Below are 140,428 nucleotides of genomic sequence, written 5' to 3' on the forward strand. Positions count from 1 at the left end.
TCTGATCCCAGTCCCTCCAGGATTAATCTAGCCCATAATCTTCAAAGCCCCTGCACCACCATCCTGCATTCAGGCAACTCCCCTCCCCAGCCCGGCCCTTCTCAGACACACAGCAGACATAGTCAGAATGAAAGGGTATTTTGCTCCAGACTCATTGGCACCGAAAACAAGATAGCGTCTGTGCAAGCAGGGTAATTACAGCGCTTGGGTCTTCCTGCGGCCCCTGTTTGCAGAGGGCCAGCTCAGCGCTGAGGAATCCCGCTTGTCACCTGGAGATGGGAGAGCAGAGGAAGGGAGGAGAGAGACGCTGTTTAGGGAGAAGGGTGTGAGTGGGTCTGAGGAAGCCAAATTACTCCTAAGGGAAGGGATGGCAGAGTTCAGTCTGAGACTCCATTGCCCTTTTGAAACAATAGGGGAAATCCCTACATGTCATGATCTCGGAGAATCGTAGAAGGCGAAGGCTGGAAGGGACGGGAGAGGTCAGCTCGTCCAGCCCCCTGTACGCAGCCAAAACCAGCGATGCACCCCGAGGCCATCCCTGACAGGGGTTTTTTCCAACCTGTTCTTAGAAACCTCTGATGATGGGCATTCCTTCCACCAGCTCTGGGAATCCTATTAACTGTCCGATAGTTAGAAAGCTTTTTCTAATCCCTAGCCGAAATGTCCCTTGCTGCCGGTTAGGCCGCTGACCTGCTGTCCTACTTTCAGTGGCCATGGAGAGCAGTGTGTTCCTGTCTTCTTTGTAACCCGCTAACATCTCTGAAGCCTGTTCGCAGGAATGTACAACTCAGATTCCCCCATCAACCTTAACTCTGCCCCCTCCCTCGTCCTCCTTCCCTCCAGGGTGGGAACCCTCAGTGGGTGCATCCGCCCCACCCCCTCTTCCCCCCAAATATTCCAGCACCATGGTGCTTGGCTGAGTGAGGATAGATCCAGCCTCCGCCCTCACAGCTTCAGAGCGGGCGGGTGTTTGTGCTGCTCTGGGGAGGGCCCCCTGGATTAGTCAGGAGTCTGTGCATGCTGGAGGCTGGGTCTTGCTGCAGGTCAACGAGACGGCTGCAGAATGAAGAAGCCGAGGACCAACAGAATCCTTGGCTACATCATACTTCACCCCCCAGGACCTGCTGGGACTGGCGCAGCCGTGAGCTCCACACAGCCCATCAGCACTCAGCCCCGGCTCCCTACAGCGCCTCCTTCTGGGAGAGGCTGAGGGTAGAGGTGTGAGGAGCAGCCCCACTCATTGCAGCAGCAGCCGGGGCCTAGAGCATGAAATCCCACAGGAAGAAAGCCAGGGGTCCAGGCAAATTCATCTCTTTGCTCCCCATCCTGTGGAGCAGGGAAAGTCTGGCTCAGGCGAGCAGGTGGGCACCGTGCCTGGCTGGGGCGCTGTGTATTTCTCAGACCACCTGGGTGAACAACAGTAGCGATTAGCTAAGGTTGACCCAGCTTGGTTTAAATATGAATCCGCCCCCTCGACCACTGTGAACCTTGCCCCACCCCTCCGCTGGAGCCAGAGCTCAGCCCTCCCCTTTCCTTGAATGCACAAAGGCCGCTTCCCTTGTAAAGGGCTGGGTCACTGGGCCACCAGGTCACCCCCGACTAGAAGGGAGCCGAGTGGCTCTGGGGTGGGGATCAGCCAGAGCAGCTGGCTGAAGCTGAGCTGGCAAGTAGCAGGCTGCTGCAGGAGCAGGGCCTGGCCATGGGGCCTGGGGACAGAGCAGGCCTCAAGGTGGTTTTGGACACGGGTGTGAACTCTCAGATGCTTCCAAAGCAAAGAGCAACGGGCAAACATTCTGGGGTTCTTCTAGCATCACTGGGGTCAGTCATCCCATTGGGGAGGGGGGGGGTGCTGCCACACTGCCTCCATCCCCACCAGCTCCTCCTCACGTCTTCTGCCCCATCCCCGTGGCCTTCCCTTCTTCCCCATCTGGGCCTGAGCCCCTCTGGCTTCAGTGTAGATGCTACCTACGCCAACAGGAGGGATTCGGGATTTTAAGTCACTCTCATGATGTTGAGGGGCTGACTTGTGGTTTTTGAATGCGTGGGTTGGCCATACGGGAGTATAAGGGGAACTAGGATCTGAGCTACTTATGTTTCAGGATTGGCCCAACTAGTCTTAGCCCTTAAAGCACACACTCCTCTCTTACCCATCCCAAGTTATCATCTGTGTTGTAGACAGCTAGGTATTGTTATGACCTTGTTTTCTGTGCCCTGCACCTTGACATTTCAAGGTCTCTGATGGAGGCTGCCATTTTGTGGGCATAGCTAATGCAGCATTGTCACAGGAGGGGCACACTGCACTCTCTCACAGGAATTTACTTATGTTCTTCCTTGCTTTGTTGTTTCCCTGCATGTAAACTCCAAGCCCCTCAGATTGTTTTCCATCCAGATACTTTCAATCTGGTTAAACACCAGGTTTCAGGGGACTAGGAATAATCCGCCTCAATCTTTAAAAAACAACACGAGCATTCTCTTTCTTTTTAAAGCCACAGAGGGTGAGAATTAGGGTGGAGAGGATGCTGAGAAGTTATTTATCCAGAGGGCGCCCGAGTTGAAGGGGAAGTTTTGAACTATATATGGAACATTTATCACAAAATTCTGAAAAAAAAGCTCATTTTGGGGGCGAAAATTTTGCAACTGTTGAAAAGCAGGAGTTGTGCTGAGCCATGTATATCATAGGCCAGAGACTCTCACCGTTACCGAGGCACTGAGCCCGATGTTTTGTGTCTGGCTGACCCATATCTTCCAGAAAGGCAGCCCGCCTGGATTTGAGCACATCTCGAGAGAGAGAGTGTACCTGTTCCCTTGGTTAATCACCCTCACTGTGGGGTGCTAGTGAAAATGCCAGGCCTGGCTGAAACCCGACTTCACCTGGCATCAGAGTCGCTGTCCTGTCTGTGTCGCAGGGCGCATATTTAGAGAGAGCACGACAGAGCAGAAAAGTTTAGAAGGACTCAGAGACGCAATGTTATTAAAAATTGATATTTCAATGAGCTAATCCCTTTCTCTCTGGCTTTTAATTGATTGTCTAAGAAGCATTACCTCTCCCTTTTTTTTTTATTTGCGGGGAACATTAATTTTTTCATGGCCAAACAAATCCGACTGTAGTGGCAGAGGTCTTCACCCAGCAATTTCGGCAGCCCTAAGCAACTGGGTTAGCTGCAGACGTCTGGGGCAAGGTCATTGGATGGCAGAGGCAGGAGGTCTGAAATGATTCTCCCTGGAAGGCTGGCATGGCAGGACACCTGAGTTAGGTTGCCTAGTGATTCACCCTGACTTCTGAAGGGACACGCCTGGGTTTGACAGTGCAAGAAGAGCTGACATAATTTTAAGAGCCCAATCCTGCCAGGTGCTGAGCACTGGCCTTGATCCAAAACCCGAAAGCCTGAACTGTACAGGCAAAAAGCAACCTGAAAAAAACTTTCCAGGCCAAAACAAGGTCATCATCCAGCTATGCTGCGGTAACAGCAGTGTCGTTCAGTGCATAGAGCACTGGACGGGGACATGGGAGACCGGGGTTCTATTCCCAACTCATCCATTGGGGGACTTTGGGCAAGTCAAGTCACTGCCATGTGCCTCAGTTTCCCCATCTGTGAAATGGGGATAATGCTGCTGACCTCCTTTGTAAAGCACTTTGAGCTCTACAGATGAGAAGTGCTGTATAAGAGCTGGTGATTAGTATTTGTCCAGTGCTATGACACAAAGACACTGAGGTGTGTTGGGTGCTGGTTACGTCATGATGACTGACATGGGGTGTACCAGGCCTTTGTGGCCTCCCTGTTGGAGGCCTCTGCCCCAGGGAACAGTTATCTGTGAAGAAAGAGCAGCCGATTTGGAAACCAGCAAGATCGGCCCTGCAGCAGCCGGAAGGGCTGGGGACCAATAAATAGCCTGTTAAGGCCCTGTAGGGTCACGGCTCACCACAACCTGCCCCTGCAGCTGGTCTCCAGCCTTTCTCCATGATCGTCCTTGAACGTGGGCACGGCCTGTTTTCAGGGGCAGGCTCGGAGCTCTGCCTTGAATGCCAGCCTTTGGAGTTGGTGGCCATGTGTTGGCAAAAGGGCTTGCGTCCCTCAGCTCCGGACGCAGAGCTGTCCTCCCTCCGCTGGTGTGGGTCGCTTGGCATGGCATGGGCATGGCTGAGTGCACAGGGGAGTATCAGCTGAGCCCACCGGAACCAGGCAGACGTGAAGCAGGAGATCCTCAGAGTAGGTTAATGCACAGGGGTCCTCTGCAGTCAGGGGCTGGGACAGGGAGAGCTCCATACCTGTAGAGTCCCTCTCTTCCCGAGGCACTAGGAGGAGGCCCAGCTCTGAGGGAATGAAGGGGCTGGCTCCCTTCTCCCAGCAGGAGGAGATGGGTTTTCCCAGTGGCACGGCATGGGGAACTCCAGGATTTGATCTGATCACTGGCCGCGGGTAAGCAGAGCCCCCATGTCTGCCCCCTGCCTCGCTGCAGGGCTACAGCACGCACAGGGTTAAGGAGAGGAATGCGAGGCAGGGCTCTTTGCATTGCTGCTGCAGGCCTGCTCAGAGAAAGAGCCGATGTCTGTTTCTTGTCTCTCTGCCGCCTCATCCATCTCTATTCCAGTGACAGGCAGGCGAAACACAGGCTCCCGTGGAGGCTGACACAGCACCTCCCAGATGGGCCCGGGCTGGGGGGGAGCCCAGGCAGGCCTGCTCTCTGTGTAACCTCTGACTCAGCCCCCGTCCATCTCTGCAGCCTGTCCCCTGGGCTTTCCCCTCCTCTGTCTCCCGTTCTCTGGGAGATGGGGAGCTGGCAGCAGCGGGAGGACCGACCGGACCGGTGGCATCCTCCCAGCAGGACGGGCTCAGCCCCACACACCTGGCAGGAAGCAGAGCCCTGATCTGGGCCCGCCTGGGCTTCAGGTGTTGGACACTCAAACGCTCTACAGCTAGGGGGTTCCCAACTCTTTGCCCCTTGCGCCCCATGAAACCTGCCCCAGTATGTGCCCGGCTGGGGAAAGATCCTGGGCCCCAATTACTGCCCCAGTATGTGCCCGGCTGGGGACAGATCTTTACTGGAGAGTAAAGGAAACTGAGTCGGGTTTATGCGGAGCCAGGCTCGTCTAGCAGGGGGTGCTACAGGGCAGGCGTACCCTTTGACAGGTTGGCATGGGGGATCAGGCTGGATGGCCATCAGGGAAGCAGGATTCCAGTCAGGGCCTGGCGTATCCTTAGCACATTGATGAGGCCTTTCTGAGTGGTGCCCAGAGATGAGGGGAGAGAAAAGGCCTGGCGAGTCCCATCTACTGATAGGGAAGTGCCCAGCTAATGGAGGCGTGGCCAGTTAATAGGATGTTGGGGGTGATGGCATTGCTGCTGTCACAGAACGGGGTTTGTGGGGCAACAGAATTGCTCAGTAGTCCGGAGGCTACTGGAATTGGCCTAGAGCTTGCCCAGCCCAGCTTGCTGGCAGGGAAGGGAGCTGCCTCGGCAGGGAGTTGGCACTGCCTGGTTCTGGGCACTGAAGGAGAAGAGCGAGAGGATGGCAGCTTGGAGACTGGAGGGGGGAGGGAGCGGGGCGCCTCGTTCGGCAGTGTGTGGCCCATTGATGCCAATTCTGTGGAGGCGAGACTGGCGGAGTTTGGCCGAGCTGTGCCAGCCGCACGCAAGCTACGTTCCGTGGTCTGCAGGCACCGTGCCCTGTGCTCTCCAAGTGAGGGTGGTGGGGTGGGATCCAGGCGCCTCCAGGCCTCCCTCCCTTTTCCTTGCCCACCAGACGGAGCCCAGCCCAGCCCAGCCCACGCCTGGGATGGTGGGGAATCGATCTCCCTGGGGGAGTTACAGTGCCAGGACTTTCCCCAGTCTTTGCCCCAGGGGAGTGAGGTGTCAGGGGGGAGCCACCACACGGCTTGGGTCATTTCAGACTTTAGGGTCAAGTTCAATCCTGGTGTAAGAAGGCAGCGCATCGTCCACTGCCAGAAACGTTCTTGTGTCAAAAAAAGAACAGGAGGACTTGTGGCACCTTAGAGACTAACCAATTTATTTGAGCATGAGCTTTCGTGAGCTTTCGTGAGCTTATGCTCAAATAAATTGGTTAGTCTCTAAGGTGCCACAAGTCCTCCTGTTCTTTTTGCGAATACAGACTAACACGGCTGCTACTCTGGAACCTGTTCTTGTGTCAGTGGTTCTCCACCTATTTACCATTGTGGGCCGTATCCAATACTACCGGTGTGGCCCTGAGGCTGTCACATGGGCCGCAGGCTGAGAACCACTGCTGTAGATGGAGGTTGACTCTCCTGGAATTTGGACCAGCTGCTGCAGGTTGTTATTTGTATCACAGCTGAGACGTGAAATCCCAAGCAAGTCGCACTGCGCCAGGCCCTGTACCAACCTAAAGTGAGTGAGAACCCCTGCCCCAAAGGGCTTCCACTCCTAATGGACAAGTCAGCTAAAGGGGAAATGGGCCCAGGCAGGTCAAGTGATTTGCCCGAGGTCAGTCAACATGGCAGTGGCATAGCCAGAAATAAAACCCAGCTGTCCTGAGTCCCAACCCCAGTGCATGCCGCACAAGCTCTCACTGAAGCGGCAGCCTGCGGAGGTGCTAATTAAGGCAAAGCTAAAGGGCATTTGACTTCATGGATTAGCTTAACAGGCATTTTAAGCAACCCTAAATCAATCGCACACAAAACTAAAGAAAGATCTTCGGCCAATTATACATTTGTTTTACGGAAACTCCCCGCTATGGTGCGTTATGTATCACTGGCCAGATCCTCAGCTGCTGGAAACCAGCGTAACGCTGCTGAAGTCAAAGGCGTGATGTCGAGTGGTTCGCACTGGCTGAGGATCTGGCCCAGGGTTTAAATAAAACCCATCGAGAGGGTGAAACACAAATGCATCCCTCCTCCCCCCTTCTTGTCTCCTTCCCCCTCTCCCCCACAACAAAATCATTTCAAACGTCTCATCTCTGAAGTATTTGTACATCCAGTAATTCCCGTGATGCTGTTGGTGTTAAACGTGTATGCAGAAGAAACTGTGTGTTGTTAAACAGAGCCCCCTACAAACTGAGTTTCAGCCTGGAGTTGATTGTTGTATGTGCATTATAGCATTGTAATAAAACAGGGGCCGCATGCTCAGCGTGTTTACATCAGCAGAGTGCCACGTGTCAATGGAGCAATTGAGGACCTGGCCCACGGTTCGTAAAGTCAATTTGGACAAAGCCCCAGTGAGAGGAAGGATGTTCCAGTGGTTGCAGCACTAGCCTAGGACTCCAGAAACCCGCAGGCAATTTCCTGCTCTGCCACTGATTTCCTGTGTGGTCTTGGGCAAGTCACTTAGTCTGTGCCTCAGTTTCCCCTCAACTGTAAAATGGAGATAATAGCACTGTCCTACATCAGAGGCGGGTGAGGGTAAATGTATTACATATTAGGAGGGGGCACAGGTAATGGGTGACCTAGAAGTACCTGAAATGGATAGACACAACAGTTGCCCTACTGGACCAGACCAAAGCTTCATCTCATGAGCTCTCCTGTGTGACAGGGGCCAATACCTGATGCTGAAGGTATAAACCTACCTGACCACGCAGCTAGGGAGCACTTTCCACCCTAAAGCATGCATGGCAGTTGTTTGAGCTGGTGAATCTCCTTATAGTTGGTGTATCTGCAGCTGCTCTTCTAATTCATGTAAATCTCCCCTCTGGTTTTAAAATGCACTAAATTGAGGTTAATCAGCTCGCCGCTACCCTGTTCTTCCACAGCTCAGTTTAACCAGTGGCTGGTGGAATTATTTGAAATCTGCCTTTTGGTTGACTATTATGGGATGGGAGAAAGCAGAGGAATTGATACTGCGTCTCACTTACTATGCAGTATAATCATTATAAATAAATAATGACAGGTTTCAGAGTAGCAGCCCTGTTAGTCTGTATTCGCAAAAAGAAAAGGAGGACTTGTGGCACAATGTTACCTTTCCCCTTTGACCTGAGGATCTCAAAATGCTTAACACTAGCTGCCTAAACCTCACAGCACTGCTTTGACAGATGGGGAAACTGAGGCACAGAGCGGGGAAGGGGGCTTGTGTAAGGTCACCCAGTGAAACAGTTCTTAGGTGCCCACAAATCCTGGGGGTCCAGTGGGAGCTACTCCTGCTCCGTGGGGAAGTCACCCCACAAGGTAAGGAGTGAGGTGAAGAGAACAGACACTTTCCAGGCTATGGCACTAGACTGGGACTCAGGAGATTAACTGTAAGCTCCTCGGGTGGGGACTGTAGTACAGCACCTAACCCAATGGGGCCCAGATCTCACTTGGGCTCTCTGGGAGCTGCCTGGAATAGAGAGAATAGTTAATGATCTGGGTTCGGTTCCTGGCTCTGATGCAGACTCATTTAATCGCTCCAGGCCTCAGTTTCCCCTCTGTAAAATGGGGCGGGATAACACCCCTTCCTTTCTGTCTAGACGGAGAGCTCGTGGGGGCACGGGTTGGCTCAGTCTGTATCGTCCTGTACAGGGCCTGGCCCCACAGGGCCCCCACCCTAGAATCCTCCCGAGGAGAGGCAGCTCCCCCAGCAAGGGGGCGGAAAGGGGCGGGGTCAGGCTGGAGCCCACCCTTTGCATGGAGCTGGGGGCGCCCCCGAGCCCGCTGGAGCCGGGGAAGTGTGGGCTGCCCCTCTCCTCGGAGGAATACGGCGGCGGAGGGGCCGGGCTGGGCTGTGCCCGGGACCGAGCGGAGCCCGCGGGGAAGCCGGGGCCAGGGCGCTGCGCTCGGCCCATAGCGCCGCCGCCCCAGCTCCCCGCCCCAGCCCCGGGCGGCGCGGCCCGGCCACGGGCGTCCATGGAGCCGGGGCGCAGCGGGCTCGGGAGACGGGCCGCCGGGAGCGCCGGGGCCGGGCAGGTAGGAGCCGCCGCCGCCGCGCTGGGGGGCACCGAGCCCGCAGGAGCCGGGCGCTCGGGAGTCCCCGGGGGAGCGCCAAGGATGGGACCCGCATCAGGGCACCCCCTGGGGGACCCACCGCCCCTGCCCCTGGGGACCCGCATCAGGGCACCCCCTGGGGGACCCACCGCCCCTGCCCCTGGGGACCCGCATCAGGGCACCCCCTGGGGTACCCACCGCCCCTGCCCCTGGGGACCCGCATCAGGGCACCCCCTGGGGTACCCACCGCCCCTGCCCCTGGGGACCCGCATCAGGGCACCCCCTGGGGTACCCACCGCCCCTGCCCCTGGGGACCCGCATCAGGGCACCCCCTGGGGTACCCACCGCCCCTGCCCCTGGGGACCCGCATCAGGGCACCCCTTGGGGTACCCACCGCCCCTGCCCCTGGGGACCCGCATCAGGGCACCCCTTGGGGTACCCACCGCCCCTGCCCCTGGGGACCCGCATCAGGGCACCCCTTGGGGTACCCACCGCCCCTGCCCCTGGGGACCCGCATCAGGGCACCCCTTGGGGTACCCACCGCCCCTGCCCCTGGGGACCCGCATCAGGGCACCCCCTGGGGTACCCTCCGCCCCTGCTATAGGGATCCCCAACAGGGCACCCCCTGGGGTATCTACCGCCCCTTCCCCTGCTATTGGGGACCTGCATCAGGGCACCCCCCTGGGGGTACCCACCGCCCCATCCCCTGCTATAGGGGATCTGCATCAGGATGCTCTTTTCCATCCCAGCAGCCGGGTGTAGAGGCCATGGGGCTGTTTCTTTTTAAAGGAGCCCAGAGCTGGAGGAACAGTCCTGAACACCCCTTCTAGTGGCCCCCCGGACCTTTCCCCTCTGTCTAACACCCTGGGCCTGACGAAGTTCTCTCCTCCTTAGGGGTCTGTCGGCTCACACCCGGGGGTTGGCCTGTCTCCTCTTTCTAAAGTAGCCCCAGGAAAGAAACCCCTCTCCCTGGGGAGCTCTGTATTTCACGCCTCGCTAAAGCTTTCCTGGGTTGGAGCAGTCCTTCCACCCCAACTCCAGAGTGGTGGGAAAAGTTCCTCCAGATGGGGGGATTCCTCTGTGACCCCTTGGCGATCCCATCACGGATTGGTTCCTAATTCACTTAGCCCACCGTCCGATTCCCTCCTGTTTTGCTGTGTGTCAAAGAGGATCTTTTCGGGTGCTGAGTTTATTGGGCGCCTGCTCTTGTGCGGTGCTCAGTGGAGTCCGGCCAGGAGCCTGAATCTCTTCAACTCCCCCGGTCTCAGCAAAGACCAGCCAGCCCAGAGAGGGACCAGGTGAGGAGACTGGCAGTGATGCTCTGTCTCTCCATAGCATCGTCCATCCTAGGCTCTCAAAGCACTTCGGACTCGGGAACGAATTCAGACGCGCAACACCTCTGGGTGGTATTATCCCCATTGTGCAAACAGAGAAACTGAGGCACAGAGAAGTTAGTGATTTGCCCAAGGTCACAAAGTGAGGCAGAGCCCGTGAGTGGGCAGGAAGGAATCGGGCAGAAGTTGATCTGTGCTTTTCCTGGAGGCAGTGACGCAGCCGGGGGATGAAGGCGCATTTCCCAGGACCTCTGGGAGCCTGCATTGCAACTTTCCCCATGGCTGCGGACGTGTGAGCTGCGTCCCACCTGGGGTTGTTCCATCTGGCTTGCTTGAGAGATGGGGTCCCACATCACAGAGAGCTGCATGGTCACAGACTGAGCCCCCCCCTTCCCCCTCCCCAGGGCATGCACTTAAGAAACCTGTAACTCCTCTTGTACTGCCCCCCATCACACCCTGATAAGGTCACGTTGCTTTAGGATGTGACTCTGCAGTGGAGACAATAAGGGTGTGGTCAGCACATAGTTTTCACAAACCCTGCTGAAGGTCCCTGACTGGTGATAGGACAGAACCCGGGGAGCAGACAGCTGGATGTGTGGCTCTTACTTTCCTAGGGCAGGAGAAACCCTGATAAGATCAATGTGCTGGGGGTAGGGGGCCCACAGCAGAGACAGCGGGAGCCCTGCCTAGCCATTTCCAAAGGCCTCTGATAAGATAAGATCACCCTGCTGCGAGCTCTTTTCTCTCCCAAGGTTATTTGTTAACCTGCTGGATTCCTTGGCAATAGTGTTTGTTTAGAAAACAATCCACCCAGGAAGAGCCCGGGTACAGGATTCTCTGGGGGCTGGTGAGGAACCTAGCCCTACTGCAGGGGGCCAGTGTTCGGTCTAGGCTGGGAGCCTGTCTCTGAAGGTGTCAGAACCCTGCAGTGGCCATGACCCGTAGGCTCCTTCCTAAGCTCCATCAGTTAGTGGCTGGAAGGCAGGTGATGGGGAAAGGTCCCACCATCTGCCGTCTGATACCTCTCCAGGGTTAGGATGGTGAAGGGGAGTGCTTGCTGCTTCCAACAACAGCCCCTTGTGTCTCTTCCAAGGACACCCCTGTCAGCAGAGGGGGTGTCTCCGGGGGTGACCCACCAGACGGCTGCAGCTGCTAGAATGGAGGCTTTAGAGAGTGCTTGAGATTCTGCCACAGTGTAGGCTGACCCGGACTGGAGGCCTGTAAGAGACTAACCCTGTGAAACATAGAGACAGGAGAGACCCATTATTGTCCAGTTCTCCAGTACAGGATTGTTCTCTGTGGGAGAGTCCTTAGTGCTTTGTGGTGTCTAGCTTTAAAAATCCTCTGTACCAGGGCCACCATCCCTCCCATGGCAGACTGCCGCCCGTGCTCGTTGCAGCCCGTGACCCAGGATTCGTCCTGATGGCCCGGCTGCATTTGCCCTTCCCGCATGGAAGAAGAGAAGTTTTCGATCCCCTGGTCTGACCACGCCCTCTCTCCAGACCACTTCTGGAATTCCAGAGCAGGCAGAATGTTCTGGAAATTCGAGAGCTCCTCGCTGAGCGATTTCCATAGAACCTAGTTAGCTTGATCCCCATTGAATCCAACCGTGTTCAGTGAGGGTTCATAATTCCATCCTCTGAGCCCCAGTCATGCCCCGGCATCATATTAGATAATTCCCCCTCCTCTTCTGAAACCCTAGGCTTGAGTGGAAGTGTAAGAAGGCTAAGACCCAGAGGCCTGCTGAATGGAGACTTTGTAGGCAAGCAGGAACCGCGTCGTCCTCCTCACAGTCCTGACGCTTTGGTCTCCAAAGGGGTTCTGGCTCTTGGAGGTGTTCCACATAGTGCCCGTCTTTGGTACAGAGAGGCCCAGGGGACTGTTAGCTCACTGTATTGAGCTGCCCATGCAAGGCGTCCAACCAAGCTGAGGTATATGGGCACCGTCGAAATTCTGTGCTCATTGCCTGTAACAAAACCTGCTGCACATCGGTGAAGTGTGAGCTACACAACCGGAGAAGTTGACTTTGGAGTCATAGAGTTTCAGGCCAGACTGGACAACCAGATCTTCCAGGCTGACCTCCTGTACGTCACAGGCCACCAGCACCCGCACGCCAAACCCAACGACCAGCAAATGAGCCGGCTTCGGGTGGGAGGCCCCTGTTTCCCATGTCCCAGCTGGACAGGCTCTTCTCCTGGTTTGGCGACACCCTGCCTAATCGTTTCGTCAAATTACACCCAGTTCCCTCTTACTCCATGAACAAGCTGTAGGGGGAAAATACCCCCTTCCCTATACCCCCGCATCAGCAGCACTGTGATGGTGTCCTGTGCAACAAGGGGAAATCACTTGTGTGTCGGGCCGGGGGACAGTGCCTGGGGACTGCTGTACCCTCCCGTTCTGGGTGTTCTTGACATCAGTAGCCGGTTACAAGTCACCCAGGTGTAGAAGACAGGACCAGGGCCCTGCCAGAAGATGTTTACAATCTAAAGCCCGCTCTGGCAGGTGTTGCTCTCACGAGCTCGGACTGGCTGCGTGTGTGCCATGGGCGTTAAGGTCTTGCTTTTTGGAAGCTACTGGTCTCCACTTGGAGAGGTGCCGCTGCGCGGGTTTTCGCTCTGAGTTGTCGCTCGCGTGCTCCTTCTGCTGTTGTGACTCCAGTTATGCGCTTGTGTAAGTCTGGGGCCGAACCCTCCCGGCTGCCCGCGAGCAGGAGCAGGCCCTAACCGGGAGCTGTGAAATCAAGGGGCTGATGGATTTGCCTGCACGCCGGTATAGGGGGCCCGACAAGTGCTGTGCAAAATTCCCTTACACAGCTCCGCCGGTGCCCCTCAATCCTGCCCTGCAGCCCCCCTGCTATCCCAGCCCTGGGGCCTCCCCCAGGTCTGCCGGTGCCCCTCAATCCTGCCCTGCAGCCCCCCTGCTATCCCAGCCCCAGGCTTCCCTCCCTTACCCTTGCAGATGCCCCTCAGTTCAGACGGGGCCCCACACAGTGCCATCTGCTCTCGCACAGGTGGATCTCACACGCTGAGCACCTGTCGGGTGGTTTAATGCTTTGCACAAATAGGGAGTGGATGAGATTCAGAAGCTCGGTTTCTCTGAGGCCCCCCAGACCACAGGTTGTGATGAGAGGTGCTCGCCAGCCACACTAGCCCGACCTCTAGAGCTTAGGGGTGCTGTACTCTCTATTTCCCAGCCGATCGTCCCCCCTTTCCCTCAGATACAGCGTCCTCGTGTTCTCTGCCTCCTTCCGCCCCATGCCGCTGTCTGCACAGCCCCTCCACACCTGCCTCTCTTCTGGCTGCCCCGAGCTCAGACCGGTCCCCGGCTGCTCCAGTTGCTGCGGCAGTGGGTTAGATAACTCCTTATCTCAGCGCAGCCCTGGCCCAGTGGAGTCGGCCCCCTTGCTCAGCCCCTGCTCTGGCTCCTTGCATCTGGAGCCGAGATTGCGGGTCGGCTTTTCCGGCTCCCCTCCCTTCAGAGCAGCGGCTGCCGGGGATGCTGGGGCTTGCGGGAGAATGAATCCGGACAGGTGGCCTCACTCTGCCTTCCCAGCTCCCCTGCTGTTCTCATGATGACCTGGTTTTGCGGTGGGAAGCTATTCCATGTCTTCCTGTCCAGCGCTGGGAGGGGCAGCTTTTCGGTGTCTCAGCTGTGCTCATTGCTGGGGGGAGGGGGGGGGGCTTCCTGAGGAGAGGCTGCTGGCCACGTTGTTTATCCCTCTCCTTCGCCTGCTGCTGGATGATGACATGTGCCCCTAGGGAAAGAGAGGGTAGGTCGCATGCAGTGTCAGGGCCAAAATGCAGGGGCCTTGCTGGGCAGAGAAGTCAAGGCCAACTTCTAGCAGGGGAATAGACATGACTAAGGCTGTTTGAATCCTGATCCAGAGCCCGGGAAGGAAATCCAGCTAGCAGGCTCACCTCCGGGCTTTGTCTCCTGCTCCTCTCTGGGTGGAGTGAGAGAGGTTTGTACTGAGCCGCCCCCCCCGCCCCCTCTAGTCTCCCCTCACCTCCCAATGCAGATGAGCACCTGCCTGGGGTGGGTGGCAGGATTCTGAGGACCTGAGAGCCTGGACCAGCCTCTTCAGTACCCTGCCGTGGGTCAGTGAGAGTGAACACGGATGCACAGTGCTTGGTACGGTAGCACCGTGTCCAGGGAGCTTTCGGTCCGCCCTGTCCATGTGCAGCTGGGCCCAGTGCACGTTTAGGAAGCAACAGACCTGGCCAAGCCGTATCTGTTCTGGGGCTCCTAATTTGTCCCATCGACTCCTTCCCCTGCTATAGATCATTCTGTATTGCACGGCTACCAGCGCTGTGGCCAGATCCAGTTCAAAGGTGCTGAGCAATGGGGTTCCCACCCCTTCCCTTTCAGAGTCTGGAGTCCTGTTAGAAAGCCAGGCATGCTGGGAGAGCTGGTTGCAACCCGGAAATGCCCAACGTAGCTAAACCAGATGGGTGTAGAAATACAGCCCAGGGCTGCCGCACGATTTGGTGGTATGGGGCTGCACAGTCCGGATGCTGCTGTTGGTTCACAAGTTGCCAGGCGCTGCTGTGTTATAAAGGAGGCCCTGTGGGCCGTTATTGGGCTCCCCGACATGGTAATTGTTATAGGGTGAAGGCCGAGTAGATCGCTTTCCTCGACATAAAGCCTTTTCTCCCTGTTAATTTCACCCTATTTACGCTGCTGCTCAAATCCCCTAATGCTCCTTCCAGCCCCCTTGCTGCAAGAGCAACCCACAGTTTTAAAGTCCTCACTCCAATACAGTCAAAACCAGTTTAGGATTCTCGCCTCTGACCTGGTTCCAACCAACTTGGGTGAGTTGGGTCCACATAGCCAGGGGTGGATTAGGGTTTTGTGGGCCCTTGGCCAGAGCAAGTGTGGGCCCCTCCCCACCTCTTCTGCCTGCATTCCCCGCCCCCCCCCCCCCCGCCCAGGTTCCCACCTTCTGTGCTCCAGCGGGCTTCCCCCGTTCCACCTACCCCCCCAGGGCAAGCCTCCGCTCCCCGTCAGGAATACATTTTTCTGGAGCCCCTGGGCACGGGCCTCGTTAGCCCAATGGCTAATCTGCCACGGCACATGGCAGCTGTGTTTTACAACACAACTGTGTATCTGTTTAGAGCGTGTATCCTCCGCTACCACGCTTCCTCTTTGTAGCCGTGCATCCTGGGAAAATCGGGGCAGCTACCCCACCGCGTCCTAGCAATGGGGAGAACGCCTGGAAGATGTACACACATGGCACCAGCAACATGGGGCAATGGACTGTGGGACGTTCTGCCACAGGGAGGTCTGAGAAGAGGGAGGAATGGCCTGCTCAGATATTCAGGCACCATTACTGTCACGTCATTAGTGTTGGGCTTCCAGAGTTCTCCATGTGAGAGGCAGGCTGCCCTAGCGGATGGAGCGCGGGATCTGGCTTTGGGGGATCTGGGTTCTAGTCTTGTCTCTGCAACTGGCCTGCTGGGTGACCGTGGGCAGGTCACACTATAGCTCTGTGCCTCAGTTTCCCCTTCTGTAAAATGGGGATAATGATACTGACCTATAGAAAAGCTTGATATTGTTATCCCTAGTGTCATTTTGCAGCATAGATATTGTCCTGAACCAATGAACAGGAATCATGTGCCAGCCACCAGCAGTGAAGACAGGTTGTTACCAGCTGTGGTACTGAACTGAGCATGAGCCACGTGGTTTGCAGATCCCCACTGCATCGCTGGCGGGTCACATGCTCTGGTCCCAGATAGGGCCCCGGCTTCTCCCCCTTTGGTCGAGATCAGCTTTGGAATTCTCTTGCCGTGGACCCTGGGATGGAGACACAAAGCTGGGCCGGCAGTGTTTGGCTTCTGAGTAATTCTGTTGGTTTTTATGATGGCTTTGAATTGCGTGAATTATTTAACGTGCAGACTCCGTGACTTGCTGGGAGAGGCTCCGGCTGGGCTGGTGCAGGCAGGGTGGTGTGTGCGGTAGATGGCGGTTGCCTTTAGGAAGAAAGCGAGACACTCCCTGCCTTCTTAGGAGCGTCCGAAGGCCACAGCCTTAGGTAGACTGGCCGCAGGGCTTGATAGCTCAGATACCACGGTGATGGGCACAGTATACAATCCTTGAGAGATAAGGTGGGGGAGGTGATATCTTTTATTGGACCAACTTCTGTGGGTGAGCGAGACAAGCTTTTGAGCTTACACAGAGCTCTTCTTCAGGACTGGGATATCGTTGCTGTCTCCTGGCTACTTGGGGGCCCACAGGAAATGAGTTGGGTGTCATTGTTCCCTTTGGGCTTTGTGGAGTGTGCGGGGAGCCCGGCACCTCTCGGGGCCGGCCTCTCGGGAATGAACATCGGCACCCCGGCGCTCCGCCATCACGGCTTGTGTCTTTGCTCTCAGCAGCAGCACTGGGCAGAGTGAATGCCCCCGGGGAAGCTGGCACTGCCCGGCGCCTTTCTCGGGCGCGGAGGCCTCTCGTCTCTAGGGCTGTTGGATCTGGTGCCTGTTCACCAGCGCTGGGTGCCCTCAGCAAACCCACCCGGCGCTGCGAGTACTTTATGCAGAGCACGCGGTGAAAACCACACGTGGCCTTACGCTGTCAGAGCGTTGTGGCCACAGATTCGCAGACGCTGACTTGGAAGATAATTGCTTACAACTCTCTAAAACATGTAGGGGACGGCATGTTTCATAACAGCAGAACGCCCCTCAGAGGCAGGAAAATGAGCCCTGTTTCCTTGTCTCTGTAGTTTTTTTCCCCCCACTTCATCCCAGGTGAGCCCCACGGATTTATTATGGTAGGGTTAGTCGTGAACCGGGAGATGCATGCATTAGTTTGTTGTTGTAGGGGTGCTCTTCCACCGGGAGCTGCATCAGAGGTTTCTGACGGTCAGGTTGGTCGTAGGCTCTGTGTGCTGGTTTGTTATTGTAGGGTTGCACATAAGGACAGAGTGCCACACACTGGTTTGTAGGGATGCTGAGAGGTATGGGCTGCTGCACACCCTCGTTTGTTGCTGTAGGGTTGGTCTTAAATGCTGAGCTGCGTTCAGTGGTTTGCTGCTGTTTGCCTGTTCCAGGAAATTGTCGTGGAAGCCTTTGTCTTGGGGATATAGGGCAGCTAGGGAATTACAAAAGGTGTAAGGAAAAAAGGGGCAATTGATGGTATGTTTCCCCCCCTCCCCTCCTTTGTCAGTGCCCCTTTAAAAAACAAACAAAAACCACCCAAGGCTTTTATGTCTTAAATGCAAGAGAAATGTGTTTTGCAGTCAGGATTGTGCTGGGGTAAAACGGAGTCTGTTTCACAAGATAACAAGGCCTCTTGCAACAACAATCCGGGATTGGGCTAAAGAAGGATTCACCCCTTCCTCATCCCAGCCCGCTCCTCTTGCCAAAAGCTGTATAAATTCTGGTCAGATAAGTGTCCAGGTGGTCAGGGGCTTCCCAGAGTTCTCAGAGGCTCTTAACACTGCAGATTTCCTGTTGAGATGCTTCTGAACCACAGAGTTTAGGTCTGGATCTAAATGTTCCTGAAGCCTGAGAGCTTTAGATCCAGCGCGCCGGTGTGGGAATGGGCAGCTGCACACTTCTTGTCTTAAATGGCTTCCTTTATTCGATTAAGGAAAAACAATGCAAAGAAAGAACAAAAGTAAAGTCTCAATCAGAAAGAACGTGGTGTGTGCCTCCCCACTGGAACAGGCCACAGCAGCAGCTCTGAGAGCAATATGGCTGCTGCCTCTGCATGTAGGTGAATTTCTTAGAAATGTAAAAGTGCAGGAGGCAGAAAACAGACATCGCCATTTCCAGTGTACGCAGCCCACCGAGCATGCTGCTGAGTATCTGATGTTGCCTGCTTGCGGCTGGGTTGGAAAACAGAGAGAGAAAAACCATTCTTATGGGATAACAGCCGTTTCACTTCCGGCCCTAGCCAAAATCAGGTAGCGCAACAGTGGAAAAATGGTTTAAAATGCAAGTTAAGAAGGTTTGGGATGAGTAATTTTGGGCTGGTCCTTATTCTACCCTGGCCAGTTTGCCCATCCCTATGATTGCTGCACAAAATAATGATGTAACACTGAAGGTTTATCTGTGAAACATTTCTACTGTGTTTTCTTAGAGGGCGTCTCAAATGCCAGGTGTTCCTGATCAAGCGAGCTGGGTGGCAGTGGCTTGATGAGCTGGGATTTGTTCTCCCGGATCTAAGTTTCCCTTTTTAAAAAGTCTCAGATCCCTCGTGATTGCAAAGAGCTTTCAAAGTGGGACCAGAGTGAGAGTGCTGTAGCGATATCTGCCTTAGGCAGCCTGAACTTTCCCATTCATCTGAATGAGATGATGAGCAGGGGGTTGGACTAGATGACCTCCTGAGGTCCCTTCCAACCCTGATATTCTATGATATGATGAGATGTTGACTCTGAAACCTAACAATGGTTAACTCTCAGCATTGTTAACTGTTTCACTGCTGATCGAGGCATGCAGTAAAGGAAACAGTCTCACAAATTATGGAGCGTGCTGTGAGTGGAGTCTAGTTTGAGTGTCCAGGGTGTGGAACTTGGTCTGTAGCTTGGGGGAGTACCACAACATTTGTTTCCAATTCAGTCCCTGACTTTCCCTCTCCCCCAGAGGTAGCATATCAGTGTCAGGCTTCAGAAGAGAGAGAAAAGGCAAAAAACGGGGGAGGCGATGAAAGAAAAGGGAGAGGGCAATGTCGGAGCAGGGAGGGTTGCAATTCAGGGGTGTTAAGGGGCCAGTGAGACAGGCTAGAGGTCTTGAGGGACAACAGAGAGGTGGATGGTTGGACAGGAAGAAGATGTGCAGAGATGGATGGGTGGACAGGTGCTCCAGGTGGAAATCTGCAGAACCGCACTTGAGCTCTTTGCCTTTCCACTCTCATTGCTTGAATGTGCCAAGCAGGCCGTCCCATCTGTTCCTCATTAGGAACGCGAGGCCTCGGAGAGATTAATTTATGCTGTGCTGCTGTCAGCTCTGGCAGAGAGAAACTCGTGGCACAGACGTTGGTGTCCCTGTCCCACCCTCGCCTTGCCAGTCTACCTGGCGCCCAGAACCCTGCCGTGGTGTTAAAAGCTCTGATGATTCATGCCTGATGCCAAGAACTCCTCCCTGGTGCTGTTCTCCCACTCCTGGAAACCAGGATCTGCACCCTTGCGCTGGGAGCCCGATTCTGATTCACTAAAGCAGCTCTGGCGCCAGGAAATCCGCCCAGCTGCTGGTAACTCCACCTTGGCACCAATAACCCAGCCAGCCTGGAGCTAGCAATATGATGTTGGCACCGGTTACGCGCCCCGAGGCCGGTAACGTGATCCTGCTCCGTGCCGTTACGCCACCCCGGCACTAGATATGCGTGGCACAGGGCTCCCCAGCGGAAAGAAGCAGGGCGTGTCTGTGACGCATGGGGAGCTCTGAGCAGCAAACCTCAACGACCGGCGTCCCTCCCTGAAAACAGACCCCCCCATGCCCCCCGCCCGCAGGGCCACGTTATGATCACTTTACAAACGCAAGCAGCCCCTTTGGCTCTGCTGGGGTGTCCGCTGATTGCAGCTTGGCCCCGTGTGTGCACGAGATCCCTGAGGGCTGGTAACACAGCAGTGGCCCGTAGCCACCCTGGCACTGGCCTGGCAGCATTGGATAGAAGCGAGCGCCTCTCGGGGGGAGATCCAGGAACTGTGCTGTGCCATCTGTCCGTGTGCTGGCATCTTCCTCCCGTCTCTGGCCATGGGATTCTGGCACTGTCTGCTTTCTCCTGGGGTTGGTAATCCGGTCATGGTGCCAATCCCTCCATGCTGGCGCCCATAACTCCGGTTCAGGGCAGCGAACCGTATGTCGGACGCTCCACTGCACTGTCGGCAATTCTTTTGCATGGGAGTTCCTAGCGCTGACCCTTTGTGGCCATGAAAGACCCCGCAACGCGTTCCCCAAAAGCTGGGGCATTAGCTCCAGCATCCTGGTCCTATTCCAAACAGTGTAATTCTCTTGGGCTTGCGTAAGTCCCCTCCCGCCCCCAGCACCTTCAATGCGGTGTCATTCTGCACTTCCTGTCCTAAACTGTCGTGTGCAGCCTACGGGCCAGGCTACAATACAAAATCATCCGGGTCACTGGACCTGGCTACATCCTGCTTGTGTCCTGACACAATTCCAGTATTGTTGTGCCTTGTCGTGTCGATGGGACCTAAACCCCATTTCTGCTGCAGCCCTCCTGCAGGACAGGGCACTGACGTGGGAGCAGATCTGCTTGGGTTGGTATCTAAGAAATGTCTCTCATTTTAATCCTAAAATGGCCTACATTCCCCACTCTCGGAGAATTATTTGACAGAAATAAAGATTGAGGCTAAAGGAGGGAAGCCCACATAGTTTAAGTTTTCTACATACACAGTGTTTAGGTGCTTGTCATTTTGGGTGTTCATCAGGTATGGCTTTCCATACTGGGGCCGTGGCAGGCTGAGAGGCATGCTTAGGTCCCGTCCGTGCTATGTAGTGGAACAGTGTTTCAGACACGACATCGTTGACTTGGTTGCTCTCGCCATGTAGACGGGCCTTTTCTGTATGCTGTCAGACAGGTTCCACCCCAGCCGTGGCTGCATTTTGATGCATGAAAAGGTATACAAGTGGTGTGCAGGTATATTTTAAAAAAAAAAGATCTGTCAGAGAGGAGCAAGCGACTCACTGTTTTGGGGGCTTGATCCCCTGTTTGTCAGAAACGTCCAGGCTTGATCGGCTGCTAGGTCACTACGTAACGTGTGCCATCTCTGCCATCGCTTTCCTGGCTCCCGGGGTCGGTGGTAGATGGATTGATCTGCGGTACAGTTGGCTTCTTCAGTTGGTTGGAGTGTTTTGGGATTGTTGGAGACGAAAAGGGCTGTAGATCTGTGAGATGATGTCATTTTTTAGTAGCTCAAGCCTCCTGCTTTGATTTGCCTCTGTAGTGCATTAAAGCTCTGGAGAGCCTTCATCGGCGATGATTTCTCCAGGGCCTGCTGCAGCCCCGGTTACATCCCTGATGTGAAGTCTCATCCCCGCACACCTGACTTGGTTCCCCTCTTGGAGCTGCAGCAGATTCACAGGCATGGAGAAAGTTGTTCCTTGTGCATCTCGAGAAAGAATTGAGGGGTTAACCACTGGACTGTTCCATTTCTCCTCTTCTGTATGATGCACCTTGGTTTTTCCCGAATGGTTCAGCCAGAAAGAGAAAAGTGGGCAGGCCGGGGGGGGGGGGGAACCAAGGGGAAGATGTCACTATCTCTAATCTGTCATTTTTATTTTACAGCCAGTGCCGGGAAGGAGGAGAGCATGAGGGCTGCTAGAACAATGCTGAGGAGGACCCCGACCCAGACCCCGGGGAGGATCTGAAAACAGGTGAACGCAGAAGGAGGAGCGAGGGGGGGTGGGAAAGACAGACGGAAGGAAAGCGGACGAGGGAAAAGCCTGGAGCTCCTTGGGAGTGGATCCCGGCTGCAGAGGGCTACGCCATGGCTACGAATTTTAACGACATCGTCAAACAGGGCTACGTGAAAATGAAGAGCAGGAAATTAGGGGTAAGTGGGGAGGTGGTCGCGGGGATTGTGATGCATGATTCATTACCGTTAGCTTTGAAGGTCCTCCCCCCAACCCCGCTTTTGAAACACCAGGGCAGCTGCAAAATGCAGAACGCCCTCCCCCACCCCCCTATCCCTCTTTTGTGTTGAGAGCATCCTCGCTCGAGATCCTGTCTCTGGGTTATGCCCAAGCATCCTTCCCGACCGCGGCTGGCTCTGAGCACCCAGGACTCCTGTGCCGTGCGTAGGGGGCTGTACGCAGCTGCGCTGGCCGCTGTCACTGGTCATTCTGGGGACGGGTAAAGTTGCAGCTGTGGCATTTCCATGGAAAAGTCGGGGAGGGAGGGAGGGAGGGGGATTGTCCTTTGAATTCAGCTGCAGCAATCTCCCTCCAAGAGACAAACTCTGCTGAATTGGGATCAGCCCAGGGGACAAGCTGTGCGTAGATAATTTTTTTGAGAAAAGCATCTGACTGCATGGGTAATTGATAGGCTAAGGGGAGAGAGGAGAGAAGATGGGTTTGCACTTGTTGCTTTCTGTGTAATTCAGTGGGAATCTGGCACTGTGGTTTGTGCTCGTGCTGTCCGGACAGGGCAGGCTGCGGCCCGGTGCGGGCAGGGACGGATTTAAAGCCACGAGGCAGGCCTAGCGGCCAAATCCAGCTAGATCCTTACACCCTGTCGCCCCGGGCCCCTTCCATGCCGCTGGCTGCATTTGCGCATGACGTGAGCACTGGCTAGGGAATAGTTAAATCTCCCATTGGGTCCCTCGCCTGGGAGGTGGGTTGTGCAGCCGGAGGAGTGGGTGGGTGGAAGTCGGGGGGAGGCGTACATGGTGCTGTACCCCTCTGTAGGGGGATGGGAGCGGGGGTTGGGATGTGTTAGCAGCTCACTGATTTGGGGCCCAAAGCTGCCCGTGCTCCGCTCCCATGGATTGCAATGGGGCCTGGAGGCGATTTCCAAGGATTCGGTCCTTAGTGAGAGAACTGGGGCCGCTGGTCAGGGACTTTGGGCCCCTCTGCTTACGGGAGTCACAGCGGCAGGCAGAGGCTGCCCGAGGGAGGAGCGGGGGTGGCAGGGGCAGCTGCTGGTAGAGGAGGTTCAAATTCTTGCTCCACCCTGCCCCTCCCCCAAAGAGCAGTTAATTTTTTCACCTGCCAGCCTGTCACGCGAGATGCAGGTGATCCCACGTGACCGGGGCTCCCAAGCTGGTTGGCTTGACCCATATTTTAAGCAGAGTTGGTGGAGAGCCGGTGTGCTTCGCATTTCAATGGAGAGGGCTCTGTACTAGGATCCGTTCTTAAAGGGGCCAAACTGCAATTGCTGAGACAAAGAAACCCCCAGATGCATGGAGCTGTGGGGTGGCGCATGGGCCTTTCCCACCCCCGGCAAGAGGAGGTCAAACCCTGGTTCGTGGCAGGGGCCAATGGGAGATCTCAGTCTGGATGTGAAATAACCCATCACACGGGTTATTTGGCCATGAGTGGCACCTCTGCTTGGGATGGAGTCGCGTCTGGGGCAGCATGGGGGGGCGGGGCAGGATGGACAGACTCTGGTATGGGGGACCAGGGTTGCAATAGCATGGGGCGGGGGGCTGTGGGTCAGGATTGAGGGGCATCAGCAGAGCTGGGTGTTTGGGGCCAAGCACTGGAATGGAAAGGGGAGTGGTGGGTTGGGATTTTGGGGCACTGGCAGGGCTGGAATAGCAGGGCACCCACATCTCCACTCTGGTGGGTGGCAGCTGGGCCTGGCTGAGCTGTTTGAGGGCAGGGGGTGCCCAGCGCCTGGGCTCGGGCCAGCTCCATCAGCACTAAATCACCCCCAGATAATGTCACCCAGCCAACCCGCCTGCAGCTGCCATCTGTGCACATTCTTCATCCCGGCCCCAGCTGCCCTGGGTCCCGCACATGGGGCACGGGGGCTGTGGGGAGCCTGTCAAGCCTTCTGATGTTCCCCAAGCCTCCACACTGCAGCAAACCCTGGGCCCAGCCATCGGGTGCAGGTTGTTACCCCATCTGTGCTCGTGGCCCCATGCACGATCCGGAGCTCCAGCCCTCCAGCGGGACTGCCTGTGGGTCTTGGCTGGCAGGCAGCAGCCTGTGTCCACAGGAAAGGAGCAGCTTCTGCACCCTACCGTACGGGGTGAGAGAGGAGTTTAACCTCCCCACGCGCCCTGGCATTTACTGCTGACAAGGCGGCTAGTTGCAACATGGCCTGTGGCAAACCCTCTAAGTCTCCTAGGCCAGTCGCTCACTAAGGACTTGGGGCCAATTTGAACTGGCGACTTAATGGTGAAAGGCCTTGTTTGTCGTCCCCAGGGCCCTGCGCCAGCCGGGTCTCCGCCGTGCCCTGCTGACCGTTTCTGGGGCCTTGCACCGAGTGGGTGCAGCCCTCTGCCGAGCTACCAGGCCCGAGCCGCCCGGGTGCATGTGGCAGATCTGTGCCTGTACTGGGCGTGGTAAAGTGAGAGAAAAGAGCACACAGCCCAGGTCGGGCTGGGAGGCAGCTCCAGGGGTCGAACCCAGGAATCTGCAGGTTATGGCCCAGTTCACTGTCCGCTTTGAGTATCCGGGGAAGCTGCTCTGGCAGGAATGGATGCTGGACTGCTCACGTGGCCGGCCAAGAATCTACCCCGAACTGCCGGGCCTCCCTCGGGCGTGGCTTAGTGCTTTTGGAGCGCCATTCCCCTGCCCTTCGCCGACATCAGGGATTCGGCCTCGCCTCTGAGATGGGTGTCTCTCGCCCCCTTGTGCAGCTGGGGAGGTGGAGCCCCAGAACTGGGGGAGGGGGACAGGCCAACATTTTCCCAAAGCGGCTGCTTGAGGCATCCGGGTGGGTCTGAAACCCGTGGCCGCTCCTGGAGCTTTCCCTGCACGCTCGGGCTCTGACAGGGGCCTTGTGTACGCCGGGGGCTGTCGGCAATTCTCTCCCCACTGCTCCAGCGTTTGGTGCAGCTTCAGGGGAGGGAGCCGGGGGGCAGCCGAGGTGGCGAGAGCCAGCTGCGAGGATGCCGTGCGTCTGAGCAGGGAGGCCAAGCGCGGCTAACGCTGCCCCCGCCTCTGGAGCTGCGCTGCTGGATGGAGGGAGAACGTCTGACTGTCTTCCAGGACGGTGCAGCCTCAGCCTCCTTCCCGTCGTTCCTGCTCCTGGCGCCCCGTCCCCGTGTGCCAAGCTCCGCTCGCCTCATTCCAAGCCCTCCTTTAAGGGGCACGGCGAGCGTCGGCCAAGTCCTGCCACCGGCATCGGACGCTGGAGAGAGCGCGGTTCTGAGGGGTAGGCCCGGGGCCAGCCTGGGAGAGGGGGGAGTGTCCCCCAGGCCTGTGCGGCTGGCCGTGCGTGTGGCAGGGATACGTCCCCTGCCCTTGCACTGCCCCTCGTGCTAGGGCTGTTTGGCACAAGTGCTGCCCTCTGCGGGCCTGGGCCCAGCCCGGGTGGGGGTGCTGATGGGCAGAGCCGAGCGTCTGCGGCGCTCTCTTAACGCCTGGTGCCTCCTCCTCCTAAGGACACAATGCGGCCCTGGGCCTGCATTACCCGCTGGCTCTCCTGGTGGGCATTATCTGTCCCGTTACATTGTGAGCTCCTCAGGGCAGGGGCTGTCTCTCTTGTGGGGTCGTGCACAGTGCGTAGCCCATTAACGACACTGTGATGTTTTGGGGTTCAACCCAGACCAGCGGGGGGTTCTGTCCTCACCTGCCCTGCAGTTCTGGGGGCCTCTAGAGCTCTGCTGCTCTGGCTCACAGCCCGGATCCCGGCTGCCAGCATGTGGGTCACAGCCTGGCTTCCACTGCCCGGTTACTGTTTGCAGAGTGACTCCAACACCCTGCCCCTGGCCCTAGACTTACCCCAGTCCGCCTGCTTGGGTCATGTCCAGCCCTCTCCTGGGACACTCTCAGACGTTGGTAAGTTCGTTGCGTCTTTGCAGAGTCAATACACTGCAGTTCATTAATGTAACTGGGCTTTGACATACACCCTCAGTCCAATCCCAGCGCTGGGTTGGTTTGGATCAAAAGTAAAACAAGTTTATTTAATCCAACAGAGAGAGGATTAAGTGATGCCAAGTATAAGGAATAAAGGTAGATGGGGGTTACAAGCAAACAGAAGTCTAGCCTAATTTTGTCAATAAATTGATCTTTGACTATTAGCGGTAAATATGCCCAATGGCCTATAATGGGATGTTAGATGGGGTGGGATCTGAGTTACTACAGAGAATTCTTTCCTGAGTGTCTGGCTGGTGAGTCTTGCTCACCTGCTCAGGGTTCAGCTGATGGCCATATTTGGGTTCGGGAAGGAATTTTCCTCCAGGGCAGATTGGAAGAGGCCCTAGGGGTTTTTTGCCTTCCTCTGCAGCGTGGGGCACGGGTCACTTGCTGGAGGATTCTCTGCAGCTTGAAGTCTTTAAACCATGAGTTGAGGACTTCAATAGCTCAGACGTAGGTCAGGGGTTTGTTACAGGAGTGGGTGGGTGAGATTCTGTGGCCTGCGTTGTGCAGGAGGTCAGACTAGATGATTATAATGGTCCCTTCTGACCTTAAAGTCTATGATTCTAAGTGAAAATACACTTCTAAGACACAACGTAGTTTCAGAAAGAGACCATCTTTGGTGAGCAGGTTTCTCACCTACACTCAGCTCCCCGAGACATCAGCCTCTTTGGGCAAAAGAGCCAACGCTCTGTGATTTCAAGAGCTCTGGCCCGTGGAATCCCCCAAGTGATGGATGCCCCCTTTGTCTTTTTGTGCCCCTTATATCACCCCAAAGTTCATTCTTCAGCCTTCCTGCTGCTCTTCTTTTCTTGTGGACATCCCATCCTCCTGCTGATTCGTATGCAAAGGTACTTCCATCGTTTTGATTCCACACTGCTTAATTGACATTGGAGACAGGTAGACAGCAGCCTCCCCTCCTGTCTGGGAGAGAACCTGTTTCTCCTTTTGTTTGGTCGCAGACTTTAAAGCGCAGTGTGTCAGTGAGCATCCAGAAATCCTCCTACAGTGTCAGTGCATTTTACAATGATGTTAATCAGCTGTGTGGCACAGGCTTGTATAAAAGACCTCACTCCATACACTGCTGTAACACAGTAACGTATGCACAATGGATTGCTTCTCATTTGAGGTTCAGAGCCCCTGTCTTTATAGCTGAGGCTGTCTCCCCTCCTCGCTAGGCTGATGGCTTTCTTCACCTTTTATGTAAATGCACCTTCCTCGTCTCTGGTCACATGTTGCCTACTTTACATCGGAGACGCTTTCAGGCAGGTGGAATATGTCCCCTTGTCTGCAACAGGCGCGGTGGGGGCCAAATACATTTTACGGACATCTTTGCAGCATGTATCTCTGAAGGCCTTTGTGGGTTTACCCTACGGACGTCGTGCGAGAATATTCATGATCAGTGAGTTATTAGTTTTCCAACGATCTATGACAGGCTGCCCTTGGGGTATATATCACGACCGCAGCGTGTTCGGTGTTGCCCGGCCTGACCAGAGTTGCTGACGCAAAGTAGCCAACCGCCAATGGGCCTCTGTCACAGGCACCTGCAGGGCCTTTGTTTTCCGAGTTCTGCCCCTTTAAATTCCTACGTGCGCTGACTGGGAGGCAGCCGTGGCGTGACGCACACACTGTGCTCTCTCCTGTGGAGCCTTCATTTTAGTTTGCTCCTGATGGTTTATTTTTCTGCCTGTTGGATGTGGCAGGACAATGCGGTTGACTCCAGCCAGGGCCAGGGAAAATGACCGGCACGGGACATGTGGGATCCAGTTCCTTGCTCTGTCACCAAATCGGGGCCTTGGTTCCCCGTCTGTAAAATGGGCACATTGATTGGTGTCTGTGAAGCGCTCAGCTACGGCCGGGCTGGGGCCAGCGGTGTCCAGACCTAGACTAGCAGCCCACTCACAGAAGCCTCTGGTATCGCTGTCTTCTCTGGAGCCTCAACGTGAGTGGGCTGTAGCCCATTGCTGACACTGAGCCAGGCCCATCTGCTGCTTAGGGGGGACCACCTGAAAGGAGCTTCTGTTCCTGTCAGGGGTTGGTACTTCTCCAGTTCCCCGGGTGCTGCAGACATCCCCCAGACAGAGGCGTGTGAGGGACACACCCACCTTGGAGGCAAGAAACAATCAGGCCTGGATCCTGTAAGCCGGAGCTTTGTGTGCAGAGGGCTGCGGGACTGGGAGGGCTGGGGGAGCGGGAAGTGCTCGTTCCCTGGACCAGCCCCCTCTGCAAATTGGCCATCGGCGCCTCACTGGCCGTGCGCGTCACGGGCTCTGAAATCTGCATCAGGGGCTAATTCTCCCAGACAGCTCAGTAAAGATGTTTTCTTAGAAGCAGCCGGAGATTCGCCGGAGGCGGACCGGGCTGGGAGGAAGTGCTATGTGCCAAATAGCCGCTGTGCTCTCAGGGGGCTTGTTATATGTCTGCAAAGCTACAGCACTCTGGCTCCCTGCATCTGAGCTGTCCAGAAACCTGGTCATTTCGCACAGGGGTTTCACCCTTCAAATGCAGGGGTTGCTCACCACGCTCCCTCCCACACAGGGTGCAGAGCAAGTCTAGTTATATGAAATCAAACTCGTGAGGAGATGTGGTCACCACAGTCTGGCCTGGGGCACTGCTGGGAGGAAGCTCACTGCAGTCTGGCCTGGCTCTCACTGGGCACTGCTGGGGGGAAGCTTGCCGCAGTCTGGCCTGGCTCCGGCTGGGCACTGCGGTGGGGGGGAAGCTCACCGCAGTCTGGCCTGGGGCACTGCGGTGGTGGGGAAGCTCGCCGCAGTCTGGCCTGGCTCTGGCTGGGCACTGTGGGGGGGGGGGGGAAGCTTGCCGCAGTCTGGCCTGGCTCCGGCTGGGCACTGTGGTGGGGGGGAAGCTCGCTGCAGTCTGGTCTGGCTCCGGCTGGGCTCTGCTGGGGGGGGGAAGCTCGCTGCAGTCTGGCCTGGTTCCGGCTGGGCACTGCTGGGGGGGGAAGCTCGCCGCAGTCTGGACTGGCTCCGGCTGGGCACTGCGGTGGGGGAAGCTCGCCGCGGTCTGGTCTGGCTTTGGCCCAGCAGCGGTGCTGAGAGCAGGCAATGGGGCCAGTGTGCAATCCCTGGGATTAGAGGCAATAGCTCAGTGAGCGGACAGACAGACCTCCTGGCTCAGCAGCAGATATCAATGGCAGTAGAGCAGAGAAGGGCCAGTTCTGAGCAAGAGCGAACTGGTTAATTTCATGCTAATTACAGAGAACAAAGAAGGGGGGTGGGCAGGAAAGGGAAGGTGAATAGCTGGGAGGGATGTGATGCGGAGGGCTGTCAGGGAGAGGAGAAGGCGGGGTGGGGGTGGGTGGGAAGGGGGCAGCTCCCCCCAGAATAAAACTGCCTGGAAGGAGGCAGCGGGGGTCGAACTGCTGCAGGGAAAGGACCGGGGTCGGGGGGCTTCTGGGGCCTGAGGGGTAAAGCAGCGAAGGGCCTGTGCGTGGCAGAGGGGGCAGGTGTGTGCGAGTGCCCGGGGGAATACGCCAGTCAGGCAGACATGGCCGCTGCTCCGGCTGCCACTAATTAAGTGAGATTGCGCTGCAATTAACGCTGGCAGAGTGACCGGAGGGGCCTTGAGCATCCCAGGGAAGCGGGGGTGGGGGTGGGGGGAGCAGGAGAAGCTGTAAAACCCAGCCGGCCTCTGCTGTCCCCAGATCCAGGTTTCGCCTCAAGGCGAATCCTGGGACTCTGCAGGGATCGGGTAGACGCTGGTGCAGGCGGGGAGGTACCTGCTGCCCGTTTATTCTTCCGCCCTCCCCCCGAGAGAGGAGCCAGACCACGATAGCCCGTCAGTCACCCCCAGTCCCTGGCATCTGGACTAACTGGATTCCTGTTGTAGCCAGGCCCTTCTCTAGCACCTCCTGCCCAGAGTGCTCGACAGACACTAATGAGTTAAATCCCCCCTCCCCGCCAAGTGCTGTTATCTCCCAGGGAAACTGAGGCACGGGCGGGTCAGAGCAGGGCCCACGGCTTGGGCGTTGCTGATTCCTTGGTCCCAGGCTGAGATCGCTGATCACCCCACAACAGTGCAGGCCAGGAAGTGAAGACTTGGGACTGGAATCGCCTCGAGGTGCGCCGTGTCCGGCTGCAGCAGAAAGGTGGAGCAGGCGGCTCTGAGCTGCCGTGGCCGGTTAGAGCCCGGCTTGGCTGCTGTGTGCGGTTCTGCCCGGCGGGAAGCGGGCGAGGGTGCAGCGCGATGGGATTACGACAATAGCGGGGCGGAGGAATGTCCGTTCCAAGCTGAGACAACAGGCGTTCGTGGGCATGTCGAGGATCTCCCTCCTCCTTGTGCGTCGTAGAGAATGTGTCATAAACCCCGCCAACCTTTGTGGCCCAGGACTTCTGGGTTCTGTTCTCGGCTCCTGGCGTGCGTCTCTGCCCCTTGCTGTGGCTCAGTTTCCCCTCTGTGAGCTGAGGCTAATGATGTCTCCTCGCTGGCGTCCCTCCTGGTCGTTCCGCGCGTTGAGATCTGCTGTGGCGGGGTGGGGGTGCTGGCTGACGGCGGGGAGAGAAACCCTCACGGGTGGCAGCTGGGAACAAGGGAGCCTTACCCATTCCTCTCAATGGGCTGGGAAAGCCCCTTCGAAGTGCCCCTGGCGTTAACCCTTTCGCTGCTGAGCTGGTGCCGAGCCTGGCGCTCCCTGCCCCATCCTCCCGTGCCAGCCTGCTCCCGTGCCAGCCTTTCCGTTGGCCGGCTTCTCCGGACGTTGGCTGCGGCGCTTTGGGAGGGACCCGTGGGGCACAGCAAGGGACGAGCTTTGCCCTGTCGCCCTGTTGGAGACGGCTGGGGCACGCTACTGTGGGCTGGTTCAGTGCTGTGGTGCCGGGATTTTAAGCGGGTTTATGGTCTGGGCTAAAACACGAGCTGCGTGGGGCTTGGATGAGCTGGGTTCTATTTGAGGGCCTCAGGCAAGTTGCTTTGCCTCCCCTTGCCTCAGTTTCCCCATCTGTAAAATGGGGGGCGCTGATCCTGCCTCCTTTGGGAAGTGCCGAGGGATTCCTTACTGTTGTCTTTTGGAACAGAGTGAGGAGGGACGTGTGGGAGAGCCTTCCTGGGAATTTTAAATACTTCCTCTCCTGCCTTCCCCTCCCACTTCAGCAAAAGTGTAATTTAATCCACTGCAAGGATGAAAACCATCAGCAGCTTCTGGGGGGGGGAGGGGGTCCCAGGGCTGAGCCCTTCCTGCCGGGAGGACGTGGTACTGCCCAGGGGAACCACTCCGCCGAAGGCACGGAAACCTGCCCCACCTGCAGCCCGGTTTGGGGGCTGAATTTTAACAGGGGTGTTCCCAGGCAGCTTATGGTTGAGTTGGCAGCTCTGCCAGCCGCCATCAGCCTCCACTGCCAGCTCCAGGAGTCCCGGGGCCCGTGTAAACTCTGGGCTGGCCGCGGTGCAGGCCCTCTGGTTTAACGAGCCGATAAATATTTTGGAATGTCCCCCGCGTTTATACGTGAGCGGTGGTGGCTGCTTTGGTTTCTGTGCCATCCCTCTGCTTAAGCAGCCTCCCGGGGCTGCAGGCGTCAGGCTTTCCAGTCCCCCCGGCCCTGCAGCCTGACTGGGGGTGGTTTGCACCCGCGCGACCTGCCATGACAGCGTCAGGGGAGGGGGGGTGGAGAAGTGGGCTCCTGGTCCTGTTTCCCTTCCCGTCCTGAACTGCAGTGCAGCATTGCTCCGAGCCATTGAACAGCTGCCGGGCCAGATCCTCAGCCGGTGTAAATCGAGAGTTCAGGATGTTTAAAGTGGCTCTTGAAGTGACCCTTGTGGATTTTGGGCCTGGTTCCGATTTTAAATCGGGAGTAACTGCATAGGGGCCAGGGCAGTTACACACCACGGTGCAAATCAGGAGTAACTCCATAGGGGCCAGGGCAGTTACACACCGAGGTGTAAGTCTGGAGTAACTCCGTAGGGGCCAGGGTGGTTACGTGCCAGGGTGTAAGTCTGAAGTAACTCCATAGGGGCTGGGGCGGTTACGTGCCGGGGTGTGAGTCAGGAGTAAGTCCGTAAGGGCCGGGGCGGTTACGTGCCAGGGTGTAAGTCGGGAGTAACTACGTAAGGCCAGGGCGGTTACGCACAGGGGTGTATGTCGGGAGTAAGTCTGTAGGGGCCAGGCCAGTTACACACCATGATGCAAATCAGGAGTAACTCTGTAGGGGCCAGGGCGGTTACACGCCGGGGTGTAAGTCGGGAGTAACTCCGTAGGGGTCGGGGTGGTTATGCACAGGGGTGTAAGCTGGGTCCGGGAGAGCAGCCTCCGGCTCCTAGCCGGTGAAGGGCGCTGGGCCTGGCCCGACAGACGGTGCTGTGGAGCTATAAAGTGGTGGTTCCCGGCGCACTGACGCCAGGTCCTTCCTCTGGGCGCTGTGCAGGGCGACTCCTCGCTGGCGCAGTGGTTACTTTGCAAACACTGAGTGCCATGTGCCAGCTGCTGGCTCTGCCCTTTGCAGTCCGGGGCTGGCACTTGGCCCTCATACTTGGGTGTACCCTGCCGCAGCCCTGGCCCGGGACCTGCGCTCAAGAAGCCTGACCCTGCGTCTCGCTGCGTTCATCCAGAGCGCCTGGAACCAGGAGCGGGCTGCTCTGCACCCACTTCCCCCAGGGCTGGCCAGGCAGCAGCCCCAGGATCGGAGCGAGGCATCGGGGGGGTTCCGGTTTGTGGGTGACAGGTGGGGCCGGGAACAACAGTGTCTGCAACGCAGTGGGGGCCTGTCGCCTGCCGAGCTGTCCCCACCTTGCTCGGCCTTTCAGCTCTGGTGGGTTTGGGGTGAGATGGACCCTGGGTGTGACCCTGGGGTGCGGCTCCTGGGCTGGGCCGCGGTGCTTGGGGCACACGATGCTTTATCAGGTCAGGGCCATGCACTGGGACTGGTAAAGGGCTGCCCTGGCTGCAGGTGCAAATGGATCAATTGCCCTGAGGATTGGCAGCCCAGCACGCTCACAAGGGGCAGCAGGGAGACGAAGCGGGTGATCCAGTGGGGCTGCAGAGATGAGAGGAGGTTGCAGGAGGGGGACGCTGCGGGAGAGTGTAGGCAGGAGACTCTGCATGTGGTGTGAGCAGATGGGAAAAAAAGGGGCGTGGGCTCACTTGGCATCTGGGATGCCAGGAGGGGGTGCGGCCAAGCACTGCCCATCCTGTCCTTACCTTGCCATTGCTTGGTGCCTCGGCATGCTGGCCTGGGAATCCCCTGGCTGGAGCTGCCTAGGCTTTGTGCTGGGGAGCGTGTGCACCACTGCCCCCTGCTGGATGGACCAGAACTGCTCCTCTGTCTCATAGGCCACGTACTGCTAACAGCTAGTGGAGATCCTCCTGGAGTTCGTTCTGCCCTCTCTTCACCCACAGCCGCTCAGCAGAACCTCGTGGGGGGCAGGAGAGTGACACGGGGCAGGTTCGAGGTTGCTGTGGCTTTGTTACACCTTGCACCACCGCCATGCCATCCTCCATCCGGGCATCAGCTGGCTGGCGCTGCCTCTGCTTTCTGTTCTGTTCCCAGCCACAACCTCCTGCCAGACCAGCCTGACAATCACCTCCTTGATCTCTCCCTAACCAAGCCGGGAGTACCATGCCATCTTGACCCTACCCAGCTGCTGCCCCAGCGCTGCCCACTCTCCCTTCCCTGGGCTGTGCCGAGCATTACCCCACCTCGTGGCCAGGCTGGGGTTTTGGGGCCTGGATCCAAACCTCTTTGAGTCCAGCTTTGGGTCAGGCCCTTGGTACAGTGTCCTGTTGCTGATGACTCTGGAAGGCTGAGCTACGAATCCTGGAGCAAGACAGATACCCCTGTTCTGTGTAGACTCAAGCGAGTAACCAAGTCCTCCCGGCTGCTGGCTTCTACAATGAGTGCCTATAGACCTGACCTATGCAGTAATTCAGCTCCAAGGGCCTTGCCGTCCAACTGCTGTGATTTCTCTTGTTTGAAAGCCTGGAGTGAGAAGAAAAAGGTTCCAGGATTCCTTGGAATGAGAAGAGAGCCAAGAAGGCAAATTGCATTACAGTGCCCAGGTGCTGCACGAACAAAACCAATAGCGGTGGTGGTGTAATGGGCCGTGCAATGAAATCCGAGGGAATCGTCTCGGAGCCGGGGTTCAGTCCGTACGTGAAATGCTAGGGGTGGGTGTGGCTTAACAATGAGCCTGCTGCCTTCCATCTTCAAGGGCTTTGCAAAAGTGGGTGGTGCTATCCCCATTTGAAAGATGGGGCAACTGAGGCCCAAAGAGCCTGAATTTTCTAAAAAGTGCAGGAGGACTTGGGGCACCTTAGAGACTAACCAATTTATTTGAGCATAAGCTTCCGTGGGCTACAGCTCACTTCATCGGATGCATCCGATGTATGGAGCTCACGAAAGCTTATGCTCAAACAAATTGGTTAGTCTCTAAGGTGCCCCAAGTCCTCCTGTTCTTTTTGCGGATACAGACTAACACGGCTGCTACTCTGGAACCTGAATTTTCTAAGCTATTGAGCACCTGCTGAGATCGATGGAAGTGTCAAAGTCAGGCTCTAATAACTAGTGGAAGTTGACATAGTAAGTTAGTGACCTGAGTCAGAACTGGGACCTGGAATGGCCTGGCTCCCAGACTCCTGCTGTAACCACTCAGTCCTGCTGCCTTGAGCTGGGGAGAGATTCTCGGTGTACCAGAGTGTCAGTTGCATGCCAAGAAGGGATAGGAAAGGAGGGGGCTGGTGTTAGAGCTTAAGAGATCGCCTCTGGGTTGGGGTTGAGGGGCTTCCTGTCTTTCTGCATGAACGCTGTATGACAGTGGGCCGGCGGCTCTGATCTCTCCTGAGAAGGTGTTTCACGGCGGCTCCCAAATGGGGTGAAAGGGGGCCATGTGCTTCTGTTAGGGCTTATCAAATTCACGGCTGTGAAAACCACGCCACAGACCCTGAAATCTGTTCTCCCCGGTGAAATCTGGCTCGTGTAGGGGAGGGGCAGGGCTGGGGGCTCTTTACTGCGCGCAGTGTTCCAGATACTAGTCCCAGCTGGGCTGGGGCGGGACAGGACTTCCTCTTCCCCTGCAGGGGCCACTCCTGGGGCTGGGTCAGTCCCATCTCTGGCAACCTCCCCCGGCTGCAAGGAGCTCCACCGCTGCTGGCTGAACAGAAGTGGGGGTGGTACTACCATGCCCCCTACAATAGCCTTGGGACCCCCCCTTGGCCCTCCTTTGGGTTGGGACCCCCACAGTTACAACACTGTGACATTTCAGATTTAAGTATCTGAAACTGTGAACTATATAATTTTTAAAATCCTCTGACCGTGAAATTGACCAAAATGGACTATGAATTTGGTAAGGCCCTAGCTACTGTCTACAGCAGCATTTCTCAAACTGGGGTCCGCAAACCCCTGGGGTTTGCAGGCCCCCTGATCAACTCCTCCCCCTCCTTCCCTCAACCCCTCCCCCCCAGCGCCTCCTGAATGCGAAAAGTCGGGCGGCGCAGTGGGGCTAAGGCAGGTTTCCTACCTGCCTTGGCTCCGCGCTGCTCCCGGAAGTAGCCAGCACATCCCTGTGGCCTCTAGGGGGCAATCAGGGGTCTCCACGCACTGCCCCCACCCCAAGCGCCGACTCCGCAGCTCCCATTGGCTGGGAACTGCAGCCAATGGGAGCTGCAGGGGCAGTGCCTGCGAGCTGGAGCAGCATATGGAGACCCCCTGCCCTCCCCCCCCCCGCCTAGGAGCTGCTGCCAGAGGGATGTGCCAGTTACTTTTGGAAGCCGCCTGAAGTAAGCGCCACCCGGCCGGAGCTTGAACCCCTCACCCCCTCCCGCACCCCTGCCCCAGCCCCAGCCCCGAGCCCGCACCCAAACTCCCTTCCAGAGCTCGCATGTCTCACCCCCTTCTGCACCCAAAGACCCTGCCCTAGCCTAGTGAAAGTGAGGGTGGGGGAGAGCGAGGGACGGAGGGAGGGGGGATGGAGTGAGTGGGGGGCAGGGCCTCAGGGAAGGGGTGGGGCCTCAGGAAAGCAGGTGGGGCAAGGGCTGAGCGGAGGAACTTGTGGGGGGTCCCTGAAAAATTGTAAATCAAAATCGGGGTCCTGGGGTTGCTAAAGTTTGAGACCTGCCCGTCTACAGTCGGTGATTTCCATAGCCAGCATGCGGGGCAGACTCTCCTTTCAAGGGAGCTCGCCCCCCTGTCGAGCGAACCTATCCGCAGGGGACTCTCTGAGCGGGGGAACCTGTTGCTAAAGTCCAGCCTAGATCGTCCTCCAGTCGAGGCCCAGCCTGCTGGTTTGTCTGTCTGTCTTTGTCTGTAACGCGGTCACTTTTGAACGTGGGGGGCACGTTCTGGGCGTTAGCGGCGATGTTGGTGACAGTGAGCAACCGGGAGAAGGCGGATTTCCACGGGCGTGAGCGGGAGGAGCGTCAGGCCCACAGAGCGCCGGTTTGACGCGGCAGGGAGGGAAATCTCTCTGGCGGCCCCTGCTGCTGCCTGCACCTATCACAGGCCGCGGCTGTCATACTGGGCGTACAGCTCGGCCTGCGAAAGCAACCGAGTGCCTGACCCTCTCCTGGCCTTCCCACTTTTTACCGACCATAAGGGTGAGTGATGGGAGGTAGGGGCGGAGAGGAGTGAGCAGGGGGCGGGGTCTTGGGGAGAAGGTGTGGTGCGAGGGCGGGGCCTCAGGGAGAAGGGGCGGGGCCATGGTTCGGGCACTGTTGGCTCCCCCACTTGGAGGGACCTTCTGCTGCTCCTGCCTTGGTCCATCCCCAAATCTCTGCAGGGCTGTTCCCTACAGTCTAGGGTCCAGTCTGCATCACACAGGCTGCTGTAAAGTGGTGTCTGGTCCTTTCTCGTTGGAGCGATTGATCCATCCGACTGTCTTGTCTAGGGGCCCAGTCCCTGCCGTTTCTGAGCCCAGTGTACTTGTTCAGATTCACACAGATGTGGCCATAACGCGCACAGCTCTTCGGCTCTCCTTGGCCTCGAAGAAGCTGGACTGATCTGTGGTAGGGAGCAAACGGGGATTCACTGCAAGAGGTTTTCCCTGGATTTTGCTATAAATGAGGCTGGTGGTGACAGAAACCCCAGTCAGGGGGCGTTTGATCGCTGGGTAAAATGCTCCCCCGCGAGATGTCCCTGTGCAATTGCAGGGGTGCTCGGTTCATGCTGCAGCCTCTGTGTTGGTGTCTCTCCGGCAGATCTATCGGAGATGCTGGCTGGTGTTCAGGAAATCCTCCAGTAAAGGGCCCCAGCGGCTAGAGAAGTATCCGGACGAGAAATCAGTGTGCCTGCGTGGATGCCCAAAGGTTGGAGAGAGTCTGCTTATCTGCTGCCCCTTTGCTCTGACGCAGCTGAATAAATCACTGAGGCAGAGCTCCCACCCCCAGCCAGCGCTCTTACCCCATTCCCCACAGCGACTCCTGCTGGGTGGGACTGGAACAGCTGGGCGCTCCCCCATAGCTGGCGCTCCCTCCCCATTTGTCGTGGTGATTCTTCCGGGGCCTGGCCAAAAGTACGTTGCAGTGAAGAATTCCTTGCCCAGGGTGATTGTTGAACACTGGTATGCAGGATCCAAGTGTCATGGCCCTTTACCTGCCTGTGTCCCGATGAGCTGACAAACCTTTGCTGCTGCGCTCCTCCTTCCCCAGCTTGCGTTTTTCAAGAGAACAGTTTTCTGGCCAGATGTTTTCTTGCTGCAATTGATCTCCGTTAGCTTTGGGACTCTCCCCTTGAAATACAGGTACTCAGGTGGCTTTCTATGCCCCCCATGCTAAGAGCCCCTGCGGCTCTCCCTGGGGAAGGTAGAGGCTCCCCCTGAATACCTAGTGCCGAGCAGTGGAGAAACCAAGAGGAGCCAGGCGGAGGAGGGGAGACTTTGAGGGACCCCCATTACTCGGTGCAGAAAAGGGGGGGTGCAGAATGCAGATGGCGGCCGCTCAGGAACAAAGGTCTCCCTCTGCAGGTCACGGAGATCAGCAACGTGAAGTGCATCACGCGGTTGCCGAAAGAGACCAAGAGGCAGGCCGTGGCCATCATCTTCGCCGACGAATCGGCCAGGACTTTCACCTGCGACTCAGGTAGGAGGACGTCTGTCGGTTTCAGCTTGGAGCTGGCAAGGTCGCGAGCTGCCGGGCTGGGGAAAGGCCAGGGGAAGCATGCTTAGAGATTGGGATTGGCAGCCAGAATGCCTAGGTGCTACTCCCAGCTCTGCCTCTGATCCCCTCTGAAACCATGGACAGGTCACTCCATCTCACTCCACCCTTTCAGAAGGGTGTGGAGCCCTTTGGAGAATGTGGCCCACGGTCCCTGTCGCCCTGTCTGTGCAGCGTGGCCCCTTTGACTGCCAGGGCAATGTGGTCTAGAATTGCCGCTTTCACTGATGAACACAATGTTCCCAGTCCTTGTGGTTGCTTAGTCAGCTTTAAAATGTGCCTGACTGGCTGGTTTCAGAGGGGCAGCCGTGTTAGCCTGTATCAGCAAAAAGAACGAGGAGGACTTGTGGCACCTTAGAGACTAACAAATTTATTTGGGCATAAGCTTTCGTGGGCTAAACCCACTTCATCAGATGCGTGCAGTGGAAAATACAGTAGGAAGATATATATTTTTTCAGGTTCTCTGATATATATCTCATCTTCCTACTGTATTTTCCACTGCATGCATCCGATGAAGTGGGCTTTAGCCCATGAAAGCTTATGCCCAAATAAATTTGTTAGTCTCTAAGGTGCCACAAGTCCTCCTTGTTCTTTCTCCTGACTGGCTGGCTTCTGCCTGAGTCTGCAGAGAGCCTGAACTCGCCGCTGGCTGGGTACAATCTCCTCACCTCCTCTTTGGGGCTCAAAGTCACCTCCACAGGCTAAAGATGACCATTTAAATAGCTACGTTGTTAACTGGTCATTTTTTGCAACAATACCCATCTAATACGTTTACCCCACAGACCTAATCCGCACCCACACCTTTCTGGGGGCCCAACCGTCCCTAGCCAGCTGCCGAAACCGCCTGCTTCCCCTGGGCGATTTCTCTAACGCCGCTAATCCAAAATCTGGTGCACAGTGAAAACATGGGGGCAACATAAGGACAGAATCGGAGCTCAGCAGAAATAACCCAGGGGCGACCGTGCTGATTGCAGGATTAATTCTCCTTCGTTAATTAACGCCCTTCCTTCTGAATGCCAGGGAAGCTGGCTCAGGAGTTCCAGGCTGCCACACAATCTAGGAAGCTGTCTGCAGGACTGAGAGCCAGCCCGCTGGGGTGCATGAGGGGGCTTGAGGGAGATCAGCCCGCCCCTCGTCTGGGGACTGTGGAGGTTCATTAGTCAATGTGGGTGAAGCGCTTTGAGATCCTGGCCTGGCCTGGCCGGGGGAAGGAGGGAGAGCTCCTTCGGGGGCATTGTGCCTTCTCTGGCTTACAGCTGCACCGCGGCTGCTGGGACCCTGTTCGCTCCCCCAGGCAAGGCAGGGTTGGGCCTGGGCCGGAGCCGGTTGGGACACTCCCAGGTGTTGGCGGCAGGGTAGGTGGTGCCCTTCCCTCTGAGTCAGTGCTGAGCCGACGCCCTGGCACGGGAGGTCACGCTGTTCCCGGTAAGAGTGACTGTGACTGAAGTCCGTGAGCTCTGCGAGGGCAGCTCCTCTCCCCTCTGGGCGTTGCGACCTGGCCCCTGTGGTGGTGGCCCCTGCCAAACCCCAGTGGCGTGGCGAGGCGACCCCAGGTGCTAGGTGGCAACGCCAATCAAATGTGGCCCTCCAGCTCCATCTCTGGAGGGGGCCGAGAGGTGCTGTGTGCCCAGGTCACAACGTTCACAGCAGGGAGCTGGCGCCCCCCACAGGACAGGAGCTGCTGCTGCGGAGTTAGCGTGGGGTGGGATCGCTCTCCAGCCCTCCCCTTCCTCTCCCCCCAGCCCCTTGCTCCCCCCCTTTCTGTGACATGGGCTTGTTTCCTGGACCTCTGCCATGACTTTGATTGAAATTGTCCGTGAAAAAATTGTTCGCCATGGGGCACTGTGTTGGGAATAAGGTGTAAAGCCCCCGGTGCTGAGCACTTGTCGTTATTGGAGATTGCACGAGGAGGGGTCACCGTCAAATTTAACTCTGGGGTCGCCGTCAAATTCAAACCGGAGTAGTTTCTGCCAACCCAAAATCTCCCCTGGATTTTCACTGGAGAAGGCGTTTTCCACTACCCTGGCTAAAAACTGCTCTGTAGTATGGCTGGTGCGGAATGTCTGCTGTGTTCCACCCCAGAGGTGGCTGCATTTCACTGGCGGGTGAGTGATCTCTTTACCATATGGACTGGGCCACAATCCGGACTCTCTCACTTAACTATTAGCCCTTCCTGTGGCAAAATGCCCACTGGGCACCAAGTGCCCTTGAGGACAAAGGAAGAGTCTCCTAAGCATGGACTCCGGGAATTGGCCCATCCTACGGCACTTGGGATCTTTTGTGATGAACGGGGCTAGAGCATGGGGCTCAACGGTGCTGGTTTGAGCCCTGGGCTGGGTTGGGGGTGCTCCAGGGTGAACAGATTTGATAATAGGTGGCCCACTGATCTAGCAGACAAAGGTATAACAAGACCCGATGGGGTGGAAGTTAACTAGACAAATTCAGACATAAAGTGCCGCATTTTAACAGGGAGGATAATTAATAGCTCACCAGGGGTCGTCAGGATTGGCTGGTTTTCTAACAGATGCTCTAGATCAACCAGGAATTAATTCAGGGAAGTCCAGGGGTCCTGGTTATACAGGCCAGACTGGATGATCACATGGGCCTTACAAGCTGGGAAGTCCCAGCGGCGCATTTCTGCAGCCGCCATGTGGCTCCAGCCAGCAGGACACAGGCTGCAAGGTGTGACCATAGCCCAGGGAACCGGGAGCACAGCGCACGTCTCCTGTTCGGGGAGGGGGATCCTGTGGCGTTCCCCAGCTGGCTTGTGCTGGGGGAGCCGAGGGACGCGGTGGGGGCAGGGGCTGACGGGCGGCTCTTGGCTCCCCACAGAGCTGGAGGCCGAGGAGTGGTACAAGACCCTGTCCATCGAGTGCCTAGGAGCACGTCTCAACGACATCAGCCTGGGGGAGCCCGACCTCCTGGCTCCCGGGGTGCAGTGTGAGCAGACAGGTGAGAGTACTGGCAGTGCCCGGCACGCTGCCCCGGGGGAACAGGAGGCAGCCGGGATGGGGAACACCCGGAGAGGGCTGGGCTCCCCTTTCCTTTGGGAGTACCAGGGGGCGTTGGGAGGGCACTTGGGTTTGTCCCACTTCGGGGGTGGGGGTTGCATGTGGCGGGTCCACACCGGGATGGGGGGCCTGGGCTCGTCCCCCTTGAGCGGGTGGGGGTGTAGGGATGGTGCTTTCCTTGGTTTCAGCTGCCCATCTCCCACCGCAGATCGGTTCAACGTGTTCCTGCTGCCGTGCCCGAACCTGGACGTGTACGGGGAGTGTAAACTGCAGATCACCCACGAAAATATCTACCTCTGGGACATGCACAACCCCCGGGTCAAGCTCATCTCCTGGCCCCTGTGCTCGCTGCGCCGCTATGGGCGTGATGCCACCAGGTTCACCTTCGAGGCCGGCCGGTAGGACACTCCTCTCTCCTTCAGCACGCTGCGCCGGGGCCGTGCGGTCTGACTGCGGATGGCGGGGAGGGGGAAGCGAGCTCTGACAGGCCAGGATCCTAAGCCCCTGGAGACCTCCCTAGAGACACGCTGGGTGAATATGAGCAATAATTGTGCTTGTGGAAGTGAGGGAGGGTGAGAGTCGGGCACTGGGCTAGGATTCCCGCACACTGCTCTGCCGATGCACCTCGGTTCCAGCCGTGGGCCTCTCCGGAACGGGAAGGAGAATGAATCCCGCAGTGGTGGTTTTTGCATTAGGGACCAGTGACAAGAATGCTGGTCAATTCCAGCTTGTGGCAGGATTTGAACCAGGGTCTCCGGACGTCTAAGCGCAGTTGCCTGACCACCCACGTTCCTCCCCCTTGAAGATTTGTGCCAACTTTGTTTGCAAAATGACTTGCCTCAGCCAGGCCTGACTATATTAGGGACTCCAGATAATTACCTGCTAGAGAGGAAAGAAACATGAGCTTTCCTTTCATACTCGACCTTCCCATCCGCTGACTCACCACATGGCTTTTACAGAGAGAGAAAAACCCTCATCCTCTCCAGTCTGCCCTGCCCTGGAGCTTTTGAACTGGCACCTGCAAGAAAAAAGCTGCTTATTTCTTTGGCAGCAGAATCTGGCAGTGATTCTTCGGGGAACATCCCATCCGCTTTGTGAATAAGACCGCGCTATTCCAGGGCACCTCGCTTAGTCCCCTAGCATGGGTGGATCCCAATTCCTTGGAACTGAGAGGGAACGGATTATTAATTTGGAGACTTACACCAGTACCCATCAGCTGTGGTATTGCGTCAGCCCAGAGCACACAGGGGGCCGACGGCTGAACGGAGTTTTGTGGGCCAGTTGGTAAAATTGGCTTCAATGTTATAGGACTAGTTTAAAAAGGGGGTCACCAGATCAGGATTTCTCTGGGCTTTAGGGATCAGAGGTACCTGGGGAACGAGAATCTCGCTAAGGGGCTGTGACTATGGGGAGGGCCAACCTGAGAAGCCATAGAGCAGAGGTCCCCAAACTGTGGGGTGTGTTCTCCTAGGGGGGTGCAGAGGAATGTTAAGGGGGGCGCAGCTGGGGTCTGGGCCAGCCCCCACGGGAGGCGGGGAGGGAGCGCCACCCAGCTCTGCTCCTGACCCCAGCCCCGCACCTAGGGTCCCACTCCCCGCCGTGGCTGCAGACTCCAGCCTTGGCCCCTTTACCCCTGTTCACGTCCTGCCCTGTAGGAGCCACATCCCCGCTCCAGGGGAAGGGGGGAGGGACAGACGGATGCGGACAGGAGTAAGAGGCGGTGTGAGGTAAAAAGTTTGGGGACCACTGCCATAGAGGGACCTGATTTTCAGAAAATGCTGATCCTCCCATCTCTGAAAAACAGGCCCCTTTAAGGTGTCGCAAACTGGGAACCCCAAATCACTAGCTACCGTTGGAAATGTAGGCCTGGCTTCCACTAGTGCTAGGCATCTACTTCCCCAGCTGAACAAGAGCTGGAAGGCTGTGCCCCTCTGGAAATCAGACCCACCGTGTTTCTAGCCGGACATGCCAAATCAGTATCTGCTCTGGCCCAAGAGCCTGGCTTAGGATGGGGAAGCTGGTCTTGTGCATTCAAAGCCTGCTTCTGCTAGACTCAAGCTGCCCATCTTGAGGAGCAATGGGGGGAACTGACCGATGGAAACTTGGCTTTGATGTTCCCACACTGTGGTGCCTCTCGCATCACTCCCGGTTCTATGTTCTGGGTGAGAGAGGAGTAAATACCAGGATCTGACTCTCAGCACCCCACCTGGTAACTTTTGTCCAATGTGAAACGCCAAAAGCAACCTCGCCAGTCCAAGCAGATGGCTTAGTATGGAGTAGTCAGTAATTATGGGCACGGCTATTCCCAGGTGACGGGTGCCATAAAAATACTCTTGACAACTGAGCATTTTAGTAGCTTTTTATTAGAGCCAGAAAAAAAGACAGCAAAAAGGGGGAGAAAAAATCCTGCAAAAATTTTAAAATAATTTCGACCACTTCCCGTTTTCGTGTATTTTTACCAAAGTTGAACTGAAATCTGTTTGGCGATTTATTTATTTATTTGTAAAGGTGGGGAAGGACTTCATTCCCTGTTGAATTACTGGCGTCTAGTTTTCTCACTGGAAGCAGGGAGCCTATTGGTTCTTGCATGTCCTGTTGGTGTAGGAGGCGGAGGGATATCTGTTGCTGGCTGAGTGTGCCGTAAAAGGCTGCCCCACGGAAACTCGTTTCAGATGCTGTAGAAAACCGGCTCCTTTGGGTCCACAGAGCGAAACCAGTGTTGCTCCCATAGGCTAAGGCCTACACTGTAACCCCGTGCCAGGACGTAGCCACGTCATTTTGTTAAACCAACCCGAGTCGGCGTTGCTTTTGGCGGAGTGCCCTTCAGTGAAACTGCTGCAGCAGCCTAAATAACGTTTGCAGGGGGGCGGGGCGGGATGAGGGGCCGGAGGCGTGTGAGTGTGAATGCACAGGATGTGCAAGCTGGGGGCATGTGTGCATAGCATGCACGTGTGTGAGGTGTAGGAGTAGTGTGTGGGGGGGGGAGCGTGTGAGAGGCGGCCAGCGTGCATGGGGTGTGCCTTCTCTTAGTCAGTGTGTGTAGGGGGGTAGCATGCACAGCCTGTCTGCGTGCCGTGGGAGAACCCCATCCTCCGGGTGACGCTGTACATTGTTATCCTCTCGCTCAGCAGGATGTGTGACGCAGGGGAAGGGCTCTACACCTTCCAGACCCAGGAGGGAGAGCAGATTTACCAGCGGGTGCACAGCGCCACCCTGGCTATCGCAGAACAGCACAAGAGGGTCCTGCTGGAGATGGAGAAGAACGTCAGGGTGAGTACCTGGGCCTGGGGCCCCTTAGTGAACCAGCTCCCCGAGCACAGCAGCGTATGGGGGAGGAAATCCGGGCGTGGGATGGGGAGTCATGTTAGCAGAGCCCGTTGTTCAGTAGAAATATACAGCTTTGCAGCCTTTATAACACGGATGGCTTGGTATCACAGTGGTATCTCAGCCCACAGTGACCTTTGCCACGGGTTCGAGCTCCTGAATGACAATCGTGTCAGAATTAGCCGGGTGAGACTCACTCTTGGGAAGATCACTAGAATTGGAGACGCTTGGCACACACGAGGAAGGGTGACCCCCAAGTAATATGCTGACAAGTTAGCAAGGATTTTATTAAGCAGATGTACAAAGCCACAAACACTGAAACGCACCCAGGGAGGAGAGAGAAACCCTAAGCTAGCCAGCATTCATGATTTCATACTCTCCTCCCCACGGAAACACCGATATGGGTGAGATGAACAGGCAGGTGGCCATCTCGTTCGGTGTTTCTGGACGGGCTTCTCTGCCCACTTAGATTAGGCAACACCTGTTATCCTGAGTTTCTTGTATGCCTACTACACTCCTGCATACGCAGGAGTTTCACCCCCTTTTCCTTATTTGCACTTCCACGCCCCATGAATTTTAGGATGCTCCATTTCTCATAGGCTACCCACTTAGTTCCCCGTCTTCTCATTAACATCTATGTCAGTGAGTTACCATAGCAACTTGAGGTTATTACTGTACAGAATTCCCTGAAATGTTGCTCTCCGGCTTTTTGCCGTATCACCTGGTACACTGTGGCATGTTTTCCAGAACATCTCGTCCTGTAATCTTACACTTTCCAGCATTCTCCCTGGCTCAGCTCGTTCTGTCAGCCTGTTTCAGGCCTGAGGCTTCTATGGCCAAGCCACCTCTCTTACAGACCTAAAGCTTGTAGGCCTTGCAGGACCGCCTTATCTTATATACTTAATACACACACTCATCAGTCCTACATCCCTGTCGTGTGGTCCTACTTACTCTTTACCCCTTAAACCTATAACTTCAAATCTAATCTAGCACCCATACATTAGTTAGTCGATCATGTGACTAGCTACACATTCAGTGCACAAAGCTTGGATAATAAAGAAGGTGAAGGGTCCCCCTGTAACATTACCTTACCTTGTGCGTGCTATGTAGATCAGTGGTTTTCAAACTTTTTGTTCTGGTGATCCAGCTGAAGAAAATTGTTGATTCCCACGACCCAACGGAGCTGGGGATGAGGGGTTTGGAGTGTGGGAGGCGCCTCTGGGCTGGGACAGAGGGTTGGGGTGCAGGGGTGAGGGCTGCAGGGTGGGGCTGGGAATGAAGGGTTCAGGGTGTGGGAGGGGGCTCTGGGCTGGGGCAGGGAGTTTGGGTGCAGGAGGGGTGCAGGCTCTGGGGAAGAGCTTTGGGGTGCAGGAGGGGGCTCTGAGTTGGGGGGGCTCAGGGCTGGGGCAGATGCTTGGGGTGCAGGAGGGGCTCTGGGCTGGGGGTGCAGGCTCTGGGGTGGGGCTGGGGATGAGGGGCTTGGCTGCAGGAAGGGGCTCTGGGTTTGGGGGGGGCTCAGGGCTGGGGATTGGGGCACGGGGTTGGGGCGTGGGCTTACCTTGGTCAGCTCGTGGTCAGCAGTGCAGCGGGGGTACTAAGGCAGGCTTCCTGCCTGTCCTGGCACTGCACCCCAGAAGCGGCCAACAGCAAGTCTGGCTCCTAGGTGGAGTTGCGTGGCTCTCGCCAGTGTTCAAGGTGGGGGCAGCCCGCGGAGCCCCGTGGTCCCCCCACCTAGGAGCCAGACCTGCTGCTGGCCACTTCCGAGTCCCAGCGTGGTGTCAGAACAGACAGGGACTAGCCTGTCTTAGCCGGCCAGCACCGCCGCCGGGGCTTTTAATGGCCCAGTCGGCGGTGCTGACCAGAGCTGCTGCGACCCACAATTTGAAAACTACTGATGTAGATCACTGCACATGATCAGTGCACCTAGAGATCACAAATACATGAGGGTGAGTATAGGCCCTGGTCCAGCAAAGCACTAAGCATGAAGTCACTGAAACGAAACCAAATGCTTAACATTTTTATTCATGTCCTGTGATGGCTCGGGACCACGGTGAGGACTGTCGTTTTCTTTTCCCGATGTGCACGTTGCAATGCGCAGTGCTTAAACGTCTTTCCAGGGCCGCTTCCCTGTCTCCTCTGTTTGGAACTACAGGGAACTCTTAGGAGCTGACTGGCTAATACCCAGCACAGCTCCACAAACCGCAGGTAAAACCCAGCCAGGGAGCAAAACCACTTCCTAGTACCAGACACGAGCAGCTCTGTCAGATACCAAAGTGACAAGCACCGCAGAAAAGCCTAGAAAGGAAAAGGAAGCTCTGTGAACAGGTTAAAAAGCACTCGCATGTTGGCTTATATTTCATTTTTCAATAAGAAAAACAGTCCATCCATTTCCCCCCCGCCCCATGAGATTGGTACAGTCCATGGGCTCTTTCCCAACGGGAGGGGACATCTCCATTCACAAAAACAGGCGGCTGCTATGAAAGTCTAGCCAAAATGAGGGACCTGATTGGCTGACCGGGTTTAGCAGCTTTCATGAAGTAAAGTAGGTGATGGGCCCTACGGAATTAACCCTTGCCTTACGGGAGCCTTGCTCTGCCTTTTTAATCAGCTGCTTTTCAGTTCTCTCGCTGCTTGTTCTTGGAATAGTCTCCCCAGTCCTCTGTAAATATAGTCCATTCCTTGCTGTAACCTTCTTTGAACCTCGTTATCCATTACAGCAGACGTAACTGAGTCTCTAATTAGTCCATCTGCAAACTCTTCAAATTCCCATGGCTTCGTTTCGTTGTAACAGGAAGGTCAGTGGGCTGACTGCACTCCTTGTAAGGACAAGGCGCCTTTCCCAAGGGATGCTGCGTGACTTTGTCTAGCCATGTGCTCCCACTAGCCCGTGTTATAGCCCTCCAGTGCTCCTGGGCCGGCCCCATGGAGGATTTCCCCCTTTCTTTGCAATGCCACTTGTTCCCAGGAGAATCTGGGAGTGCTGCAGCTCTCATTCCAATTCTCGGCCGTGTTGCCTTCCACGCTGAGAGATCCAAGGGGCTTTGTGCGCTCCATTGTTTTGCCCAAGGTTTCTGAGCCCAAGTGACAAAGGCGACACATGGAGAAGTGGATCTTTCCTGATCCCAGTCACCCGCCACATACGGGGTTACGAAAGACGATGCCTCATCACATGACAGAGGTCAGAATCCGCTGTCTCCAGTGGCTGCTGTCAGAGGGTTCTCAGGCCTGACCGCTCATGCCGCCTTGGCCAGACAATAATTGTATTTAACTTGGTGGAGCTGAAAGCAACTGGATTGTCCTGGCTGATGTTTAAAATAGTCCCCACCACTTTCTGTCTCTCTGCTCCAGCTGCTGAACAAGGGCACAGAGCACTACTCCTATCCCTGCACGCCCACCACCATGCTGCCCCGGAGCGCCTACTGGCACCACATCACCGGCTCACAGAACATGGCCGAGTCCTCCAGCTATGCCGGTGAGTGTCTCCAGAATTCCTCCTGTGCGCCGTGGGATCATTCCAGCCAGGAGCTTCTCTACCCGCCTCTACTGAAGGGGCTGGTTTGCTGCTCCATAGGCTTTGTATAGGGCTAGTGAAACTTTCTGTGCTTCCCATCCCAGCTTCTCGTCCCTGAAGCCAGTGGGCTGCTGTGCAGGAGCTCGCTGCTACGCCAGTCCCAGCCCCTTCCAGCAGGGGGTGGTGTAGAGATTCCTGCAGGAGCACTGGCTGTGGCAGCTCCCTAATAGCCCAGTCCCAGCAGGAGGCACTGAAGGACATGATTGCGGTTCCTTCACCTTTCAGTACTATGAGGACCAGGAAACAATACAAAATTCTGCTTTGTCCGCAGGTGAAGTATACTCCGGAGCCCAGGCCAGCTCGGACACAGACCTCCTGAACAGGTTCATCTTACTGAAGCCAAAGCCTGCAAAAAGCGGCAAGAGCGACAGCAAAGAGTCCAAGTCTGCTTCTCAGTGACCGTGCTCTGAGTGGAGAGAGCCCCCAGCCCTGCCCAGGGGCCAGGGCATGCTGGAGAAAGGGCGCGTTAAGTGCAGGAGACATTTGTTTTCCAGTGCCCCGCTCCCCTCCTTTCCTGAGGGTGCTGAAGTTCTGGGAACCCTCCCCTCTCTTTGGAGAAGTTATCAGAGCTCCTGCCTGCAGGGAGAGAGTGTGAGACTGGGTCCCCTGTGCTGGGAAGGAGGCTGGAGATGGCCCCAAACTCTAGCCCTGGCCATGCTAGATTAAGCATGAGGAGCTTACGATAGGGAAGATGATGTCTAGCTCTATGTTGTTAAACGATTTTAAATATCTATTGCTTATACATATTCTATATTAAGAGACTTTCCTTCTCACACGAATGCAAGTTTTTTAGCCACTGAACAGACACGGGGAAGATGAGACACCAGAGATTTTTAATTCTTGGGTGGATGGATCTTTCTTTTTTTCTTAGGGTGGCATCGTGAGGGAAACCCAGCCCCAGTTGGAGCAGACGCCCCACCACCTCTGCTGAGAAGGGAAATTCCCCAGGATCCCCTCAGCAAGGCTCAAGAGTGGAAGGACTGAGTTTTCTCAAGTGGCCGACGGGTTGCGGTTATTGTTGGCAGCCGGTGGGAACAATGAAGTGATACTCGAAGCAGGGCAACTGAAGTGAACGTTTTTGAGAGGCTGCTGCCAATCCGGCCTGTTCCTTTAGGGCCGGAGGGTCCCATAGGTTGCAAATGGATGCTCCCTCCTGAATACAGTAGCGCTTTCCCTTGGAGAGGGAGGAATGGGGACTTGCGAGTCTACGCTCACTTTGCACTTCTTGAAGATACTAGAACACACACCATGGAACTTTCTGACATCTCAGGAGAAACTGGTTTTCTTTCCGAACTGTGACTTCTGCACAAACTCCCCCAGCTTCCGGAGGGCGGTGTTCTCAGTGGGCTGGGGACCGGCTGAGCGGGGTTTCGCTCCATTAGCTGTGTCTCCTCGGTTCAGATTCTAGCAGCTACGTGGCTGAAGCATGGATTTCCCTTCCAAACCAAGCCCTTCTCTCCAGATCACGGCAGTTTAGTTGCAAGGGATGGGGTATATACAGGGCTGCCTCGTTTTAGCACAGGCTGGTAGGGCTACACCCCTCCCACCCTTAATACACAGCCACTAAATACTTCGTTGCCTCTAAGCTATGGTAGCAACCTGCCCAATCTACCTGTTTGGCAGAGCCAGCCTTGTTGGGATGCATCCGTTTTGAGAAGTTCCCTTTCTTTTACCTCCTGGGTCGGCCCATGGCTCCCGTTTCCTCTGGGGTGCTCTCACCTGCAGCAAAGCCCATTGACAGGAGGCTAGCCAGAGACAATCAGTTGGTCACACAACCTCTTCCCTGCTTCCTCCTTGTAAGGGACATTGTGCTTCTAGCTGATGGTGGGGGACCCAGGTTTCATTTCCACTAGATGCCCCGCAGTCTCAAGGAGCCAATGCTGCCAGAGGGTTGGTGTGCAGCCCCAGGCCCTTTTCAATCTCCTTTGTAGCTCTTCCCTCCCCCCGTGGGTCACTTCCTGAGAATAATTAGTGAACCCCTGGGCAGGTGGAAGTTGGTTTTAATATGCTGAAATCAAATCAAAGCAATTGATTTTCTAGTTCTGCTATTTATTGAATACCTTTCAGAAGGGCTATCTTTTTATTGCAGTACCAACATTGGGGTTTCCTCACTTTGGGTTGGTTGGTTTGTTTTTAAAGAATAAGGTACTGTCTCTTGGGGATGGGGAGACCCTGTGGACTATCACCTGTAAATACTCTTGTTTTCTGGTTGTGTGTGTGTGTGTGTAGGTGATGTGTAAGACGATGAAGACCTTTCAGACAGATCTGCTGGAGAAGTCCTGGCACACAAGACCAGCGACTGTCCAAACTGCCCTGTTGCAAGGCCCACTAAATTCAGTGCCCTTTCCCCACAACACTTATCTGGAGTGACAGGAACCAGCCAGGTTCAAGTCTAGACCACATAACTCTGTGGATCAGAGGAGCTTAATGGATGTACAGCCTCACAGATGAGGTGTAAGCTGCTGTCATTTCCTAGCCTAAACACCTATCTGGGTGCCCTGGCTATTCACTTTTGTTTTAGGCACTAGGGTAAAATGCTTTGGTTCAGGCTACAGGAGCGGACCAAGTCCTCAGCTGTGGTTCTAATGGAAGTACACAGAGTTGTACCAGCTGAGTCTCTGGCCCCATGCCTTTAAAACATCGCTGCAGAGACACTGTCAACTTTGAAAAGGGTTTGTAAGGCTGGAGCCCAAGTGCTGGGCCATCCCATGATGACAGGTCCTGCCCTGAGGTTTGGAGGCATGGAGCTGCTAAATGCTGGGACAGGTGAAAGCTCTAGCAGGAGCTAGGCTGCCTCAGGAATTTGATGCACAGATGCGTTAAGCCAGGCAAGACAGGACATAGCAGTTATTGCCAAAAATGTTGTGTTTTTTAAAGGAACTGCTCAATCAATAAACTTTACTCACCCTTCTTGTTTGCCTACTAACTCCAAACACGGTACAGGGTGCAAGGGATACAGAGTGATAATGGTGCAGTGAAGACAAAGGTCCTGATTATCAGGGAAGGCTTCCGAACATCTGAAATGCTCAAGACTGAATTAGATCCAAGGCTGCAGTGTGTAAAGGGTCATTACACAGGCTATTTCACGGGAGCTTCAATGAAGCTTTAAAGCAGTATGGGGTGTGTGTGTGTGTGTGTCTTTTCCAGATTGAGTGATCTGCACATAAAGGTTAAAGAAAAAGGAGCTCTGTAATCCTCTGTCCACCACTGGAGTGATTCTCAGCCCCTCCCCAGCCTGACCCAAACAGGGTGAATACTGCTCCCAGGTGTTCTGCGGCCTGCAAAGCCATGCTCTCTCCAAAACCGGCTGAGGTCCTCATGGCTCTTCAGAACAGACACCATGGGGAAGTTTTCAGAAGTACTTGAGGGACTCAAGAACACAAGTCCCACAGAAAGGTGTCGGTACTTGTGTTCCTAAACCCGTTAGGAGCTCACTTCATCGAACAGTCTGGCAAGCGCCCAGGCTGGGCTGTTCGCAAGCAAGGAAAGGAGCGGAATCCCAGCATGGTTAAGGCAATGGATGGATTTTCAAGCACCTTGTAGGCTCTGAACCCTACAGGCTGGGTCCAGAACTCCCCACACCCCACTATACTGGGCAAACAGCTCCTAAGTATCCCCCACCATGACTTGGTTATCCAGGGCATGCCACAGCAGATCAGAAGCAGCAAAGCATCAGGGGAAAGCTACATTTCAGCCCTGGACATGGAGGCAGTGTTGCCCAGCCAAGACCCCTGCACCACACATTTGTGGTGTGACCAGAGCAAGTTGCTCTCTGCCTTTTTTCCTTCTCCATTTATCATGGATGCTGCACTGGGAATGCCCCTCCTCCGTGACTGGAGTAATTACGAACCCAGATCACTCTCTCGCTCCAGGCTGCCCACAGAAAGCTATTGGCATTTCTTTAGGAGCTCATCTTTAAAGTCCTGCTGGGTGATAGTGGTGGGGGGGAGGCCAAGAGTGTCTGGGGGAATTTCAGCCACCGCAATTGCGGTGACGGTTTGATAGGTGCTGAACTCCCGGCACTGTACAGGTCTGACGCTGACTGAATCAGAGGGGTTATCAGTGACAGGCACCCAGCTACCCTGTTCCCCATACAGAGTACCCCCGAGGCGTCTAAATCCAGCTAAGCCTCCTTGGCACATAGGGTCCCTCTTGGAGCACTGCCTTCTGCAGCAGCTCAGCTCCCCGGCCCAGCTTCAGACAGACTCACCTTAGCCACAGATGCCACACTATATACAAGTGCCAGGGCTGGGGGCTGGTTTCTGTAGGAGAGAATGTCTGGAGCAGCAAAAAGCAAAGAGCAGCCAGCCCTGCAAAGCAGACCTCATTCCGTGCATGTCTGGAGGAGAGAACGGATGGCTGGGACCCTCCTCCTGCAGCCTCAGACAAGCTTTCTGGGATGGCTGAACATAGGAAAAAGGCTTTATTCAGCATGGTAACAAACAGGATATGGTTGTGTAACTGAGCTGAGATACATGCTTCCAAAGCCCAGCCGACCGATGGCCAGAGTCCAGTGTCAACAGGCAAGAGCTAGGGTCGTTTACACAGATTCACATCCCCACACAACAATAATAATATACCACACCTGGGTCTCACTGGCGACAGCTGGGAGCATCCCCGCACTATTCTGGAAATCTCACCCCTGCTCCCCCAGAGCAGCTTTCATGCTCTGAAGGGCGACTGATTGGAAGCCGTCTCAATACACATCACATTCCCACCAGTTCAGTGCCAGAAAGGCCTGAAGGCGCTGAGACTGAAGGTTCAGCACGCAGGGAGCAGGGCTCCATGTTCACTTGGCTCCGATTAGCCGCACCCCAGGTAAAAAGCAGGTGGCTCCATGAACAGTGTGGCACATCAGTGAGACTTGGTCACAACGGGAGATTCTGCAGGAAGGGGCAGGGCTCAGTTTATAGTCAGGACATCACTCTGGATCTCGTGACTTAGCTGGGTTTGGAGGTCGCTCAGTTTCTTCTTCAGACCGGACAGTGCCGATAGAACGATGGTCTCCGGCCGCAGGGAGCCGCAGGACTCCACGTTGTAATAAAACCTGAGGGTATTGGAGGAAATTAAAATTCTTATACAGGAATGCAAAGAACTGGAAATTTCTCTCTGCAATGTGTTTCCACCCTATTGTATTTCACTGCAAGGAGATCTCATTCCCAGCTCCTGGGAACCTCGTTAGCCCCTCCTTTCCACCCATCTTTCCACCAGCAGCCGTAGATCCAAAATGACGGTTTGTAAGTTTACAGGCTACTGCATATTGCTCAGAAAGCTTTCTCGAGGAATTTCTGTCTCTGCTCACAATTGCCATGCAACCCATCACGCAGCGCCGAGCACAACGGGCTTGGATCTGACTGGGTGGCCGCTTTGGCCACTACTGCAATACAAATTGTTAACAGTCATTTCAGCACTGGAAATGGGGATACCAGTATGTCCCAGAATCTCAGCTCACCTGCCCAGCTTCGAACATATTCATTGTAGACAAAGATGCAGCATGGTACGCACGTGCCAGTGCAGAGAAGCCAGTGCAAGAGGAACAAATGTCAGGAATGAGACATCTCTGTACCACTCACACAACTCCCCAGCAAGCCTTTGATGACATCAGGGTCAGCCATTAGATGTGTATAACCCAGCACAGTGTAAATGAGGCTTCGTGCACCCCGCCCTGTCTGGGGAAGGGTTAATGAGCTTCTGTAGGCTTAATCTGCCCTGCCCTGCCCTGCCCTCTCTGCAGGAGCAGTCAGACATGGAGGGGGCAGTTAAAAGGAGAGTCAGCTCAGAGGAGGTTAGGAAAGAGGCAGATTTCTTGCGCTAGCTCCTGAAAGACAGCCCAGCTGAGGACCAGGATACAACCACACACTGGAGCCTCTCTGTGGGAAGGTAGGCCTGGGGCAGGACTAGTGTGTTTACTTTGTTACCTGGAGCTACTGTGTTTGTTGTTCTACCTGGGACAGGCTTGTGGTCTGAAGGGGATTACTGCAGTGATACTCCTCCTCCCCCAGGAGATGAGAGCCCTCAACAAACCTCTGCTGGTTTGCCCCCTCTTGGAGACCATGCAGTGATTTGTCATGAGCCCCAAAGCTTGGTGGTCCCAACCAGCTGCAGCGTGGAAGAAGCACTCTTATCTGAGAGGAGAGGCACCCTGAGTCCTGCACTGCCCCACTGAATGGATTCCCATTCTCTGATAGGGCAAGTTCTCTTGGAGGGAGCAGCCAGCCAGTCCTGGTTCCCATTTCACTGCGCCACCAATGGGCCCCAACCTACTCCCCAGGAAACACCAGCTCCTGAGGCTGGCAAATCATTCTGCAAAGTCACTGAACCCCACCGCTAAAGGCCCAGACAATGGGCTGAGGCGCTTCCAGGTGGCGTTGGGAAATGTCCTCCTTCCCCATGCACTGCTCCTTACCGCTCTGGCTTTCCATTGGGATCATAGGGAGCCTGGGCCTCATCCTCGTCAATTTCGGAGTATTCGCTCTTTGGCCTAGGATCAAATACAGCAATTAAGGTTAGTGCTGGAACCCACCTCCCCACTGGCTCCTTCTCACCCTAGGCAGCAGTTTGGTCCCACGAGTGGCCAACATTCAGCATATGAATGAACTGGGGCAGGAGGATGGCATTCGTGTATTTAAGATTACAGAGATGGAAGAGTCCAATGGCCAAAGCACGATACAGTCTGCCAACAGACATTAGCCAGCACGACTGTACCCCTTTCAGAAGTCTGATGTGTCTTGCGTATCCCCAAGTTTCACCTCACTTCAAAACTACTCAAGTGATCATGAGCTAATTCAGTTCAAACTGAACGGAAGGATTAACAAAATAAATCTGCAACTAGGATTTTTGATTTCAAAAGGGCTGACTTTCAAAAATTAAGGAAATTAGTTAGGGAAGTATATTGGACTGAAGAATTTATAGATCTAAAGGTAGAGGAGGCCTGGGATTATTTTAAATCAAAGCTGCAGAAGCTATCAGAAGCCTGCATCCCAAGAAAGGGGAAAAAATTCATAGGCAGGAGTTGTAGACCAAGCTGGATGAGCAAGCATCTCAGAGAGGTGATAAAGAAAAAGCAGAAAGCATACAGGGAGTGGAGGAAGGGAGGGATCAGCAAGGAAAGCTACCTTACTGAGGTCAGAACATGTAGGGATAAAGTGAGACAGGCTAAAAGTCAGGTAGAGTTGGACCTTGCAAAGGGAATTAAAACCAATAGTAAAAGGTTCTATAGCCATATAAATAAGAACAAAGAAAGAAGAAGTGGGACCGCTAAACACTGAGGATGGAGTGGAGGTCAAGGATAATCTAGGCATGGCCCAATATCTAAACAAATACTTTGCCTCAGTCTTTAATAAGACTAAAGAGGATCTTAGGGATAATGGTAGCATGACAAATGGGAATGAGGATATGGAGGTAGACATTACCATATTTGAGGTAGAAGCGAAACTCAAACAGCTTAATGGGACTAAATCGGGGGGCCCAGATAATCTTCATCCAAAAATATTAAAGGAATTGGCACATGAAATTGCAAGCCCATTAGCAAGAATTTTTAATGAATCTGTAAACTCAGGGGTTGTACCGTATGATTGGAGAATTCTAACATAGTTCCTATTTTTAAGAAAGGGAAAAAAAGTGATCCGGGTAATTATAGGCCTGTTAGTTTGACATCTGTAGTATGCAAGGTCTTGGAAAAAATTTTGAAGGAGAAGGTAGTTAATGACATTGAAGTCAATGGTAAATGGGACAAAATACAACATGGTTTTACAAAAGGTAGATCGTGCCAAACCAACCTGATCTCCTTCTTTGAGAAAGTAACAGATTTTTTAGACAAAGGAAACGCAGTGGATCTAATTTACCTAGATTTTAGTAAGGCATTTGATACCGTGCCACATGGGGAATTATTAGTTAAATTGGATAAGATGGGGATCAATAGGAAAATTGAAAGGTGGATAAGGAATTGGTTAAAGGGGAGACTACAACGGGTCCTACTGAAAGGTGAACTATCAGGCTGGAGGGAGGTTACCAGTGGAGTTCCTCAAGGATCTGTTTTGGGACCAGTCTTATTTAATCTTTTTATTACTGACCTTGGCACAAAAAGTGGGAGTGTGCTAATAAAGTCTGCGGATGATACAAAGCTGGGAGGCATTGCCAATTTAGAGAAGGACAGGGATACCCTACAGGAGATCTGGATGACCTTGTAAACTGGAGTAATAGTAATAGGATGAAATTTAATAGTGAGAAGTGTAAGGTCATGCATTTAGGAATTAATAACAAGAATTTTAGTTATAAACTAGGGACGCATCAATTAGAAGTAACGGAGGAGGAAAAGGACCTTGGAGTATTGGTTGATCATAGGATGACTATGAGCCACCAATGTGATATGGCCGTGAAAAAAGCTAATGCAGTCTTGGGATGCATCAGGAGAGGTATTTCCAGTAGGGATAAGGAGGTTTTAGAACCGTTATACAAGTCATTGGTGAGACCTCAGCTGGAATACTGAGTGCAGTTCTGGTTTTCCATGTTTAAGAAGGATGAATTCAAACTGGAATAGGTACAGAGAAGGGCTACTAGGATGATCCGAGGAATGGAAAACTTGTCTTATGAAAGGAGACTCAAGGAGCTTGGCTTGTTTAGCTTAACTAAAAGAAGGTTGAGGGGAGATATGATTCCTCTCTATAAATATATCAGAGGGATAAATACCGGAGAGGGAGAGGCATTATTTAAGCTCAGTACCAATGTGGACACAAGAACAAATGGATATAAACTGGCCACCAGGAAATTTAGACTAGAAATTAGACGAAGGTTTCTAACCATCAGAGGAGTGAAGTTTTGGAATAGCTTTCCAAGGGAAGCAGTGGGGGCAAAAGATCTATCTGGCTTTAAGATTAAACTCGATAAGTTTATGGAGGAGATGGTATGATGGGATAACATGGTTTTGGTAATTAAATATTCATGGTAAATAGGCCCAATGGCCTGTGATGGGATATTAGATGGGGTGGGATCCGAGTTACCCAGGAAAGAATTTTCTGTAGTATCTGGCTGATGAATCTTGCCCATATGCTCAGAGTTTAGCTGATTGCCATATTTGGGGTCGGGAAGGAATTTTCCTCCAGGGCAGACTGGAAGAGGCCCTGGAGGTTTTTCGCCTTCCTCTGTAGCATGGGCACAGGTCACTTGCTGGAGGATTCTCTGCTCCTTGAAGTCTTTAAACTACGATTTGAGGACTTCAATAGCACAGATATAGGTGTGAGGTTTTTTGCAGGAGTGGTGGGTGAAATTCTGCGGCCTGCATTGTGCAGGAGGTCAGATTAGATGATCATAATGGTCCCTTCTGACCTAAATATCTATGAATCTACTTGCTCACAAAATCAGACATAAAAATACAAGTGTCATAGCACGCGACTACTGAAAAATTACTTTCTTTTATTTTTACTATTATAAAATCAATTGGAATATAACTACTGTACTTACATTTCAATGTGCAGTATAGCCAATTCACTGTCTGTATGAAATTTTAGTTGGTACTGACTTCGCTAGTGCTTTTTATGTAGCCTGTTGTAAAACTAGGCAAATCTCTAGATGAGCTGACGTATCCCCTGGAAGATCTCTGCATACCCCCAGGAGTACACGTACCCCTGGTTGAGAACCACTGCTATACTTGATCTTAGCTAAAGACGTATGCGTGTTTCCCAACCGAGGGACAGGCCCGCTGTTGGAGAAGGGCATGCCAGGCTAGTTCAGGGCTTGGCACAGGAGAGAATCAAAGAGGATGGGGAAAGGACCCAGCTCCACCTCCTGCCTCCGACACTCAGGCTGCAAACAAGCTACCATGTTTGCAAGTGAACTAACAGACGTCTCATTAAAAGCCACCCAATCTTCCCTGCGCATCCATGGGGGCAGCTTACAAGTACAGGGCTGCCGGCAGCAGCCTGCCAACTCAAGTGCCTCTTCTCTGCTCCCCTGGCACTCAGCTGCGCCTTGGATGGCCCCAATGGTCACTCCTCACCTGCAGGAGCAGGTAGCCTTCTGGTGTGGGGGTATGTAGGAGGGCGTCAGGAAGGGGAGCAGGGGAAAATGTCGGCAAAGAATATGGGGGGGGGGGCGTGGAATACTAAGATAAAAGCAACAGAAAAATGGAGAGACAGCAGCAACTGTGTCAGCACATGGCGTTAGAACCAGGAGAGAGGTGTGGGGGGGAGGGGGGAGGGGGGAAGGGGGGGAGGATTGCCCAATTCACACCATGGGAAGCTCCAAGAAAATAACTGGGAACCACTGTTATAGTCAAATACACTCAAATGCACACACACAGGAGTTGCTCTGCCTAAGGGCGAGGTGGCATTTTCATTCCAAACCCCCTATTTTCAGTTGCTTACCAAATTCTAACAAATTACTTCTGGGGTTAGAACTCGACCAGCTATTGGAAATGATGTGAAAGGAAATTAAATTGAGTTTGTAGTGAACACGTTTGACTAAGAATATTTAGAATGGGAGACACTAAGGCTGTCAAAGTAAGGATCACCCATGCCTAATACTACAGGAATATCTCAAGCTGAAAATAGCATTAACCACCCAGATGACCACCTTTACTGGAGGAACAATACAGATGCTATGGGAACCCTAACTTTAAGTAATCTCATAACTTGTGGTTTTAATTTCTCAGTTAGTGTTGCATTAATGTAGTCTCTTGTACTGAATACAGAATATTTTCTCTTGGTTGTGATCACACGTGCCACTCAACCAATGCTATTTGCAACCCAGAACATACCATTCCTCCGGCTTGGGGTAGACTGTGTGCCTCAACGCATTGTCTGGATCATACTCAAAGGCTACTCCTGCTGTAGGGTTCCACTTGGCATGCTCCTTGCCAAACCCCTTCTTGGCATAGGCTCGCAATCTCAGCTCTTGGCCTTTCCGTAACTTGACAATGAGGATGTCTGAGAAGCACAAACACTGAGTCAAATCGGGGTGGGAGAGTGGCTGCAAAGGAGAAATCCTCGCATGGTAGCATGCTTGCATTTGAGTGATGAGTGAGTGGGGAACTATTCGTGCATAGGGAAATTTCCTTAGAAAGCAGAGCTCATTTACAGTCTTAGAAGGGCTTATTCATTCCCTGATATCAGCCATGCAACTCCCACTGATGGAAAAATGGGAGCTGTACATGTGGATGAGGGCATGATTTGGCCCTTAGACCACAGCAGATGAGGAAAAGCTGGTTTTGCATCTTTGCTGTAACATCCAGTTATAACAGAAAGAGAGATGATCTCCTTTACCTCCCAAACACTCTAACTCCGAAGTAGCAGTAAATGCAGGGGTCACATCTGTTTACTGGAGCAAAAAGTTAACCCTGTGCACACTGGCATTTCCACAGTGCCAGCTTTGGCTGTCAGCACCACATCTGCAAGTGCCCCAGGGTTAACTGACTAGTAATTTGGGGTGTGGGGCAAAGAGCCCAAGAGGAAAATCTATTTCTCTCTGCAGCTCTTTTATACAGTGACTCACTTACCATCCTGCTCCACGTAGTCATTGGGGTCATTGTCTCTGCTCCGGGAAGTCACCTGCACAGAACGAGCCACAGATGAGGTCACTGGGGGGACCAACCCCTTTCTCCTGACTTTGAACCCTGGCTCACCCACTAAACTAAGAGGACCGTCATTGCAAACAGACTTAGCCCGTAGCGAATTATTGAAGGCAGGACAAGAAATAATGGACTTAATCTGTAGCAAGGAATATCTAACCTAGATCTCAGGAAAAACTTTCTAACTATAGGGATAGTTGAAACTCTTGAATTGGCTTCCAAAGGAGGTTGTGAAGCTCCCATCGTTGGAGGATATTTAGGACAGGTTGGACAAAAACCTGTCAGGGTTGGTCTAGGTTTACTTGGTCCTGCCTCAGCACAGGGGGGTTGATTAGCTGACTTCTCTTGGTCCCTTCGAGCCCCACACACCTGGGTTCGTGATTGTATAGGGAGGAAGAGCCAGCCTATACATCTTTCCAACCAGTGTTCCCATATTATAGGGTGACCGAGTGGTGCAGTCTGTGGGCTGAATGTGACCCCTGTGGTTCCATGCCGCTGCACAGAGCGGCTCTATCTTTAATATGGAGGCTTGGCCTGCAGATAACAGACCCAGCACGCAGGGCCCCACCATAATCAAAGTGGTCTGGCTACTCCAAGGAATGTTCAGCACAGTATTTTTTAAAAAGAAAACCATCTGCGATCTGCTCCACTTTGCGAAAACGAGGGGCAGCCTTCAGACTACTCACCTGTGGCTAGGTATCCCTGATTTAGCGGTATTTTAAAGACTTGCCCCACCAAATCCCTTTGAATCCATTCTCCTGGGGCTCTCTTAACATCCTGCTCCGATGCCTCATTTGAGATACCGCTGCCACCTAGCACTGCTGAGGGCCAACAAGCAAACTTGCAGGCAGCAGAATTTCTGCCAGGCCTTTGAAGGTTCTGAGAGCTCTTCCAAAGAGCCCCCCAGCCATCATGATTTAGAACACAAGTCTAGGTGATGTAACACTGAGGCTGTCTAGGAAGAACTTGGCGATGGATGATCTAAGAGTGCATACTTGGACTGTGGAGGGGAAGACAGACAGAATGCCTAGCTAGGATGCCTAAAATGTAAGGACGTCATATCTATCAAACAGGAGCCTTAGAGAAAAGGGTAGGGAAGAGACCTTACTGACTGACTTGATCTTATACTGACCGGTATGACCCGGGGGTTGTTGGAGATGAGATCACGGGATGTCACGTGACGAGTCTGGTCTTCATTGCACCGGACATCAAGGGTAAACTCCACAGAACACTCTGGACAGAACTCATCACATGTACAATCCTAGGGAGAGGGGGTAAGAAACAGGTCAGGACCACTATTCTCTGCCAATGAGAATGTATAGCATCCCATGTCAGATCAGGCCATTCTCCCCCCACAGCCCTCTCAACGAGAGATTGGCATATCTCTGAACTCACCCTGGAGTACTGCAGCTTATCCACAATGTCATCGCTGGTGAGTGGGATCAGACCTGAGGAGAGATGATAGTTAGGGAGAGTGCAGAAAACACCATGAAATACGTCTAAGTGATACCAAGGGACCTAACATCCCTCCAGGTGGGACCATCAGAGAGGGACAAAGCTCCTGGCATCTCACCATCACAGAAGGTCCCATCAGCAGTTAGAGACAGAAAAGACCAATAGGGTCAGTTTCCACACATCTTGTGGGCCAGTGTAAGAGTGTAAAATACAGTGTAGATAAAATTGCTGTAAGATGGGTGCATGACTGGTTGAAAGACTGTACTCAGAATAGTTATCAATGGTTCAATGTCAAACTGGGAGGACCTATCAAGGGGATGGAGGGGCCCCCTGGGTGTTTGTCCTGGGTCCAGTACTAGTCAATATTTTCATTCATGTCTTTAATGGAGCAGAGAGCATACTTATAAAATCTGCTTGTTGCAAGTACTTTGGGAGACAGGATTAGAATTCAGAATGATCTTCATAAATTGGAGATCTGCACTGAAATCACCATGAGAAATTCAACACAGATCAGTGCAGTGCTCTGCATGCAGGAGGAAAAAATCAAATGCACAAACACAAAATGGGGGCTAACTGGCTAGGCAGCAGTACTGCACAAAAGGATCTGGGGGTTATAGTAGATCATGAACAGGAGGACTTGTGGCACCTTAGAGACTAACAAATTTATTTGAGCATAAGCTGAAGTGAGCTGTAGCTCACGAAAGCTTATGCTCAAATAAATTTGTTAGTCTCTAAGGTGCCACAAGACCTCCTCTTCTTTTTGCGGATACAGACTAACCCGGCTGCTACTCTGAAACCTGTCAGTAGATCATGAATGAGTCAACAGTATGGTGCTGCTGCAAAAAAGACAAATGTCATACGGGGATGTATTCACAGAGAATTGGATGCGAGACATGGGAGGTAACGGCTCCACTCTGCTCAGCACTGTGTCCAGTTTGGGGCTCTACACTTCAAGAACGTTATGGACAAATTGGAGTGGGTCCAGACAAGAGCAACAACAATGAAAAAACAGGTTTAGAAAACCTGACCTGTGAGGAGAGGTTGAAAGAACTGGGCATGATCAGTCAAGAGAAGACTAAGGGGGTGGGGGACATAAGTCTTCCAATATGTCAAGGACTGTTATTAAGAAGATGGCAATCTACTGTTCTCCATAACTACGGAGGGTAGGATAAGATGTAATCAGCTCAGTTTGCAGCAAGGGAGATTTAGATTAAATATTAACTATCCTTCTAGTTAGAAAGCCTAAGGACTGGAATAGGTTACCAAAGGAAGTTTTTAAGAACAGGCTCACAAACACTTGTCAGGGATGGTCTAGGTTTACTTGGCCCTGCCTCTGCACAAGGGGCTGGACTAAATGACCTCATGAGGTCCCTTTCAGCCCTATGATTCTAGGATTGTTCCCTACAATACATTCTAGACATACTTAGGTCCAGAATAATTTTCCTCCTTTCTTTAAGATGTTGGTTACTCACCCAATCTGTGTGCAATGAACTCGTCATGGAGCACAGAGGAGTTAGCATCTATCTGGACCCAGTCTATGGCTGTAAACAGAACAGAAACAAGTAATGAAATCTCTTGGAGGCGGAAAGACACTGAGTTCCTGGGGCATGTACCCCCAGGATGATACATGGTTTCAGAGAGGCTGAAAAGTTTAGATGGTCTTAGCTCCCATGCGCAAAACCTAATGACTAACTAAATGTTAAAGGCTCAGGAACCTTAACACCATTTGCATACCTTTCCCCAAAGACGAGGGGCAGAGGGAAGTCTGGCACAGGTGAGAGGATGGCTGGGAACCGAAGGACCAGTGACAATGGCAGCAGATGCCTACATGGCAGTTTGGTGGGCGATTCCCAGCTCAGGTAGTACACGTTCTAGCCGTGCTTGAGCTACTGGGCTAAAAATCACAGTGTGGTCACGGCAGCGCAGGTGACCACCCAGGCTAGCTTCCCAAGAGGGTGCACGGGACTGCACGCACCTAGCTAGCCCAAGCCACGGCCTGTGCCACTGTGTCCCCGCTGCTATCTTCAGTGTGATCACTCAAGCAGACCTAGCACAGGCCTGTGCACCCAAGCTAGGAATCCCCCTCTTAACTGCTGTGCAGATGTACCCCTACGGGATCTTCTTCATGAACAGACAAGACAAGACTAAAGGTGGAGAAAATACCTATTATGGGAACTTCAGCTATAAACACTCTTCGGATGGAATTCGCTACCCTGTAACAGAGGAGAAAACCAGCACTGAGAAACACAAGTAATGAATTTCAAAATGCATTTTATCCCATGTGAGAGAGAGACAGACATGAGGAGTTACCCTGACCTCAGCTAACATGAACTATACACAAAGGAGAGCTCAGTATGAGGACAGGGATATTCAGGGCGTCTCTCTCTCTCTCTAGTCCGATACCACATCCACCATCATAGTATCCGAGGGAGGCTGTACTGTCTACACCAGAGGTGGGCAAACTACGGCCCGCGGGACCCTCCTGCCCGGCCCCTGAGCTCCTGGCCCGGGAGGCTAGTCCCCAGCCCCTCCCCCACAGCCTCACCTCACCGCCGGCACCATGCTCGGGGTGGCGCAGCTGCAGAGCGCCCGGCCTGACCCGTTGCTCTGTGCTGCAGGGTGGCGGCCGCATGGCCCGGCTCCACCCGGGTGGCATGGCTGTAGTGCCGCCGGCCACTGGTGCTCCAGGCAGTGCGGTAAGGGGGCAGGGAGAGGGGGGTTGGATAGAGGGCAGGGGAGTTCGGGGGTGTGGATAGGGGACGGGCAGTCAGAGGGCGGGGAACAGGGGGGTTGAATGGGGGTAGGGGTCCTGGGGGGGCAGTCAGAAAGGAGGGGGGTTGGATGGTGCAGTGGGGGGCAGTCAGGGAGAAGGGGTGGTTGGATGAGGCAGGGGTCCCGGGGGGGTGCATTCAGGAAGGAGAGGTGGGGTTGGATGGGGTGGCAGGGGACAGTCAGGGGCAGGGGTTCCAGGGGTGGTCAGGGAGAAGGGGTGGTTGGATGGGGCAGGGGTCCTGGGGCGGGGGAGTCAGGAATGAGAAGAGGGGTTGGATGTGGCGGCGGGGGTCCGGGGGCAGTCAGGGGACAGGGGTGTGTGGATGGGGCAGGAGTCCCAGGGGACCAAGGGGGCAGGGGCACGACCCCCTCCCCTAACCAGCCCTCCACACAATTTCAAAAACCCGATGCGGCCCTCAGGCCAAAAAGTTTGCCCGCCCCTGGTCTACACTGTGGAGGGAACACTGGTCTACACAGCTCCGCCACTTCTCTGAACGATGGTAGTCACGTTGATGTATTTGATGGCCTACCTGCATCTACACTAAGAGTTAGGTTGGCATAGCTACACCGATAAGGGGCGTGGGCTATACTGACTTAACTTTTACGCATAGACCAGGCCCGAGTGTCTTAAGGTACAAGGTTTGCTCCAAACAGACATGGCCAAAGTGCAGCCGGCCAATACCTGCTTCCTGGATCCTCTTCATTCCTCATTCAACCACAGCTCTATTTGTTTGCTCCCCCAGCAAAGCTTTATTGATAGAGTAAACCCAATGGGGCTCTCTGCAGCTTTCAGCACCCTGCTCCTAATGCTACTGCCCTTCGTTAATAGCGGGCTGTCTATAAACAGAGCCCTGAGCCTTTATCCCTGATCTGACCACTCATGATAAGAGGGTCAATCATACTCTCTACAGTCTCCCCATAACAAGCCACCCCCAGGTTAATGACTGGCAATTCCTGCTGAGGAGAGAGGCCCTAGTGGAAAAGCAAGACTTGCTAATGATTATCTGTGAAATTCTTACAGAGGTCACAATGCCATAAACTAAAGTGTCCACAGTAATACAGTCACGGCCCCTTGTGCTCGGCAGAACATTGGCCCCGATTCTGCCGCAAGGTCCCTGGATTGCGTGGGACTCTAGTGTGGCTGGCTGAAGATTAGTTTAATTTTTAAATTGAAAATGGAGAGTAATAAATTCAATATGAAAATATAATCTGCATCCTAGCTCCTATTTATGTGTGGAGGCCATTTATTTTACCTTTTCCCTATGTTTTCACCCTACCACAGACTTTTCTTTATCTGGAGGGGAGAGAGGCTAGAGGTTTTGGCAGCCAGGTAAGGATAGTTGGCCCTTTTGGGATCCTGGGAGGTCGTCTGGGTTTGTAGGATAAGCACATTTTCTGTTTCTGCTAAAACAATCAGCAGCAAATGGTAGACAATGCTGACACTTAAATTCTGAACTGTGGATTACCAGGTCCACTGAAATAAATAGGGCAGTTCCCACCTCTCAGGGGTATGATTTCAGGCTGTTTGCAGATTCACGCACACAGTAAGGGCTTGGGTCACATTTTGTTCATGTTTTTAAGGGATTTTTCACAAACAAAACTAGAAATGTTATTTTTTAAAAGGAAAACAGACTCTGGAGTACAATTCTGTGGCAAAAATGAGGAGTGCACAGAGCCCTGAATATACTTAGCCAAGGATCATGCTAAACACAACAATGTAAAGATGAAACATACTTGTGAACGAACCTTTAGAGCCAGGACATAGATAGCTGGGGGGGACAGGGTTTGTTTACGGGGAGAAATTTGTCTTCCCCCAGCCAAGGGACATAAAGGTCAAGACCAAAGTAGCGGGGCCAATCTATGGAGTTGGAGAGTGGGAATTGTGATGCCTGGATCATCCCAGTGTGGGTGGCATTTCTCCTTGTTGCGTTCCCCCCCAGCCTCCACCAGTCCTTCAGCCTGATCACCTGCCCCCAGGGCCCCAGCAGCCCAGTCTGTGCCCCGGCACCATTCTACCACCCCGCAACGCACTGAGGGGAAGAGGGCACCATGCACTAGGGGGTCTCCTTTTCCCACCCAGTGGGGCACCCCTCAGGCATCTTAGAGCCAGGGGAGGACAGGATCCCAAGGCTTGAAGGTGGGCAGGGAAAAGCTCGGTGAGGGGAATGGGGGGGGGAGAGGAAGAAGAGATGGAGCCTCAAGGTGCAGTGAAGCCCTTTGCCCTATTCGCCCCAGGAGGAATGGAGGGGGGCAAAGTGTGGGATGTGGCCCAGGCCCCTCACAGCTGTGGGGCAAGGGGAGCAGGATCCTCCCCAAGGGAGGAGTGTGCCCCCCCCCAAGAGCCTGGCAACTCTGTGCAGCAGAGCTCCTCCCAGCTCCCTGCAGCTCCCCAACCATTCCCCGCAGCTGCCCCCACTCCCTGCAGCCCCCCAATCATTCCCTGAGCCCCCTACTCCCCACAACCCCCCCATGATTTCGAGTCCCCCTACTCCCCGCAGCCCCCAACCATTCCCTGAGCCCCCCACTCCCTGCAACCCCCCACCATTCCCTGAGTGCCCCACTCCCCGTAGTCCCCCCACTCCCTGCAACTCCCCAACCATTCCCTGCAGCCGCCCCCCACTCCCCGCAGCCCCCCCACCATTCCGAGCCCCCCTGCTCCCCGCAGCCGCCCAACCATTCCCTGAGTGCCCCACGCCCCATAGCCCCCCCGCTCCCTGCAACTCCCCAACCATTCCCTGCAGCCGCCCCCTACTCCCTGCAGCCCCCCAATCATTCCCTGAGCCCCCCTGCTCCCCGCAGCCCCCCAACCATTCCCTGAGCCCCCCTCCCTGTAGCCCCCCTGCTCCCTGCAGCCCCCCAATCATTCCAAGCCCCCCTGCTCCCTGCAACCCCCCCACCATTCCGAGTGCCCCACTCCCCGTAGTCCCCCCGCTCCCTGCAACTCCCCAACCATTCCCTGCAGCTGCCCCCCCACTCCCCGCAGCCCCCAACCATTCCCTGAGCCCCCCTGCTCCCCGCAGCCGCCCAACCATTCCCTGAGCCCCCCTCCCCGTAGCCCCCCTGCTCCCTGCAGCCCCCCAATCATTCCAAGCCCCCCTGCTCCCTGCAACCCCCCCACCATTCCCTGAGTGCCCCACTCCCCATAGCCCCCCCACCATTCCAAGCCCCCCTGCTCCCTGCAACCCCCCCACCATTCCCTGAGTGCCCCACTCCCCATAGCCCCCCCACCATTCCAAGCCCCCCTGCTCCCTGCAACCCCCCCACCATTCCCTGAGTGCCCCACTCCCCATAGCCCCCCCCACCATTCCAAGCCCCCCTGCTCCCTGCAGCCCCCCAATCATTCCAAGCCCCCCTGCTCCCCGCAGCCCCCCAACCATTCCCTGAGTGCCCCACTCCCCATAGCCCCCCCGCTCCCTGCAACTCCCCAACCATTCCCTGCAGCCGCCCCCCCACTCCCTGCAGCCCCCCAACCATTCCCTGAGCCCCCCTGCTCCCCGCAGCCGCCCAACCATTCCCTGAGCCCCCCTGCTCCCTGCAGCCCCCCAATCATTCCAAGCCCCCCTGCTCCCCGCAGCCCCCCAACCATTCCCTGAGTGCCCCACTCCCCATAGCCCCCCCGCTCCCTGCAACTCCCCAACCATTCCCTGCAGCCGCCCCCCACTCCCCGCAGCCGCCCAACCATTCCCTGAGCCCCCCTGCTCCCCGCAGCCGCCCAACCATTCCCTGAGCCCCCTCCCCGTAGCCCCCCTGCTCCCTGCAGCCCCCCAATCATTCCAAGCCCCCCTGCTCCCTGCAACCCCCCCACCATTCCCTGAGTGCCCCACTCCCCGTAGCCCCCCGCTCCCCGCAGCCCCCCCAGCCATCCGCCGAGCCCCCCGCTCCCCGCAGCCCCCCCAGCCATCCGCCGAGCCCCCCGCTCCCCATAGCCCCCCCGCTCCCCGCAGCCCCCCCAGCCATCCGCCGAGCCCCCCGCTCCCCATAGCCCCCCCGCTCCCCGCAGCCCCCCCAACCATCTGCCGAGCCCCCCGCTCCCCATAGCCTCCCCGCTCCCCGCAGCCCCCCCAGCCATCCGCCGAGCCCCCCGCTCCCCGCAGCCCCCCCAGCCATCCGCCGAGCCCCCCGCTCCCCGCAGCCCCCCCAGCCATCCGCCGAGCCCCCCGCTCACGCCAGGTCCGTGTTCTCGATGATGAACTTGACGTTCTCGTCGCTGAGCTCGGTGATGCGCACCGTGGGCTGGTTGGCGTACGGCATGGCGGTGGCGGGCCCCGGGCCGCGGCCTGCTCCGCTCCCTCCCCGTCCCCGCCCCCGCGCCCGGCCCGCGCCTGCCCCCCGGCGGCCGCCCGCCGCCCTGCGCCCCGGGAGGACCCGCGCCAGCAGACACGCCCCCCCCCCCCCCCAGTGCCCGACGGGGAGCAGGAGGCTGCACCAGGCACCCAACCCCCGCTCCCCCCGCCCGCCTGTGATCACAGCATCTGGGCCCCCCCTCCCCGCCGTGCTAGGCGCTGTACAAACACCTCCCCCTCCCTGCTGCTCACCCCCGCCCCTGGGATCCTGGGACCAGCCCCCGGTGCTGGAGCTGGCCAAGCCGGGTGCGCAGTGAAGGAGCCCTAGAGTAACACCACACAGGAACCCACTTTAAAGAGGACTTTTTTAATTCTTTACAGACTCGTTTCTAACTAATTTACAAGCGAGTCAGCCGGCTGCCATGGCCGGAGCCCAGCAGCAGGGTGGATCACACCTTCAGAAACAGGCTTTACGGCTACAGGCACTAGCGGGTATCCGCAAATGGCTGGTTGGGGGGCTGTCGGTATGCCCAACCTCCAAACCCCTTATTACCATGTTTGATTGCATTACTCCCCTAAGAAAGAAATCCAGGAATGCATTCGCACAGGTAAAAACCGTGAAAGGCTATCCCAGCCACAGTCTTCCAAAGAGCACCATCTAATAATGCCAACTGGCCCCTGCTGTGAGGTCTCTTCCTGAAAGTGTCATTTCCAGCAGTGACGTGAAAACATGATGTCCACGCGGGGTTCAAGGCACACATGGTCTATGTGTTATGGAGGACTGGGGCAGTGCAAGTGAAAGATGTCACTAGGGTCTGGCCTAATTCAGTTCAATCAACCTTTCGTCACAATTGTCTAATAATGCACTAATCCGTGTTTTTACTACACCAGGGCTACTAGGAAAGTCTAATCAAAATAGGGAACACAAACAGGAAGCCTGGTCTTAAGTTATTTACAAATCCCAGTAAATACAGATGCTTGTGCCATTCTGCTAGACAGGCTTCTGCGGTGGGGAAAATTTTAATAGTGCTCGGGATGTTCATTGTTGTGATGGCTCCATGTTCTTGTGCGCACTGGGATTCTGCCTTCAATCTTCTTACAGGCAAAGGGCATGGCACAGACTTTCAGTTCCGTCTCTTCCTCTTCACCGCCGCTGGTTCAGTCCCGCCAGATTCTTTATCTGTTGCACACCACGTGAATGGAACAGAAATGACACGAAGATGAAAGTAATTAACACCCGTGGTACATGAATGTTCAGTGTGGCTACATGTAGCTGTTCCTTCCAAGTGTTTGGGAATCTGTCTCTGCGGGAAGGGACTAGGCAGATATCAGGCAGACCGGGATTACAGAAAAAACTCCCAGATATTGCATGCTCACCACCAGAGCAATCTAACCTAACTGTTCTCTGGAATTACATCCATCGTCTCCTCTCTTGCCCTGGTGTCAGCCTTCTCTCCAGCCAATGAGGGCTGCATGTGGCTCCCTCTACAGCACAATCAACATCACTTCCTGAATTGGCTAGAGGTGTCCTTGGAAAGCAATACAAACCCCTTTTCCTAACTCTCCAGGGTCTTACTGCCCCTGTGTTAGCAACTCCAGCCTTGGGACGAACAATCGCAGCACCTGGACTTGGACTCCTCCCATCGTTGACATGTGCTGCTTTTGAACTACTGAACTTGTCCTTTTCCTTTTAAATGACCCCTTTAACCTCCTTTAATCTCTCCCTCTTTGTGAGTAATGTAACGGACGGTAAAATGATGCCCCGATACACTAAATCTTCAACAATGGGATGTGCCTTGACAGCTGGTGCCAGCAGGGTTAATCTACAGTGATGAGATTCGCAGTGTGGCAGCAGTAACTCTCATATACATGCAGATTTCTTGTGGCTGAGGATCCTAGAGTCCTTTCAACAAATGGCAGGAAAAACCCTAACGGTCTGAGGCGACAGGTGACCAGTCTAGGAGGGTGGGATTAATCCTTAACTGCAACAACAGTAAAAATTGTTCCCAAGTAATGCTCCAGTCTTAAACATGAAGAAAAGCTTATTTCTATTAGTGGGAAGGTAGTTTTGTTGCATGTGTAATCTGTGTTGTAGAGAAATTCAGTACAGAAACACAGTGCTGACAGGATTTGCTTGCTAAAATAACGGTATACTATCTATTTATTTAGCACCCTTTCATCCCAAAGGAAATCAAAGCAGTTTATCAGTTATAAACAGGCACAGGGGAAACACTTCATATGTCACAGACCGGCTACCACCTCTGTGGTGGAACACAGCTTCTTTTTAGTGAAAGAAGAGGATACTGTATCCAAATGAAATTGTGGAAGTCATTTAATCCAGAACATAAACCCCCGACTAGCAGTTTGGTCAGGACCCTGGCACAAGCACCTTGATTCTCATAATAAGTGCACCATCGGCTATTTAGTCATCACAAGTGGTCAGGAACTTGGTTTTACATCTCAGCTGAGCACAGACCTCTTCAGCAGCACAGTATCTCCTACCATAAAACTGGAGCAGGGGTTCAGGACTGACTCAGAGGGAAATGCACCCCCTACTGTTTAACCAAATACTATTACAGGCAGCACCTGGGTTTTCCTAAAAGTCCCTAATTTGGTCACTGACCAGGAAAGACATTACAAGGGAAAACGACTGATAAATTCTTTATTCTGACACCTCTTCCTCTCCTACTTCCTGGCCCCTAATCCTCGAACATCCAACCTGTATTTTGGCACTGTATTGTGAGTTCTTTCATAGGGAAATGAGCAGACCATTTAAATACTTCTTCCCCAGAAAAAACATTTCAAGATGCTCGTGACTTGAAGCTCCACCAGTAAAGAAGCTACTATCTCCTTGATAGAAATACCTCAAGAGACACTCTCTCAGCTGGGTTCTAAACTTGGGATGAAGAAGAAACTAGTAACAAGTCTGGATGAGGAATAGAAACAACCCTCTTTAGGTGCTCTGCTTTCAACACTACTTACAGTGACTGCGGCTCCCATTAGGCCCTGGACGAGTGCTTCTCCTGTTGACTGTACCTAGGCAATACAAGAACACACTGTTGCTTTCTGCTGATTTTAAACTTGTATAGGCTCATAGGAGAGGTTTACACACACGTAGCTCTTTGCAAGCATGTGTTGCCGTGATGGAGGTGTTTGTATGCACCCAGTGATGCAGAAAAGTGACATCCAAGCACAGGTTCAGAGTGGAGCACAAGGGAGCCGACATGCACAACCAGTACATAGGCCAAGTGGTGACACACACGGACTAATATACTAAAACCATAACACAGGAATGGTTCAAAAGCAGAGGAGGGACTCGCCTGGAATTCTCCCAGTAACGTTATCTAAGTGGGCCAGTCTAGCATCAAAGTGACTAAATGTAACTGTTTTGCTGGATTTACATGGAGAGGCATACACATGTAATTCACTGTCTATGTGATTTATACACATTTATTGTTTTATTGTACTAACAGTGCACAGGGCTCGCCCGTCAGTATATTTGCTGTGTGTGTGTGTACTGGCTGGTTTGTGCCTAGGTGCTTGTTGTGCATTAGCACTGAACCATGTCCAGCTGCACACACATCACCTACGTAAGGCTATGTGTATGTCTGCACTGAAATCATGGGGTGTGATTACAGCTTGAGAGGCCGAGGCAGCATGGGCTATACAAGCCTGTGTGGAACCCTGGGTATTTACTCAGGCAGCTAGTGTGCACTTAAACCCATGCTGCTGCAGCTTCACGGTCCACTACCCAAGCTAGCTAGAGTACAGATAGCTTGGGTATGTCTGCTCAAGCTGCAACAAACCCATAAATGCAGTATCGACAGGCCCTATGTTCCCTAAACTATATAGTGTTACCTGTTTAGCTGTATGACCCATCTTCATGGCATCAGCTATTCTGTTTTCCAGGAAGCGCCAAGTCTCTTCAAAGTCAGGAGACGAGTCCTGCATCATCACCACCTCAGTGGTGTTGTAGATGCCAGCTAGCACTGTCCGACGAGTGTACCAATTAATCTGCAAGGACATGAATCATGAGTAAGGCTAAGGTTTTGTCAGAGATATTTTTAGTAAAAGTCATGGACAGGTCACAGGCAATAAACAAAAATTCACAGAAGCTTGTGACCTGTCCCTGACTTTTGGAGGGGTCCCCCCACCAGGGCGGGGGCTGGGAGCTGCAAGGGGGCTGGCTGGGAGTTCCAGCCCCAGGGCAGAAAATGTCATGGAGGTCTCTGGAAGTCACGGATTCCGTGATCTCCGTGACATAATCATAGCTTTAATCATGAGACACAAAGTTAAGCACTGTCCAGTAAAATGCAGATCTCATAAGCTGACCTGGGAAGGGGAGAGATAGAATAGAGGTAATCTCTCCCAAGTTATCAGCTGAGCAGTGATTGATCCAGGGTGAAGGGACAGCTTAGCAGACAAGACAGATTGAAATCAATGGAAGTTAGAACCCTAAATACCTTTGTGGCTCTGGGCCTTAAACTATTATGAATGCACAAATTGTGCTTATGCAGTAGGCCACCACCCTCTGACACTGCAGCTGCTCTCCTGGCACCAAACTGATATCACAATTACAGTGACCACCTGGTTCTGAGCAAGAGAGAGGGAGAAAAAGCAGCGTGTAGAAAATTGCTGACCAAAAGTTACACCACCACTACCCGCTTCAGAGTGCAAATAGGTTGCTGCAGGGGTTAGGAAGGAATCCAGCCTCACCCTATTCTGCGCTGCCCAGTCAGCAAGATGCATTGTGGAAGACTTCACCTTTCCGTAAGGCATTTGTATCAGCCAATGTGAAGTTAATAGCCTGATGCAGCATAACAAATCCTATATTCAGAACCAATCCCCCCAGCTGTGAGCTGCTAGGGATTCAGACATGTATAAAGAGTACTGATACCACACGCTGAATCATTACATTGCGCTTGCAATGCCGTAAGATGCATTACAACGGGCTATACCTGAAACTCTCCAGTTTGTCCAACCCCACTTGAATAATTCCCATGCCAAGCAAAAAAAAATTGTAAAGGGACTCTTACTTTTCAACTTTGTTTGCTTTCGTGATTAAAAACCCCAAGTTGCAGCAGAGATAGGAGCAGTGATGGTTGCTCCATTCACACTTAAAAGCACAAGAGAAAACAGCGGACTTGAGTTGCAAAAACATGGTTAGAAATTGGCAAAATATTGGTTGGATAGAATGTCCTTCTATCAGCTACACCAGAAACTTGCAAACCTTTACTCTCCACATAGCCACTTGCAAACCAGTTTGTCTCAGACGCATCCCATTCTTTGCCCTTGTTCCTCTGCTGCGTCAAAGCATGCAACACAGGAGTCCCCTGTGCAAAGGTAGGTGACGGAGAGCTCCATGTTCAAGATGGCCTTACTGCAAGTGACTGAGCTAACGCCTTCCTAGGGAAACAGGGAATGGGATCAGCTTCCCAGGTCCCCACAGACAACTTGGTGACTCCCTCAGAAGTAGTGATGAATAGATAAAGAATGTGAAAGAGAGGTTCTTCCATTTCAAAGGTGCCGGGGAGACTTTCAGAAACAGCTCAGTTTAGGCCCAGCCTCTGAAATATCATCAATGACTTTCAGACTCCATAAGGCACTTAGATTTCCGGGTGTGATCAACTCCTTTCAGCTGCTTTCTGGTTTATTTCTTTAATTTTTCTGTCATCTTATTTATTTTCCATTGCAGTAGCTATTTTATACATAACTGAAGTTTATTAAAGTAGTTTGTTAAGATGGCTCATTTAGCTTTCCCCACTGATGTCTACATGAATTAAAATAATTTATTAATTGCTTTAATTAAAGCTATAATTTACTTTGCTTTTATTTCCTGCCAAAAAGATGAAGGCTTTAATAAGCTACTGGTATTTTATGTTTAGCTGCTTTGAAGGGTTTTGAGGAGAATCTGCACATGCTATCATCAATGGTGGAGACAGTAGCCTGAACAGAAACATTTCTTTTAATGGTGAACATTTGGATCAACTTTTCTGTCCCTGAGTTACACTCATATAAAATCTCAAATTGTGTTTGGGTCTAAAAAAAAAAAAAAAAGAACATTGTTATAACAAAGTCTAAGAGAGCGACACATTTTAGTCTATGCCTAATTACAGCCAGTTATAAAGACACAGGGTACAATTTTCAAAAGCACATAAGTTACATAAGAGACGATTACTCCTGGGAGAATTCTGCGCCACTGCGCAATGCAGAATTTTGCAGAAATTAATGTTGTGCACACAGAATTTCCTTTTCCCCACAGAAATGGGCTGCAGTGCTTCTGGCCGCCACTAGGGGCCACTGGACCCAGCAGAGCCCAGCTCACACATAGAAGACACTGCAAGGGAAAAGGGGAGGGTGTATTGGCTAGGGGAGGAGCTCCACAGGGAGAGTGGGGGAGGGCTTGTGTGTGTCTGGCCCCCCAGCTGGGCTCTGGAGGGGAAGGGGGTAGAGAAACAGGAACTGGGTTGTCATAGGGGTTTCTTTAACTCTACTCCTGGGGGAATGTGTGTGTGTGTCTGTATTATTACAGACATACTTGCTGGCAGGTATTTTGAAATAAGTTACCAAAATAACTTGAAATTGGTGTGATTATGTAGTGTTGTTTTGACAAATAAAATTTGCAGAATTTTGCAGAACTTTTAAATATTGTGTGCACAATTTTTAAGTTTTGGTGCAGAATGCCTCCAGGAGTAGATGATGTTCCATTTTCAACAGTGACTTAAAAGCCTAAGTTTCACTGAAAGTCAATGGGCTGAAGAGCCAGATTGTAAAGGTATTTAGGAACCTGGGGAGGGATAGCTCAGTGTTTTGAGCATTGGCCTGCTAAACCCAGGGTTGTGAGTTCAATCCTTGAGGGGGCCATTTAGGGATCTGGGACAAAAATGGGAGATTGGTCCTGCTTTGAGCAGGGGGTTGGACTAGATGACCTCCTGAGGTCCCTTCCAACCCTGATATTCTATTCTATGATTCTATGAACCTTGAGATGCAGGTAGGCTTTTGAAAAATCCCACTAGGTGCCTAAGTCCCACAAACTTTCAGCAGAACTTAGGCTCCTAAGTCACTGTTGAAAATGGGAACTTAAGCGTTCTGAATATTTTGTCCTTACTCAATTCTACAACAAGGATAAAGGCTTTGCTCTGAAACAGACATGATTGCAATGCACACTTCAATCCTTCATGTTGCTATGCAATGCTAAAAGGTATGACTAGTCTGTTTGCGAGGCGCCAGGACTTACATCGGTGGATTGATCTCCTGCATAGTGCCACATATCGTCCACCATGCTAGTGAGGAGGTTTAGGCTGGAAGGGATGTTGTGTGGAAGCAGCAGAATGCTTACAGCCTGAGAAGGAAGGAGACAAACAAATGGAGAGAAGCACACAGCATTAAAACAAACCAACACACAATCTTTTGCATGCATTGATTTTTTTCCCCATGTTGCTATGGTTCTGTCTCCACCTCGAGCAAGAGGCATTCCCAGTCCCATTCAGCTAGCAATGGTCTCTTTTATGTCACTCTCCTTGAGTAACAGGGCCATTATGAATCCTATTGGTGCTCTCTTTCTTGCAAGAAAGACATTTCCACCCTCCTGTGGGAGGCCTCCATCTTCCTTCACAACACAACTAATATATTAACACTATTATCTGCCTTCTCGCTGTTGGGAAAAACTGGATGAAGCTATCCAATCCAGCAGTGATGCTTCTAGATCAGCTGGTAGCTACTGAAGCTATGCTCACCCCCACTGGAAGTGAGCACCTCACCTTAAAACACCTCCTAGTTTTCTAGCCCAAGGAGGGAAGAGGCTAAATCCAAGAATTAAGCTTGGATGTTCAGCAAAGCAGCATCAAGTTCCAACAAGCTCATCAATCTACCTTAGTTTGTGTTTTTGAAGGTTTATCGTTAGCACGTTGGAGATGCAGTATAGTGAAATAAGCACCACTTCACTTCACCATTTCCAAGCATCAGATGAGCAGAATGCAACAGACCCCAGGACGAGTGCTACAGGGAACCTATCTTGCAATTTGAGTGCAGGAGCAATCCAGCACAGAGACTGAACTCCCCTTGGAGCTCCAGAACGGAAGGGGTGCATCATGAGATGTTTGCCATTTTGGGATTGCAAGAAAAAACACCATCAATCTCTGCTGCCAGCTGTTACCCTCCAAGGACATACCCCTAGGTCCTGAAGGAACTATCTAGTGTGGGTTTCACATATGCTAGGAAATCCAGAGGCTTCAGGGACATATTTAAAAAGAGAATCTGCAGGTCCATTTTGTACCTGGGGCCATTTCTCAATGTATGGGATAAGCATCCTCAGTCTGGCTTCCACAGCATCTCTCAGGAACTGGTCTGTCTTCTTCTTCCTGGAAGAAGAAAAACCATACACCTATCTGCTAAAGATTCAACTTTGAATTTTCATTTTTAAAATTTTAACCTCCATCCAAACTTAGCAGATGAGGTGCATCCTTCCCGTCTCCTAACTCTGGCTCATCTATACAAGCACATGTCTGTATGGCTGGATTCATTTGTACATGAATAATTTTTCCTCTGAAGCACCTATGTCACTCGACAGTACTTTTGTCCTATCCCCTGGTGCCTGTGCACCTAGGAAGACACGTTTCCGCATATAGTTAGTAACTACGACACATGATACTCACTCTGCCTGGCCCAGCTGCACCAGTTTTTGCTGTTCCTCCAACGAATTAGAGAGCTCAGAGTTGCACTGGGACACAAAGTGTAGTATCAGCTCACTGCCGTCATTGTGAAACATCCCTGCTGCAGCAACAGAGAGGCCCAGAGACTGTGGGACGGAAGGAGAAAGACTCAGTCGGTCACTAATTGCTGAACAGCCACCACGTAGGGAATGCTGTTTGATACTTGATTTGGTACAAGACATCACATGAATTCAAAACAGAATGAAGTTACTTTATAAAGCTCTTCCTGTACCAACCTCTTCCTAGACCCTTCTGTGCCCCTGTTGCTCCACACTGCATCTAATGTTGACATTACCTTCTAGTGAGTGTATAAAGTGGGTCAGTTCTGCCCTGCTTTATAGACAGGACCAACCCTATGGATTTCCATAAGGTTGCTCAAGTGTAAGGGAAGAGTTTGGCTCTGGGTCTCTTTGAACTGCATCTCTCTCTAATTTCTTACATGCTCTCGGTCTCTCCTGCCACATACCTTGGCTCCCTCTGCAATGGCATCTGCTGTCCACCCGTGAGTAGGCACAAACTCCAGCGACGCTGTCAGGATTCGGTGCTGCAGCTGCTCTTCACTCTCATAGTCCTCAGATTCCGCACCACCCTGATCAGTGTAACTACAAGAAGGTGTCATTATAGTAAGGGAATTCTACCCTCACATATCACAAACCAGGACACATCATCCTATTCTTGTTTCACCACTGGCAGGTAATCTCTTGAGTCAGATACACACTGGGTTGTCCTTTGCTTTATGGTTCTGCTCTTTTAATACAAATCCCCCCGTCTCTCTAAAATCCTTCCTGTCTCTGGGGAAAATGATCCTTAAATTAACCACAGTTCATGTAGGGGCAAGAGGAGAAAAGGAGGGCTGGACCTAGATGGGTACCTGGTGACTGCCCAGTTTTGAATATTGCTTGCGTAACTGTAAATTGTTTTGTCACAGGCCTTGTATTTAGCATATAAGGCAACCATAACTGCCAAGTTTACAAAAATCTAAAACTGATGCATGTGCTATGCAAACAAGAGAAATTCCTGCTTGGAAGCAGTTCCTATTCTGCCTCTCTGATGGCCAAGAGAACTTGCATTTTGTCAGAGCAAAACAGAACGCCAAACTCAGAAGTATCAAGTTCTGGATTAAACCTGGAATTCATGATTTTTGAATGGGTTCTCCATTTCTCTAATCCCTTTATCAGCAGGTACTGGTACTGGCTATGTAGGTTACCTGTGGTGTGAAAGCTGGGGCTCCTGGTCAGGCTGGTCACCTGGTGGGTGTGATTCAAAACGTTGCTGGGAGGAAGATGGTGGCGGCTCCTGTTTCTGTTCATCTGAGACTCTCCTCAGCAGAGCTGAGGCATGGAAGGCACGCTGGGCTGGGTACAATGGGCATGTGACCACTGAAATGGAAACCACAAGAGTCATTGGTCTCCGTTAAAGGAGAGTGAGGAGGAACCAGGGGTGAATGAGAACAGAAACAGAGATTGGAGCAACTAGTTTTTTCCTCCAGAAAAAGTGTCCATATTTGTGCGCTTGAAATAAAGGGAAGATGTTCTGTTGTAGGAAAAAAATCCTGCAGTTTGTGATCTTCTTCCAAACAGCAGAGGATTTCACAACCTTGCACTGGAAGCCAAACAAACACTGACTGGAGGCCACCACAGCATGACTTGCCTCCTCTTTCTTTCCATGCTGAAACCAGTAAGGAAAAGAAAGTAAAGAGCCAGTGAACTTACAATAAAGAGCTCGACTGGGTAGTGCTTATGACAGACAGACTAACCAAATCCTAACAATGCTACACTTAGACTAGGGCATTTAATTTTAAAGTGACCTGTTCAAAGACAAAATGCTACTGTAATTTGGCTATCACATAATAATTGTTTTTCTTTAGCCAAACAGAGTTATTTTTTAAAAATTTAATGCGTGTATATGTATATTCTGTGTCCTTCCCAAAGGGGCATGCTGCTGATCTGACACAGACTGCACTTTAAAAAATCTGGGTTCATTGACTAAGCAGCTCATCTGACTTGAGATTGTAAATAAAAACTGGCTTCCCCCCCGGTAAATGTCACCCAGTGACAGATGATATGAATGAGTTGGCCGGCTACTTTGCTAAATTCCTTTCTGGGTCTGATCATAGTCATGCCCCAAATTGCACTTTGGAAAGAATGTGGATGGCTTATTATGTATATGCCTGGGGAGGAACTGGCCAAGGAAAGTTATTAAGGAGACTAGTTTTCATTTTCAGCCTCACTACCAAGATATTTAAGTGCAGGCTTTTATTTAAGGCTTTTCCACTGGACACTAATTAAATTTTGTCTTGACCAGAATGGGGTTTACAGATTAGTACATTAACACAGTTGCCCGTCTTTGGCTTAGAAAGAACCAATTCCATAAGGCTTGTCTACACAAATCATTAGTTTGCAGCAAGCTGGGGTGTAAATCTACCACACAGTCGCCAGCTGCGCATTAGCTGTCCCTGTGGATCCTGCTGACATGACAGGCCCCCTCCGTTCCCCTCCCCCGCCAGTGAGTCCTTTGGGGGCCCCCTCCGTTCCCCTCCCCGCCAGTGAGTCCTTTGGGGGCCCCCTCCGTTCCCCTCCCCCGCCAGTGAGTCCTTTGGGGGCCCCCTCTGTTCCCCTCCCCCCAGTGCGTCCTTTGGGGGCCCCCTCTGTTCCCCTCCCCCCAGTGAGTCCTTTGGGGGCCCCCTCTGTTCCCCTCCCCGCCAGTGAGTCCTTTGGGCCCCCTCTGTTCCCCTCCCCCCAGTGAGTCCTTTGGGGGCCCCCTCTGTTCCCCTCCCCGCCAGTGAGTCCTTTGGGCCCCCCTCTGTTCCCCTAGTGTGCTCTTATCTTCCTCATTTTGAAATGGGAATGAATCAAAGGACAATAAGGAGCTGTTAGTGTGTGTCAGCAGGGTCTGCATGGACACTTGGTACGCAGCAGGCTAGCGTGGGGTAGATTTAAACCCAAGTTGCCGTAAAGCATGTGCATAGACAAGCCACTGGCTGCATAGTTCAGACACCCTCTAAGCTCTCCCTTAAGTGAAAATACACAATCTGGGACAATTTTACCCATTCCCTTTTTTGGGGGGAGGGGCAGAAAGAGATTAATGGGATGATCTGATAACTCTAAAGGAGATTTTCTTTATGTCCCAAGAGCCAAGAAGTTTTAATAGCAGAATACTCCTTTCAATATCCTTCACCCAGCACTTCCTCTTCCATAACAGGCTCTTATCAACCATCATTTGCACCCCCCACACCTCCCAGTCTCACGCTGTACGACTTGTTATGTCTAGAACTGGCAAACAGTTGTACATAAACTGCAGTCAAACAGGGCTTCCTTATTGTTCATACCACTTCATCACCACTGTCTGAGCCACTCGACTCCAGTTAACCCAAAACTTGCAATAGGTCTGGCTTCATTGTATTAGAGACACCAATTTCTCTTCCTTACAGCATGTGACCTGCTGGTGTTCTTCACCCTTACTGTGCCCTGTGTCCCAATGACACCGCCAGCCGTGCATACTACGGTTCAAGTAAAGCTGAGAGGATCTTGCACCCTAACACTAAAGCCAACACGAAGGGTACACGGCGCGTAAGACTTCTGGTGTCAGCATGAGACACTGCAGTGAGGCCTCTATGCCACTCCACAGACACAGTGCTAATCTTGCTGTGCTCCTCTTAGTGGTTCGGTTACAGGCAGGGCTCAGGATACCAGAATACCAGTTAAACATCTAATTCACTCTAGCCCAGAGGTTCTCAAACTTTTATACTGGTGACCCCTTTTACACAGCAAGCCTCTGAGTGTGACTCCCCCCCCCATAAATTAAAAACCCTTTATTATATATTTAACACCATTATAAATGCTGGAGGCAAAGCGGGGGCTGGGGTGGCAGCTGACAGCTCACAACCCCCGACTAATAACCTTGCGACCCCCCCAGTTTGAGAACTCTAGCATGTGGAGTAGCGCCTTGTCAGTTATGCATCTGCTTCTCCTTAACACTCATAACCTCTCAATGCCATTTGACCCCCTACTCTGCCCTGATACCCAGAATATACCAAAGCCAAGTGAATGTCCGGCTCCTGGCCCAGTACCAAATGGACCCAAATTCTAGCACTGTGTCACTAGCACTCACAGATAACCACTTAAACACATCCGCATCAGAGCTTCCGCCTACCTAGCTGATGCGTCTGAGCTCTACTGGCAGCCTGTGATTTGGTTTGCAAGCTCCTAGGGGCAGAAGCCATCGCTTTTAATCTGTGCAGCGTCACGGGCCATCTTGGTGCTTGGTAAATAAATAGGAGTCTAGTTAAATGGAAAACTTCTACGCAGCCTTAACCACGCAGCTGGCAGCACCCCCCAGAGCACACTGCAGGGCACCAATGCCAGCCAGGTGTGTCTGTAAATGGGGCTCCACAATGCCACCCCGCTGGCACCCAGCATCCTCACCCCACTCTCCCCAGCGCCACCCTGCAGCCACCCGGCACCCACCACGCTCTCCCCAGCACCCACCCCGCTGGCACCCGGCACCCACCACGCTCTCCCCAGCGCACCCTGCAGCCACCCAGCACCCACCCCACTGGCACCCAGCACCCACCACGCTCTCCCCAGCGCCACCCTGCAGCCACCCAGCACCCACCACACTCTCCCCAGCGCCACCCCGCTGGCACCCGGCACCCACCCCACTGGCACCCAGCACCCACCATGCTCTCCCCAGCGCACCCTGCAGCCACCCAGCACCCACCCCACTGGCACCCAGCACCCACCCCACTCTCCCCAGCGCCACCCTGCAGCCACCCAGCACCCACCACACTCTCCCCAGCGCCACCCCGCTGGCACCCGGCACCCACCCCACTGGCACCCAGCTCCCACCACGCTCTCCCCAGCGCTACCCCCGGCGCCCTCCCCCGGCGCCCGCCCCGCCCCCTCCAGCGCCCTCCCCCCCGCGGGCACCCGACACCCGCCCCGCTCTCCCCCGGCCCGCCTGGCCCAGCCCGCCGGGACACACAGCTGAGAACAGCGGCCCAGCCGGCCCCAGCCCCCCGGTCACCAGGCCCGGAGCCAGGCGGGCCCCCTCGGTGCCCCTCGCCTCCCCGCCCCCACCCTGCCCTCGGGCGGGCCCCGCGCTGGCCCCTCACCCGGCCGGCAGCGCAGCAGCCCCCAGCCCGCGCGCCGCAGGCTCCCCGCAGCCGCCGCCACCGCCGCCATCTTGGAAGCGGGCAAGGCCGGGCCGGGCCGGAGCCGTCAGCGCGGCGCCCCGTGGGGGCGGCGGGCGCGGGCCGATGACGGGGCGGGGAAGGCCGGGCCGGGCGGCGTAGGCGGGCGGCGCGGCCGCGGCGGAGAGGTGAGAGGGGCGGTGCGGAGCCGGGGCAGCCCCTGTGGGTCTCCCCCTTCGCTCGGAGATAGCTTGGGGGGGCCTATCCCTCCCCCCAGTGAGTCCTTTGGGGGCCCCCTCTGTTCCCCTCCCCCTATTCCCTCTCTGTTCCCCTCCCCCCGTCCTTTCCCCCCCAGTGACTCCTTTGGGGGTCCCCTCCCCTCCCCCTATTCCCCCCCTCTGTTCCCCTCCCCCCGTCCTTTCCCCCCCAGTGACTCCTTTGGGGGTCCCCTCCCCCTATTCCCCCCTCTGTTCCCCTCCCCACCAGTGACTCCTTTGGGGGCCCCCTTCCCCCCCTCTGTTCCCCTCCCCACCAGTGACTCCTTTGGGGACCCCCTCTCTCTTCCCCTCCCCCCAGCGACTCCTTTGGGTGCCCCCTCTCTCTTCCCCTCCCCCCAGCGACTCCTTTGGGTGCCCCCTCTCTCTTCCCCTCCCCCCAGCGACTCCTTTGGGGGCCCCCTCTCTCTTTCCCTCCCCCCAGTGACTCCTTTGGGGGCCCCCTTACCCCTCTGTCCTCTCCCCCTATTCCCTCTCTGTTCCCCTCCCCCCCGTCCTTTCTCCCCCAGTGACTCCTTTGGGGGTCCCCTCCCCCTATTCCCTCTCTCTGTTCCCCTTCCCCCAGTGACTCCTTTGGGGGTCCCCTCCTCTCCCCCATTCCCTCTCTTTGTCCTTTCCCAACAGTGACTCCTTTGGGCACCTTCTCCCTGTTCCCTCTCTCTGTCCCCTGCCCCAGTGATGCCTTTGGGGCCCTTCCCCCATGAGCCCTGCTGGGCTGCGAATACCTTCATTCAGGGGCAATGGATGGCTATGGCACCCTGCCACCCCCAGAGTCAGGGGGAGCGAGATTCCTTGTCCCTCTTCTCTTGCATGAGGGCACCTTCTCACCTGGGCACTGCCTAGCATGAGGGCTTTCCCCCTCCCCTCAGCTAGCAGCCTGGCGTAAGTCATTGCCTGGTGCTAGGCTGATCTTCCTTAGTCATATCTTGCTTGCTGGCGCAGGGCCTTCAGTGTGATCTTGGCCTCTCCAACTTAATTATCTTTGGGGAGAGACCCTTTTTATTCTTATTTCTCCTCCATTGTTCTGCCACCGGCATTACACTGGTATTAGTTTGATGCTGCTTCCCATCTGTTTCTTCTCCGGGTGTGTGTCTGTAGGATACCAGCATACCACGCCTGCTCTCACTGCAGCATCTCCACCTTAATATGCTCCTAGGCCAGTGCCCCCTTCTTTACCCCCATTGTATAACATCATGATTAACAGCTGCCATGCCCTGGTCATGTAGGCAGAGGCTGGATGACTGCCTAGGACAACAAAAGCTAAAAACTAAGGCTGTCAAACAATTTAAAAAATTGTGATTAATCACGCGATTAAAAAATTAATGGTGATAATCACACTGTTAAACAATAATAGAATACATTTATTTAAATTTTTTTGGACATTTTCTACATTTTCAAATATATTGATTTCAATTACAACACAGAATACAAAGTGTACAGTGCTCACTTTATATTTTTTTATTAAAAATATTTGCACTGTAAAAGCAAGAGAAATAGTATTTTTCAATTCCCCCATTACAAATAGGGTGCAATCTCTTTATCATGAAAGTTGAACTTACAAATGTAGAATTATGTACAAAAAAATAACTGCATTCAAAAATAAAACAGTGTAAAGCTTTAGAGCAGGGTTCGGCAACCTTTCAGAAGTGGTGTGCCGAGTCTTCATTTATTCACTTTAATTTAAGGTTTCGTGTGCCAGTAATACATGTTAACTTTTTTTAGAAGGTCTCTCTCTATAAGTCTATATATTATATAACTAAACTATTGGCAAGGTTTTCAAAATGTATAAGAAGCTTCATTTAAAATTAAATTAAAATGCAGATCTTATGCCACTGGCCTGCTCAGCCCACTGCCAGCCTGGGGTTCGTTCACCTTGGCCAGCAGCAGGCTGAGCGGGGCCTGCGGCCGGGACCCCGGCTGGCAAGGGGCTGGCAGCTGGAACCCCAGACTGGCGGTGGGCTGAGCGGGGCTGGCGGCCGGGACCCCAGACTGGCAGTGTGCTGAGCGGCTCAGTCTGTTGCCATTCAGCCCGCTGCTGGCCTGGGGTTCAGTCCGCCGGCTCCTGCCAACCAGGGTCCCGGCTGCCAGCCCTGCTCAGCCCACTGCCGGTCTGGGATCCCAGCCCTGCCCACATAGAGTGGGTACCTACCTTCTCCCTGGTTCTAGCCCATTCTCTTCCTCTCTCTCTGCACTGAGCTGAGGGTGGGAGTGCACTGAGCACAGGGCTGGGGGTGAAGGAGCAGGCTGGGGGTTGGGGGTGCAGGTCTGGCCAGTAGCTAGAATGAGGGAGGGGGGTCAGGGTTGGGGCAAGAGGTTTGGGTGTGGATGCTTACCTGGGCAGCTCCCATTTGGTGCGAGGCGTGCAGGTGGGAATGTGGGAGGGTGCAGGAGCTCCTGTTTGGTGCTCAGGGTGGGGCTGGGTATGTGTGGGGGGTGCAAGAGTCAGGACATGGAGTGTGTGGGGGGTGCAGGAGTCAGGGCTGGGGTCGTGGGGTGGTGCAGGGGTCAGGGCAGGAGGCTAGGGTGTGAGGGGAGTGCAGGGGTCAGGGCAGAGGGCTGGGTGTGTGTGAGGGGGGGTGTAAGGGGCAGGGCAGGGGGCTGGAGTCGTGGGGGGTGCTCCCAGCCCCTTGCTCAGAGCAGCTCACCGCAGGGGGCTGGAGGGGATATGCCCTGATTCCAGCCCCCTTTCCCAAGGCCCTGTCCCCACCTCTTCTCGGCCTCCTCCCTGGAGCAGCGGTTTGCTGCGGCTCCACTTCTCCCCCTCCGGTGCAAGGGCCATCAGCTGATCCTGGGCAGGAACTCAGCACACTGGGGGAAGAGGCGGGGGAGGGGGGAGCTTGCCTGCCCTGCAGCAGCCAGCAGGATCAAGCTTCTTCATCCCGCCTGGTGGGGCGGCGAAGAGTGGGCCGGGGGGGCTGGCGGGGATTTTTAATGGCACGCTGCTGCCTGCCGGGGTCCCTTCCTGGTTCGGCAGTGGGCTGAGCGGGGCCGGTGTCTGGGACCCGGCAGGCAGCAGCGTACCATTAAAAATCGGCTCGCGTGCCATCGGTTGCCGACCCCTGCTTTAGAGCCTACCTGTTCACTCAGTCCTACTTCAGCCAATCACTCAGACAAACAAGTTTGGTTACAATTTGCAGGAGATAATGCTGCCTGCTTCTTGTTTACAATGTCACCTGATAGTGAGAAAAGACGTTTGCATGGCACTCTTGGTAGCCGGCATCGCAAGATATTTACATGCTAGAAGCGATAAAAATGCATATGTCCCTTCAGGCTTCAACCACCATTCCGGAGGACATGCGTCCTTGCTGATGATGGGTTCTGCTCGATAATGATCGAAAGCAGAGCGGACCGATACGTGTTCATTTTCATCATCTGAGTCAGATGCCACTAGCAGAAGGTTGATTTTCTTTTTTGGTGGTTCAGGTTCTGTAGTTTCTGCATCTGAATGTTGCTCTTTTAAGACTTTTGAAAGCGTGCTCCACACCTTGTCCCACAGATTTTGGACAACATTTCAGATTCTTAAACCTTGAGTCAAGTGCTGTAGCTATTTTTAGAAATCTCACATTGGTACCTTCTTTGCGTTTTGTCAAATCTGCTGTGAAAGTGTTCTTAAAATGAACATGTGCTGGGTCATCATCCGAGACTGCTATAACATGAAGTATATGGCAGAATGTGGGTAAAACAGAGCAGGAGACGTAGAATTCTCCCCCAAGGAGTTCAGTCACAAATTTAATTAATGTTTGGTTTTTTTTAATGAGCATCATCAACATGGAAGCATGTCCTCTGGAATGGTGGCCAAAGCATAAAGGGGCATGCAAATGTTTAACATATCTGAAGTGTAAATACTTCGCAGTGCTGGCTACAAAAGTGCCATGCGAATGCCTGTTCTCACTTTCAGGTGACCTTGTAATAATTGGGCAGTATTATCTTCCATAAATGTAAACAAACTTGTTTGTCTTAGCGGTTGGCTGAACAAGAAGTAGGACTGAGTGGACTTGTAGGCTTTGAAGTTTTACAATGTTTTGTTTTTGAGTGGTTATGTAACAAAAAAAAATCTACATTTGTAAGTTACACTGTCATGATAAAGAGATTACACTACAATACTTGTATGAGGTCAATTGAAAAATACTGTTTCTTTTATCATTTTTACAGTGCAAATATTTATAATAAAAATAATGTAAAGTGGGAACTGTACACTTTGTATTCTGTGTTGTAATAGAAATCAACATATTTGAAAATGTAGAAAAAATTCTTAAAATATTTAATAAATTTCAATTGATATTATATTGTTTAACAGTACGATTAATCACGATAAAAAATTAATCATTAACTCAATTTTTTTAGTTAATTGCATGAGTTAACTGCAATTAATCGACAGCCCTTCTGAAAACCTTATTGCACTTGGCATTGGAGATCTGATTCTTGGGTATTTTTTGACTTGCTACCTCTACTGCCGTTGACTGTCTGAATTGCTCTGAAGCACCTAAGAAATCATGTTCCTTTGATTTGCCAGCATGCTTCTCCCATCTCTCCCCTCCACCCCCAGATATCTGGAAGCCTTATTAAAGGCCTCCTCCCACTCTGTCTGTATTTGTAGAAAGAAGTGTGGCTTGGGCAACTTAATTGCTGATGGGGGCTATTTTATTGTTGTGGGAAGGAGTTTTTCTGTGTTTTGTTTGAACGTTTCCAAGTGCCAGATCTATTACCAACTTGAAACAATTTTGTGTGGTGAATTGTGGGCATGTCCCACTTTCTCAGGTGCTGTAATGTTTATTAATCATCTCTCTTTCCCTGAGCGTAATGTTGCCTCCTTAGTTTGAAAGAGAAGCACAGGAGCGAGAGGTGTGTTCGCCTCTTGCTAATTGCTGACATAACCGGCATTCATGTAATAAAACTTTAAGTTTAGTATTGTGTAATGTGGATAGTAAAAAGAAAGCTTCAAAGAAAGCTGTGCTGTTCCCAGTGGATTTCTCTCAGCAGTCCTTCTGACGTGTAGTCAGACAGTAAGTCTTAGGTTGGTAAGAAAAAGTAGCTTAAGATCAAAGGTTTTGTGCATCTGTCTGAAGTAGAGGTAAAAACTGAACAGAGACTTGGTGAATAAAGAAGCTTTTTGGGAAGAGCGGTGTCCCAAGACCTGTTTTCTGGCACGGAATTTCTGTGGCTAATGCCACAAAATACAGAGTCTCCCTGTAGTGTCTGTCCTGTTGATGTGCATGTGTGACTCCTATACATGTTATTTGCTCATCAGACTCTCAGAGAAGGAATAACGCCAGTAACTTCTCCACCGACCAGATCTTCCCGGTTTTCTGAGTGAACTGTAAAATTTCCAGCATCCCTCAAGAAAATGGTTTTATTCCCAATTACATTAATACCGGCTTTTGCATCCCAGCTGTGAAACTGCTCCATGTGGCTGTTTCCTAATCCCTGTAAGCACTTGCCTGGCTCTGCTCCTCCAAGAGGTTTAATCCTCCCTTTCCTGTGTTCTTGTTAACAAGATCTGCATGAGGGAACGTACTTAAAATGCTCACCAACAGCAGTAATAGCTTGGAGCACTGCAGTGATGCTTAGTTCTAGGCCACTGGGAGCTCCATGGTTTGATACTCCACGTTTTTGTACTCTAGGAAATTTAATTTGGAATTCTGTAGTGTATGTGTAAGGGTTTGTGAAAAATGGAACTTTGTTTAGGTTGTGACTGATGCAAAATGATAGTATTCAAAGTGAAATCCTCTATCTGCAGCGTGGGCAAAAGCAGTCCAGAACACTCTGCTTTCCTCTGCTAATATGCTTCTTCCTAGTTTAGAGAGCCCCCCAGAAGGGATGAGAACACCGTCTAGTGTCCGTCCATCCTTGGCCTCTCTTCTGAGGTTGCTTAAAATGGTGACCATTGTGGCAGTGGTTTTGGTGTTGCATATACATGTCTGCTAGGAATTGAACTGAGACTACTAATTGATTTCACAAAGGTTACCAAAGAGTCACTACTTAGCAGTGACTTTGCTCACTACTTACCTGAGCTGGGTTTGATCCACAGAGAATACGGCTGCGTCTACATTACCAGCTAGGGGTGTGATCCCGTGCTCATGTAAACATACTTGTGTTAGCTCTTATCTGACCTAGCACGCTAAAAATAGGAGGGGTGACTGTGGTAGGCGCAATGGCATGTGCTAGCTGCCCTGAGTACAAACCTGCCCAAATCCCATGGGTGGTACAGACTCTGGGGGGCTAGCGTGAGCTGCTACTGCCCATGTTATCGCAGCTGCACTACGCTACTTAGCACGCTACTTGAGATGAGAGCTAGCACGAGTTTGGGAATCACACCCATCTCTTACAGATGTAGCCGGAGGCTAATTCTACTGTACTCCAGTGCCTATGTCAGCATAACCCCCTAGTATAGACGCAGTGTACACGACAGAGTTTTTGTGCCGGTGTGGGAACACCACCTCTGCGAACAACAAGGCATCTACTCTGGGGATTCACACCCCTGACTGCCAGTTATGCCAGTATAATTGTTTTTAAATGTAGACCATGCCTTTAGAATAAGAAATCTTTCACCTCAATTATAAGTCCCATGCTTCTGTAGTTCTTGAAATAATGAATTCTCATATAATTTTATAGTAACCTCCCTAAGTGATTTTAACAAGCTTCAGTAATAGAGACTTTTTCAAAGTTGGATGGATTAGAACCCATATATGAAAATATTAACAAAAAGTGGACCTTTAATTTTCACCTGATTTTAGTTGCATCTAAATGTTTCAACTTATTTTTCCAGGAAAAAAAGAAAGGGCAGGCCTCCAATTTGAACACATACAAGTGACTCAAGCCTATGAGATGAAAGTTAAAGTGCATTACTCGCATACGTGCTCAGGCTCAGTTGAATGAGGACAACAATGCAATGAATTTTGGGAAGATGGAAAAATGATTCTCCTCCAGAAGTTTTATGTAGAAATCTAGGGAAACTGCTTTGAACTCTTCTCCGTAAAGAGGGAAGGTTCATAAATGTGTTGCATATTTCAATATGTGTAACTCAGCTGCCTTGATTCAGGGAAGGTGAGCAGTGCACCTGTGTATCCAGCTTTCACTGACTGCTGAAGAATTCCTCAGTTGTTGTAGGTTTGTAGCTTTGCTGCTCTTTAAATTCAGGATTCTTTTCTTGCCCATTTTTGGGAGGGAACAATCTTGAGTTCAGAGACCAGTTGATTAAAATGTATGTGAGACTGAGATAAGACCCAAGAAGTAGGGTAGAGTGCTTTCCACCCTGAATTGTAGTCCTGTGGCCGCCTATCTGAGATGCCTGGTGTAGCGCAACAGAAACCTTATTGTAACTGAAAAGAACCTTCCATTTTTGTTGTAAAGGCAAATGACCAGCCATCTTTTGTACTTTTACTCGTTTTGACATAGTCAAATGTTTGGTTGTCACATCCCCCAGGGTACAAGCTGGACTGTGGAATCTGTGCCCCCTTAACTCTCTAGCTCAGGATACCTCTCACACTGCTCTGCTAGTGAAAAGTAGCCCCTCCAGGCATTGCTCACGCACAGCCATTAGCATGTGAAAACACACCCAACAAAGTTACATGAGTGGATGGGAGAGCATTCATGAACTGTATACAGGGAAACACCCGCAAATCCCCCCAGCCTTGCACCCCAGAAATGTGCATCTTACACAGCTCAAGACCCCCTTGGACAGTGCAAGCTCATAAGTCCATCATTTTATCAAAGAAATGTATATGCACCAGCCCTTGTTAACCTGAGCAGATTCCCCAGCCACACCAGTCGAAGCTCAATGGTTTAGATAAAATATTAAAACAAGTTTATTAAGTATAGAAAGATAGACTTTAAGTGATTATAAATGATAGAGTGGTAAAAAGTCAGAATTGGTTACAAAAAGAAATAAAATGATAAAATCGCAGTCTAATTCTTAAACTTTACCAAGCTAAATAAAATTTGAAACAAGAACTTTCTTACCCCACCAAATGCTGCAGGTAGTTCATAGTTCACAGTTCTTAGTTTGCAGGCTGGATCCCCCTACAGCCTGGGACCACTCGTCTAGTTCAGTGATGCTTCTTTGTAGAGCCCTGCATGGATACAAAATTTGTATTGGCATCCAATCCACAAAAATGGTCCACAGATATCTGCAGATTTGCAGGTCTCTACTTCTTTGTCTTTCAAACAATCTTGCTCTGTGAGTAGAGATGGGAGAGTGGAGAGGTAATGAGGAAGTCATTGTCTTATTTTATACCCGCCTCCTCTCTTTCATGTTGACCCCCAGCTGGGGTGCAGGTGACCAACAGTCTGTTGTGTACTTGAGATTTGAATTGTCCCTCTATGCAACGTATATTTCTTGTTTCCTTTCTCCCTGCTGGACAATGTCTCTTTAACACCTGGCTGGGTGTTAGACACTCCTTTGTGTCTGAAGAGCTCGCCTGTGGGCATTCTCCAGAGTTATAACATACTTCAGTAACATCATACAGTAAAACTTATAACTAGGGCTGTTGATTAATTGCAGTTAACTTGCGCGATTAACTCAAAAAAATTAATTGCAATTAAAAAAAGTAATCGCGATTAATCATCCTGTTAAACAATAGAATACCAATTGAAATTTATTAAATATTTTGGATATTTTTCTACATTTTCAAATATATTGATTTCTTTTACAACACAGAATACAAAGTGTACAGTGCTCACTTTATATTATTATTTCTTCTTACAAATATTTGCACTGTAAAAATGATAAACAAAAGAAACAGTATTTTTCAATTCACCTCATACAAGTACTGTCGTGTGATTTCTTTATCCTGAAAGTGTAACTTACAAATGTAGAGGTTTTTTTTGTTACATAACTGTACTCAAAAGCAAAACAATGTAAAACTTTAGAGCCTACACATCCACTCAGTCCTACTTCTTGTTCAGGCAATCGCTAAGACAAAACAAGTTTGTTTACATTTACGGAAGATACTGCTGCCTGCTTCTTATTTATAATGTCACCTGAAAGTGAGAACAGGCATTCGCTTGGCACTTTTGTAGCTGACAGTACAAGGTATTTACCTGCCAGATATGCTAAACCTTCGTATGCCCCTTCATGCTTAGGCCACCGTTCCAGAGGACATGCTTCCATGCTGATGATGCTAGTTTTAAAAAAAAAAAGCATTAATTAAATTTGTGACTAAATTCCTTGGGGGAGAATTGCATGTCTCCTGTTCTGTTTTACCCACATTCTGCCATCTATTTCATGTTCTAGCAGTCTCGGATGACGACCCAGCACGTTTATTTTAAGAACGCTTTCACAGCAGATTTGACAAAACGCAAAGAAGGTACCAATGTGAGATTTCTAAAAATAGCTACAGCACTCAACTCAAGGTTTAAGAATCTGAAGTGTTGTCCAGAATCTGAGAGGGACAGGTGTGGCGCATGCTTTCAGAAGTCTTAAAAGAGGAACACTCAGATGCGGAAACTACAGAACCCAAACCACCAAAAAAGAAAAACAGCTTTCTGCTGGTGGCATCTGACCCAGATGATGAAAATGAACATGTGTTAGTCCGCTCTTCTTTGGATAGTTATCAAGTAGAACCTGTCAATCGGCATGGATGCATGTCCTCTAGAACGGTGGTTGAAGCATGAAGGGACATATGAATCTTTACCACATAATTCTACATTTGTAAGCTCAACTTTCATGATAAAGAGATTGCAGTACAGTACTTGTATTAGGTGAATTGAAAAATACTATTTTGTTTTTACAGTGCAAATATTTGTAATCAAAAATAAATATAGTGAGCACTGTACACTTTGTATTCTGTGTTGTAATTGAAATCAATATATTTGAAAATGTAGAAAACATCCAAAAATATTTATATAAATACTATTCTATTATTGTTTAACAATGCGATTAATTGCGATTAATTTTTTAACCACTGGACAGCCCTACTTATAACTTTACACATAGTGAGCACCTTAGAGACTAAAATTTATTTGAGCATAAGATGCATCCGATGAAGTGAGCTGTAGCTCACGAAAACTTATGCTCAAATAAATTGGTTAGTCTCTAAGGTGCCACAAGCACTCCTTTTCTTTTTGCGAATACAGACTAACATGGCTGCTACTCTGAAACTTTACACATAGTGTCACTACACATATTTCCACAGGATAGTGATGCTCAGTAGATTATGAATTTTCAAATGGTACCTCACAAGGCATACTTTGTACAACATATGACCGTATAAAAGTGGTGACTATGGGTTTACAGGATGTTAAATGGGGTACAGTGTGTCACAGTGGTACAATAGGCAAGGATAATGTAAAACTAATTTTAAAATTGGAGATATTTAAGGAATGAGAAGAAAATATGGTGAGTTAAGCAATCTCTGAGTGTAGTAAACCAGTTCCTAATTAGTAATAGTTCCACCTGATGAAAACAACTAGAGAAGTGGTTGTCAAGTTGTTACACATTGTGGGCCGCAGGACAGGATTTCTCAAACTTTCACTATTGCTGCCCTCACCATACTTGAGTTTCCCCAAATGTGAGCACTTCTTCAAAAAAGAAATGTCAGGAGGAGAGCAAAGGGCCTTAATTTGGATGATTGGGGATGCTGAAACTAAGATGTATGTTCTCCTCATGTACAAGGGGGATATATTAACTACTTCTTTGCTGGGTCACTGTCACAAGCAGAAGTGGCTGTTGAGCGCTTAATATTGCCTATTCATTTCTATCTTGGGATTATATAATCCCATCTTTCCCACTTCCCTTTAACTTGGTTTGCACTGCGCCTGGCAGATCCTCCTGGAGGAAGCAAGCATCACAACTTGAGAGAAATTGAATTATACTCTTAGACAGAGAGATGGTATTTCTTCATGCTATGTAAACATGCAGATATGGGAACTCTGTTTTCAGTGCCCAAGGAATTATCCTAATTCTTAAGAGGGTAACCCTCTGGATTAAGTGAAAATCCACTTTCTTCATGGTGGCCTTGGCACTGATTTCTTCCTTTCTCAATCTGGCACTTTCAGGTCCAGCAATATGGCGGCGTATGGAATCTCAGTTGGCCAGCGTGTGGCAGTGATCTGGGATAGCTCCTCGCCTGTTGAAGGACTGAAGAATCTGGTGGCTAAGATTCAGGCATTGGTGGGACCTGAGAGCCGCGTATCCGTGGAAAATATTGACCAACTGTCCCATTGTAAGAATGGGGATATAATTTTTACCACACATTTTGGTGTAAGGGCAGTGTCATGCTCTGTGGGTATGTTAATGGATGTGAGCTAGCATTTTCCTTGATTTGTAACCTAGGGCATCTTTAAGTATAAAGGTAGAAATCCTTTTGTGACTTCTACTGCTAGTAGTATACAAGAAAGCTATACACCCTAGTCATGTTTGTTTCATCACTGATGATTGTTAATGGATAAGGCTACGATTTTGCCATGGATATTTTTAGTAAAAGTCAGGGGCAGGTCATGGGCAAGAATGAAAACTTCACTGAAGCCTGTGACCTGTCCCTGACTTTTACTAAAAATATCCATGATAAAATGTGAAGGGACTGGCCAGCTGCGGGCTGGCTGGGAGCTCCAGGGCCCCCACCACCCATGGCGGAGGGGAGCTACAGGGTCCCCCTGCTCCCTCCCCAGCAGCAGGGAGCTGTGGCGTCCCCCTGCCCTGCCATGGGGGCTGGGAAGCTGCGGGGATCCCCCTGAACCCCGTCCCCCTTGTGGCAGCTGGGAACTGTAGGGGTTCTCCTGCCCACAGCAGTTGAGAGCTTGAGGGCAGCAGACATACCTCACAGCTCCCTACCACTGCGGGAGGCAGCAGGACCCTACAGCTCCCAGCCGCCAGGCCTGAAGTCACGGAAGTCTTTGGAAGTCACGGATTCCGTGACTTCCATGACCTCCATGACAAAAAAGTAGCCTTATTAATGGACGCCATGTGGTATGATTGTCACGTGCATGTGTACGAAGGAGATCAGAGAGGGGCTAGCTGGTAAGATACACTTGTCTGTTTTTTCTCTCTTCATCTTTCCTTCTTTTCAGCGGCTCATGCGGAGTCCAGCTTTGATGTGGTTCTGTCAGGCATGGTACCAGGCAGTATGACACTGCACAGTGCAGAGGTGCTGGCAGAAATAGCTCGGATACTCAAGCCAGGGGGTCGTGTCCTTCTGAAAGAACCAGTGGCTGCACAAATAGGTAAGAGCGAGTCTGCTATGTTCTTGCCCCTGGATCTGAGGCAACGAAACATACTTTCATGGAGGATTAGGCCAAAGCTAAAGGGCCAAGAGCTGTGGATGGTAGTCAACATAAAGAGTAGTTCTGTGGCTGTGATTCATTAACGTAAGCAGCAAGGCGTGATCTTGTGTCTGAGCTTATCACTGTCATGGTGGAATCTCTGCTGGTGACCATCTTGTATCAAAAATGTAAGAGCAGAGAAAGACTTACTCTTGTAAGCATACCGCTATGATTAGCGGATGCACAGAGCTGATGCTAGAGTTTGTAGTGACTTAAGTCAGGTTTCTGGGCCTCTGTGAAAGTAAAATTAGATCATGAGCTGTTAGTGGCTGGGACCATCTTTTACCCTGTAGCACAACAGGGCTTGGATCTTGACTGGGGCCGTTAGGTACTTGCATAATCTAAAAAAGATAAAGTGAAGTTTAGGAGAGAGACGGTGCATCTTGTACTATCACAATTTACAAAAAATGTGAATAGAGCCTTTCTAGTAGGTAATGCCAGCTACCCAATGGAGAACAGATGGACCAAAGCTGTTAATTAAATCAGTCGGTGTAAGACCTGATGCCTTCTGGAATGAGCTCTTTAATGTATATTTCTGAACTTCATATTTTTTAGGACTTTATATTTTTGAGGACTTCCATGAGCCTGTCAAAGTGGGAGCTCCCATTTTTCTCTTTAGTGGGTGGAGATGATTTTTTTTCTTGGATGCTGGAGAATCCTTCGTGATCTTAATGTATTTGTCAAGAGCATAATTTTGAACTAATTAATAGTCTCAGAGTTGAAGAGCCTGTTTGAATGGCTGATTTCCCAGATGTGCCCAGAGTGATTAGGAAAGAAACATGTAAACAAAGGGATTAGCTGGAATGCTGCCTTCTAAAGCACTGTCAGTCCTTTCACATTAGAAGCAACACATCTAGTTCTTAATAATGAGCTTTGTTTTGCCTTCCCTGTCATGTTTTCCAGGTAACAACAGCAGAATCAAGACAGCAGCCAGGCTCCCCACGGCTCTGACGCTTTCTGGACTGGTGGAAGTCAAGGAGGTATGTGTATATGCACTAACTACCTCCTGAGAGCACCCATTTCAGGACTGTATAATGTAGAGTAGAGGCTTCCAAAAGGGATGCTAGTTATTCACCGTATTGCCATGTTAGTGTGCCTTTAAATATGCAACAGCACAACCAGCAATGAAAACTGTGCGTTTAGTACTGCATGAATAAGAGTTTTCTTTGCAATTTTAAAAAAAAAAATCCATTTATCTTCAAATGAATAGTGGCGGTAAGCTGTGTAATATCACCAGCTGAGCAAATGCCAGAACCGTGATCCACTTTGGGCAAGCTGGGAGAATGAGCCTGTTTGAGGGATAATTCAACATCATGGGATAGAGGCGAAACCCTTCTCTGTATGGTCTGATGTTACCACACAGGGCATTGGAATATGGCAGTTCTGTACAAGGATTAACACTCACTGTGTCTTGCATTCCAGCTGCAGAAGGAGCCTTTGACCCCTGAGGAGACCCAGTCAGTCCAAGAGCATCTGAGTTACCAAGGCAATGACCTTTTGTCTGTTCAAATGGAAGGCAAGAAACCCAACTTTGAAGTGGGATCCTCAAGTCAGCTCAAACTTTCCTTTGCTAAGAAGTCTGCTTCATCAGGTAAGAGCGAAGAGAAGGCTGGTATATGTGCTGGGAGCGTATGAACTCCTTACGTTGTACAATGGAGAGCATAATAATTTTGAATGCTTAATGAAAACATGGTTCTCTATAATCTTGGTTAACAACCATTTTGTATCTGTTGGAAGCTTCCATTTCTGTTTCAAAGGTTAACTGCAAAGCAAAGGAGGAGGGAAACCTGTGCCCTTTCCTGTTGCTTTGTAATGCATACAGAGAGCTGCATAAAGGATTTTCTATAGGTTTTGTTTTTAACCTTATTAGAAACACCATTACTACCCAGTCCCTTCCTTCCTTCCTTCCTTCCTTCCTTCCTTTGTGCAAATGGGTCTATGCAAGATCTTTGAAGGATATGAATGGTGATTAGATTACTGGAGCTGTCTTGGCTCCCAGCATCAATGCCTGCTCTAATGTCAGCTAACTATTTCACTGCATTTCAAACAAAACAAGAAATAAAAGGGGTGATCATATTATGAAGAGATGCAGCATCTATAAATGACATTTCATTTTGGTGTCAAAAATGGGTGGACCGGGGAGGATATTGTCGCTTCTTTTTTTCATAACTGACCTTTGATGAAGGATGAGGAGAAGTGGACAGAGGATTCCTTGCACAAATCAGGTTTGAAGATGGATTTGAGTGAGAGAGCCGGTGGTTGGCTTCTGAGAACAGTGAGAGTGTTCCACAGGTAGGGTGCAGTATGATAAAAGGCACTACTGCGCAGGGAGTGAGTTTTTCAAGAGTGATAAGCAGCAGGATAAGGACCCTGGACTTCAGGAAAGCAGACTTCGACTCCCTCAGGGAATGGATGGCCAGGATCCCCTGGGGGACTAACTTGAAGGGGAAAGGAGTCCAGGAGAGCTGGCTGTATTTCAAGGAATCCCTGTTGAGGTTACAGGGACAAACCATCCCAATGAGTCGAAAGAATAGTAAATATGGCAGGCGACCAGCTTGGCTTAATGGTGAAATCCTAGCGGATCTTAAACATAAAAAAGAAGCTTACAAGAAGTGGAAGGTTGGACATATGACCAGGGAAGAGTATAAAAATATTGCTCGGGCATGTAGGAATGATATCAGGAGGGCCAAATCGCACCTGGAGCTGCAGCTAGCCAGAGATGTCAAGAGTAACAAGAAGGGTTTCTTCAGGTATGTTGGCAACAAGAAGAAAGCCAAGGAATGTGTGGGCCCCTTACTGAATGAGGGAGGCAACCTAGTGACAGAGGATGTGGAAAAAGCTAATGTACTCAATGCTTTTTTTGCCTCTGTCTTCACTAACAAGGTCAGCTCCCAGACTGCTGCGCTGGGCATCACAAAATGGGGAAGAGATGGCCAGCCCTCTGTGGAGATAGAGGTGATTAGGGACTATTTAGAAAAGCTGGACGTGCACAAGTCCATGGGGCCGGACGAGTTGCATCCGAGAGTGCTGAAGGAATTGGCGGCTGTGATTGCAGAGCCATTGGCCATTATCTTTGAAAACTCGTGGCGAACCGGGGAAGTCCCGGATGACTGGAAAAAGGCTAATGTAGTGCCAATCTTTAAAAAAGGGAAGAAGGAGGATCCTGGGAACTACAGGCCAGTCAGCCTCACCTCAGGCCCTGGAAAAATCATGGAGCAGGTCCTCAAAGAATCAATCCTGAAGCACTTGCATGAGAGGAAAGTGATCAGGAACAGCCAGCATGGATTCACCAAGGGAAGGTCATGCCTGACTAATCTAATCGCCTTTTATGATGAGATTACTGGTTCTGTGGATGAAGGGAAAGCAGTGGATGTATTGTTTCTTGACTTTAGCAAAGCTTTTGACACGGTCTCCCACAGTATTCTTGTCAGCAAGTTAAGGAAGTATGGGCTGGATGAATGCACTATAAGGTGGGTAGAAAGCTGGCTAGATTGTCGGGCTCAACGGGTAGTGATCAATGGCTCCATGTCTAGTTGGCAGCCGGTATCAAGTGGAGTGCCCCAAGGGTCGGTCCTGGGGCTGGTTTTGTTCAATATCTTCATAAATGATCTGGAGGATGGTGTGGATTGCACTCTCAGCAAATTTACGGATGATACTAAACTGGGAGGAGTGTTAGATACGCTGGAGGGGAGGGATAGGATACAGAAGGACCTAGACAAATTGGAGGATTGGGCCAAAAGAAATCTGATGAGGTTCAATAAGGATAAGTGCAGGTTCCTGCACTTAGGACGGAAGAACCCAATGCACAGCTACAGACTAGAGACCGAATGGCTAGGCAGCAGTTCTGCGGAAAAGGACCTAGGGGTGACAGTGGACGAGAAGCTGGATATGAGTCAGCAGTGTGCCCTTGTTGCCAAGAAGGCCAATGGCATTTTGGGATGTATAAGTAGGGGCATAGCGAGCAGATCGAGGGACGTGATCGTTCCCCTCTATTCGACATTGGTGAGGCCTCATCTGGAGTACTATGTCCAGTTTTGGGCCCCACACTTCAAGAAGGATGTGGATAAATTGGAGAGAGTCCAGCAAAGGGCAACAAAAATGATTAGGGGACTGGAACACATGAGTTATGAGGAGAGGCTGAGGGAGCTGGGATTGTTTAGCCTGCAGAAGAGAAGAATGAGGGGGGATTTGATAGCTGCTTTCAACTACCTGAAAGGGGGTTCCAAAGAGGATGGCTCTAGACTGTTCTCAATGGTGGCAGATGACAGAACGAGGAGTAATGGTCTCAAGTTGCAGTGGGGGAGGTTTAGATTGGATATTAGGAAAAACTTTTTCACTAAGAGGGTGGTGAAACACTGGAATGCGTTACCTAGGGAGGTGGTAGAATCTCATTAGAGGTTTTTAAGGTCAGGCTTGACAAAGCCCTGGCTGGGATGATTTAACTGGGAATTGGTCCTGCTTCGAGCAGGGGTTTGGACTAGATGACCTTCTGGGGTCCCTTCCAACCCTGATATTCTATGATTCTATGATATTGGAACCATTTCCTTGCTGGGAGCAGGTCTGCTTCATGCTATGTGTGATCATTGTCTATGTCTCTCTTGTTTTGGCTCCAGGCAAGCCTGCTGTGGACCCCGCTGCTGCAAAGCTGTGGACTCTCTCTGCTAATGATATGGATGATGAGGGAATGGTAAGTTCTGTTTTAGTTTTCCACACAAAACTTAGAAGTTTCATGAACTTTAACCCACAGTACTCAGTAGGGCTTTACAGAGGAGAGGGTGGAGTGAGAGCCATATGGAAAAATTCCTCTAATATTACATGGATGGAGCATGGAGCATAATTATTGCATGGAGCATAATTCTGACGCATAGGTACAAGCTATGCCAGGTGTTGTCATTTCTTTGAATCTAACATTGGCAGTGTCCCTGTTAAGCCAATTTCCTTCGTTTGTTGTTTCTTCCTCCATGTTGTCTCTTTCAGGATCTCCTGGACTCAGATGAGTTGCTAGATTCTGAGGATCTGAAGAAGCCAGATCCATCTTCCCTCAAAGCTCCATCCTGTAAGGAATTGGGTAAAAAGAAAGCCTGCAAGAACTGGTGAGTACAAGACTTGATGTGTTGGTGAATGTGCTGACTTCAAATCAGATTTAACCATTGCCCTTTAAAAAAGAGCAGGGTATGGTGCTGTTTTTCCAAAGAATTATTCATTGGTATCTTTACTTTTTTTTAACCCTTAGTGTATTTTGGTATTTAGTTTAAGAAACACATTCAGAAATCTGTTAGCCAAGTGAATTTCCTTTTGTAGAATTTTTCAAAAATTAGATTCTAGTGCATAAATCTCCTAAATTTTGTCAAGGGCTTCTGTGTATTAAAATTGCAATAGTATAACTAGATATTTTTTTAAAAATAAGCTAACTTGATTTTTAAAGAAGATTTAAACTATTTTTAAGTGAATCTACATTAAGGGTGTATGCTGGTGTAACTAGAGTGTTTTAAAATCCGTTTACTTATATCCCAGGCGTAAATGTTCCCCTGTGAGATGAATAGTTCTCCCCCAACACACGGACTCACTTGGGGGCAACCACAGGATTCATGCAGGCTCTTTTTAAAACCACGACTCTTCCTCAGTTTTCTTCCAGAGAAATACTGCATGTAGATTTTAAAATAAGAGCTTGGTATTTGATAGCATTTCCGCATGTGCTAGGTGGAGAGAGGGAAGTTCAAGCAACTGGGACACACGACATGGTCCCATGGGCCAGTGGTTCGGTTCTCAGCCAGCGGCCCACGGGTCACTTTCAGCCGAATCGGCACACAGCTACAGCCCATGTGACATTCTCAGGGCCATACAGGTAGTATGTGGGCCACATCCTCACAATAAATATAACACACACAGAGCTGCATATGTGGCCCACAGTGGTGAATAAGTTGAGAACCACGGCTATGGGCTATGACATTAGAGAGGATAATAAAGCGGGGGTGCGTGTGTGGATGTGTAAGTGACTGCACATGCTCTAAAGCCCGTTGGGTGGAATGATGTGTTGCGGCTGTAATCTCGTGGGTGGAGGACTGAGGAAGAAATGTCAGAGGGTGGAGTGGGTAGAGTCAGTGGCTAACGCCATTGCAAACTGGTTTAGGATGAATCCTATTTCTTCTGCAGCACGTGTGGCCTTGCGGAGGACCTGGAGCAGGAGAAGAGAGAGAGCCTGCAGCCCAGATCTGCTTGTGGAAATGTAAATATCCTTCCCAGCTATCCTGTGGTATAGACAGACAGGGAAAGAGTGTATTCTTATCTGAGAACTAGTTTAAAAAACCAGTACTTTCTATTGAGTTACTGATTGTTCCCTATGGGTTGACTTTACTCACCAGTATTTGTGGCCTAGAAGCAATCGTTCTGTCTCTGCAGGGCTATCAGCTTTTGTAATATTTGGCTTTGATGGGTCTGTGGTAACTTCCGTTGTATTTGCAGCCACTTCTTGCTCTGCGCACATTCACGTCTTGTTATGATATGGATACCACTCTAGGAAGAGCTAGACTGAAGTCTCCCCATTCCATATAGTTATGATTCTCATTCATGACCTACCTGAGCTGAATTTGAATCCATTGAGCTGCTCAGTATTTACTAAGATATCTCCTCTCCCTGAAGCCACCTATGTTCAAAGTGAAACAGGATTTTCTGAATGGTTTGGAGAAACTGAGAGCCCCAAGAGTTGGATGTTACAGCAGCTAGGCTTTAGCCCTAATCTGAAGAGACTGCCTTCTTGTGTGGTCAGGAAAAACTCATTCTTTGTTTGTTCAATCCCGGGCTACTTCAGACTTCAGTCCTGACCTAACCAGGTTTGTGCCGATTGCTAGAGGCTGAAAGCAGATTCTTTCGATGCTGGTTTATTCTCTGGTGGGCAGATTGTACCTCTGTGTAGGGCAAAATACTTCCTATTGGGAAGAGAACTTAAACCAGGAAACCCTGCCCTTTGTTTTTGTCTGCCCTTGGTAACAAGCTGATGTTTTTGTCGCTTCTCTGTCTTGGCAGTGTTACCTGGGGGATGCATTCCGCTGTGCCAGCTGCCCCTACATGGGGATGCCAGCCTTTAAACCCGGAGAGAAGATACTCCTGGCTGAGAACAATCTTCATGATGCCTAAGAGGAGGATGTTACAGAGACACCATTGGTGCACAGCAGTTCCATAGCACACTGGCTTCAGAGCTTACATGAGCCCCTCCCATCTCCTTAAATTTCCCTCTCCAGGAAATGCTTCTTTATGGGGGTGGGTTAGGATGTTGAGGGCACGTGGAGCTGATGTGAACTAAAAATGTGATCTCAATAGACTTAATTAACTTTTGGGTAATTGATCATTTGCAGTGATGTCTGGTCTCCTATCATGTACATAATACAGACTTGTTAATGGAATGTTAGGTTTTTCAGATTTATTGGCTGAAGACTGAGAGGCGCTGGCCGTCAGAGTATGTGCTGTTGGCAGAAGGGGTATATACAATGGGAATCAGATGCCAGGCTGATCTTGTCTGAGTGTACCTGGAACCCCAGCCAATGCCTCTGAGCTCAGTTCAGACCACTCTTTGCCATATTTATTCCTGGGGAGTTAGCTTAGTTTTTGCTCAAGTCTCTTGAGATGACACCTATTTCCTGCTCTCTTTGGGGGCTTAGTTTATTAAAACGTGGAGCTGGTTTGTCATTCCATGTGATGTACAAAAAGGAATTTGTAGGAACTGTTAGCAAAGAGAATCCTGTGAAAGTCCCTTGCAGAGTTTAGCAAACAGGATAGTAGCAAACATTTCCAAGTATCCTGGGAAGCTGCTAGTGATAAACTTTCTCTCCTTTTCCTGCCCTCTCGCCTTCCATGAAAAGGTAAAAGCTTCGTTCAAGCAGTCTGAGAATAGTCCAGCTTGTTAGGTAGAAAGTGGATTATATATGGAGTCTCTGCCTTGCTGCCCCTTCTTCCATCCAATAAGCACTGGGAACATAAGGGTTAATGCTAGTGAATATCTTATACTAATTAAAGAGAAGATTGTTACCTACAAAGGTCTATAGCAATAACTACTGAATTATCCTAATGTTGGGGCGCTATGTGCCACCACCTCCTTCCCATCCCTGAGAGAAGTTGACCTTTGACAGTGCTTTAGTATTTATTTACCTACCCGGTGTTACAGTGGGAAAGATTTTCAGGGCTGTAGCTAATCTCCCCTCCCTGCAGCTTCAGGACAAGGGAGCCATTCCTGAGAACTTCCCTGTTGATCACCACGTTTATTTTCCTTCGTTTCCCACCTCACATACTCATATCAGCTCTTTTGTGTATAAAGATATCATCCTATTTAGAGCCACTTAAGTGCAGGATCCAACTTCACCTTCTTGTCATTACCCTGCACTGACTTGAAATAAACTCATGTAGTGGGTTAGGATTAAGGGCTGTTCTGTTTTTAAAGGCTGTGACCACAAATAAAGCATTTGTTAAAAATTGGTCTTAGTGGAGCTTTAAATATGGTTTAAATCTGTTCATTGACTCTCAGCTGATTCTTGTTGGCTTGGCTCTGTTCTGCCTGCTTGAGCTACTTGTAAGCAGAAACACTGAGCACACCTTGGTAGTCATCCTCCTACAGTAACTGTTCCAGCAAAAATTACACATGCACATATTTCATTATACTCAATGCAGGAAAGAATAGAATCAAGACTTCAAGAAGAAATACAAAATTTTCTTCACTGAACATCTATTCATGCATTTCAAAAGGAGGCTGTCTCATAATTTTGGGGTAGGAGGAAGAGTGAAGTCAGGTTTGCAGCTGGAGGAATACAGATAGAGAATTAGTCACCTATCAGCAGGAAGCATGAGAGGATGTGAACCCTGGTGATAAGGGAAGTGTCCCTACACTTGATTTGTGAGTATAGGCCATGATGTGAGCTATGTGCTATTCAGTGTGGGTCCCAGCTAGATGCCAGAGGTAAATACGAAAGATTGAGGTAATACAACAGCCTCTCAAGTGACTAAACACCATGACAGTTGCCTAGGCTGCCAGCTGGCAAAGGGCATGTGGACTCTAAGGGGCTTCCTGGAACAGTTTCCAAGCTCTACTGCTGAAGAAATGGTTCTGTCACGAGCACTATAGCAACTCCAGGCAAGTTAGGTAAACGCAAGGAAAATCGCAACAACCTAAAAACTCTCCTAGGTCTTCATAGTCTGAGGAAAGGAGAGAAAAGCCTCTATCCCCCCATATTCCACAAGGTATTTTCTTTTAAAGTGATAGTGCTTTATAATTTTGTGGGGGTTAGAGCCTGTGTGGCCAAGACACAAACAGTGCTTTGAGGCATCCCTGATCTTGTCGGGGAGGGATAGCTCAGGGGTTTGAGCATTGGCCTGCTAAACCCAGGGTTGTGAGTTCAATCCTTGAGGGGGCCATTTAGGGATCTGGGGCAAAAATTGGGGATTGGTCCTGCTGCGAGTAGGGGGTTGGACTAGATGACCTCCTGTGGTCCCTTCCAACCCTGATATGCTATGATTGTGTGGCTGTGTGCTGAGCCGGTTCCCTGAAGTGAGATGTGAGCTAACTTACACAAACTGCAAGGCAAGTGCCCACTATACTGACTAGGGAAGGGGGTGTGGGTGCATTAGGAGCTATGATATCCGCTTCATGTTGCCAGAGGATCCCTCTGTGTTGGGGGTAGTCCTCCCACAAGACGAACTCAACAGGGGGGAATCTGGCTTTTACTTTTCAAAAATGGCTGTAGATTGATTTAAAACGTCTTCTTAAAACTCCTTCAGTAACTACGTGGAGAATAGCCCACTAGACCCATTTAAAGAGTCATCTGTTTAGGTCACCACGTAATGGTTCCGTATATCTTAGTCTTGCTTCCTTTTCAAATATAGAAGTGGTAGAGCTACTCGTGAGGCTTTCGTGTGAAGTGACTGTGAATTGGCCTGCTGCCGCGGAGAAATGTCCTGGCAAAGCCAAGAGGTTTATTTTTGAAGCAGTTTGTAGAGCGAAAGGTTGGTTAGTCTCCTCTGTGCTGCTCATCTAGACAGTAGTATTTTCTGACGTGACAGTGTTTCAGCAGGAGCATCTCCTGGGCTTTTCCTCCTAGAATCGTAGGACTCGAAGGGACCTCGCAAGGTCATCTAGTTCAGTCCCCTGCACTCATGGCAGGACTAAGTATTATCCAGACCATCCCTGACAAGTGTTTGTCTAACCTGCTCTTAAAAATCCCCAGTGATGGTGATTCCACAACCTCCCTAGGTAATTTATTCCAGTACTTAACTACCCTGACAGGAAGTTTTTCCTAATGTCCAACCTAAACCACCTTTGCTGCAATTTAAGTCCATTGCGGCTTGTCGTATCCTCCGAGTTTAAAGGAGAACAGAGTTCCTTTTCATGGGGGATCCATAACGGGGGCTCTTTCAGATGTTGGTAACTGTTTTTTGTTTGGTTTCTAAAAGTATCTTTGAACAAATACAGTGCTTATAAAAAATAGTTTGAAACTGGAAAGGAGCTCTTTGAATGGCCTTTTGGATTGCTTCATCTTGCACAGGTGACTGAAAATCACAAGTGCTTTCAGCCCCCAAGCTTCTAGGCATAAAGCTGATCAGCATTTGGGGCAGTACCAAATATTCTCTATGGAGTAATATTGCATTTCTGGGAGTGTTATGGGAGTTTTATGCCTTTTGGTGATTAAAAGAGTTAGCTGGTCCCTCTCAGAGACTAGATATTTGCCTAGATGCTAGATGTTTCCATGTGAAAAGTCCTACGTGTAAAGATGGTTTCTCAAATGCATCTGGTCTCCGTGTGGACATGGCAGCCAGTCAGGATTAAATAAAATACGGGGTTTGGATACTTTAGTTACAGGGGCCCAGTCAATTTGGAATCTAGTCAGTTTTTAAAAAACTAAATGTAATTTTTGATACTTCAGGGGCCTCTGAGTTCACATAACCATTGTTGATCTTATAACAGTCACAATTTCTAATATAAAACATATTTTCCATTATTGCTGTGTATGAGGCTCACAGAAATGGGAATTTACTGTGCCAGGGAGCATTACTGGAGGGAAGAGGGGTACTCTACACTGTAGATTTGTTTTCATAGATGGTGGCCTCCTAGTTCCACCCCCTGATGGATTAGCATCTGTCCTAGGCCATAGGCTCTGTCCTTAGCCCTGCCCCTAGACTAGTCAGCACCGGCTATCCCATCCCTTATCTGAAGACCCCTAAATCCAATCTCGTGGTGGGTGGTACTCCCTGGAGTACACCCACCCTTTCGGCACACTGACCAAAGGCTAGGACAGAAATGAAAGCAACCTCTGTGGACTGCCCATATTTTCCTCCCTCCATCAGTTTTGATCTGGGGTCTTGTAGACCCATCCAGTGGTCCAAGCGAGTTGGTTATTTATGGCTACGGGGAAGGATTCAGAAGCAGTCTATGTAATGTACTTATCTGGCCCCCCATTATGATAGTAACTGAGCACCTCAGAGTCTTTAATGTATTTACCCTCACAACACCCCAGGGCAGGTAGTAGTTGGGAAACCTCACAGTGAACCAACCACTTAACTAGTGGCTGTTCAGTAGAGCCCCTCATGGGATAATTTTGTTTGATAGCTACATTTATGAAAACCAGTAACTGAGAGACAGCATGGATTCTATGCCTTGTGAGAAATGTGGAGTTTGCTTCACTTCCATTGATAGTTAGGGCCCTGCAAAGAAAATGCAACATCAGCTACTCTTCAGAGGAGGAGTGAAAGGCCAACCTCTTGTCCTACCTTTGAGATTCCAGAACCTGATCAGGAGACATGAATGAGAATGATGCCTTCTTTCCTGGAGCATCTCCTGTGCCTTTCTCCTGCCCCCTCTTTCCTTCTCTGTACAGTCTGCAGTATTCACACTCCAGGCCCCCTGTTCAAGGTCTTGAAGGCTCTCACAGAACATGGCCTCCTGCATCCTCTGTCCCAGATAAGGAGGAGAAAAAAAGTCATTCCACTGGTGTGGAGGAAGAACCCCTTGAGGCCACATAAAACACACAGAGGTACCATTGTCAGGAGAGTAGGAACGGAAAGTGAAACTTAAGACTCAGAACTCCCTGCCTGCCTCCCTTGCTCTCCTAAAGTGTTAAGACAAGCTTATTGATGCTTGTGCTTTGGAGTTCCTGAACCCTGGTGCCACTGGCAGCACCAGCTATGGTGAGTATGACCTGCCAAGGGTGAAGGAAACGAGGAGAAAATTGCTCAGTTGCATGAAACTGAGTATAAGGAAAAGGCACTGAAGACTGGCACCATTTTCCACAGGTGGTAGTGATTTTAGCTGATATCTCACCTCTGAGAGTAACAAAGGCACAGAGAGAGCACAGCTGCTGCTGGGGTCCCAAAGCCCCCCAGGCCCATATACTGCTAGTCTGTGTGCTGCAATAGTGCCGGCCAAAGTTATCACAGACTGGTGTGGGGAGGTGTCATACCACAGAGGAAGAAATAAGGTTGCCCTCCCTAGAAACCTTCAGCAGAGGACTGCAGAGAACCTCCATGGAAGCTTCATGAAGATCTCTCAAAAGGGTTCAAGGGACATCCTTGTGTACGTAAACAAACTGCTCTGCATGCCCTGCCCCCCTCAGAACTCTAGAAGTTCACAAAGTGAACAAAAAGCAGATAGCAACTCTACCTCTCTTGGATGAACCACTGCCTCTTCTAGCACAAGAAAATTAATGAAAGTCCAAAGCTGTGTCCTGCTATTTTACTGCTTCCCAGTAATGGAGAACTTTTTTACACGCTTACCCGAGGTTCCTTCCCCTGCATCGGGCTCACTTGTGCTCGACTGGCTGCACTGTGGTGGAGTCAAAAACGTGTCCTGGCTCTCTGCTCAGCTGGCTCTTCCAATTGCCCGTCTCCCATAAGCCGCTTCTCTACCTCCTCCACTGTTCACAGCAGGAGCCTATGACTTGGGCTCCTTGGAGGTATCTGGTGCTGGGCGGGGGATGCCTCTGCTGAGGATGGCATGCACCTTGCTGTAAAAGCAGTGGGTCTGCAGCTTGGCACCAGATTGATTGTTGGCCTCTGGTCTTCTGGTACGCGGCCTGCAGCTCCTTGGCTTTCACCCTGCACTGCTGCTGATCCCCATGGTACCCTCCTCCTGCATCCCCAAGCAATCTGCTGGTAGATGTCGACATTTCTATAGCAGGTTCGGAGCTCTGCCTACACAGCCTCTTCTCCCTACAGGCCTAGGAGCCCCTATACCTCCTGTCTACTCCAGGGAGGAGCGTGGCTGAAGCGTGCCTCTGCCATGATCAGTTGTACACAGCAGCAGAGAGCGGATAGAGGTGTGTCCACCAAGCTAGGCAACCAGGAAAAGTCATTTCAAAAATTCACAAGGGCTTTAAAGTGGGGGAGGGGTTTCCAGTCTACATGACCCCTGCGCAGTGGAGCTGACCATTGTAACCAGAGCGATCAGCATCAGGCATTGTGGGACACCTGCTGGAAGACTGGTAGGATCACCATAAGTAACACAGTGTCTACACTTGTACTGCATCAACCTCTGTACGTTGACCTTGGCTCAAGACCGCTCGGGCAGGTGCTGCTGCTAGGTCAGCGTGATGGGGCACTTACAGCTGTGGGAGACCAATTTAAACGCAGACACATCCACAATTAGACTGACATAAAGCAGCTTATGTCAACCTCACTTTGTAGTGTAGACAAGGCCAGACTTAGCGCGAAGGTTCATGTTTACTAGGGAAATTCCACAGGATTAAAAGCTCTTTCACTTATGTAGCACCTAGCATCCAAATGGAACCTAACATGCTTTTCTGGCTGACTGCTCAAATTATACACTGTAAATATAGGAGTAGCTTTGCGCATGACTGAAATGCAGCCACCTCTGAGGTGGAATGCAGCAGCTGTCTTACCGTGCATAAAAACACTACACAAAATGCAGGGTGAGTTTAAGTGCACAGGCTGTCATTTCAAGAGCTGGCTAAATACTGCAAAATAATTTCTGTAACTACGGGTTTACATTTTTAATTTTTTCTGACTATGTTTACGCCCTTGGTCGGGGTTGTTTTCTGTGAGTATTCTACAGAAAGAGTTCATCCATCCGGCCTTGTGGTAACTGAATGACTAATACTGGGGCAACTACTAATGAAGAGAGAATTTTCAGCGCTGACTCCAAATATTCCACTCTTGGTGGCTTATTTCAGGTTTCTGGAGGTGGAGGAGCTCGGGGTTCAAAGGATGGAGGGAAGAACCGATTTCACACGCCAGACTCTCAGCTGCTACACACGGATGTCGCTTTAGTGACGTCCGTGGAACAGCATCAGTTTACGCTAGCTGTGGAGCTGACCTTGGGCCTGTGTTTAACTGTGTTCAGTGAAGGGTGGTTTGTTCGATACAATTAATCCAGCTCATCTTTAAAAGTGTAGCCTCAGGGCCTGCTGTGCGATTGCACCTGAAAAACGTGCATGTGATTGTGTCTGTGTGCGGTTATCACAACTGCATGTGCAAAAGGGATAACTGTGTGCACAAAGTAATCTGGTTGAGCAAGATCAAATTAGACACCTGATATGGCTGAAAATCTGTTTGTGTCACTATTTTGTTTCTAGTTTTCTAAAACTGATCATCTTCGATAATGAAATAAATATCCTGCCCCCTCCCGCAACCTGGGTCCCCCCAGCAGTGATTACCTTCCTGGTGCTCTGTAAAAAGAACACACCCTTCTGCTGCAGTTTGATTCTCTGGTTTCTGACCTGAACCTAGAACATAAATCAGCAACACAGAGAGTCTCACTTTGGATGCTGGGATTTTCAAAGGAATCTTGGTGGGCTCTGCCACAGTCACAAACTGGCAGGAAGCAGCCCAAGGAGTGGGGGGAGCTTCTTTGTGAAAGGTCTGGAGGCAGATGAAGATAGGAAGTAGCCCAGGACAGTAGCAGTGAGTCTGAGGTAGCAGCAGACCTTAGCTGCATAATACAGGGTCCCGGGGCTGGCCTGCATTCTTTACTGACCCCCCACCTCCCAAGGAAAGGGATGTATAAGCCCCTCTGGTGCAAGGGGGACAAGGACCCTGAGCCCTAGGTGGGGCTGAAGGCCTGGCATAAGTCATTACACTCTTGTTTGGCTGGACTTTTTACTACCCTGGAAGGGATGGGACTATCCGTGTCCTGGCTGGAGGGCTGAGCTGTGAGATGGGGCAAACAACCGCAGGGCTAGAGGGGCTGTGAACAGGGGCACCAGATGTGAAGAGCCTGCTGCACTGGCCACAAGGGAGCGTGCTGGCCAGTAAGTAACCCCTTCACACCTGTGCAGAGGGACGTTTCTTCCTAGCCCCTAACAGTGAATAGTGGGTTCTGGGCTTACCTGAGCTTTAGGGAGAGAGGAAGGTGTGTGCTACCAGCTAAAGCACCTCTTAGCTGCTTCTCTTGGCCCTCAGATAATTCAAAAGGCTTCTTTTGACATGGTCAAGCTCAGAGCCCCGCTCGTGTGAATAGCCCCAGTTTTGCAGAATCAAAACATTGCCTTCGAAAGAGCCCTCAATGGGGCCAAGAGCTTCTGCTGGGTCTTATGAGGGTTGGTTTAGAAATAAGGCCATAACAACCATGCGAAAAGCGGGTGGGACACACGCCCCTCAGCTCTCAGGGGCTCTTCCCCCTAGCCAGCATTTGGAATTAGCTTTAATTACCTTTGCCCATTCCAAGAATTAAGATCTCAAGCATGGTTTGCGGGTTTTACCTTTGATCTGCAGGCGGGTCTCTTCTCCCAGCTGAGGAGGATTTGGCTCGGGTCTTGTTTCCAGCCTTCCTAACTGGCACAGAATGAGCCCTACTCCCTCCGTGCGCCCCCAGATCCTCCATTTGCCACTTTGGGCCAAATTTTCTACATTGGGTAACTCATATTAGCCACTGAATTGACCATCCAGTTCCCCTAAGTGAGACTGAATCAACACTAAGAGTCTACACTAGAGCAGTCAATCAGTTGTGCTTCAAACAATGATGTTGCTTCAGCCACTGGGTCTGTCCACACCCTCAGCTGGGATAAGGTTTGCTATTATGTCCACACTTGGGCACCATGGACTGATTGAGGTTTGGGCTATGATCTCTGACAGCTGTCACCTGACATCTGTCCGAGCAGGTGGTTCCCTCAGCCAGTGCCTCTCCTTAGCTTGCCTGTCTGACCCCCACCATGCACCCTTCATCCCCATCCCCTCAATATTCCCTCTCTCCCTATCCATAGTTCACCCATCAGGCCATCCCACATTACCTCCCTGCAATGCCCCCTCTACTCCCACGCTGCAGCTCGTCAGCTGGCAAGGAGAAATGAGTAAAGGAAACTCACGGCTCAGGCCGGGACCCGCTTACCGTGAACTTCCAGTTTCGTTCCATTCCCTTTAAAGTTGTAGGGGTTGTTCCCCACCTCACAGGTATAGACTCCAGCATCCTGAGCCTGCACACGGGGTATCCGGAGAGAACCAGACCCTGCTGTGAAGTTTATAAACCACTCAAAGCGCCTGTCTGAGGGAATCAGTCTCCTCTCCTCTTTGTACCATGAGATAAAAGCTATTCCACTTGCCTCCATGGGAGGGAACCTGGACTCTATAATGGGCTCCGACTGCAAAGATGCAGGGCAGGGACTGATACATGCCTGGGGCAGCAGCATTTGCAGAGCCTAGAAGAGGAAGAGAAAATAATCATTTAAAATAATGTCCTGAAACACTTTATCTTCCAAGACCGCCGAGGTTTTTCTGAATCTGATTCTAGTTATGAGCTCAGGAGCTGGACCCCCTAACTGGGGCAGCGATGGGTGTGTCACTAGCAAGCGTGCAGCTGATTGCAGCGTGGGATGAATTTGTTCTGGCGTACTGGTAGGGGGAGAGTGAAAGTTAGAGATTTCTAGTCTAGCTGTGTTTTTAGTACTGCGTCTATCACAGCAACTTCATGAGCTGATGTTTGTTTGGGGCATAGGGGAAGGAAAACACAGGGAACACAAAATTAAATGCATGGGGCAACTACATCAGTGCAATGCTATGGGGGATTGTTTAGAGGTGCCGTTTCAGGAAAGTCACCTCTGCAGCTGCGTGTCTACGTTTGTACAGTATGTGCCACTAATATTGCTCAGCAGCTAGTGTTCACTTTGGTACCTTAAAATATCATCCCTGGTTCTGGCTGAGATCAAAGTCCTTTGCACTGTCCAGGGCTGTAAATGTGGATGGGTCCTTTCACAGTAAAGTGACTGAGGGATGGGAAGGGAAGATGCTGAAAGCTAAAGGTAGCAGAGGACCATGGAATGAATGGGGCGAAGAGGCTGAACTACCTTGGCATTGCTAGAGGGAGGTCCCTCCACAGCAGGGTTAATGCACGTGGCTGGAGTGGGGAAGTTTGCACTGCTATCCCCTGCTCTGTGGATAAATAGAAGATTCCAGTCTCCAGAGTTGTCAGACCCAGAGCAAACCCCCTATAACTAGACTGGGATGGCTAAACTGAAGTCCTGATAAGGAGAACGGTGCAGTCCTCTTACCTGTACAAAGGCAAAGCAGTCCTAGTAGGAAGATTGTTCTCTCCAGGACAGACACCTCGTTCTGGCGGAGTTTTCAGTTTTACAGTGCCAAACTCTCAGTTCTCTTCACCAGTTCCTTTCTCTGGGGCCGGGGATTAAGAGAACCAGATGCGTTATTATATGAGAATTATTTTTTGCTCCTTCTGGGCTGGAGTGTCCTTAATACAACAGAGCTACTTCAAAGGCTGTGACTTGTTCTGGAGCATGTCTCGCTCTGCCTTTCTGCCATGAAGGAGCCAGGTGACAGTTGTCCACATGCGTCTAGCAGCGAGTGTGTATCTTTATATATAGCCTCCAAGGCCAATCTCCACCAAAATAGTTTGGCGGCTGTTAGACTCTCTCTGCGTGAGACGCCTCATCTGGGGAGCAAAGACTTAACTAAAGAAGAGAACCTCTGTGAGCTCTGCTAACAAGAAGCGGCAGGGGGGGAGTAGTTTGGGGTTGCAGTTGAGGAATTGGGCTGTGATCCAGCAGATAGCAAAACCTGATCACAGCTAAGACCTTTACACACTATGATACTATAAATAATAATGAGGGACAGGTTAGAGAGCCTCTGTAATGAGGTGACACGGGCAAGCTCACTTCTAACTGCTCTTAGTCTTTTAAAACAAATCGTTCCTTTAGATGCATGACAGGGCTCGCAAGAGAAAGGTCCCCCTGGTTCAGATGCTGCACGGGATTGGGGGGGTGAGTCAATGGAGAATGAGCCATTCTGCAAATAGCTTTAAGGGCAGGCTCGAAGTTGGCCTAGCAGGAGGGCTACATTGGCAACTTGGCAGAAGCCTGAAGGAGGCAGGTTATTGGCATAATGCTTCAGTTTGGAGTTGCAGCCTACAGAGATGACCATTCCCAGCAGGTAGTGCTCCAGGTTCCTCTCAACAGAACTTGGATGAAGATGGAACGTTGCATGCTGGGAACAGAAATCCTGAAGGCCCCTGTTATAAGAGGAGCAGTTAAGGCTGCTCTCAGTTGTGGCATAATTCTGGAGTCACGCTCCTGAAGTAGGCGGCAGTACTCCACATTTACCCCCTTGTAAGTGAACGATTTAATGCGTTCACAAATTTAACGTGTGTCCTGTCTGAGGCTCACCAGGAGACAAGCTGGCATCGCCTGTAATGCACATGACCGCTGCAGCATTAGGATTCCATGCCTGGAATCTCTGCTGGACCTTTCATTGTAACGTAACCTTTCAGGAACCCTTGACTGACCAGTGTGTGCCAGATTACTCATGTTGAATTTTCTGAGGTGGGTTCTTTGGGTCTGGCTGCACAGCACAGTAAGCCTGGGATCTGACACAGGCTTCAGCCGAAACTCTGCTTCCATCCATCCAGAAATCAGTCTGGCTTGGGGAACTGCTCTGTACCCCGCTTGCAGACCTTGCTAGGGCAGGTGGGTCAGAGCCAGAGTCCCACCATGACATGGGTCAAAGCTCAGGCATTTTACGATGTGGTCACAGGTCAAGTGCAGGTTGCCAGACTCTGGTCTAGGGAGTCTGCCAGTGCTATGCCTCAATGCCCTGGAGCTGTGTTTCCCAGCCCTTCAATGCCAGAGCTTGAGAGCATGGGCCAGATCCTCAGCTAGTGTGAGCTGATGTCTCTCCATGGAACCATGCCAGTTTACATTTCCTGAGGATTTGGCCCCGAATCCTTTGTCTTATTTCCCCTCTATTTTCTTGTACACTAAAAACTCTGTTATCTTATGGCAGATAATAATTTAGGTCTGATTCTCTGCTGTGTTGTTACCAGCTTTACAGCTGTGTGACTCTACAGAGTTACCCAAGTGTAGGCTTGGTGTAACAGGAGAGAATTAGGGGCTTAGAGACAGACCCCCAGGGAATGTAAATTGTCAGAGTTTTACTGACTCACCAGCAGCTGACCTGTCCCTTAGTCTGAAGCCAACATCTCACAGGAGTGACCTCCAGTTGGAAGAAGACACTGCTGCATGAGGTTTGAATAAAGCCCAGCAACCACCAGGTTGCACTCTGACAGCTGTGAAAAGTGGCGGACTAGACGCTATGGTGATCTAAGCTCCGATGCTTTAAGCACGGCCACAGGAGGAAGAAATACCTTCCTTTCTGTCTAAGCAAGTGCCATGCAGATGTGGAAGGAGCACTTGTGAGACGGTGGTTTGTGGTGCAGCTCAGACAATGCAGTGGGTGTACAGAATTAGCTCTGCACCTCGCTGGGGCTGGGGAGCGCAGAGTCTGAAGAGCGGTCTGGGAAACAGTAGCCACAGCAGCCAGTGAAGACCGTAACTGACATGAACATTTGTGTCACATGACTGTGTCCAGGAAATAGACCAATCCCTTATGGGCACTCTACGATGTGGTGCACCTCGGAGCAAAAATGGAACAAATGAGGTTCCTGAATCCCAATCTGGAAGGGAACCCGGCAGAGAGCTGAGCGGGGGCGGCAGCGTTCCAGACTCTCCTGGAGGCAAAGGTCATGGTAGAGAAATCCGAGAGGGGCAAAGGATCGAGACTGCCCCAGGCCTGGAATCACTGCCGATCGACAGTACATCCCCGCGGGATCAAGGGCACTGCAAATGTCTAGCTAGGCCTGCAGAAATGTCCGGAGTGCTGTGACTCAGGCAACATCACTTGGAAAAGGCCCATTGTCATTCCAATGAACCAGGTGAGGCCATTCGGTTGGAGACCCAAGAAGGAGAGAGACACCTGGAGTTACTGGATATTGAGCTTTGCCATCTGATGGTGGTATTACCCTTTTGTAACCCTGGCCCATGTCAGTGACTGGGACCCCCTTCTCCACACTCTCCCCGCAGCACTCCTGTGTCTGGCACCTTTATTACAACCCTGAACCGAAGCATTGACTTCCTGCTCTAATCACTACATCATGCTTTCTCATACAACTTTCTGTGTCTGGATCTTCTGAGTAGCTGCCTTTTAGGTCCCTGAGTTTGATGGTAGAACACAGATCACAGATACCTCCTTACCAAGCTTGTTTTATGCTCAGTGTCTTCTTAGTTAGACTCTGATCCATGAAAGAGGCAAATTAGCTCCTTCTGAATCAGCCTCTGTGATTTATTCAGCAGGCAAGATCTTTAGTGTGAAAGCTAGTTACTCTGCATATTTATAGTTAACATAACCCTTCTTGCACCATTAAAATGCATTATTAATAGGGGATCTATTAATATTCACTATGCACTGTTACCAAAATGAGATTTTAATATCAACTAATTACTGAGTTAAGCAGCAAGAATTGAGTGTCAGTTTTTAATCATAACAGTTACTAACTTGTTTCTCCGACCCTGTTCCCCTGTTGCTTAATTCCATTCGTTAAATCTTATTCCTTCGTCACCATTTAAAAAAACACTTTTTGCTTTTTAGAAAATGTTCTTCTTTACGGCCAACATTTTCCTGGGCCCTTAAAATGCTTCTGCAAATATTTACAGGTACCTGGGTTTGTCTGCGTGAAAACCTGCATCTGGGCACCCCTTGGGCCGCTTCTGAGAGGAGCCGTAGCCCAGCAATTGCCACTGAAGTCAGTGGGGGGCTTCAGATGCTCAGAGCATCTAGGATCAGGCCTGATATGGGTTATGTATCTAACTGCCCCGTCAAGGGAGCAATTGTGCATGCAGAGATTTGAACGGGCAAACACTGCTGGATGCTTTTACCATTGAAAAGGTAACCCACTCCCTGTATCCCCATCCCAGCACTGGTTGTACATTGTCTTCTTCTGGCTCCCTGTGTGGCAGATACATTCCTCTCCTTGACTGCCATCAACAGACTTGTTCCTCTTCTTGGCTGCTTGTTGTCCTTACCTTCAGCGCGAGAAGGCGGGACTGGTATTGGACCCTGGAGGAGAGAGCTAGCCAGTTGTATGAGCCTTAGCATTAAGCTTAAAGTTACTTTGCATCCAGTTTTCAAACACCCCCAAGTCCCTCAGGGCTGTGTCAATCTGGGGTTTTAATTTGGTTCATTATGAAGATAGGGATCACCTAAATGTGAGATTGTGGAACAGATCTGGGCTTGGATTTTTACACACACACTTACCACACTTCTTCTCTCTCTCATTCACACACACACACACACTTCTGTGTATTGGGATCCAGGGTACTGATTTGGGCCTAGCTCACTTTGATTTCCTAGTCGTGATTTTCAGCCCTCTCTGACAGGTGCTGCCATTTCTATCCATACTAGAGCAAATCTGATGGTAAAATCTGGGATTTTCTCCAAATACTGGAACTTCACCCTCTGGCACAGATCCTCTCACTATAGTGCATGCTCTTAAGTGGTAATTTTAATAATGCAGAGCCACTAAATGGGTCGTCTCCTGACTGACATGGAGTCAGATTTACATTGCTCTTGCTTTGCAATGCGTTAGAAAAGAAACTTTCTTTTCCTGCTTAGGGTGTATCTACACTATGGACCTTACAGCAGCACATCTGTGCCACTGTAAAGTCTTCTGTGTAGCTGCTCTGTGCCGGGAGGAGAGCGCTCTGGCCTAATTAAACTACCCCCAACGAGCTCTCCTGCTGACACAGCGCTGTCCACACTGGCCCTTTTGTCGGTGAAATGGATGTTGGTCCGGGTGTTTGTTTTTTCACGCCCTGCACTGACAAAAGTTTTGCTGACAAAACCGCTAGTGTAGACAAAACCTAAATGTTTCACCAGCCTCTGACACTGTTTCTGCTATGTGGGCTCCCTCTCGTGGCTATGTCTGTGCATACTTATTTCTCATTTTCTTCACCAAGGTCACTGACAGGATTTCAGATCCACTGGAATTCTGTTTGTAAGAGTCTCCGATCTACTCCCCCTTCCTGCAGTTTCACACGAGTAACTACGTTCTGAACACTCTCCTAAACGCAAACAATATCTGATCGCATGTGCCCTGATGTACACTATGGGGACTGAAAGGCGAATCGGGGCGCTTTCCAGACACAGGTGGGGCTGAAGAATCAACACTTTCCCCAGCTCCTGTCGTTGCAGGGGCGGTAAGGTGGGCGCAGATGCACTCCGCTTACATCTAACTCAGGATGGCAAGCTTTTGTAACTTGTGTCTCTTGTAGACATGGTTTGGTCAGGTTAATTGTACATTAGTCCTTATATTTAGGTAATTAAGTCATAGCACATATGCGTGCAGTGCCTTGAAAATGTGAAGTGCTACTTAAGTGCTAAGTTGTTATTTGGTTTTGGAATGGACTGTTCTAAGGAACTGGTCACGGTGCATTTGCACCATTGCCTTCTCCTGGATGGCATCTGAACTGCTCAGCTGTGTACCACCGACCCTATATCGCTCATAGTTAGTGGAGCGTTTCCTTTGGCTCATGTATTATGTGCCTGTGCTTTTGTTGCAGGGAGAACTGTGTTCTCACCCAAGAGGAAGTTCTGAGGGGATGTAATTAGTAGCAAAATGATACCCAGGAAGTTCCTACATGGGCATAGTGGTTACAAATGAGTAAACATCAAATAGTTAATCATTTAATGCAGGCACTTGGCTGTCTTGTTTGTATTGCAACACATAGTGCCAGGTCCTCTTGCAGACAGAAATAGATATAACTTATCTGTGTACATGGTGCCTGGATTCCACAGTGATGAGCATAACAGATGCACAGATAGGGTTAGATATTTTGTTCCTGGTTTAGCACAGGTCACCTACTCTACAGAATCAGAGTATAAAGAAACAGGCTGATCTGCTCAGGCTCAGTTCCGGTTCTGAATCTGAGATGGTTGTGAACCTGTAACTATGGGAGAAACCCACTTGTGGGTTTTGAAGGACTGACACATTCCAGAGCCAGAGGCTGGATTTGGGATGATCTCTGGTAAGCATCTTAGCATTCGTATAGGTTCTTCTTTGCTTTCATGTGGTTTCTCTGTACTGCTTTCCCCTTAAGAATAAATGTGCTCGCTTAGAAAGAGATGTGTGGTAACTTATAACGGTGGGCATAGCCTCAGGAAAGAAATCAGTGCCCCAGGTGCTGGCCTTTAGGCAGTCTGGCACGCTGGGGATATCACCCCAGCCAGGAGCTGTGCCGCCCGAACGCTCCGGTCAGGAGGAAGAGAGATGCCAGACTCTGGCCAAGAAGGATGATGGCTGAGGAGCTAGAAATCACTAAGTGGGGCCCCTTTGTGGATCATAGAGGAGGAACACAGGTGCAGTTACCCTGAAACTGGGTCAGAACCTAGAACAGGGGCGGGCAAACTTTTTGGCCCGAGGGCCACATCGAGTTTCCAAAATTGTATGGAGGGCCGGTTAGGGGAGGCTGTGCCTCCCCAGACAGCCAGGCATGGCCCGCCCCCTCCCCCATGACCCTCCCCCCACTTCTCTCCCCCGATGGCCCCTCCGGGACTCCTGCCCCATCCAACTCCCCTGTCCCCTGATGGCCCTCCTGGACCTCTGCCCCATTCACCCCTCCCTGTCCCCTGACCGCCCCTGGACCCCTGCCCCTGACTGCCTCCCTCTGCCCCATCCAACCCCTCCTCTCATTCCTGACTGCCCCCTGGGGACCCGTGCCCCATCCAACCACTCCTTCTCCCTGACCACCCCGGGAACCTCTGCCCCTGACTGCCTCCCGTTGCCCCATCCAACCCCCCTGTTCCCTGCCTTCTGACCGCCCTGACCCCCATCCACACCCCCACCCCCTGACTACCCCCCCAAACTCTATCCAACCCCCCCCTTCTCCCTGCCCCCTTTCCGCACTGCCTGGAGCACCGGTGGCTGGCAGCACTACAGCCATGCCGCCCAGAGTGCCACGACAGGCAGCCGCGCCGCCCGGCTGGAGCCAGCCACACACCGCGCAGCCAGAGCACCGGGTCCGGCCAGGCTCTGCAGCTGCGCTGCCTGGCAGGAACTCGCAGCCCCGCTGCCCAGAGCATTGCGTCGGCGGCACCCTGAGCTGAGGCTGCGGGGGTAGGGGAACAGCAGGGGCGGGGCTGGGGGCTAGACCCCCGGGCCAGGATCTCAGGGTCTGGGCAGGAGGGTACCGCGGGCCGGATGTGGCCCACAGGCCATAGTTTGTCCACCTCTGCCCTAGAACCTGATCATTTACAGAGGCTTTTAGCCAATATTCAGGGCTCTATTTTCGGAAATTCCTGCCACTCAAATAATTTGGGAGGGCCAAGAGTATTGGGAGATGCCGTTTGGTCAAGACAATTAAGACTCAGAGTCACCTCTTCATGTGGTGTAAACTGGTATAAGATTGGATTCAGCAGAGCTACGTTGAGGATCTGGCTCAAGGCTTTGTCTGGAATCTTTGCAAAGGCTTCGGGGGACCCCGGTGCGCCTTGGAGCTGTGGTTCTCTGTGTGGCGGATCCGTTCATTTGTGAATTGGGATTTGAGCAAAGGCATCGAGAGTTTAAATTGCAAATGCGCCCCCTCTGCACACAGACCCAGTAGGGTGGATGGGACACACCCAAAAGAGACCCATGGAGCCCAGAAGCAACAGCGGCTGGAACACAAAGTGGGGTTGGAGTTGAGTGGAGCATGCGGGAGAAACGCAGCACCCTGAACTCTGCCGAGGGCAGGGTCAAAACTCTGGAGTCTCTTGCAGTTCTTTAACCCCTAGTTGGGTGATTTTTTGCTTATGCCACTACTGTCTAGGGGCTCCAACAGTTCAAGTTCATTATTTCCCGCGATGGAATCTGGCCAGCAGGAAGCAGCATTGGAAGAAGCAGAATAATCCAGGAGGGGCCATCAGAGGTAACCATGGCAACCCTGGGCTGGCTCTGTGGGGATGGTCAGGGTTCGAGGACGGGGTCTGGAATGGGGAAGCTGGGAGCTGCTGGAGCTTCAGTTGGTATCTGGGGCAGCTGGGCTTTGCGTCCCGCTCAGTGAAGCGGGAAATGGGGCATCAACCAACAAGGCTGGAGCTGGGCTCCATCTCAGGGCTCACGCTGGAGGCGCCTTCCCTTCAGGGATGCTGGAGCAGGTGCTCGAGTGCAGGAGCGATGCCGGCTGGCGAATGGCCAGAAGCTGTTGAAGGACCTGGTGTCGTGTCACGTACCAGACGTGCCACCTGAGGGGCGTCTCTCCCTCTCTCTTTAGTGGGGCCAAGAATGACAATTTGGTATTGTACAGAGCAAGGTTGATACTTGGGGTGAGCAGAGCGGGGCTTGGGTCACTACATGAAGCAGTGGGAGCCTGTTCCTCTCCTTCTCCTGATCCTTCCAGCAGGCCGGGTTACGTATCCTAGAAAGCTGGGAAACGTGCAATGATATGAAACCCTTACTGGACCTAGTGAAGCGCACCCACCATCCATGATTGCTGTCTGCTCTGCACCTCCTCTCATCATGGTAAGGCGATCGCTCAGCCACTAATCCTGGCAGAGCTGCTGGCAGCAGGCAGAAATCAGGCTGGCCTCAGAAGGAGGAGAGTAAACTCCGAAAAGGGGGTGGGGGTTTTGGTGCATGACGGAGAAGTGCGTGAAAGCTGGGACCGTGGAGGCAGGTGAGTAACCCAGCAGGGCTAGGGAGGAGCCCAAGCACGGAGCAGTGAGAACATGACAGAGCTTGGAAAGGAAGGTACTGAATCAGGGAGAGGTTGGGCCCAGGTTGGCCTGTCTCTTGTGGAATAACTTGAACTTCAGATTGCTGGCGGGGGGGAGACTAATTCCTCTGAGAAAGGCAGAGTCTGCTTAACTTATAGGGTTTGGGTCTAAAAGTAAAATGGGTGTAAAAACACTAGTAAAATAAATCTAATGTATCTTTGTTTTAAGTACAAAGTAAAACTTTGTTTTAAGTTATATATATGATCTTTCTTCATATTCAGTTCAGTCAAAATATTGTTAACAAGGTGAATGAAGCTGCTGCAAAAATTTCCAGCCTGCTATACCCACGCAGAGCACAAGGATATAGAATAGGCCCCTGAACACAGACCCAGCTGGCCGTGGGGTAACCAGGGCCCTAATTAGGTTGAAAGGCCTTATCCATAATGGTTAGCTTTGTTTCAAAGTCATCAGGTCTTCCAGTTACCAAAATCCTTCACACTGAAAAACTAGTAACGCTATAAATATGCCCCATGCATCAACCTCATAGTGTCCAATATTTCCATAAATCGGTCATAAGGAACACTGGGGCACATCCTGAACTGGTAGAATCATAGAATCATAGAACATCAGGGTTGGAAGGGACCTCAGGAGGTCATCTAGTCCAACCCCCTGCTCAAAGCAGGACCAATCCCCAATTAAATCATCCCAGCCAGGGCTTTGTCAAGCCTGACCTTAAAAACTTCTAAGGAAGGAGATTCTACCACCTCCCTAGGTAACGCATTCCAGTGTTGCACCATCCTCTTAGTGAAAAAGTTTTTCCTAATATCCAACCTAAACCAAGTAAGCAAAATGCCACTTCTGTCTTCTTTCCTGCTTGTGTTTTATGGAGTTATGTTTCTGAGTGAGACAATTAGAGGCCATTGAGAAATCTGTCTTTCCCACTCCCTCCCCTTCAGTTCTAGCTCTCATTCACCTTCCCTATACAATACACCTGAACAACTCTGTTTCATCTCCACTTCCTGTTGACAGATCTCTAGTTCTCACAAACATTGTCCTTAGATCATCAGACTGAACCCAAACCACACAGTGAAGTACAAATGGTTGTGGTGGAATTCACTTCCAGAGCTGACTCTTTGCTCACTTGCAAACTCTATAAGCCCAAACTTCTGAAAGTTTCAGACCAGCAATGCTGGGGCTTGATGCTGACTGGAGGGTAAGAGTATCTCCAAGTGGAAATCAATGGGGGTTGCTCCTGCCCTGGGGGGTCAAGGTGTCAAGATCTGGGAGTTCCAGGCAACCGAAGTTACAGGGAGGTTCACTCACAAACGAGGCTGGAGAGGCCCTAACACTAAAGAACAAAGGGAGAGATTGTTTGGGTCTTGGGTTTTGCAAACTCATCTGCTGGGATAACCAAAGCCAAACCTGGGATGGTTTAGATATGGGTGTTGTAGCAGAAAGAGCCTGAAACACAGGGCCTGGTACAAGATGAGGCCTGAACCAAAAATCAGCCAGTCAGACTATGAGCAAGAGTCAGGCCCTGCTACAAAGCACATGCCTGCTTACACCTTCACTGTCCAGTACATGAACTTGGTAAGGATGTGGCTGGTGTTGCTAAAACAGAGACACGCCGAATAAATACTATGCACTAGTTATTAACGAAAAACATTCCAGAAGGGTAGAACAAGAATACCCCGCTACAGAGTTATAGAATAAATACACTCCCCAAAGATGTTCAGGGACACACTGACCCCTCCTAGGGTTCAAACTCACAGCTACAGGATGGTAACTAACCACATCAGAGGGATAATACACAACTTGTCTGTATCAGTGTATAAAAGAGGGGTCACGGAAGGCACATCTGGCCAAGGGGGCAGTGAAAAGTCCCACTGCTGACTGAGCTGGTCCATTCTCATGGGCGACCGTGTCCCAGTGTCCACGCAGAGTCTATGGGGTGCGAGTACAAGTGCTTTGTTGACAAAGCTGGCCAAGCGCCTTTGCCACCAAACGAGTCTGTGGTCTTTCGCGCAGTTTGACTGAGGTCTGCTGGGCCAGCTACCTGGACAGAGCCAGGACAAGGTATGGGCCCACACAGCCAATAACAGGTGTCCTTTTATCAGAGCCCCCAGCGATCATGGAAGGGTGGAGTGATGGGTCTGGTATCTGCCCATCTCCAGCTAACACTGAAACCCCTGCCTGGATTCCCCGGTACAGGAGGCGCTGGCTGATTGTCAGTCCCCTGGTGGGTTTGCAGCGATCGGCCTAGACCACAAGATGGAGGGCACAGCACGGTGCCATGAAATGCAGCCAACAGGGTTAGTCCTGAGAGGGGCTGGGCACCTGCAGCTCCCACTGGTTCCCGAGAGAGATGCAGGAACTCAGCCCTGCTCAGCATTGGCCCATTCTGATGGAAGTGGAACATTTCACCGGAGGGGTGGTGACCGAGACAAACCCAGAGGTGGAGACAGGCCGGGGAAGGGAACTATGACGTAAGCTTTCATAGGTGAGGGCTGCGTAAGCCCCACTCCATCCAAGTCACAGGGAAAGGAGCCGTTTGTGACCCTGGAACTCACTGTCACAGACAGAGCCCCAGCTGGTGATTCTAGATCTGAAGTGTAAATTGACTCAGAGTTCAGAGCCAGCCAGAGCCTTCCCCCTACAGATCCCCTGGGAGGAGGACATGGGACGGGTCACTTTGCCTAGATAAGGAGGTGGTGACAATGACCTGCTACTCAGGTGTGATGCAGTGATTGTTGGGTCGGCCACCAGGGCTGCAGCATTTCACACCAGGATATCGCCCAGAGCACATGGCTGCTGCCTTCTTTCCTGCTTGTCAAACATTGATCTTTGCAGCAGGTCATATTTTCAGATACAAGGATGACAGATGGCTGTAGGATACAGGAAGGAATTAGCAGATCCATCCTTTTAAGGAGGTAAGAAATACAATACGCCATTGCCATAACAGTCAATGGTTCTGGTCATACTTTCAGGTGGAAGAAATGTAATGGATGAAATCGTCACCTCTCGAAAGGGCACAAGAAGTTGCTGTACTGAATAAAGCAATAAAAAAGAGGGAGTTACCTGTTCAGAGGTAAGGAAAGTCCGTAATTCTAACCGATGATCATGACATCTGCTCCTTTCCCCTTCCCGGCCAATGGTTGGTTGTTCCGACAAGGATGTATCACAGAAAAAGTGCAACTAACCAGCGTGTGAAGATGAGCATTTAAGCTGCTCTTATATTTGCAGAGATGAGTTGTCCAGCTGATTCTTTTTGTGCAGAATGGATCATTGTTCCTTATTTATCAAATGTCAAGAAGAAATCAGTGGAATTGATCATTTCTATCAAGAGGTAAGGAATACACCTCCTCTCAGCACAGGGGCAGGAATAACTGGCTCTATTTCTATTTTCAGGTGGAATGAAGATCTGACCATTAAGGGGGCGGGGGAAGATAAGAGGCTGCTGAATTTAATAATAGTCAGACAGGTAACGATATCTGGCCAGGGGGAAGAAAAGCATCTTTTCTTCTAGTTGAGAAAGAGGAAAGCAGCCAATTATATGCTTCAAGTTGTAACCAGTGTAGCCGGCTGTACCTCGAAGAATCAAAGCTTTGTGGTGAAACATCATTGACAAGTAGATGAGCACGAAAAAGTCTGTAGAAGCCTCATGATCTGGATGGTAAGGAACCATTTCTATTGATCACTCTTCATAACTAGTAATGAGTAATAATAAATAATTGTCAGGTTTTGCTAATTGGAGATATGAACAGACCAGGTGGCCATTCCTACCAGGGAGAAGTGAGGGTAAGTGGCTGTCTCGGGCAAGGAGGTAAGCAATACCAGTCTCCAAACATCCATGTGTATATCAAGTGGTGTGGAGTTTACTTTCAGGGAGAAGAACTGTGGTGGACCTTACTTGTCACGGGGAGAGTGTGAAAAGCAGAGTCAAGACAAAGCAACATGGACTTGCCAGCTGCTCAATCCATGGAGGACTCCAATGAGAAGACACTGTTATTTCAAGGAACAACAAACAGAAAACAAACAGTCACTTCAAATAGTTCAGCTAGTTGCAAATCTGAACATGAAGGAAGTCAGCAGAACACAGACATGGAGGTAAGCATTGAAGTTTCCCTGGTTGTCAAATGAATTTCATGCTAAAGCAACACTTACAGACCAAATAAATAGGTCACACATCGCACATCTCCAGATGGAAGAAGACCAGAGTGCTGTTGTGCTCTTGTAGGGATTAATGCAAATGCAACTTGCTGAACCAGGCATGTGAGTTGAGAAGGAAAAAGGCAGATTTCTTTCACATTCAGGTGGAAATGAATAGATTCTGTTATACTTTCAGATGAGAGAAATGCAGCTGATTTGAACTTTGAGGGTGTGAAAACTTCAGGAAGTTGCGAGAAGATCTGAGATATCTGCAGGAAGGAAACCAGTGAAACTCATCACTGCTGCCAAGAGGTAAGGAACTCACCTCATAATGGAGAAATTAATGGATCTGGTTTCCCTTCAGGTGAAAGAAATGCAGCTGATCTGATCTCCAAGGGGTTGAGGACTATAAGCAGTCATGTTACTGAAGAATACAGAAACATATGTTCCCAGACCTGCAGAGAGGGGAAAAAGTTGCCTTCCTTGACTAGAATGGGAAGACAATCCCTTAACACCGTCAAGTTACAAACCCACAATGCAGGAGACCGTCCCTGACAGAGGTGAGAACTTAGGATTTTCTTATTGCTAAATGGAGGAGATCATGATGCATCATGTACATTTATGGGCCTGTAAAACTGATAATAAGCAAACAAGTTACTGTCAAATGCTGATCTCTACAGCCACAGCTGTGCTTTGCAGGAACTAGTTTGTGAAGCTGATTTGTCTTTTCAGGAGAAGAGTTACAGACACTCAGGATTTGAGCACAAAGGAATAGGAATGGAGCTGAACAGATCCAACACCTGAAAGGACAGTGGATCTCATAAGATATGAGACCATGAAAAAGACCCTTCATTCAATAAAGCAAGAGAATTGGCTCTGAGGAGAGGTAAGAAGCATTTGGTAAGTCTACCAAATGAGCATATTATCAATTCTACAAAACTGTAAACTTCTGTTGCGTCAAAGCTTTTGTTACAGCTGATCACACATCTCAGGATCTAAGAGGAGCTCAGGGGCATGGCAGACCTCAGGGGATTCATCTTTATCAGGAGATGATGAACCTGCTTGTCAGTGGCTTTGGTTAGACTTTCAGATGAGGGAAAGACAGCCAGTGTGGTCAGTATTCAAGAAATAATGTTCAAAAAGTGCCTGGGGTCACCTCTTGGGCTAAGGGGAGCGACTGGTCCCATCTGCTGGGATGGAAGCAAAGAAGAAAGCACTAGCCACTGGTTAGTACTGGGACACAGACAATCCCCTGGAGGGGCTTGGGACAGGGTGTGTAACCTTAGTGCCCAGTGGGTCCTTTCCCCACTGTGGTCGTGGCTCGCATGCACGGGGTGAAACTGATCGCCCTGTTTGGGGTCAGGAAGGAATTTTCCTCCAGGGCAGATTGGCCAGAGCAGGTGACTCTAGATCTGAAGTGTCATTTGACTCATTTGAGAGTTCAGAGCCAGCCAGAGCCTTCCCCCTACAGCTCCCCTAGCGGGACGTGGGGTAGGTCTCTTTGCCCAGATGAGGAGGTGGTGACGATGACCTGTGACTCTCTTGTGATGCAGTGATTGTTGGGTCGGCCACCAGGGGCTGCAGCATTTCACACCAGGATGTCGCCCAGATCACATGGCTTGTGCCTCTGTGTCTGAGTACAGGGACCAGAGTGTTGGAGCAGAGCCTTGTGGGACCAACCTGCTTCCATTGCTAAAGAAGGGAATGTGACACACAGAAGGATGAAGGAAAGAATTCTTGTAAGGAGGAAGGAAACAAGGCAGGGAAAAGACTGGGGGGAAAGGGAAATGAGGCATCAGATGGCGGAGGGGGCGTGGGGGAATGAAGATGTTAGTGAGAAAAACACCAGGGAACTGAGGAAGGGACAGAGAAGAAAGAGGGAAGGGGACTGGGAGAGGAGAGAGAGACACACATGGAAAAGGAATGGGCAAAGAGGCTGCAAGACAAGAGAAAGGAGAAGGACAGAGGAAGTGGATGGGAGTAAGAACCTAGACGGATTTTTTTATCTTGAGGTAGAATCCTGATTGCCTTTGTCAAGACGTAGGCAAAGTAGGCAGGTGTAATGACTAGGGGTAATAATGGAGGCATTTGTACAATTCAGAAAGGAAAGGGTACAAGTGGCCAGAGCTCAGAGGTGGCATCAGCTTGGTTCTCACCTTTCAAGAGACGACATTGCACTTGGTCCGGCTTCCGTTGATTGAATCATTGCAGCTTGTCTGTCAGAAGTTCTAATTGTACCACTTTAGTAATCAGAGTAACTGTTCTTATCAAGAGGTAAGGGATGCACCTTCTCCTAGCAATGGAGTGGAAACTAACTAATCTGAACGTACTTTCAGGTGAAGGAAGTGAATCTATCCTTTGCTGTCAAAGGCTACCAGCAGTTTCGTCACAATAAAGCAATATACAGAACCAAAGCTTCTGAGAGGTTACAGAAATATCTACTTCTTCTAGTCAGAAATAAGGAAACCACTTATACCTACTAGATTTGTAACAAAACAGCTGATTGTATGTAGAGAAACAAGATAAACCAATACAGCCATTCATCCCGCAGAGGGTGTGCATTTATACTCACCGTTACAGAACGAATCCAGTGAGAAATCATTGACATTTGTTGCCTGACAAAAATACTCTGTCAAACATTGATCTTTGCAGCAGGTGATATTTTGAGAGGCAAGGATGACACATGGCTGTAGGATACAGGAAGGAATTAGCGGATCCAGCCTTTTAAGGAGGTAAGAAATAAAACACGCCATTGCCATAACAGTCAATGGTTCTGGTCATACTTTCAGGTGGAAGAAATGTAATGGATGAAATCGTCACCTCTCGAAAGGGCACAAGAAGTTGCTGTTCTGAATAAAGCAATAAAAAAGAGGGAGTTACCTGTTCAGAGGTAAGGAAAGTCGGTAATTCTAACCAATGATCATGACCTCTGCTCCTTTCCCCTTCCCGGCTAATGGTTGGTTGTTCCGACAAGGATGTATCCCAGAAAAATTGCAACTAACCAGAGTGTGAAAATGAGCATTTAAGCTGCTCTTACATTTGCAGAGATGAGTTGTCCAGCTGATTCTCTTTGTGCAGAATGGATCATTGTTGCTTATTTATCAAATGTCAAGAAGAAATCAGTGGAATTGATCATTTCTATCAAGAGGTAAGGAATACACCTCCTCTCAGCACAGGGGCAGGAATAACTGGCTCTATTTCTATTTTCAGGTGAAATGAAGGTGTGACCATTAAGGGGGCGGGGGAAGATAAGAGGCTGCTGAATTTAATAATAGTCAGACAGGTAACGATATCTGGCCAGGGGGAAGAAAAGCATCTTTTCTTCTAGTTGAGAAAGAGGAAAGCAGCCAATTATATGCTTCAAGTTGTAACCAGTGTAGCTGGCTGTACCTCGAAGAATCAAAGCTTTGTGGTGAAACATCATTGACAAGTAGGTGAGCATGGAAAAGTCTGTAGAAGCCTAATGATCTGGATGCTATGGAACCGTTTCTATTGATGACTCTTCATAACTAGTAATGAGTAATAATAATAAATAATTGTCAGGTTTTGCTAATTGGAGATGGGAACAGACTAGATGGCCATTCCTACCAGGGAGAAGTGAGGGTAAGTGGCTGTCCCGGGCAAGGAGGTAAGCAATACCCGTCTCCAAACATCCATGTGTATATCAAGTGGTGTGGAGTTTTCTTTCAGGGAGAAGAACTGTGGTGGACCTTACTTGTCATGAGGAGAGTGTGAAAAACTCTGAAAGGTGAGAGTCAAGACAAAGCCAGCTTGGACTTGCCAGCTGCTCAATCCATGGAGGACTCCAATGAGAAGACGCTGTTATTTCAAGGAACAACAAACAGAAAACAAACAGCCACTTCAAATAGTTCAGCTAGTTGCAAATCTGAACATGAAGGAAGTCAGCAGAACACAGACATGGAGGTAAGCATTGAAGTTTCCCTGGTTGTCAAATGAATTTCATGCTAAAGCAACACTTACAGACCAAATAAATAGGTCACACATCGCACATCTCCAGATGGAAGAAGACCAGAGTGCTGTTGTGCTCTTGTAGGGATTAATGCAAATGCAACTTGCTGAACCAGGCATGTGAGTTGAGAAGGAAAAAAGCAGATTTCTTTCACATTCAGGTGGAAATGAATAGATCCTGTTATACTTTCAGATGAGAGAAATGCAGCTGATTTGAACTTTGAGGGTGTGAAAACTTCAGGAAGTTGCGAGAAGATCTGAGATATCTGCAGGAAGGAAACCAGTGAAACTCATCACTGCTGCCAAGAGGTAAGGAACTCACCTCATAATGGAGAAATTAATGGATCTGGTTTCCCTTCAGGTGAAAGAAATGCAGCTGATCTGATCTCCCAGGGGTTGAGGACTGTAAGCAGTCATGATACTGAAGAATACAGGAACATATGTTCCCAGACGGGCCGAGAGCGAAAAAAGTTGCCTTCCTTGACTAGAATGGGAAGACAATCCCTTATCACCGTCAAGTTACAAACCCACAATGCAGGAGACCATCACTGACACAGGTGAGCGCTTAGGATTCTCTTATTGCCAAATGGAGCAGATCATGACGCATCATGTACATTTATGGGCCTGTAAAACTGATAATAAGCAAACAAGTTACTGTCAAATGCTGATCTCTACAGCCACAGCTGTGCTTTGCAGGAACTAGTTTGTGAAGCTGATTTGTCTTTTCAGGAGAAGAGTTACAGACACTCAGGATTTGAGCACAAAGGAATAGGAATGGAGCTGAACAGATCCAACACCTGAAAGGACAGTGGATCTCATAAGATATGAAACCATGAAAAAGACCCTTCATTCAATAAAGCAAGAGAATTGGCTCTGAGGAGAGGTAAGAATCATTTGGTAAGTCTACCAAATGGGCATACAATCAACTCTTCAAAATTACTAACTTATGTTGTGTCAAAGAGTTTGTTACAGCTGATCACACATCTCAGGATCTAAGAAGAGCTCAGGGGCATCGCAGACCTCAGGGGATTCATCTTTATCAGGAGGTGATGAACCTGCTTGTCAGTGGCTTTGGTTAGATTTTCAGATGAAGGAAACACAGCCAGTGTGGTCAGTATTCAAGAAATAATGTTCAAGAGGTGCCTGGGGTCACCTCTTGGGCTAACGGGAGCAGCTGGTCCCATCTACCGTGATGGAAGCAAAGAAGAAAGAACTGGCCACTGGTTCGTACTGGGACACAGACAATCCCCTGGAGGGGCTTGGGACAGGGTGTGTAACCATAGTGCCCAGTGGGTCCTTTCCCCACTGTGGTCCTGGCTCGCATGCACAGGGTGAAACTGATCGCCATGTTTGGGGTCAGGAAGGAATTTTCCTCCAGGGCAGATTGGCCAGAGACCCTGGAGGTTTTTCGCCTTCCTCTGGGGGCATCGAGCAGGGACCAGCCCTTTAGGCCATTTAGAAACTGACAATAAAATCCATTAGAGAGATCTTGCCTCCCTTCATTTTTTGCATTTTCTATAAACCCGTCGTGTGCCCCTCTGCCAGGCCCCTGCTCCCATCCACTCAGCAGAGCAGAGCCCCTCCCTGGTGCACTGCTCCTCCCCCTCAGAGCCAGCCTGGCCCAGTCCCATGTCGCTCTTCCACCCCAGCAGGGCCCCAGCACAGGGGAGACCAGCCTGCCATCCCAGAGAGGGAACAGCCGAGTGCATGGCCCCCGCGGGATGGGGAGGGGAAATGGCCGGGTGCACCGGTTGAGCGGAAAGCAGGAAGCACAGCGGCACTGTTACCACGTTCCTCTCCCAGGATGCCCCGAGGGGCCAGGGCAAGGCCTTTGGTCGGCCACATCCAAGCGCTCTGCCCCGCTGCTGTGGTTGTAAGAGCCCCCCTGGCCAAGCCACTGATGAGTGGCTCTGAAAGGGGTGGTCAATGACCCCAAAGCAGCTCTTCCATTGGCCAGGTGGAGCCACCGCTTCCTGAGCTTCCGAACGGGGCTCACAGGCTAGCAGCGAATAATAGTCCCCCAGGGCTTGTTCAGCTCAGGGAGCCATCGGGCATCCACGAAGCTCTTGGCTTCAGCCAGCCCTTTCCCAGGAGCTGGGGGCTGGAAGCCTCTGTCCTCTGTAGTCTGCTCCAGCTGTGCTGTCTTCTCCTTTAACCCCCCCTCCAAGTCTAGCACCTCTCAGGGCAGTGCTGGGTTGGCCCACACGAGCTCATTCCCCCTGTCTTGCCCAGCGTGGGGTCTGTAGATCTCCTTGCAGGCATTCTGGGAAATCAGAACTCCATCATCTGCCCCAGGGGGACTGGGAGCACGACCCGGGGACACGGGACAGGGTCTGTTAGTATCAGCAGCACACGGCTGGAGGGGATGGAAAAGGGAGAGGGGCCAGCAACACGTTACTTCAGTTGTGCACTTCTGTTTAACCTCCAGTTCCTGCTGCCTGCCTATCACCCCCCCTGCGTCCACTTCCTGCCCCCCCAATCAGCTTTACAGCCGCACGCTGAACCCAAAACACAGGGCAATGCCCAAAACGTTGTTGTGGGGCCTGAAACCTCTATAAGCCCGTCTCCTGGAAGCCATTGGAGTCTGATTCTCCCTGCAGGGAGACAACGTCCCAAGGTGAAGTCAATAGGAGTGACCCGTACCTTGGGAAGGCGGTTGGGGGGAGAATGCGACATCCTAGGCTAAGATACCATGGGAATTGTAGGCATGGCTCACAAACTGCAGTGCAGTATGGAACCCAACACTAGAGAAGACCAAAATGGCCTTCCGTGGCAGGCCGTGGTCTTGGTTTTCAGCTTTTATTTGGCAAAATGAACCCAAACCTAGGGTGGAGGGAGGAAGCTCAGATCTGGGTTTTATTTTATTGTAACCCCCCAGAGATCATGGAGCGGTGGAGTGATGGTTCCGGCCCGTCTCAGCCTGGCCTTAACAGGGCACCATGGTCTGTACACGCCCTGCCGAGGAGGAGCTGGCTGCAGGGCTATAAAACCACCAGTTAAAACCCCAGAGCCCAACATGTGACATATTCTGCAGCGTTGGTGATCACAGCCCCACCGACAACACAAAGAGCTGCTCCCTCCCTTCGTGGAGAAGAGCTTAACTGTGCATCAGGCTGCCACACACACAGTGCAGCCCCCAGCGTTAGCCAGGGTCAAACACCTCAAGAAACAAAGCAGAGGGGGGCTGAGGGCACAAAGGCACAGGGCAGACACAGAGGCTGGGCACCTGCAGCTCCATGTTGGTTTCAGAGGGAGATGCAGGAGCTCAGCGTGTGGCCAGTGACAGAGGGACAGAGACACATGTGTGGGGAGAGTGATGGAGACCCCGGCAGGGGAGGGGAGATCGGATTGAAGGCAGCGTCTGTCACAGCCTAGGGCTACAGGAGACTCCTTCCAGAGACGCAATGGGAACCCTCACACGGCAGGGCTTCTCCCCAGCTTGCCAAGGGCTCACTGCCACACCCAGGCTCTGATGCAATTTAGTCCCAAAGTGGAACAAATCAAGACAGTTTCTCAGCTCACTTTCTGCATCTCTGGGGACTCTGGCAGATGCTTCCTCCCCTTTCCTACCCTAGTCTCCCTCAACCAGTTCCTCCTCACAGCCCCTTCCTCTCGGGAATGCCCTCTGACCCTAATAGCCCCAGGTGCTGCCTTGCCCCCTTCATTGGCCCAACAGGAGTGCAGGACTTACTTCAGTTCCAGGTGCCAGCCACCGACTGACATACCCCCCCCTTCAGAAAAACCTGCCTTTTCCCTTACTTGTGAGGCCCCCTCTGGGCTGCTCTCCCCGCAACCCAGAAGAGACTCCATAGAGAGTCACATGTAGCCATATTCCCCAAGTTCCCCACGATCCTTAACGCCAGTCTTCGTCTCAGTCAGTCTATAGAGTTTCATCTTCTCTAGGGTTTCGAGGTCTCTGCATGCAGTGTCTCCAGCTCTGCCTCAAGCTCCTGACCATCAGGATCACCCCTCTCCTCCCCTGTGGCCTGATGTCCTGCAGACAGCTGTTCCTTCTGTCGCTGAATCATCGGTACCTCCACCCTGCAGCCTCCAGTCCTCCTGGGGCACCTCCCGCCCTCACTACGGGAACCATAAAACGCGTGTCCCATTTCCCCTTCTGCAAAGGATCACTGCTGTCTCCTTGGCCCTGGAGGCTCCACCTGGGTCCCCATGCCCCCCACCCCCTCCCACACAGAGTCCTGAGCTCTGCCTGGGTCAGGGAACCCCTTTTCATGAATCCTAAAACTTCAAAAGTATTCAGCAGTGTCCTCTGGAGACAGGACAGAGCTGGTTTTTCAGAGACATGATTTTGGGAAATTCAGCGAAGAGCCCTTTTTACTGGGCACTCACTGCTCCTTCCTGAATTAGCACAGGGAAAGCCCATCACTTCTCTGCCTCTCCCCCCACAAGAAGCACCACCAGCCGTGGCTAGAAATGCCATTTGTGATGCCGAGTCCTCCAGGGCCTCCCCTCCACAGCCTGCTTGTTGCTACAGCTCCCCTGCTGCATGGGCTGTGTCAGCACTCCCTTCCCCCGCTTCAGGAGAGTCACTCCCCAAAGATGTTACAGGGACACACTGACCCCTTCTAGGGTTCAAACCCACAGCTACAGGATGGTACCTAACCACGTGAGAGGGGTGGAAAGTCCCACTGCTGAATGAGCTGGTCCATTCTCATGGGCGTCCGTGTCCCAGTGTCCACGCAGAGTCTATGGGGTGCGAGTACAAGTGCTTTGTTGACTACAAAGCTGGCCAAGTGCCCTTGCCACCAAACGAGTCTGTGGTCTTTTGGCCAGTTTGACTGAGGTCTGCTGGGCCAGTTACATGGCCAGAGCCAGGACAACATATGGGCCCACACAGCCAATAACAGGTGTCCTTTTATCAGAGCCCCCAGCGATCATGGAAGGGTGGAGTGATGGGTCTGGTATCTGCCCATCTCCAGCTAACACTGAAACCCCTGCCTGGATTCCCCGGTACAGGAGGCGCTGGCTGTCAGTCCCCTTGTTGGGGACACTGGGGCATGGCCACTAGGTAACTCGAGGAGGTGGAAGACCACGAGTGTCGATGAAGTCCCCTCGCACTAGGCCCAAGCGTCCTTGATCCTCCCTCGCGCCGGGAGGCACTCGCAGCAGTTCTGCTGAGGATCTGCAACAATATGTTGCAGAGTCAGACTGCCTGAAACTAAACAAGGCCAAACAGGGCAGATATGGAAGAACAATGCTGAATAAAGCAGCTTTATGTATGGTTTAACAGATGGTACAGAGAACAAGGGAACTAGCTGGGAACTGGATTGGCTGGTTATATGGCTACTTAGGGCAGCTTGCTATTGGATAAGTATGCTGAAGAAAGGATGTATAAAAGCCTGTGTAACTTCCTGCTCTGTGTGCAGGATTTGAGATTCTAATCTCCCTGTACCTTGTTTGCAGCTGCAAATAAACTTTTCTGCTTCTCCGCCCCGTTGTGATTATTGGGAGACGCACACCGGGCAATGAACCCCTGCTGTTGTTCGCCTCTGGCACTGGGTGCCGGCAACAGCTTTTGGCATCCCTAGGTGGGCGACGAGGCTGCTATTTAGCCTTGGCCGGACCCCTCCTGGAGGTCGAGGATGGCGGCGAGAACCGACGCCCTGCGCACACCGGTGAGTTCATCGGGGGCCTCGGAGGAGACGTGATTTGATCGACCCCGGAGTGCACAATGGTGCAACGCACTCATATAGTGGAGAAGCAGCTGTGGGTGACGGTGAGGAACCGGTCCCTTGGATAAGGGGAGGAGCAGCTGCGGGCGACGGTGGGGAACCGGTCCCTTGGATAAGGTAGGAACCTTTTGAAATCCGGATTGTATGCTCTGTTGGAACCTGGGGACGCCCAGAGTTACCCTGTAGGTATGGGACAGGGACAGAGCTCAGGAGGCAGGGCACAGTGTACACCCCTAGAATGCATTCTACCAAACTGGAAAGTGTTTGGATCAGATCCAATAACAAAAAGCAAATTTAAAAGGTTTTGTACAATAAACTCAATATCTGCTAGAGGACCAGGAACAGTGGCCACCGGGAGGGTCAATCAATTATAATACGATCCTCCAATTAGTTTTGTTTTGTCGGCGAATGGGTAAATTGAATGAACATTTGTATGCACAAGCGTTTATGGCTTTAAGAGATAGAACAGAGCTGTAATTCTGCAGAGCTGTAATTTGACTCCGACTGGTTCGATAGTAGCTAATGTTAGCCCCCAGAACCCCCCCAATGTTGTAATGGCAGATTCGGTGCCCCATTCGGCCCCCACACCCCCACCTTACAAGGGTACGATGCCTCGGGTTACAGAGATTGCCCCCTCGGTGGGACTCTCTCCTTTGATTACCAAGACTGTTGTGGCTTGCCCAGGGGCAGACAGACGTCAGGCTACCACTATGCAAGTTTACACCCATGTGCCATTCAATCCAATAGACTTAGCAGCTTTTAAAACACAGGCTGGGGAATTCTCCATGAACCCAAGCTGGTTTATTTCAGTCTTTGAGGGGTGCCTCAGTAGTCACAAGCCAGATTGGGACAATTGTAATATCCTCCTGAGAACTCTGTTGTCTGAGGTGGAGCGGAATCAGGTTACAGCTAAGGCAAGGGAGCGTCAGCTTTCAAGCGTAAGAAAGGAAGCTGTCTGTCAAGTCCCTACCCCAAGCATTCGTAAATGGCTCAGAGCTTTTCTGGGTATGGCAGGCTTTTGCAGGATATGGATCCCAGAGTTTGGACTATGGGCTAAACCCCTGTACGACTGTGTAAAAGGAGCAGATCATGACCCCTTCTATTGGACCCCAGAGGCTGACAGGGCATTTAAAATCTTGAAAAGGAAGTTCATGGAAGCCCCGGCTCTGGGCCTGCCGGATCTCTCTAAGCCGTTTCAGTTGTATGTACATGAACAAAAGGGGGTGGCCCTAGGAGTGCTCACACAGCTGTTAGGAGCATGGAGATGTCCCGTGACTTATTTTTCTAAGCAACTGGATCAGGTTGCAAAGGGTTGGCCGGCATGTTTATGGGCGGTTGCAGCTACTGCCCTAGTGCTTGAGGAAGCCGAGAAGCTAACATTGGGAGGGGATATGCAAATCTATACTCCCCATATGATCCGAGCCTTATTGGATGCAAAGGGAGGGCTTTGGCTCACCCAGGCTCGGATTTCTCGGTACCAGGCTAAGCTTTAGAGAACTCTGAAGTCACCCTACAGCCTTGCCCCTCCCTTAACCCAACCACCCTCTTGCCAGAAACAGAGGAACAGGAACATGACTGTTTAGAGATCATAGATGCCCAGTACTGCAGCCATCTGGATTTAAAGGATGTACCCCTCCCAAATGCAGATTATGAGTGGTACACTGATGGTAGCAGTACTGTAATAGATGGACAAAGGAGGGCGGGTTATGCTGTTGTGACCCTCCATGACACTGTGGAAGCTGAAGGTTTGCCTGCTGGGACCTCTGCCCAGCTTGCCGAACTGATAGCCCTGACCCGTGCACTTGAACTGTCAAAAGGAAAGCGGGTCAACATTTTTACTGATTCAAAGTATGCTTTTGGTGTGCTGCGTGCTCATGCTGGCCTATGGAAGCAAAGGGGAATGCTGACAGCCCAAGGCTCCCCAGTCAAGTACGGGCCCCAAATCCTCCAGCTCCTAGAAGCCGTACACCTCCCCTCGGAAGTGGCGGTGGTACACTGTAAAGCCCATCAAAGGGAGGATCAAAATGTGGCCAGAGGTAACGCCCGGGCAGCTAGAGAGGCTAAGCATGCTGCCACCCTGCCATCCCCTCAGACTGAGAACGCCCATATGCATGCCCTTATCCCATCAGGAGGGGAGCTTCCAACCCCTCAGTACTCTGGGGAGGAGAGACAGCTGACTGAGAAACTCGGTCTCCGGGAAAAGGAGGGATGGCTCCATTCCCCAGAAGGGAAGGTCCTCCTACCAAAGGGCCTGATCCGGCCGGTGCTGCAGAAACTACATCAAACCACTCATGCTGGCAGGGAAGCACTTATCCAGCTAATGGGAAAATACTTTATCACTTCCGGACTCCGACCCCTGGCTGCCCAGGTACAGGCGGACTGCTTAGTCTGCCAAAAGAATAACCCCCGACCGGGACATCCTGTGCCACCAGCTGCCCTAGAACCCACTCCAGGCCCCAGACGGGTGTGGCAAATAGACTTTACTGAGTTTCCCTGGACCCAAGGGTTCAAATATCTCCTTGTTATAGTGGATCGGTTCAGCGGATGGCCAGAAGCCTTCCCATGCCGTAACTGCACTGCCAGGACAGTGGCCCTCAAGTTTGTTAAGGAGATCGTTCCTCGCTTTGGACTCCCCCTGTGGATGGAATCTGACAACGGGACACACTTCACGTCAAAAATCATTCAAAGCATCTCTCATGCCTTACAGATCCTCTGGAAACTCCATACGCCCTGGAGACCGCAAGCCAGTGGGGTAGTGGAGCGGACCAATCAGACCCTTAAACGGCATCTCTCAAAAGTGTGCCAAGAAGCCTCACTGCGATGGCCTGATGCTTTGCCCCTCATCCTATTCCACATCTGCGTTCTCCCATAGGGTAGATTAGGGCTTAGTCCCTTTGAAATTATGTTTGGAAGGGCATGGCCTATGAATGGCACTCTGGTTCTGTCAGGGGAATGGGAGTTGGGTAATGGCTTTTTGTCATAGTATATGTGTTCCCTGTCTGCTGTTCTCTTGTCTCTTCACAGGTATACCAAGGATTCCCAGCCTCTCCCCTTGGACTCTCCCGTCCACTCCTTACAGCCTGGCGACTCCGTGCTTGTTTGTACCTGGAAAGACGAGCCTCTCCAGGAAAAGTGGAAAGGACCCTATACCGTCCTGCTGATCTCCCATACAGCGGCAAAGATCGAGGGACACAAGAACTGGGTCCATCCCTCTCGTCTGAAGGCAGTACCCGCCCCCTCGTCAGCAGGACAGTGGACCATCCAGCCTGCTGACTCCTCATCTAGTGACGATCTCGGGCTAAAGCTACTGTTTAAGACACACAAAAAGCGGACCCCTTAACGCCAAAATGGGCCCACCCAGGTCCTGGAGACCCTGGCTTGGGAAGACTCTGGTGATAATTAATTGGGTAACACTGTTACTCTCTGTATTGGTATTTCCAAACTGTGCGTATCGGGAGCATAACTCCTTTGTTTTGCTTGCGCACCATGTTGCTACTTTAACAAACCAGACTGATTGCTGGGTATGTGCTCCGACTCCACTGTCCCCCCAAACGGGAATGCCCCTTGACATGCTGTCCTTGACCCTAGCAGAATTAGCCGCCACCAAAGAGCAGGAAAGAACAGACTCGCCGTTCTGGAATAAGACTTCTTTACAGCAAGCCGCCTATCAGAACCAGGAGTATTCAGTTGCAGTACTCACTGAGGGAGTGTTATGTTTTACCCGAAACCAATCTGATCACTATGGGCATCCTGTGGGAAACAGCTCCTGTGTTATTACACAGTGGGCTAATGGGTATTGGATAAAGACCGAAAGGGGAGGCCAGCAGTGTGGGTGTAATGGTTCCTCCCCTTTTAGGGAAACTCTTACAAATAATCTTACCACAAAAGAGGGGTTTGGAAATATAACTTGCCATCCAGTTAATATCTCCAATGTAGCAAGCCAATGGTGGGTTTGTGGTCCCTATGGCGAGTGTAATATGAACAGCACAATTAGAAACGCCCCCACTTGTACCCAATCAGGAGGATGGGATGCCCCCTTAGGGGCATATGAACTGTTTAGAAAAACAGCCTTAAATATCTCAGGAATCCCCTTAAGAAACAGTCCTTACTGAGCCCTACAGGGTCACTATTTTGTATGTGGCCGAAAGGCTTACAAGGTGCTGCCAGCCAACTGGACAGGTAGCTGTTATATAGCTCATGGAGTTCCTCCTCTGTCAATAACTGCCACACTGGCCAAAGGAAAGATTAGAAATGCCCAAGACACCTCTGTTGAGTCACGAGAAAAGACCCTGCGGCGACTGACTACGGCATTGGAGGGCAATATGAAGAATTCCCTCACAACCGAGAAGCTTGTAGGGTGCTCTGTACTGGGAATAGCGCCACTGTTTACCGGGCCAGCCATGGCATGCATAGGCCGCTATACTGTAAGGCTGCAAATGGTACTTGAGAAAGTGGCCTTAGAGTTAGAGGACTCGGTTAGTGATTTAGGGTCAGCAGTAAAAACATTAAATAAAGAGGTACAGCAGCTCAGGACATTTTCCCTCCAAAACAGGCTGGCTTTGGACTATCTCCTGGCATCCCAAGGAGGGGTTTGTGCCCTCGTCGGGCCCTGATGTTGTGTATATGTAAATGATAGCAGTTATGAGATCTATGAAAAGGTGGTACAGGCTGAGGCCCATGCCCGAGCCGGAGCACAGGTTGCCTATACTGCCCCCGAGAGTGATTGGTTACAAACCTTGTTTTCAGGCTGGGGTTTGTCGTTTTGGCTTGGTGGTTTATTTAGCCTGTTATTGAAACTTCTCTTTCCTGTATTGCTTGTATTACTGGTATTATGCTGTGCAGTATCATGTGTTAGGGCCCTTTTGCAAAAGTTAATGAGTCATTATCTTCAGGGCTATCACAAAGTGCTTATGCAAAGTCCTACTGTAAAGAAATAAGGAGCCCAAGTGAGAAAACTCAGAGCCAAGGTTGTTGAGTGTTCTCAAAGGAGGGAGTTGTTGGGGACACTGGGGCATGGCCACTAGGTGGCTCGAGGTGATGGAAGACCACGAGTGTCAATGAAGCCCCCTCGCACTAGGCCCAAGTGTCCTTGGCTCCCCCGCCTGGAGGCACTCACAGCAGTTCTGTTGAGGATCTGCAACAATATGTTGCAGAGTCAGACTGCCTGAAACTAAACAAGGCCAAACAGGGCAGATATGGAAGAACAATGCTGAATAAAGCAGCTTTATGTATGGTTTAACAGATGGTACAGAGAACAAGGGAACTAGCTCGTAACTGGATTGGCTGGCTATATGGATACTTAGGGCAGCTTGCTATTGGATAAGTATGCTGAAGAAAGGATGTATAAAAGCCTGTGCAACTTCCTGCTCTGTGTGCAGGATTTGAGATTCTGTTCTCCCTGTACCTTGTTTCCAGTTGCAAATAAACTTTTCTGCTTCTCCGCCCCGTTGTGATTATTGGGTGACGCACACCGGGCAACGAACCTTGCTGTTGTTCGCCTCTGGCACTGGGTGCCGGCAACACCCTGGTGGATCTGCAGCGATCGGCCTAAACCACAAGATGGAGGGCACAGCACGGTGCCATGAAATGCAGCAAAAAGGGTTAGTCCTGAGGGGCTGGGCACCTGCAGCTACCACTGGTTCCGGAGGGAGATGCAGAAACTCAGCCCTGCTCAGCATTGGCCCACTGTGATGGAAGTGGAACTTTCCACCGTAGGGGTGGTGACCGAGACAAACCCAGAGGTGGAGACAGGCAGGGGAAGGGAACTATGACGTAAGCTTTCATAGGTGAGGGCTGCGTAAGTCCCACTCCATCCAAGTCACAGGGAAAGGAGCCATTCGTAACCCTTGAACTCACTGTAACAGACAGAGCCCCAGCTGGTGACTCTAGATCTAAAGTGTAATTTGACTCATTTGAGAGTTCACAGCCAGCCAGAGCCTTCCCCCTAAAGCTCCCCTGGTGGGATGTGGGGCAGGTCACTTTGCCCAGATGAGGAGGTTGTGACAATGACCTACGACTGTTGTGATGCAGTGATTGTTGGGTTGGCCACCAGGGGCTGCAGCATTTCACACCAGGATGTCACCCAGAGTACATGGCTTTTGCCTGTGGGTCTGAGTACGGGGACCAGGGTGATGGAGTAGGAACTTCTCGGACCAACCTGCTTCCATTGCTAAAGAAGGGAACGTGACTAAGGAAGCCACTTATACCTACTAGATTGGTAAGAAAACAGCTGATTGTAAGGAGAGAAAAAGGATAAACCAATACAGCCATTCATCCCACAGAAGGTGTGCATTTATACTCACCGTTACAAAACGAATCCAGTGAGAAATCATTTACATTTGTTGCCTGACAAGAATACTCTGTCAAACATTGTATTTGATCTTTGCAGCAGGTCATATTTTGAGATGCAAGGATGACAGATGGCTGTAGGATACAGGAAGGAATTAGCAGATCCAGCCTTTTAAGGAGGTAAGAAATACAATACGCCATTGACCAAACAAACAGTCAATGGCTCTGGTCATACTT

At 51.3% G+C, this 140,428-nt stretch overlaps 4 protein-coding genes across 10 annotated transcripts; 2 read left to right on the top strand and 2 right to left on the bottom strand.

The window, feature by feature from the left end:
* Positions 1-8,741: 8,741 nt before the first annotated feature.
* DOK4 (docking protein 4) lies at positions 8,742-50,623 on the top strand. 3 transcript variants are annotated; one of them, XM_073307417.2, is made up of 9 exons: positions 8,742-8,848; positions 21,442-21,709; positions 36,826-36,933; positions 37,590-37,704; positions 40,612-40,731; positions 40,999-41,188; positions 43,919-44,060; positions 47,463-47,586; positions 47,957-50,623. In XM_073307417.2, the coding sequence occupies exons 2-9, from the start codon at positions 21,644-21,646 to the stop codon at positions 48,082-48,084; spliced, it is 993 nt and encodes a 330-aa protein (XP_073163518.1). In that variant the 5' UTR covers positions 8,742-8,848; positions 21,442-21,643; the 3' UTR covers positions 48,085-50,623. The 3 variants fall into 3 exon arrangements, with proteins under 3 accessions (XP_073163518.1, XP_073163519.1, XP_078704211.1); XM_073307418.2 differs by having other exon boundaries at positions 43,922-44,060; XM_078848085.1 differs by lacking the exon at positions 8,742-8,848 and having other exon boundaries at positions 21,400-21,709.
* Positions 50,624-52,089: 1,466 nt separating this feature from the next.
* POLR2C (RNA polymerase II subunit C) lies at positions 52,090-67,726 on the bottom strand. Its single transcript, XM_073307419.2, has 9 exons — positions 67,641-67,726; positions 62,867-62,916; positions 62,176-62,244; positions 60,644-60,696; positions 60,381-60,509; positions 59,177-59,228; positions 58,439-58,607; positions 54,092-54,166; positions 52,090-52,732 (listed from the first exon to the last, which is right to left on the bottom strand). Exons 1-9 carry the CDS (start codon positions 67,724-67,726, stop codon positions 52,588-52,590), a joined length of 828 nt encoding a protein of 275 aa, XP_073163520.1. The 3' UTR covers positions 52,090-52,587.
* A 383-nt stretch (positions 67,727-68,109) lies between these two features.
* On the bottom strand, positions 68,110-81,691 carry COQ9 (coenzyme Q9). 5 transcript variants are annotated; one of them, XM_073307420.2, is made up of 10 exons: positions 81,583-81,690; positions 80,622-80,729; positions 77,677-77,848; positions 76,936-77,071; positions 76,413-76,555; positions 76,034-76,118; positions 74,996-75,100; positions 71,617-71,772; positions 70,741-70,794; positions 68,110-68,938 (listed from the first exon to the last, which is right to left on the bottom strand). In XM_073307420.2, the coding sequence occupies exons 1-10, from the start codon at positions 81,650-81,652 to the stop codon at positions 68,903-68,905; spliced, it is 1,065 nt and encodes a 354-aa protein (XP_073163521.1). In that variant the 5' UTR covers positions 81,653-81,690; the 3' UTR covers positions 68,110-68,902. The 5 variants fall into 5 exon arrangements, with proteins under 5 accessions (XP_073163521.1, XP_073163524.1, XP_073163522.1 ...); XM_073307423.2 differs by lacking the exon at positions 80,622-80,729 and having other exon boundaries at positions 81,583-81,691; XM_073307421.2 differs by lacking the exon at positions 70,741-70,794 and having other exon boundaries at positions 81,583-81,691.
* On the top strand, positions 81,687-102,598 carry CIAPIN1 (cytokine induced apoptosis inhibitor 1). Its single transcript, XM_073307425.2, has 9 exons — positions 81,687-81,788; positions 92,871-93,037; positions 93,882-94,034; positions 95,037-95,113; positions 95,556-95,724; positions 98,747-98,820; positions 99,111-99,226; positions 100,287-100,359; positions 101,157-102,598. Exons 2-9 carry the CDS (start codon positions 92,881-92,883, stop codon positions 101,265-101,267), a joined length of 930 nt encoding a protein of 309 aa, XP_073163526.2. The 5' UTR covers positions 81,687-81,788; positions 92,871-92,880; the 3' UTR covers positions 101,268-102,598.
* Positions 102,599-140,428: the final 37,830 nt, after the last annotated feature.

The sequence above is a fragment of the Lepidochelys kempii genome, chromosome 12 (genome assembly GCF_965140285.1).
Source record: "Lepidochelys kempii isolate rLepKem1 chromosome 12, rLepKem1.hap1, whole genome shotgun sequence".
Classification (NCBI taxonomy): Eukaryota; Metazoa; Chordata; order Testudines; family Cheloniidae; genus Lepidochelys; species Lepidochelys kempii.

Excerpts from the sequence above, each read along its gene's own strand:
- COQ9 (XM_073307420.2), bottom strand. The coding sequence starts at position 81,652 with ATGGCGGCGGTGGCGGCGGCTGCGGGGAGCCTGCGGCGCGCGGGCTGG. Across the intron at positions 76,556-76,935 it reads CCATTGCAGAGGGAGCCAAG|TCTCTGGGCCTCTCTGTTGC; the intron begins GTATGTGGCAGG and ends TCCGTCCCACAG. Across the intron at positions 75,101-76,033 it reads ACATTGAGAAATGGCCCCAG|GCTGTAAGCATTCTGCTGCT; the intron begins GTACAAAATGGA and ends CTTCCTTCTCAG.
- CIAPIN1 (XM_073307425.2), top strand. The coding sequence starts at position 92,881 with ATGGCGGCGTATGGAATCTCAGTTGGCCAGCGTGTGGCAGTGATCTGG. Across the intron at positions 95,114-95,555 it reads GACTGGTGGAAGTCAAGGAG|CTGCAGAAGGAGCCTTTGAC; the intron begins GTATGTGTATAT and ends CTTGCATTCCAG. Across the intron at positions 95,725-98,746 it reads TAAGAAGTCTGCTTCATCAG|GCAAGCCTGCTGTGGACCCC; the intron begins GTAAGAGCGAAG and ends TTTTGGCTCCAG.
- DOK4 (XM_073307417.2), top strand. The coding sequence starts at position 21,644 with ATGGCTACGAATTTTAACGACATCGTCAAACAGGGCTACGTGAAAATG. Across the intron at positions 21,710-36,825 it reads TGAAGAGCAGGAAATTAGGG|ATCTATCGGAGATGCTGGCT; the intron begins GTAAGTGGGGAG and ends TCTCTCCGGCAG. Across the intron at positions 47,587-47,956 it reads CGAGTCCTCCAGCTATGCCG|GTGAAGTATACTCCGGAGCC; the intron begins GTGAGTGTCTCC and ends CTTTGTCCGCAG.
- POLR2C (XM_073307419.2), bottom strand. The coding sequence starts at position 67,726 with ATGCCGTACGCCAACCAGCCCACGGTGCGCATCACCGAGCTCAGCGAC. Across the intron at positions 60,697-62,175 it reads GTTCATTGCACACAGATTGG|GTCTGATCCCACTCACCAGC; the intron begins GTGAGTAACCAA and ends ATCTCTCCTCAG. Across the intron at positions 59,229-60,380 it reads ACAACCCCCGGGTCATACCG|GTGACTTCCCGGAGCAGAGA; the intron begins GTCAGTATAAGA and ends CGTTCTGTGCAG.